A 144,179-nucleotide genomic window follows, 5' to 3' on the forward strand; every position below is an offset into this window, starting at 1 on the left:
TGCATGTGAGTCATGTGATAAAATCTAAATCTATCCTTCATTTGCATGTTACCATGGGAAGAGTACGACTCACCTCTTTATTTCTCTGACAGTGAGTCTTCTTCAAAACCGCTGATGTCTTCATATAGTTTCACACTCTAAAGTAGAAAATGTGCAATTTAATGCAAGCATTGACCAAACAGCACAACATGAATACACATTTATATGATGCAATAAGCATGCAGATACTTTGACAACACAAATGAATTCATAAGGTCTTGATTTTGGACATATTTGTATTGATCCCATTAGGAATGGGACCCATTTTAAAAGAGATTTTCCAATAACACTCTACAATAAGGGTTTATTCATTAACAATAATTAATGCATTAGATCTAACAATGAGCAATGATTTTTTGACCGCATTTATTAATCTATCGTTCATTGTTTTAACATTCATATTGCATTAAATAATGTAATCCGATACAACTTTTAATGTAAAAAAGGTATATGTAGAAAGTAACATAAGATTAATAAGTGCTGTAAAGTATTATTTTTAAGTTAACTACTGCGTTAACTAATGTTAACGAACACCACTTTATAGTAAAGTGTTATCGATTTTCCATTGGCAATCTTATATTTCCAATTTTTTGACTATACTGTAGGGTAAAAGTACAATTTGAAATGTAGAATTTGTTCTCTTTATAACTGGAGTCACCTGTTGGGAAGCTTAATCAGCAGTTAGACCTCATTTCCTGTCTGCTACAGGAAACAGTCAGGTCAGGGAAGGTTTGCTCACGTATTTCCTCCAGTTTCCTCTCTGATTTTCCGGACATCCTCCTAAAAGTTTTTGCTTAGCTTTTTCAGTGAGTCACAAATTGTCCCAGAAAGCTACACCTGACGGACAGCTGCGTTAAACAGAGACACTGGAATCAAACAGTACTTGAGGGTTTATTTAAGTGCCGTGGAGTATCACAAAAATACCATGAATATAGATTTAATTCAGTGCCATGTTATATCATTAGACCATACTATATATCATATATGATCATATGCCCTGATATATGGTCAACATGTTTACTTACTGTCCTTTTTTCTTGCCAGTAACAGTGGAAATGTTCAGTAGCTTGTCAAGACTTTAAGGTTTGTGTCTATGGGTGAATAACAGGACACTTTTATTTGTTTGTGTGTCTGAAGTCATTCAAAAGTACATTCAAAATGCAGTTCACACAAAACATTTACTCGAATTCACCTCTACTACTGTATGATGAAACTGTTTTCGACTGTTTTCAATGTTTTTAAAAAATTAATCTCAAAAGCTTAGATTCTTATTTATTTTTTTTATTCCCTTTTCTCCCAATTTGGAATGCCCAATTCCCTCTACTTAGTAGGTCCTCGTGGTGGCGCAGTTACTTAATCCTGGTGGCGGAGGACGAGTCTCAGATGCCTCCACTTCTGAGACCGTCAATCCGTGCATCTTATCACGTGACTCATTGTGCATGACACCGCGGAGACTCACAGCATGTGGAGGCTCATGCTACTCTCCACGATCCACTCACATCTTACCACACACCCCATTGAGAGTGAGAACCACTAATCGCGACCACGAGGAGGTTACCCCATGTGACTCTACCCTCCCTAGCAACCGGGCCAATTTGGTTGTTTAGGAGACCTGGCTGGAGCCACTCAGCACGCCCTGGATTCGAACTCGCGACTCCAGGTGTGGTAGTCAGCGTCAATACTCGCTGAGATACCCAGGCCCCCTTTTTTATTTTATTCTTAAAAAAGTATTGGCATAAGTAATTTGGAATTATCTTTTATTATTATTTCTTAAAAAAGATTTAAATAAATAAATAAATAAATAAAAACAGAGACCCTCATGCCTGTGTGAATTTATTTATTTATTTATTTATTCATATGTATATTTTGACATTTTTGTGAAAAGACACATTTTGTTCTGGTCAAATGGAATAACCCTAAGAAAAATTATAGATATTTTTTTTAGCTTGAAAAATATGAAAAATATGTTTATATACACTCACGTGTGCTCAAGGTGAACATAAAGTATTTTAATACCTTTTACTTCTTGGTGGTTACACCGGGGGTTTTCAAACTGGGGTCTGGAGACCTACAGGGGGCCTCAAGGGGGTGCTAGGGGGTCTGTGAAAAATTTCAGAGAAAAAGAGTTCACTTTTCTTTTACTTTTATTTTTTTTAAAGAGTAAAAAAGGTCAACATTTGACAAAATTACTGTTTCATTTTGCTTTCTGAAGACCGGTCGAAAATCATGAAGTTAATTATGATTCTCCTATTGAGCCACAGTTTTTAACAGTAATAATATAAAAATATAAAAATATTAAAAATACATGTTTTACATCAGGTTTTTACATCAAACATTACTGTGATATTGTGTAGAAAAAAGATACTCTGTCAGCTTAATACAAAGTAAATATTTTTTCAGATGTGTTAATATTTTACTAGTTTTTTTGTTTTTTTTTTGTCTTTAGTGCAACAACAATATAAAAGCCAATTATTTAATTTTAAAAACATGCTGTGTTTATATGATCATTTATATATTTTTTTGTTTTCACATAATATAATTGGGACTTTATACATTAAAATTTAGAGCAGGCTTTATATTTTAGGAAGGGGGTCCTTCGCAAGGCAATCGTCATATTTGGGGTACTTGATGCCAAAAAGTTTGAAAACCCCTGGGTTACACCACGTGACATGTTTTTCAAACATGTATGAAACCAACATGGACACAAACTAGACACGTGTGTTTTAAATGAGTTTTTTTTTTTTTTTTTTTTTTTTTAAAGATTTCTCATTTATGACCTTGAACAACCTTATGACTTTGCAAATATAAACCTGCCCTAAAATTCACTGAAGTAAACAACTAACCACGGGTTCCCTATAGAATTAAAAATAAACCCCTACATAATATCCTGCAATGATAAGAATGCATGCAGTATATTTTCAGAAGTGTTTTTAGCGCCCCCTGCTGTGTGGAATGGAAATGAACAGCGGGACTCCTCCCCTAATGCAGAACCGAGCAACGCGAGCTCTTCCTGCGGTCTGACAGCGCATTGTGTGTCTTCACTATTCACTTTATTCTTTAATACTTGCATTGAGCCATTAAAACAACATTTACTACTTTACCTTCCTCTGGGCGGACTGAAGGTCTCAGCGGGCTTCTCTACAATGGGCAACAGGGACGATGAATACGATTTCTTGTTCAAAGGTAAATTCTGCATTAATACCCCATATAGAGGGGCAAAATCATAACCCATCCATTGTTCTAAACCTATGCATTTTAAAGCCGATTGTATCATGAACATGTCTCATGCAATGGCACATATAATCAAAGCCATGTCCTGTTTGAAATAATAGCCACATAATAGATGTCACAGCAACATAGCAACGCCCGCAGTGGTATCAATAGATATCAATCGATAAATAAAACATCTGTTTCTGAGAGGCCGAATGCCTCCACACCGGCTGTGGGAATGATATCAGGCCTTTAATGCTAGGAACTTTAATATGCATTAAAAATGACCCAAAAAATGACCCTCAAAAATGATGCTATCTTGTCTTCTTTTATTGTTTATATTGATTAAAGACAAAAAAAAAAAAATAAATAAAAAATAAAAAAAATATGTTTGCTGTAAGCATTGGCTGTTGGTTTGTTTTGCATTGCAATCTAATCATGCATTCTAATTATATGCATTGTGTTTAACATAAATTATTTTAAAGAAACACATTTGTAAGATCGCGCATAGTTGAATGTTATATTATAAATGCTTGATAATATAATACATTTAATATGTTTGTTTAGTCCAGATATAGGCCCACATTCTAATGTTCTCTTCTGTCAACTGCTGCGATTTGTGACATTGTTGCAGTTTACTGTTACTTTGCGTTGATGTATGACGTCACAGCCCGATCAAAGTCTCACGTGGTGAAACTGTCACATTAGATTCAATTTTTACAATCTCAGCATAATGTGGGGGCAAAGTTCGGCTTTACAGACACAAACCCCCCACATGACAACTCACTTCAGCCTGAGCTTAAGAAAATACAGGCAAATGAAAAGCTGTGTTCATGTATTTACAGCTTTAAAGGGATAGTTCAACCAAAAAATGAAAGTTCTGTCATCATTTACTCACCCTCATGTCATTCCAAACACTAAAGTAGATGTTTAGCAGAATGTCCAGGCAACTCTTTTCCATACGATTGCATTGGATAGTGATTGGGGCTGAACATTGCGCTTCAAAAAGCATAATAAAAGTAGCAAATATGACAAAAGATTTTCAGTGAATAATGACTTAAAACTCCAGTTCATTATTCACACAGACCTATTACATGGCTTCAGAAGACATGCAATATAGCGCACAAGTCATATGGACTACTTCTATGATACTTTCATTGTTGGAGCTTGGAGCTTTAATCACCAACCACTTTCATTGTATAGATAAAAACATCCCCTTTTGTGTACTACAGAAGAAAATTAGTCTTATGTTGGTGTTTAAATGGTGTGTGTCTGATGTTTTGGCTTTGTTCTCAGTTGTTCTGATTGGAGATTCAGGTGTCGGAAAGAGTAACCTTCTGTCGCGCTTTACAAGGAACGAGTTTAACCTGGAGAGCAAAAGCACGATAGGTGTGGAGTTTGCCACACGCAGCATCCAGGTGGATGGCAAGACGATAAAAGCACAGATCTGGGACACGGCGGGACAGGAGCGATACAGGGCCATCACGTCTGCGTGAGTACACAACCCCTAAACAGCACTGTGGTTTTAAGGTTAATGATCTATTGAGTTTAAATCATCAAAACCGACCTCCCTACCCTAAACCTTAAACCTAAACCTAATCGATAGTGTCAAAAAAAGCAAATGTGAGATGAAAAACACAACCACGTCATTTTGTGGTGCTTCTATGACACTTTCGGCTCATGTGTCGACTCGCGTGCTCTTCAGGACACGTACCCCGCTCCTTTACATCACAAGTGCAACGCTCTATCAGTTGAGCTACCGCGCAATTTGATCACACTTGAACAAGCTTATGAATGTAGTTGATTATGTAATGAAAATGTTAAAATGAGTCATGCTCTATAGTAAAAGTGTTCAAATGTCAGAAGAGAGTGAAAAGTAGTGTTTATGAACTGATAATCTGCTGTTTTACTCGTGATTTGTGTAAAAAGTAAATAAAAGTCATTGTTGATGTAGCGCCTCTAGTGTTCATTTCACCAGGAAACTAGCACGATATGTATAATGAGCCACGTAAAAATCATTTAGCAAAAATGTAGATTTATTAACATGATTTTATGGCTATGTTCAGACTGCAGGCAAATCGGATTTTTTCTCAAATCAGATCTTTTCAGGCAGACTGTCTGCACTATTAATTGCAAGTGATCAAATCAGATTTGCGCGTTCAGACATAACCAACCTATCTGCATGGGTTGCTTTGGTAACGACGTAGGCTTACCCACGTGATGATGCTTTCAATGATGCTTCAATGATGCTTTTGTGATGATGGAAATGCTTTTCATTAGTTCTTATGTACAATTATTATGTTTTATTTGTTTGGAGACGTTTTTGGACACTACAATAAATTATTTTTGTAATGCTATAACTTTTGATTGCTTTGTCGGATACAGTTGACATGATTGGGAACAAAACAAAAGCAGTTTTTCGGAGCAACCTTATTTACACAGAGATATATAATGTAAAATCAGAAAAATAAGTAAAAAAGTACATTTTTGGCTAAAAATGTTTTTTAGCAGTTTCTTAGGCTGAGAGTCTCAGAATGTATCATAATCTATGTCATTAAAAAATTATTTACAATGATACCAAACACTTGACACTCCTTGTTTTTGTTTTGTTTGTTTGTTTGTTTGTTTTAGTTTTAAGCCTTTAATTTCAAGTATGCCACTGAAACATACAAAGAATCAAAAGTTATAGCAATACAAAAATAATTTGTGAGTTTCATTCTGTGCCATTTGAGTCATCATTGAGTACTTGGCACCATCTCCTGGTGGCCATATGTAACATTGTGCTTCATGTGGATTATCTAAAACACCTTCAGAGCTTAAAGGGTTAAAGATTACTCAATTCAATTAGATGTATCTTGTTATAAAATTGCATTTAACTTAGTTTAAAAATACTTGATTAGCCACAAATTAAGTATCAGAATGTACAAAAGGGAATTTATATGCATTTGTGAGTGATTTAACAGGATTTGTTTCTTTACCCTTGAAAAAAATAATTAGATTTGGTGTATTTATTTCTTTGGTGTAATATTCATTGGGTTTCAATCATTAACATTTTTAAAATTATTAAAATTAGCCATTAAACCATTAAAATAATTAAAACTAAAAAATGTAATATTTTATTTAATAGCAAATATAATAAGTAATTATAAAAATAAATAATATTTAAATAAAATTTGTATTATTATTTTTATATTATATCATTAAATAATCTGTTATATAAATAATATTTTAAAATAAATAGAAATTTAAAATAGTTAAACTATAAAAATATTTTTTTGTACATTCTGCATCTGTTGGCTGTAATATTATGTAGGCGATGATACACATTGGCATAGCATTTCCTTACAAAAATGAACAATGGTAACCACAATTTATTTCAAAATACCATAGTTACTACAGAAACTGTTGTCATATAACATTTTGTGGTAACTTATTATGAGCCACCACTCATAAAAAAAGGAAATGAAACTAAATGACAGAAAGATTCTGAGCTTTTAACTCTGTTTGAAGATCACATATTAACCTATTATGATTTTACAGTAATGATGATCATTGTTTTTACTATGGTAATTCTTTCTGAGGGAAGGTTACTGCGTGTATCATGTCCTAAGTACATTACAGGTGTAAAATATACAAATAAACAATGTAATATTTGAGAAAGCGTTGTTTATTCGGAAGTTCACACTGGTGTGTTTGTGTTACCTGTGCAGGTATTACCGTGGCGCTGTGGGCGCGCTACTGGTGTATGACATCGCCAAACATCTGACCTATGAGAACGTGGAACGCTGGTTGAAGGAGCTCCGAGATCATGCCGACAATAACATCGTCATCATGCTGGTGGGGAATAAAAGCGACCTGCGGCACCTGAGGGCAGTGCCCACCGATGAGGCACGTGCCTTTGCAGGTACAAAGTGCTCTGGAGATGCAGGGGAATGCATTAGTTTGTTTATTTGAACCTTTTAATAAGGTTACATAACGTTACAGTGAGCAAAATGTATCATGTAGACCGTATTATAGGGGTTTAAAGTTCCCAAAACTAAAAAGTAATTCCAATGTGTTTCTTTCTTTGAATTGCAGACATTAAAACAACATAATCATTTTCCTTTAAAGTGATCAGATTTACTTGAACCCTTTAAGCTCTGAATGTGTTTTTAAAGATTTTTTGTTTCAGTGATATACCCAAAATTAAAGGCTTATAACTAAAAAAACAAAAAAACAAAAAAGAAACAAGAAGGGTCAAGTGTTTGGTAACACTGCAAAGAAAACTTTTCACATTTTTGAATGATATAGATTGATACATTCTGAGACTCTCAACCTAAGAAACTGCTGAAAAGCAACAACAAAATTGAGCCAAAAATGTACTTTTTTTCTTATTTGACATTATATATCTCTGGGTGTAAATAAGGTGGCCCCAAAAACTGTTTGTTCCAAATCATGTCAACTGTATCTGAGAAAACTTTTGTGAAATGTCATAGCATTACAAAAATAATTTGAGTTTCATTCTGTGCCATTTGAGTCATCATTGAGTCTGTGTCATGTACTTGGCGCCATCTCCTTGTGGCCATATGTAACATTGTGCTTCATGTGGATTATCTAATGATCTATGCATCCGATTACCTTGTGTGTTAGCTTGTTTGAAAGATAATTGCCTCTTCTAAGTCAGTGTTTCCCAAACTGGGGTATGCGTACCCCTGGGGGTACGTGAGGTGACAATGGATGGAATAAAATTCTGAGATTTTAAGGTCATCACAGTCTAAAATAACATTCAAACCCGGTTAATGTATTTCTCACTGGCAAAAATAATTTTGTGTGCCCTTTAGTGTAGAAACACCAAAATGGTTGTGCCATAAAGGTCAGATAAATATGCAATGAAATAACCCTATCTTTTGCAGTTAAAAAAATGCATCTACTCATGTGTCGTGCGTCACACAAGTATATTTTTTCGCCAACTCAGCATACTGCTAGGTGACGTAGCTTAGTGATAGAAAGTAAGATTGATACTTGATTCTGATGGGATAGTTCATAAGGTTTGATGACAGGTGTCAGACATCCGGTGAGGCCAAATAATTTTCCACATTCAAACGCAGTAATTTTCACTCACATTTGCTCGCACACTAGAGACCTGTTTTTACAGTGCTGCATGATGTTTTTTTACAGAAAATGAGCTCAACCTTGCTAACAGTGTCAAATGTGACTTAAAAAGCTCCTTGAGCTGACCGCGCAATTGCACAGAGACTTTCCCGCAATGCTCGAAGTCGGCCAGCAATGCCGTACCAGCAATGATGCACAATTCCAGGAACAGCACTGAACGCTATTCTTGCATACCGCGAGGCGATGAGGGGGGAATTTTCAAGTTATGCAGTTATATCATATCTAGCATACTCATTTCAATCGGTAAGCCATTTATTCAGTATGTATATGATTAATATCAAGTCAAGTCAAAACATGTACAAATATAACATGTTTTATATAAGGGAGTTGTTTTACAAAGATAATTGTGTTAAATATACATATTTTCAAAATACCTTGTGTGAATGTTATCTATGCGTTAGAGAGGGGGTACATGAAAGGATGTTGAATGTTTGAAGGGGTACACCACTCTAAAAAGTTTGGGACCCACTGCCTAAGTAATGGTATGTGATATTTATGTTTAGTTTATTTTTCGTTATAAGCATAAACACGGCATATAAGCAACACAAACATAATTGTCAAAGACATATACTTAGCTATTACTCGCTGGATTTTTGTCTGTGAGTAAAACAAATAGGGTGGTTGTATTCTACTCTTTGAGAGCTTTCCAACAACATATGACACATGGCTATTTAATAAGTTTGATGTTTCAATGATTACAATATTTTTACAGTGCAAAATGTTTAATAAATGATCAAAATGGAACACTTCTGATTTGTTTGCAAATTTCAGAGTACTTGTTCAGTTCCCCTTCTGTCACTCACTCGACGTTGTGTCGATGTAGTGACACTAGGGGTCGCTCTTGAGAGTCCAGAACACCTCAGATCTTTGAGAAAAGGCCAATGAGGATTGGCGAGTGGAAATTGCATGCCACTCCCCCGGACATACGGGTATAAAAGGAGCTGGCTCGCAATCACTCATTCAGATTTTTTCTTTGGAGCCGAGCGGTTGTACTATCAGCGAGCTGAATACTACTGCTGTTCCATTCACCTCTTAAGAATCGTATGCTGTTGGATATATGCCGCATTTCCAAAGGCTTTCTATCCTTCTGCATGACGAGTGCAGATTTCGCCCCTGGGCACTTCGACAGCGCTAAAAGAGTGTATATTCCTGCTAAAGAGTATATTTTCTCTATTAGAGCACACACACTGACGTTGAACATCTTTATAAAGATGCCTTTCCGTCTTTGTGTGATTCCTGGATGCGGTTGCTATCTCTCTGCTTCCGACGGCCACGGGCGCTGCCTCACGTGTCTGGGCAGGTCAGGCCGCCTCTGCCCTGCATGCCATGGCCCTCCTGCAAGTACACCAGGCCAAGGTACTAAAGGAACTGCACGTGGGTAGTCCTGATCTCGATGTGATGCAGGAGCTGCGCTTGGCAACTGATCTCGCCCTCCGGGCGACGAAGGTCACAGCGCGAGCACTCGGGCAGGCGATGTCCACCCTCGTGGTCCAGGAATAACACCTGTGGCTGAATCTGGTCGAGATGAGGTTTCGGGTCAACTGGGAAAAGAGCAAGCTCAGAGCATCTCTTTTCTCGGCATGGAGTTAGACTCAGTCTCGATGATAGCGCGCTTCACGAGCGAGCGCGTGTGGTCGGTGCTGAACTGCATGAAGTCGTTCAAGCAGAGAACAGTGGTTCAACTGAAACACTTTCAGATGCTCCTGGAACAAGACGTTGTGTCGATGTAGTGACACTAGGGGTAGCTCTTGAGAGCCCCGAACACCTCAGATCTTTGAGAAAAGGCCAATGAGAATTGGCGAGTGGAATTTGCATGCCACTCCCCCGGACATATGGGTATAAAGGAGCTGGCTCGCAACCACTCATTCAGATTTTGTGCTGAGGAGCCAAGACAGGGTCTCGGCCATTTCAGCGGGTAGTACAGTGTCGTGGCAGGGGGACACAATGTCTCGTTCCCTCCATCAAGGAACGGAGGTTACGACAGTAACCGAGATGTTCCCCTTCTGTCACTCACTCAACGTTGTGTCGATGTAGTGACACTAAGGGTCCCTATACGAAATGCCACAACTAGCTGAACCGTGTTACGTGGACTGCCGGTGCTGGTGCAAGCAAGCTGCTGCGTGCATAGTAGCAGGTGCACCGGTCTGCACGTAGCCTCCCCCAATGCCCCAAAAAACGTTGTATAGTTCCCCACATCCCTGGGGGGGAAGAGACATATCTAGTATGGAAGCAGGCCAGCCGCGGCCTTTTCTCTCTATGTTTTCTTTCCACAGAGTATTCAGTTATTCGGCTGGGGCCATTTTAATGCTCAATATATGCGCTGGGGAAGGTGTTCTATTCCTGTCCTATTCTTTCAGGGTGAAAAGACCCCGTGGAGACCACATCCTGCCCGGAGGGGAGGCAAGATGTGGCAAGCATGTCATGTGGGCTAACAGCCGCACATGGAAGAGGCGCGGTGGTAGGTCCTGCCTGAAAGGGGAGGAGCTCTACAAACATGGTGACTGGGACAGAGAGGGCTCTGTCGAAGGGAGACGCAGGTCTGCCAACAGGGAGACCGTACTGTGGAAAATACATCACAGGGGGTTACCGGAGTAACTGGCACCTGTGGAGCACCTACCTCAGTGAATTCCTCCGCTAAATTCGGGAGCCACAGGGCTAGGGAGGAAGGACATCCAAGGTTCACGGGTTTGTGAACTCACATGGGAAAAGAAGCACACATCTTTGCCTCTTTGAAGGGGAAAGGTGCTATACACAAGCGATACACCCGGCCAGCTGTCTGTATTCCCGAACTTACCTGTTCGTACCTGATTGAACATGGGATGAAACCGGCTCAACCCGGAGACTGTAAAATCTTGTGAAGGTATTGGGTGTCGCCCTGCAGATGTCTGCTAGAGAGGTGCCATGGGCCAGTGCCCACGAGGATGCCAGACACCTTGTGGAGTGTGCTCATATTCCCGAAGAGGCGGGCATGGCCTGGGCCTGGTATGCCATTGCGATGGCATCCACGATCCAGTGGGCAAGCCTCTGTTTGGAGACAGCGTTCCCTTTCCTCTGTCCGCCAAAGCAGACAAAGATCTGCACAGAGCGTCTAAAGCTCTGCGTGCGATCCAAGTAGATGTGCAAATTATGCACCGGACACAGCAACGACAGGCTGGGTCTGCCTCCTCTTGGGGCAGCGCTTGCAGGTTCACCACCTGATCCCTGAAGGGGGTTGTGGGAACCTTGGGAACATAGCCGGGCCGGGGTCACAGGATTACGTGAGAGTCACCCGGACCGAACTCCAGACAGGTATCGCTGACAGAGAATGCTTGCAGGTCCCCAACCCTCTTGATGGAGGTGAGCGCAATCAGGAGGGCCGTCTTCAAGGAGAGGGCTTTCAGCTCGACTGACTCTAGCGGCTCAAAGGGGGCTCTGTGAAGGCCCAGGAGGACCACGGAGAGATCCCATGAGGGGAACAGGCATGGCCTAGGAGGATTCAGCCTCCGGGCACCTCTCAGGAACCTGTTAATCAGGTCATGCTTCCCTAAGGACTTACCATCCACTGTATCGTGGTGTGCCGCTATGTCAGCCACATACACCTTCAAGGGTCTTCAGCTCAGGAAGAACACCAATTCGCAAACCGACGCCACTTCAGGGTATAAAGCTGCCTTGTGGAGGGAGCTCTGGCCTGAGTGATCGTGTCTACCACTGCTGGTGGTAGGCCACTTAGGTCTTCCGCGTCCCGTTCAAGGGCCAGACGTGGAGGTTCCAGAGGTCTGGGCACGGGTGCCAGATGGTGCCCCGTCCCTGAGAAAGAAGGTCCTTCCACAGGGGAATTCGCCAGGGAAGGGCTGTTGCGAGGGGCCACGAGGGTGACCTGCTCCTTGTCCTCCCTGACCAAATTTAGACAGTTTTAAATAAAGACATTTATTTTTTAAAGGCAGAGGCTATTTGCACTAAGTGTAAAAAGCAACAAAAAGCATCTTCTTTGCACTAAGTGCAAACAGTGTTAGATACTATTTGCACTCTAGTGATACTCTTACACCCCTGTTTAAATACTAACATACAGTATAGTGGCATCACTGCAGCATTTTTATTGTGTTTATTTGGAGTCTCACAGACACCCTACACCAACCCCTAACCCTACTTTACAAAAATTAACCATGGTTTTACTACAGTAACAATAGTATCACCATGGTTAGTACATCAGAACTATATAGTTTCCACCAAAACACATAGTTACTACAGTATTACTACAGTAAAACCATGGTTAATTTTATCCAGACCAAATCTTTCTCTTAACTCCACGACCTTCACTGTGGCCAAATCACTGCGAGGAATCTCTTTTATTTATTATTATAAGTAGTGGTATAGGAAAGAGAAGAGACATGGGAAAAAGTATGTCATGGGGTGGGATTTGAACCCAGATCTCCAGCATGACAACACACACACATTCCATCATTACACCATGGGCTATTACAGCTGCACATGGGGGTGCAGTTTGTCATAAAATCATGTATTTCCACCAGACTATTGGAGCGCAAATAGTCACTTAGTTATCCAATCTCTTAATCCACTAAATGTCTAACCCGTTAATCAGTTTAATGTCTCTGCCCCATCGCAAAAATTCAAATATGCCCACCTTCATCTGATCAGCAGTTGACCCCAAATTAATCATTCGTGGCTATCTTGAGTTTGGTCTGAGCAGTGATGGGCGGAGTTATTGTAAATAGCCTCTGCCAACAAGATGGGCTATTTGCACTTAGTGTAAATAGACACTCTGTTTTTTAAATGATCGGTAACAGTTTACAATAAGGTTATATTTGTTAACATTAGTTAACGCAAGAGTTAACACAAACAGCGATCAGTGAACAATGCATTTGCAACATTTATTAATTCTGGTAGTGTTTATTTCTACATACACTAATACATTTTAAAAATGAAAATTTCAAGATATTAGCATTAGTTAATGCAATATGAACATGAACAAACAGTATTTTGATATATTAACATTAACTGAGATTCATTAATGCTGTCATTGTTTTTTCATGATACCTAATGGATTTACTAATGTTAAAAAATACAACTTTATTGTAAAATGCGACCAAATTATCTTAATTTTTTAAATAAGTTGCATTCAAAATCGAATTGGCTCAAAAACTTTGTCTCAGTTAGAGACGTAAATAGTACAAAAGTAACTGTAATCTGATTATGAGTATTTTAAAATGTAATGCAATCTAATTACAAGTACTTTTATTCTTGTAATTTGATTACATAATCCAGATTACATGTAATCTGTTTCTACCATCACTGGATGTGTCATAAAATCTGAAATTTGGTTCTGATTCGGTTCAGTACAATTATTTTGCAACTGAAATAGGTCAATAATTGTATTTTGCATTAGAAATGGATGTATAAATTATTCTCAAATTACTGTTAATTATTTATTATTTAGAACTAGTAGCGCACAGCTCTAGCATGCACTGCAGGTTACATTACATTTATAATTGCTTATTACATACAAAATCAGTGCATTGAGTTTTCATTGTCAGGTCGATTACACTTATAATGAAACCTGATTTCTGCAAAAACACACGCTGGTGTACAGACAGCATGTAGGTTACTGAATATTCTCATGGGGATATTTGAAGAGCGGATGACATTAAACTCTCCTTTGCTTGTTTCTAGAGAAAAATAATCTTTCATTTATTGAGACGTCCGCTCTGGATTCAACCAACGTGGAGGAGGCGTTCAAGAATATTCTAACAGGTACGCAGTGACTCTACACAAATTAACCCCATCTCCAGTACACATGACATGTGACAGTGATTTTACAACATTTTTGGGGAGTTGCCAAATGTGAAGCCCATGTGAGACCCTCAAACCCCCATAAATATTGTAAAATCACTGAACCACATGGCCTTAACCTCCTGAGACCCGAGCGTGACTGCTGTGTGCATTTTCCATTTCCCTTTTTTATTTGTATCTAGTAGCATCTAATAAACAAGCAACAAAAAATAACATTTTGTTTTTTTCTAGACCAAATAGTTTTCCTAAACATTAATGTCTACATATGTGGACAGCGAGACTACGCTGTGAAATTTTAAATAATACCAAGATATAGAAAGTCAAATTTTTTTTCATCAAATAGTTTCTGATGTTTCCAGGAGTGTTGGTTATTCGTGTTTTGAGACGTTACAGACATTACATCAGAAATTAGCATATTAGCAATTAATTCTGATTTAAAGTAATGTCCAGCATCATCCAATCACTGCCAACCATGTTAAAATAAATATGATACATTATAAATTCTGAATCTATGTACTGATTATCATTGTCACATGTCTGTCAAACATGTTGAGTGATCCAAACATCATCTGCAGCCTGAAACTGAACTTTTGATCAGATTTTAGGAGTGAATGCACTTAACTGCATAGAGAGCTATAGGATGCTCCCTTGCTCCCTATTTAGTGAATGACTTAACCTCCAGTGTGCTGTCTGTCTGCACTAGCGAAGCCAAAATTCAACGTCCACACATGAGGACGTGGAGTCGCACGAGGTTAAGAGGCTTTTTTTTTTCATCAAACGGCAGTGTTAGGTAGATTACTTCTGAAATATAATCTGGTAATGAATTGTAATCTTTTGATTACACTTTTTAGGTATTCTTATCTGATTACTTTTAGATTACTTAATGGATGTTTTGATGAAAATCATTAATTTTAAGTTAATAACAATCAATTTACACTCCTTTCATTAAACATTAGTAAACATGAAGTCGAACAGCAATTTTTTCAGCAACCCCCTGATAGGTAATGTAATCCATAAAAGTAACTAATCTGATTATGCACATTTAAAATGGTAATCTAATTATAAATTCTTCATATCTGTAATCTATGTAATCCAGATTACATGTAGTCTGTTACTACACAATACTATCAAATGGATAATTTCAGTGTCTTCTATATATTAGGAAGAAATGTTTATTCTGATTATTATGTATAATAAATGTAGCTATTAAACTTTCCGCTATATTGTGTATTGCCTGAAAACACCTGTGGTAAAATCACTATAATGCACAGTTTCAAGTGGCGTGTTGCTTTTATAAAAAGCCAGGAACAACATTATGATAAAACACACTAATGTTTAATAAATAATTACATTTATTCTAAATAATAAATCATGATACAAATAGTTTAGTTAGTAGCAACTTGTCACATTAATGTGAATTTAATTAATGTGTGGTTACAGGTGTGTATATATACGTATATAAGTGTTATTACTATTAATAAAAACTACAATTAAATTTTTTTTTGTAAATAGAAAAAAAACTTGCATATTTGGAAAAACTGAAACTAAACAAAAAATTTTAAGGCTCCAAAAATAATGAAAATGTAATTACAATTTAACTATACAGTGACAAGAAAAAGTATGTGAACCCTTTAGAATTAGCTGGTTTTCTGCATTAATTGGTCATATAATGTGATCTCATCTTCATCAAAGTCACAAGTATGGACAAACACAATGTGCTTAAGCTAATGACACACAAACAATTATAATCTTTCATGTCTTTATTCAACACATCCCATTAAACATTCACAGTGCTGTGGAAAAAGTAAGTGAACCCTTGGATTTTATAACTGGTCGATCCTTCTTTAGCAGCAATAACCTCAACCAAGTGTTTCCGGTAGCTGCAGGTTAGACCTATACACCATTCTTCCTTACAGAACTGCTTCAGCTCAGTCATATTCTTATGATGTCTGGTGTGAACGGCTCTCTTGAGGTCATTCCACAGCATCTCTATTGGGTTAAGGTCTGGGCTCTGACTGGGACACTCCAAAAGATGGATCTTTTTCTCATATCATTCTGTAGTGGATTTACTGTGATGTTTAGGGTCATTGTCCTGCTGCATCACCCAACTTCTACTGAGCTTCAGCTGGTGCACAGACACCCTGACATTATCCTGTAGGATATCTTGATAAATTTGGGAATTCATTTTTCCCTCGATGATGACAAGCGGTCCAGGCCCCGAAGAAGCAAAGCAGCCCCAAATCATGATGCTCCCTCCACCGTACTGCACCGTTGGGATGATGTTTTCATGTTGGTATGCAGTGGCCTGTTTATGCCTTATGTAGTGCTGCGTGTTCTTCCCAAAGAATTCAACCTTAGTTTTATCAGTCCACAAAACATTTTCCCAGTAGCGTTGTGGAGTGTCAAAATGGTCTTTGGCAAACTTCAGGTGTGCAGCAATGTTTTTGTATGAAAGCAGCGGCTTCCTTCGTGGTGTCCTTCCATGGACATCATGTCTGTTGAATGTTTTCCGTATAATAGACTCATGAACAGAGATGTTAATCAGTTCCAATTATTCCTTCAAGTCTTTAGCTGTCACTCTTGGGTTCTTTTTTTACCTCATTAAGCATTCTGCGGTGTGCCCATTGAGTCATCATTGCTGGACGGCCACTTCTAGTGAGAGTACCTATAGTACTAAATCGTCTCCATTTATAGACAGTTTGTCTAACTGTGGACGGATGAATATCTAATCTCTTCGAGATAACTTTGAAACCCTTTCCAGCTTTATGCAAAGCAACAATTCTTGATCGTAGGTCTTCTGAGATCTTTTTTGCAAAGCATGGTCCACGTCAGCAAGCGCTTCTTGTGAATAGTAAACTCAAAATGTTTGAGTGCATTTTATAAGTCAAAGTAGCTCTAACCCACACCTCCAATCTCGTTTCATTAACTGGGTGCCAGGTTTGCCAACTCCTGACTCTAATTAGCTTTTGTTGTCATCATTAGCCTAGGGGTTCACTTACTTTTTCCACAGCACTGTGAATGTTTAATGGGATGTGTTCAATAAAGACATGAAAGATTATAACTGTGTGTGTGTTGTTAGCTTAAGCACATTGTGTTTGTCTATACTTGTGACTTTAATGAAGATGAGATCACATTATATGAGCAATTAATGCAGAAAACCAGCTAATTCTAAAAGTTTTACAAACTTTTTCTTGCCACTGTAACCATAAAATCAAAACTATAACAGCCCCATCATACTTCAAACGTGGCTCATCCAATCACATTTTAGACCCAGAGAGATTTGTTTTAGCCACTTTAAACTGACAAGAATATTTATACTCTTCCAAATGAGCTCAAACTTTCTCTCTTTGCACTTTTTGTAGAAATTTATCGCATCGTATCACAGAAGCAGATTGCTGACCGGTCAGCCCACGACGAATCGCCGGGAAACAACGTGGTCGACATCAGTGTACCACCCACCACAGACGGGCAGAAAGGGAACAAACTACAATGCTGCCAAAACCTGTAACCGTGACAACCAGCTGTCACAGACCCCCACCCCCCCACCTGTCACTCATCTCTGATGCCCTCTTCATGTTGTGCCGCTAATATTCTCAGTTTTATTTGTGTAATATATTTTCTTTTTGATAGCTTGTCAACTCACATTCACACATATGAAGTAAAATTTTACAGTATGGGGCTGCGCTATGGTTTATTGGATTCGAGAGTGGTTTAAACATACAGTAAGCCTCAGTTTTAACAGTGTCGACGGACGAAAATATCTCACCATCACAGAGGAACATGGACAAAAAGATTCAAAAGCATTTTGAACCTAGATATTCTCTGTTATTGCATTTTAATGTTTCAAAATGCTAATTTTCATCCTTGAACAATAAAGCAAAGTGGTGTAATCAATAGTACATGATATTTACATATTTCACCCAAACATTAAAAAAAATTAAATAAGAAAATATATTTGGCTTAAAGAAAATAAGGCCTATTTTTAGGACCATCGCAACTGTTTGCATTGTGACATTATTTTCATGACAATTAAGCACATTTTCCCAACAAATTCCTATTACTGCAATGCAACAAATAATACTGTATATTATTTAAATGCATATGTTTTCATACATAATGGTAGCATTTTTTTATAAGAATTTAATGATAATCACCTTTGGGAATATTATATGAATTTTTAAATATTTTATGACTAATAGATTACTCATGTTTGATTTTTTATTTGATTTTTTTATTTTTTTTATTTCAGACTTTAATAAAATATGCAACTGTTTGTAAATGAGGAAAATAACTCTATGTCTTGATTATTCTGTATGAAAAAAAAAAAACCTAACAAAAAAGATCCATGGCATACCACTATTTTTGGGACATGATACCATTTCAATACTAAATCTTTGAATTATCTTTGAGAACGCATTATAATTATAATAATAATAATGAGATTATTTGCATTATGGTATTCAGAATTTAGGGTGAAATGTGCTTAATTGTCCTGAAAATTCAAAAAATATAAATGCCACAAAAAATCTGCTTCATTTTCCTTATGCAATATTTATCCTCTTACTTTTGCTGTTAATTTTGAGGTGAAATAAGACGGTGAAAATATTTTTTAACATCTTCCTTGAGCAAAAGTAATCAAATCAAGTTACAATGCAGACAATACTTGTTCTGAGCACTTAAATGTGATAAAGCTGCTAGTGCAGTGTTGAGTCTCATATACTGCATTACTTATTTCATTCTTTTTTGCATAGAACGCTATGGGGGGTAAAAGTGATGTCATATAAAATAGACAGGAATACCTGCCCCCCTCCAAACACATATTGTTTTCATTATTGTTTCATGGCTGGATTGTAGAGGTATATAAAATAACGAATACACTTATGTGGAACAATTGCATAAGACTAACAGATATAACAAACAGCTAAATAGCAGAAGCCATCATGTTTTGTTATTAGAATCATATGCAGAGCTCATCTCACCAGAAACAGCTATTTATTTTTTATATGCATAGTTCTTTTCAAAAAAATGTGGATACTTTTTTTATTATTGTATGTTTAGATCCATTATTGTCATACACACCTTAATGTCTTTGAAGCTTCTTAATGCTGTTCTGGACGTTAGCTGTAAACACACACACACACACACACACACACGCACACATGCACATGCACAAAAACGTATTTGTAATTTTGGAAATTTTCAAACTACAAATAAAACCAATGCTTAAATTGTGAATACTAACATAATGCATCAGTTATGCTTCGAAATTAAAACATTATACATTCAATGCTACACAATATGATCTAACTGAGAGCAATATTAATAAACTGTTGCCTTTTTTAAAAATATGTATCTTGTACTTCAATTATGAGTAAGAAATGGTGATTCTATCAATTAGGCCTATTCAAGAGCTTTTTTGTCTTTTTAAGACAATGCATTACCTGTAGGTAAGAAAAATCACATATGAGATCTCTTTGATATCTCAATTGTTTCTATTAGATGGCAATGAGATTAACTGGAGAGCAAATGTGTTATCCACATTCATTTTATAGCTCAACAATGACTTATTTGCATCTATTTTTGCTTCTAAGGAATTTTAGTAGAAACACCTGAGACAAAGTCAATGCTTTATGGGGGTTTTTCTGATTATGTTACATTTAAGTTTCCTGAGCTATGAAAGAGGAACCTCTGAACAAAATGCTTTTTTTTTTTAATACGAGTGTGGCTTGTGTGCCAACCCAATGGAGATGATCTAAATGAAAATGAATTTTCTATATCTAGATTTCTGTTCATTGTTTCTGTTTTGTGTATATGGGTTTACTGCACTGTGCTGCTACAGGAAACATGTGTACTGCAGATAAGAGGTGCTGCTTCTGATATCGGGTCACTCGCAGAGCATCTGTGTAGAACTGGGTGAGTACACTTATATATGCAGCTAACAATCGAGCAGGCCCAATAAACTATATAAACAAAATATCAAATACATTTAGACCTACACTGGAGGAATTTTTTGAAAATGTACAGTATACGAGTCAATGACAGGATGTTAATTTTTTCTCTGGATCTAATAAGTTATTAAAAAAAAAAAAACCCACTAAAAATAAAACTCCTACAAAACAATAACTTAAACAGACTTGTAAGATCGGAGTAGCCCGGCTGAAGGAAATTAAGAATAATTAAGACAGAATTACACCAAGATAGCCTATAATTCTGGGAAATTCCTCTAAGCATTAAGAAGTTAGAAAATTCAGACTAGTGCCAAGGAGTCTGAACTGACCTGCATCTGGCCAATGTAACTGGTTCAAAACAAGGGAGGGTGTCCAGGAAAACCCAACCTTGTACCCTGAAATTCCTCAACGTCATCAATTTAAAGACACTGCCAAGATGGTGCCTTAAAGTCTGAACAAACTTTGTGTAAGAATGCACATCTGTTTAATCTTAACTATCATCTGAACAAAGGAAACTTTTCAGGATAGCACATAACCTTCCTTCAGACCCCTCCTCACTCATGTTATAAATCAGGAAATACCCCCACACTTAATGGTTATCACATGACATCTCAACCATCTGCAAGAGACTCTCCCAAGAAACCTCAGATGGATCTTATTACCACACTCCAAAGCCACAGACTGAACTTTTATTGGCCTATTTTATCCTGCAACTGCAAATAGGATATATGAACGTAATCCATGAACATTTCACACAAAGTCACAGTACTTTGCTGATTTAACCCTCTAAAATGCACAGAATCTACCTTTATGTACCAAAATGTACACAATACCTAGCCTTGCTAGATAATTCTAAAAATTATGTTGTTACGACCTGTAATCACTTTTCTAACTGACAAATTGATGATTATAATCTTTAATCCTGTTTTATTCATGTCATATTGATAAGCACATCATGTTTACTATCGTTGAGATTCTTTCTACATTTCAGCAATGTTTTCAGCTGTATCCGAGATATATAAAATGTATGATTAAAACGTGTACTTTTTCAAGCGGGAATTTTTAGAGGCCTTTACACAAAGGATCATTAATCACCTTCAGAAGGAGGGACTGAGAGATGATCACATGGTATCTGAAAAGACACTTCTGATTGGCTCAAGACACCTTTGGGGTGCAGGCAACCTCAACTCAACAAAACCTCCCCGTCTAGGATGAACTCTCCTATTCATCCTCTTGCTTGTTCTCTTCCCTCGTGGCTCTTAGCCCTTCTTCAGCTGGCTTCACTTCGGCGCCCCTCTGCCCAGGTTCCACACAATGAAGAGTTCAGGAAAGCTTGGAACGCAAAGCTCTAAAAAGAGTTCTCTTCTCTGCACTATGACTCACACACGTGACGGGGATTCGCGAGTCTCCCTTGCGGGAGGCCTCGCTTCAAGGCCCGCCTGATCATTCCAGCACTAAACTCCTGCATCCACGATTTTAACAGAGGTCCAAAACATTGACGGAACAACCAGAACTTTCTACTGACCCAGCCAAAGAGCCAAAGCAATGCAAGGAAATGCAATGAAACACAAGTACATCTCCAGACTTTTGCTAGAAAGTGGTGGTGTTTTATTGAAATACTTCAGGTAACCCAATGGCAAATCGAGATATACTAACTGAAGTATCAATGGTTCTCAAGGCATTGTCCATAGACTCCATAAAGTTCAATTTTCTCTGTTACAGTTCACTCCCAACCTGTTTTCATGTTTGTCTATGTGTTAGTTATTTTTATGTTGTAGATTAGAAATAAAGTCTTGTTTGTATTCAAAAAGGATTTGACTGTGGTATATTTTTATAAATAATCTCATCAATTGATTCTTAAAGGCCTATGCTCCATGCTTGAACATATTTGTGACATTATTTTCAATGGCCATGAGAATAGTATTACCCTAAAGCAGGGGTGTCAAACTCAGTTCCTGGAGGGCTGCCTGAGAGCCCTGCAGAGTTTAGTTCCAGCCCTGCTCCAAAATGCCTCCTTGTAATCTTCAAGCACTCCTGAAGACCTTGATTAGCTGCTTCAGGTGTGTTTAATTAGGGTTGGAGCTAAACTCTGCTGGACTGTGGCCCTCCAGGAACTGAGTTTGACACCCCTGCTCTAAAGAGTTAACAGATGCATCATATCAACTCAGTGTGGCCGAGTGATCAGACGTTCACCTTAATTCTTTCAATAAGTGAATTAATCATAATTCCCTTATTAAGCCAATTCCTTACATATAAATTGTGAGTGAATACAACGAGCCTGTTTTATTACATATTTAATGGTGGAGAATTTTTATTCAGATTTCTAATCTGATCATTTGTCATTTATCCTTCTTAGTTGGTGGTCGAACGCGGCTAATTCCATTATACAATTTCCTACATATTAATGTTGGCAGTTTAATCCACACCATGTGCATTTATACTACCAACATTTCCTACATACCTCTACTATGATGAACATGTTTTCAATTACTGAGTTCAAAGTAATTTTGATATTTTGTCTGGAGTGTTTTAAGTCAAAAATGTCTTAAGTGGTGTAAGCATCCAGAGACAGTAAAAAAAATTATAAAATACAAATTCTAATTAAAGTCTAATTAAAAGTGCAAATTCTTGAAAAACATGTTGGCATGAGTAGTTTGGAATAATCTTTTATTATTCCAAACTGTTTCTTATTTCTGAAAAATATATAAATATAAATAAGCGGTGAAACAATTTTGTTTTAAAAATATTATTAATATAAATTTTTTTTTTAAATGTTTGCCCACCAAATCAAAGTCAGGTGGTGTAACCAACATGAGGTAGCCATCCTTTTGTCATGTGACATTTTATTTTTTTATTTTTAAGGCATGATTTTCAATCTCATTATTAATTTAAACCACACAATGAGGACTTTAATGCTGAAGTATGTAATTTCTGCACCACCAAACAGAATTCCAAAAATAACCATTCACTGCGTCCGAATATCCATACTTGCCTACTATATAGTATGCCAAAAGTCTGGTTCCAGAAGTATCCCATTAATTTATCCCATAGACAAATTGATTTTCAACAATGACTTATAAACCTTTAAAGACAGACCTACCGTGAGCTACAAGGTTGTTCATCGATGGTTTATGCTTCCATTGAAGCCATCCATCTGCATTATTTCAACTTTATTTTTTAAAAATCGTGTTTGATAACGGAATTCATGGTAAACAACTACATTACCCATGATACAGCAGAGAAAGATCCACCAATCAGAGAACCGCAGCCAACGAAAACCGCAAAAAGTGCCTCAGACCGACTGCCCACTCCCATAATGCACTGTGAATGACATAATCAAGTCTGTCTCCCTTCACCCCTTAAACTACTTATGTATTTGTACATATTGGAATATTTTGCAATAAACATAAAATATATTGTTTCTATACTTATAATCAACACCTTAAAATAAACAGTTTTATATATTCCCATAATTTTTATTCAATGACATTATTCGCAGTGCTTCATGGGATTGTAGTCCGTGCCCTCATGAAAGACGGTAAGTACTTGTAACTTTGTCTTTATGTCCAATTTTCAAACACTTTTTTGCCTCAAAATAAAGTTTGTGATGTTCTGATTTACCTCAGAGCTGGTTGGTTTGGTTCATGGCTCACAACTCTTTTATGATGGATTTTATAAAAAGTCTATGGAAGAAATAAATGGGGAAAATACTTCCGGAACCAAGACGGCTGAAAAACACGGACACTGTTGCACTGAAGTAGTATGTCCGAATCCACAGTATTCATGAAGGAGTAAGTGAGAAATACCTGGATAACCTACTATTTCCGGTGAGATTTTGACGTGTGGATCGACAGCTTTCTGAATGGAACCTTTTCACAGGAGACGTTGACCGCATCGTCCATCAATGGTTCAATCTAAACTCAACCAATGTTACAAGTTGTTTTTAAGGGTTATCTGCACAAATATGAAGGTAGCAGACATATCACCCTGTAGCTCAAGACTGGTTGCCTACTGAAGCTAAGCATGGCTGAGCCTGGTCAGTACCTGGATGGGAGACCTCCTGGGGAAAACTAAGGTTGCCTCTGGAAGAGGTATTAGGGAGTCCAGCAGGGGGTGCTCACCCTGCGGACTGTGTAGGTCCTAATGCCCCAGTATAGTGATGGGGACACTATACTGTAAAAAAGTCACTGTCCTTTTGATGAGATGTTAAACCGAGGTCCTGACTCTCTGTTTTCATTAAAAATCCCAGGACACTTCTCGAAAAGAGTAGGGGGTGTAACCCCGGTGTCCTGGCCAAATTCCCCCCATTGGCCCTTATCAATCATGGCTTCCTAATAATCCCCATCCATTAATTGGCTCTATCACTCCACTCTCTCCTCTCCACCCCCTGTTCAATGTGTAAAGCGATTTGAGTGTAGTGTCAGAAAAGCACTATATAAATGTAACGTTCATTCATTCATTCGTAAGTCTATAAAAATTAAATTATTATTGAGAGATTATGCATTAAATCAGCAGGCACATATTTATGTATTAAAGGAATGATCTACAAATTTGTCACCATAAATTGCAAAAATGCAAAAAAGAGGGCACATTTTACAAATCTGTGAGTTGTACTTGGTGATACCTGATGGGAGGCAACACAGGATGTGAAGGAGTGGAGAGACTCATGTCCCGCTCTATCTGACTTCTAACCCTGTGAAACAAACTGTTGTGTCTGTTGTGATGTGTAATCATTCCATTGAAACTGTGATGGTACAGCTCAGATTTCAAAGCGTTTCACAATTCCACCTGTGAGCGACTGCTGTAAGTCCTCATCTTGAAAATACTGTCCACAGACGAAAGTGCTTCCTCATTTAATAACAGTTATCTTCTTTGCATTTAATTGCCTGAACCCACGAGCTCGTACAAAGTTCAGCATCTTTTGAAAATTCATGGAAATACAAATCCAGACATTTTCTTTTAGAATTTGAATGAATGAACGTTACATTTATATAGCGCTTTTCTGACACTACACTCAAAGTGCTTTACACAGTGAACAGGTGACTCTCCTCAACCACCACCAGTGTGCAGCATCCACCTGGATGATGCAACAGCAGCCATGGTGCACCAGTACACTCGCCACACACCAGCTATTGGTGGAGAGGAGAGAGTAGAGTTATAGAGCCAGTTAGTGGATGGGGATTATTAAGAGACCATGATTGAGATGGGCCAATGGGGGGGAATTTAGCCAGGACACCAGGGTTACACCCCTACACTTTACAAGAAGTGCTCTAGGATTTTATTTAATGACCACAGAGAGTCAGGACCTCAGTTTAAAGTCTCATCCCAAGGACGGCGCCTTTTTACAGTATAGTGTCCCCATCACTATACTGGGGCATTAGGACCCACACAGACCACAGGGTGAGCACCCCCTGCTGGCCTCCCTAATACCTCTTCAAGCAGCAACCTTAGTTTTCCCCAGGAGGTCTCCCATCCAGGTACTGACCAGGCTCAACCCTGCTTTGCTTCAGTGGGCAACCGGTCTTGGGCTACAGGTTGATATTTGCTAAACTGAACAAATAGGAACACTGTAGTGGCACTGATTATTACTGTTCTTCCCGATCACTGCCATAGTTTACCCTACAATGACGACTTCCTCTTTGTAAACATGGAAGTGTGAAAAGGGTCCATACACCCTCCTTTGGCCGTTGATCAAACAAATAGAAAGTCCTGCCCCCAACTCACGCCATTGGTCGAGTCAATGTTATTTTCTCTCGAGACAGGTCGCTCAAAACAGAGCAATTTTTATACCGCCACAAGGACACAGCGTTTACAGTTTTCAATAAAATTAACCTGTGAATGGCTTACTTATGGCTGTCTCTGTATTTGAAGCGGGGTAGGGTTAGTCATGCCAGCACAGCTTCTGTCTACTTGAATGGAGAAAGACCAAAATCTCTAAAATGGTTGGTCAAGATTATGATCAAAGAACATATTTCAAAACAGCAATAAAATATAGTAATATTGGAATCATAAATTGTGCTTCTTTACCTCATGCTAAGACACGCAATTTTCCCGGCTTGTATAGCTAATGCGCATGCGCGTTCCCAAGATGATTGACAGGTGATGTCTGTATCTAAAAGGTGATTGGCTCTTTTACCTGTAAGGCGGGACTTCCTTTCTGCATCCGTTGACCATTGGGCACTAGAGCTTCTTGGTTGAGCGTTCCAATTTCTCCCATTCATTTAAACAGAAGTGGCCGGTCTCTGCTAAATAGTCTCTGATGTAAATGATTCACCCACAAACATTGGCCAAAGATCTTTGCATTTCATTTGTTTTCACCCAACAGACAAACTTACACATGGTGCTTGTGGTGACAAGGACACAGAGAGAACATGGATTATCAGAGATTGTACAGAAAAGTCTTTTTTCATATAGGCTTTTATTTGTAGTAGGGATGTCCCGATACCGATACTGGTATGGGAATTGGGTCCGATAAAGCGCTCATGTACTGGTACTCGTAAAAATGCTACGATACCATCTGATGTACGAATCTCATTAAACATTTACTCGTAAACTCGTAAACATTCAGCGCACAAAACAAAATCATGTCATGTCCTAGTGAGATTATTTAACAGCAAAAGCTGCGATTGAATGAGATAAATATATAGTTTGCACGTGCAGCGTTTTAAATGTGAGTACTTGTGAATGTGTGGAGCTGATGTTGTGCAGACATAGAGACACAAACTGTGCATACCTTTAGAGATCCTCGGCTCATACACGGAAAACACTATTATGAGCATCGCATGCTCTGTTTGTAGCAGATGACAGCAGGCAGAGCGCTAATTCACTTTTTAGCAGGAGTCATTGCGAGGAGGAGGGCAGTGCCGGGCTGTGACTACACACGCCCATCCCCCAATTGGGCTAATCAGCCGAGGAGAGGGATAAGTGCAGCGGAATGCGGCAGTTCGGGAGAGAGAGAGCCACACACAGCTGCAGTGTGTGCATTTGTGTTCTGTGTCTTTTTGTTTAAGTTCTTATTAAAATATTACTTTGACTGTTCATCCGGTTCTCACCTCCTCCTTTCCCATCCTTAACCTTAGTTACATTGGTGCTGAAGCCCAAGAAGGAGGAGGGATGCGATGTCGTGGAGTCCTCGCCACTGCCATCCACCCAAAGGAGCAACCACGGCCATCCGCCGGGGGACGGAGGAGTTGCTACTGGCCGCCTGGATGCGGAGGAACGGCCACCATCCACAAGGGGAGGAGGGGCTTGCTGCCAGCCTGCCTGAAGCAGTGGAGCCACTGCCAGGTGTAGAGAGTTCCCAACCGGCCGCCAAAACCTGGAGGAACGTTCCATCCACCAGGAGTTAGAGGACTGGCTCCGGTCCGCCCAGGGAGGAGAGACAGTTGTTCGCCAGAGGATGGAGGAGTGATCGAGAACAAGGTGACGGCGTGTCGGGGAACCGGTGAGCAAGTTTTGTTCTCTCTCTCCTCTCTCTCTCTCAGTGTCACTCCACCTTGTCCATTCCCTCTCCTCTTTGTTTTGTTTTCCCCTCAATAAGCGTGTTTACACGATAACAACCAGTTTACCAAAAATCAACTTATTAAAAAAAATCAGACAAACCGAGAAAACGGGTTTACATGCGACTTGAAATCATTCTGTGTTTGACATCAAAACGTAAACAGTCACGCGCACAACCCTCACGCACATTGGATAAGCCGGTAAGAATGCAGGTAAAGGTGCAAAATTGGAAAATGTATGTGTGCTTAAACCATTTATAACCTTATTCTGATAAAGGAAATTTGTTTAATTAACTTACATGACCACACACACTTTGTCAGCTTATTAAGCATCATCAGTGTTGTATCGTGCATGTACAGTAAACGCGCTATTAAACAAATACAATTCAACAAATTTCCACAAAAAGTCTCTTTACTGTAATGCAAAATAATAATAATAATAATAATAATAATCATAATAAATAAATTAATAAATGCTTATTTATATTATTAAGTAGCTATTTATACATCATGGTACTATTTGTAAAAATCAATGCATTACCATAATGTTTTATGATATACTGTAAAAAAAAAAAAGCAGTATTACAGTAATTAAAAATCTAGTGTGAATCATTCATGAAAATAAAATAGAAATGCCTGATCACATTACAGTAATAAGAATTTTTGCAGTAAATGTGCTTAATTGTCATGAAAATAATGCCACAATTAAAAAAATCTCAATGATCCTGAACAAAGGTTTAATTTTCTTTATTTTGAGTTGAAATATGACACAGATATGTTAATGTGAGATCCTCCCGTGTTTACTATGTCATCACATGCAGACCAAAAATAAATCTCTTAATACTTCAAACATATAATACATCATTACTGTTTAAAACATATTGTACATTTTACTGCAAAGACTCACCCAATGAACAATGAGAAATGTCAAAACACTGACTGATTATGGTGACAGATTTGAATCATATTCACATTAATTAAAGAACTTTCACTAACCAAATAAGGCAATTTTATTCTGCATAGACCTTATTCACGGCAGCGCCATCTTTGATTTTTAATGGGAATGGAAACGAGGCTGTGAGGGATCGAGTTACAGTCTCTTCAATGGCACACATCTGATTTTCCACAGCTCATGTTGTCTGGAGTGTTTTGTCTACTGAATGTTCTTGAAAATATGTTTTTTCAATGTTTTGTCCGTGGAACGATCCAAAAACACTTTAAAATACAGTACAACCCATTGAAGAGGCCGTACGTCTTTCCCTCACAGCTGTTGTCATTCCTGGCAAAAATAAAGGATGGTGCTGCTGTGAATAAAGTCTATAGTGATTCGTATTCTTGCTCAGCCAAGAGACTAAATATATACAGAATAATCTTAAACATTGATAAACATGATTATGAGACATAGCACAACTTAATTCAGCCTTAATACAACACAAAACATTTTTTAAAAAAATTATAAAATCTATAAAGTCATCATAGACGTACATAAAATCACATAGATAGAAGATGATAATAAATAAAGCATGATTTTATATCAACAACAACATTTTCTTGAATTAGATATATTTTCAAAAATAATTAAAATGCTTAAAGGTGCTACTCTGCGTACACAAACACAGCTCAAACATGAAAAATGGAATGTTTAGGAGTATATTAGAGATATAGAGTGACCCCCAAAAATATTGGGCACTTAAGTCATACTTATAAATGACTGAATGTTGCATTAGACACTAAAATAATTGAAGTAAGTGCTATTTATTTGAAACAATAAAAATCACCGTGACCTCCAGTTGATTAAAAGTCATGTAGCAAAAATTGTAGTTAGTTGTGATAAAAGCTTAAGTAGCATTTGCTTTTATATTTTGTTAACTAATCAGTGGCGTAACTACCGGCAGTGCGGGAGGGGGAGCTGCACTGGGGCCCATGGTCCAAGGGGGCCCGTAATGACCATTAAAATGTCAAACTGTCTGCACATGCAATTACCACTGATATTCATATGGAACTGCTTTATATATGTAGGTGGACTACACACTATGCATCTCATCCTTGGTGACCTTTTTAATCTAAAAACTTCTAAATTATAGTTTATTATTAACATAACATCTTACTCTAACACTAATTAGAATATCTAATTAGAAATTACTCATTTAAAGCGATACGTCGAATGATTCTCTGCATTTTTTGTTTGACATCGTAGGGATTCTTGGGAAATCTTCCTAAGCCAGTGTGGTGCGTCTGTGCAACTTAGTCAAATGCAGCCTTTCAGAATAAATAGCACAACTCATTTGTAGAATTCCATTTTAATAATTTAAGAAAGACATTTCTTAATTTCTGAAAAGGTGCCTTGAGAGGATCAAATCTATTATCAATTATAATGTCATATATTTTAAGTTAATTCTTGTAGGTTATGAGTGGGTGGGGGTGGCAAGGGGCCCCATCAAGTTTTTTTGCACCAGGGCCCACAAGATCAAAGTTACACCACTGTAACTAATGCAATGACTTTCAGACATTTTAAAGTGACTTTTAAGTGTTCAAACACTTTTTGGGGGCGAATGTACCAGCATGAGTGTGTCACTCTTCACTGCTGAATAAACCTCACACTAGAGCATTTAGTAGTCATACACAAACATGTGTGATCAGAAACATACATGTATGACACACTATCGTTTTCTCTCCCTCACAAAAACACACAATCACTGCATAGACAGAAGTCACAGCTGCCGGATTAAGTGAAACTGTAAATATACTGTAAATTAAAACACTACTGTAAATTATGTTTTATACAGCATTCCTTGTTGACCCGTAATAGGGAATTCAGTATGTTTGCACAGATGAATATGATCCAAAACAATGTTGTAGACCAACTATGATCTATATTTAAATTAATCTTACTTATGAATTAAATGCAGTGAATGGTATTTACAGACAAATTATTAAATGACTGATTCACTCATTCATACATGAATTCCAGCCTTGTTTATTTATCTTTTTTGATGCACTCACCATGTGATCTAGAATCCTGAACCCGCTTTTACTCTGACAGTGACAGGGATGGGTCAAGACGGTCAACTAGTTGTCTTACAACTGACTAGTCAATCAGTAAGGAGCCCCTGAGGGATTTTTTTCTGAAATGGTTGTGTGTGCCCATGCAATTTTTTGACCATATTTAATACATTTACGATGGTTTTACTACAGTAACCATATTTTAACCATGATATCGTAGTGAAACCATAGTGATAATACAGGAAAATGAAAACTATGGTTGTAAAAATCATAATTTTGTAGTCATTGTGGTTTTACTATAGTAAATATTGTAAACTGTAGTAACCATAGTTTTTGGTGGTAATCATTTTTCTATAGTAATATTGTAGTAACCATGACTGCTGTTGGCTAAACATGTTTTGTTTTTGTTTTTTGGCAGAAACCATGGTTTTACTATAGTAATATTGTAGTAACTATGAAAAGTAAGTTAATAAGCTCTGAAGGTGTTTCTAAAGATTTCCTGTTTCAGTGAAATAGTGAAAATGAAAGGCTTAAAACTTGACAAAAAACAAGGAGGATCAAGTGTTTGGTATCATAGTATAGAAAAATGTGCACATTTTTATTGATATAGATTATAATATATTCTGAGACACTCAGAATGTATTATAAGTGTAAATAAGGTAGCTCTGAAAAACTGCCTTTGTTTTGTTCCCAATGTCAACAGTATCTGGAAAGATTTTGTGTCAATACGACAAAGCAATCAAAAGTTATAGCATTACAAAAATAATTTATCCTAGTGTACAAAAATGCCTCCATGTTGCCAAAAACATCTCCAAACAAATAAACATAATAATTGTACATAAGAACTAATTACACATGCAAACACAACAATGACTAAAGGTTTGCATAGCATGCAGACATGATTTTAGTAATGAGATTTCACAGAATGAGTTTCAGTCTGTGTCATTTGAGTCATCATTGAGTCTGTGTCATGTATTTGGCGACATCTCCTGGTGGTCATATGAAACATTGAGCTTTGTGTGGATTATCTAATGATCTATGCATCTGATTACCTTGTGTGAGGGCTCGTTTGAAAGATAATCACCCCCTCTAAGTAATGCTTTGTGATATTTTATGTTCCGTTTATTTTTCGTGAAGTTATAAGTGAAAACGAGGCATATAAGCAACACCAACATAATTGACAAAGACATATACTTAGCTATTACTCGCTATATTTGTGTCTGTGAGTAAAACAAATAGGCTGGTTGTATTCTGTATTCTGTAGCTTTTCAACAACATATGACACTTGACTCTTTGATGAGTTTGACGTTTTTACTGATCGCAATAATATGTACAGCGCAATTGCTTTTTTACAAATATTTGTAGTAAAACCACAATAACCTCAAAATTATGATTTTTATTACCATAGTTTTCCATGGGAAATGTTTTGCAAGGGAATGCAAAATTATTAAAAAAAACAAACAATCCTGCCCTGTCCTCTAAGGGGCTCTGTAAATCAGTAATGTCGACTAATGACTCCATCAAGACTTTTTCTTTTAGTTAGCAGCGGTGATTAAAAGTAGATGTTGGTACATGTGCGTCGAACACTCCGTATGGGCTACCGGTCAAAAGACAATACTTTAAGAGGCTAAGCGCTTGACTGCACACAAAACGCAACGGCACGCAGAAAAACAACGTATACCCCAGCCTTAACAGTAATTGTTGGACAGTCAGCATGCTAAAACTACAAAATGTATCGCTTTTAAAGCACCACTGCTATAGCCATTGAAGCAGTGCTTTTGTAACAAATCCACTGCTTTCAACAATCAATTTGTAAGACAATTATTGTCGGATTTCAAATATGTTTTTATTTGCTGGTCTATGTACATGTGCAAATGGATCGCGTCTTGCTGTTTAATCAGCGTCTCACAGTTTTGAAACTTTAAAAACCGCATCTCAAATCCCCTGCATTCTGTTCCGCCTTTGTGAACGCCCCTAAACAAACACATCTGATTGTACCTGTTGAGCCTTAAAAAGCCTGAATATACAGAGCTTCCTTAAGACCAAATAGTCGATTTTGAAAATATGAAGTTTTGCACATCCCTACTTGTAGATGACAGGGTTGAGACCCAGGCAATATGTTCTGGATCTTCTGATGTACTGGTTTCAGTCTCAAACGCTGACATTTTTACAGCGTAATTTAATTGCACAAACTGTTTTCCATTTCAAAGAGCTCTGACGTACACAAAATAAAAATATGAAATGTATGTATATGCAATCACATATGACTTGCAGAAAAAAAGTAATATCTGCATAATGAACAGCTCCGTGTTGCTGATAGCATGAATTTCAGGATTGCCAAAACGACAAAACAGCTCGGGAACAGTTGATTTGCTATGAGGAATGGACACACTGTTTTTACAGAATGATTGAAGAAAGTTCGTCAGTCTGGTTGCAGTGCATTATGGGTCTTCTACATTGTGAGTGGACAGCAGCCACAGCATGTATGATGCAAAATGTTGCGATGTATTTCAGGAAGTCGCACATGCATATCCTAGTTGATAAACTGTCTTCACGTTAAACTGTTCTGTTAACTAAACACACTGGATTTTCAGAGGGAAAACGTTGATTTAAGGGGAAGTGAGCAGGAACTGGACAGAAAAGGAATATGATTTATCTGGAAGCTTCTACATTAGGCTCAGAAGAGCAGAATCCATCCTGGAAATCTGGTCACCAGCACAACCGCTTCAGTCCCAGAGGAGATGACCTTACACGAGCGCCATCACATCACCTACAGCAAACATCTACTGTACATCCAGTTTACTGTAGAGAGAGAAAAAAGAGAGAGAAAGTGTGTGAAAGTTAATGACAAAATCGGGCCTGTGTTGCAATTCACATACAGTAGTTCTACTATGCGCACAAGCACTGTACATACCTTTTAGTATGTAGTAAGACAGTACACCAGTATTGGAACATGCTAAAACATAAAGATGTGCCTTGATACCACAGACTCTATTGTCATGTTCTGTGTGTGTTTGCATGTAAGCATTAGCATCTAGCTACATTCATTACCATCTACAGTACATTCATTCATTATTCAGGGTTCCCAAGCTTTTCTGGTAATTTGCAATTACTGAATAAAGATTTTTTTTTTATATAATTTTGATTCAGATTGATTTGCTAATGACTAATTTAGGTCAATTTACGAGCTGATTTGACTGATTCATTTAAATCAACAGAAACAAAACAATTTGCTCACAAATTAATCATCACTCTTTGCTTGTGATTTTTACTCTTTTACACTTCACAAGAGCAATTTCTAGCCAGTGAAATATTTCAGAGCATAATGCATTATATTATTGTGGCAGATGAGTAAAGCATTGATTGTGCAATACAAAAATTGGCTTATAATATATAAATATATATTACATTAATACAGATGAAGTCAGAAGTTTACATACACTTAGGTTGAAGTCATTAAAACTCATTTTTTAACCACTCCATAGATTTCATATTAGCAAACTATAGTTCTAGCAAGTCGTTTAGGACATCTACTTTGTGCATGACACAAGTAATTTTTCAAACAGTTGTTTACAGACAGATTGTTTCACTTTTAATTGACTATATCATAATTCCATTGAGTCATAAGTTTACATACACTAAGTTAACTGTGTCTTTAAGAAGCTTGGAAAATTCTGTCAAGCCTTTAGACAATTAGCCAATTAGCTTCTGATAGGAGTTGTACTGAATTGGAGGTGTACCTGTGGATGTATTTTAAGGCCTACCTTCAAACTCAGTGCCTCTTTGCTTGACATCATGAGAAAAGCAAAAGAAATCAGACAAGACCTCAGAAAAAAAAATTGTGGACCTCCACAAGTCTGGTTCATCCTTGGGAGCAATTTCCAAATGCCTGAAGGTACCATGTTCATCTGTACAAACAATAGTACGCAAGTATAAACCCCATGGGACCACGCAGCATCATACCACTCAGGAAAGAGACGTATTCAGTCTCCTAGAGATGAACGTAGTTTGGTGCGAAAAGCGCAAATCAATCCCAGAACAACAGCAAAGGACCTTGTGAAGATGCTGGAAGAAACCGGTAGACAAGTATCTATATCCACAGTAAAACGAGTCCTATATCGACATAACCTGAAAGGCTGCTCAGCAAGGAAGAAGCCACTGCTCCAAAACTGCCATAAAAAAGCCAGACTACAGTTTGCAAGTGCACATGGGGATAAAGATCTTACTTTTTAGAGAAATGTCCTCTGGTCTGATGAAACAAGAATTGAACTGTTTGGCCATAATGATCATTGTTATGTTTGGAGGAAAAAGGGTGAGGCTTGCACACAGAAGAACACCATCCCAACCGTGAAGCATGGGGGTGACAGCATCATGTTGTGGGGGTGCTTTGCTGCAGGAGGGGCTGGTGCACTTCACAAAATAGATGGCATCATGAGGAAGGAAATGTATGTGGATATATTGAAGCAAAATCTCAAGACATCAGCCAGGAAGTTAAAGCTCGGTTGCAAATGGGTCTTCCAAATGGACAATGACCCCAAGCATACCTCCAAAGTTGTGGCAAAATGGTTTAAGGACAACAAAGTCAAGGTATTGGAGTGGCCATCACAAAGCCCTGACCTCAATCCGATAGAAAATTTGTGGGCAGAACTGAAAAAGCGTGTGTGAGCAAGGAGGCCTACAAACCTGACTCAGTTACACCAGTTCTGTCTGGAGGAATGGGACAAAATTCCAGCAACTTATTGTGAGAAGCTTGTGGAAGGCTACCCAAAACATTTGACCCAAGTTAAACAATTTAAAGGCAATGCTACCAAATACTAACAAAGTGTATGTAAACTTCTGACCCACTGGGAATGTGATGAAAAAAATAAAAGCTGAAATAAATCATTCTCTCTACTATTACTCTGACATTTCACATTCTTAAAATAAAGTAGTGATCCTAACTGACATAAGACAGGGAATGTTTCCATAATTAAATGTCAGGAATTGTGAAAAACTGAGTTTAAGTTTGTGAAAAACTTATTTGGCTAAGGTGTATGTAAACTTCTGATATATATATATATATATATATATATATATATACACTGACGGCCAAAAGTTTGGAATAATGTACAGATTTTGCTCTTATGGAAAGAAATTGGTACTTTTATTCACCAAAGTGGCATTCAACTGATCACAGTGTATAGTCAGGACATTAATAATGTGAAGAATTCATATTACAATTTGAAAAAAACAAATTCAGAACTACTTCAAAGAGTTCTCATCAAAAAATCCTCCACGTGCAGCAATGACAGCTTTGCAGATCCTTGTTATTCTAGCTGTCAGTTTGTCCAGATACTCAGGTGACATTTCACCCCACACTTCCTGTAGCACTTGCCATAGATGTGTCTGTCTTGTCGGGCACTTCTCACGCACCTTACAGTCTAACTGATCCCACAAAAGCTCAATGGGGTTAAGATCCATAACACTCATTTCCAATGATCTGTTGTCCAATGTCTGTGTTTCTTTGCCCACTCTAACCTTTTCTTTTTGTTTTTCTGTTTCAAAAGTGTCTTTTTCTTTGCAATTCTTCACATAAGGCCTGCACCCCTGAGTCTTCTCTTTACTGTTGTACATGAAACTGGTGTTGAGCGGGTAGAATTCAATGAAGCTGTCAGCTGAGGACATGTGAGGCGTCTATTTCTCAAACTAGAGACTCTGATGTACTTATCCTCTTGTTTAGTTGTACATCTGGCCTTCCACATCTCTTTCTGTCCTTGTTAGAGCCAGTTGTCCTTTGTCTTTGAAGACTGTAGTGTACACCTTTGTATGAAATCTTCAGTTTTTTGGGAATTTCAAGCATTGTATAGCCTTCATTCCTCAAAACAATGATTGACTGACGAGTTTCTAGAGAAAGCTGTTTCTTTTTTGCAATTTTTGACCTAATATTGACCTTAAGACATGCCAGTCTATTGCATACTGTGGCAACTCAAAAACAAACACAAAGACAATGTTAAGCTTCATTTAATGAACCAAATAGCTTTCAACTGTGTTTGATATAATGGCAAGTGATTTTCTAGTACCAAATGATCAATTTAGCATGATTACTCAAGGATAAGGTGTTGGAGTGATGGCTGCTGTCTAGATTTGATAAAAAATGACTTTTTTCAAATAGTGATGGTGCTGTTTTTTACATCAGTAATGTCCTGACTATCAGTTGAATGCCACTTTGGTGAATTAAAGTAAAAATTTCCTTCCAAAACAGCAAAATCTGTACATTATTCCAAACATTTGGCTGCCAATATGATATATATATATATATATATATATATATATATATATATATACACAGTGGTGTGAAAAAGTGTTTGCCCCCTTCCTGATTTCTTATTTTTTTGCATGTTTGTCACACTTAAATGTTTCAGATCATCAAACAAGTTTAAATATTAGTCAAAGATAACACAAGTAAACACAAAATGCAGTTTTTAAATGAAGGTTGTTATTATTAAGGGAAAACAAAATCCAAACCTACATGGCCCTGTGTGAAAAAGTGATTGCCCCCTAAACCTAATAACTGGTTGGGCCACCCTTAGCAGCAACAACTGCAATCAAGCGTTTGCGATAACTTGCAATGAGTCTTTTACAGCGCTGTGGAGGAATTTTGGCACCATCAGAATTGTTGTAATTCAGCCACATTGGAGGGTTTTCGAGCATGAACTGCCTTTTTAAGGTCATGCCACAGCATCTCAATAGGATTCAGGTCAGGACTTTGACTAGGCCACTCCAAAGTCTTCATTATGTTTTTCTTCAGCCATTCAGAGGTGGACTTGCTGGTGTGTTTTGGATCATTGTCCTGCTGCAGAACCCAAGTTCGCTTCAGCTTGAGGTCACGAACAGATAGCCGGATATTCTCCTTCAGGATTTTTTGGTAGACAGCAGAATTCATGGTTCCATTTATCACAGCAAGTCTTCCAGGTCCTGAAGCAGCAAAACAGCCCCAGACCATCACACTACCACCACCATATTTTACTGTTGGTATGATGTTCTTTTTCTGAAATGCGGTGTTACTTTTACGCCAGATGTAATGGGACACACACCTTCCAAAAAGTTCAACTTTTATCTCGTCAGTCCACAGAGTATTTTCCCAAAAGTCTTGGGGATCATCAAGATGTTTTCTGGCAAAAATGAGACGAGCCTTAATGTTCTTTTTGCTCAGCAGTGGTTTTCGTCTTGGAACTCTGCCATGCAGGTGATTTTTGCCCAGTCTCTTTCTTATGGTGGAGTCATGAACACTGACCTTAACTGAGGCAAGTGAGGCCTGCAGTTCTTTGGATGTTGTTGTGGGGTCTTTTGTGACCTCTTGGATGAGTCGTCGCTGCACTCTTGGGGTAATTTTGGTCGGCCGGCCACTCCTGGGAAGGTTCACCACTGTTTCATGTTTTTGTCATTTGTGGATAATGGCTCTCACTGTGGTTCTTTGGAGTCCCAAAGCTTTAGAAATGGCTTTATAACCTTTTCCAGACTGATAGATCTCAATTACATTCTTTCTCATTTGTTCCTGAATTTCTTTGGAGCTTGGCATGATGTCTAGCTTTTGAAGATCTTTTGGTCTACTTCACTTTGTCAGGCAGGTCCTATTTAAGTGATTTCTTGATTGTGAACAGGTATGGCAGTAATCAGGCCTGGGTGTGGCTAGAGAAATTGAACTCAGGTGTGATAAACCACAGTTAAGTTATGTTTTAACAGGTGGGGCAAACACTTTTTCACACAGGGCCATGTAGGTTTGGATTTTGTTTTCCCTTAATTATAACAACCTTCATTTAAAAACTGCATTTTGTGTTTACTTGTGTTATCTTTGACTAATATTTAAACTTGTTTGATGATCTGAAACATTTAAGTGTGACAAACATGGAAAAAAATAAGAAATCAGGAAGGGGCAAACACTTTTTCACACCACTGTATATAGTTCATATATATAGTAAATTTTTGTTTTGTTCCCAATCATGTCAACTGTAACTTTTTTTGTGTTGATATGACAAAGCAATCAAGTTATAGCATTACAAAAATAATTTATCCTAGTGTTCAAAAAGATCTCCAAGTGTCCAAAAGCCTCTCCAAACAAATAAAACATAATAATTGTACATAAGAACTAATTACACATGCAAACACAATGAGATTTCACAGAATGAGTTTCATTCTGTGCCATCTGAGTCATCATTGAGTCATCTCCTGGTGGTCATATGTAACGTGCTTCATGTGGATTATCTAATGAGCTCTGCATCTGATTATGTTGTGTGTGGGCTTGTTTGAAAGATAATCACCTCCTCTAAGTAACTGTATGTGATATTTTATGTTCTGTTTATTTTTGCTTAAAAGCTATAAGCAAAAACGAGGCACATAATCAACACCTGTTCACATGAAACACAAATGTAAAAGACATATACTTAGCTGTTACTTGCTATATTTTTGTCTGTGAGTAAAACAAATGCACTGACTGTATTCTACTCATTGAGAGCTTTCCAACAACATATGACACATGGCTATTTGATCAGTTTGATGTTTTTCCTGATTGCAATAATATGTACGGTGCAAATTTTGTTTATAAATTATCAAACCGGAACACTTCTGATTTGTCTGCAAATTTCAAAGCGCTTCATTTTTGTAGTTATTAATATTTTGATAATTATTTTTTTTCTCACGCAATAATTGTTATATAAATGACTTACTAACTAACTTTTCCTGGCCTGGAAAGCAAAATATAAAAGGACTTGTGGGACGTATTTGCCCAAAAAGCATGTATGAATGAAAATACCATTATAGCACAAGCACATTTAGCATACTATTTCAAAACATATTTTTATGTTTGACTTATTTGACTTGTTTGACTGTACACACACAGAACAGCCTCTGGTGTAAGAGTGTGTAAGATGATCCATCGAAATACATGGTGACTGAAAACAGCGAGAGCTGCACTTGAGCTGAAAGTGACCTGACTCAGCTAGTCATTAACGGCAGCTGCATGCGTCCTGCTGCTCATGCTAATGAAACAGACATCCGCAGAGCAACGTCTTTATATTAGAGACAGATTGCTTGCCTTATGTATGTGCCACAGTACTGAATTATTTTAAAGGAACAGTTCACCCAAAAATGAAAATGCTGTCATCATTTGCTCACCCTCATGTCATTCCAAACCTTCGTATGCTTCTCTGTGGAACTCAAAATGAGAATTTTATATTTTTTAAAGTATATTCATGTCTGCTCTTTTTCTCCATACAATGACAGCTAATCTCAGTTAAGCTCTAAAAATGACAAAATAACACTAAAAATAGTCCTTACGACTTGTGTGTGCTTTATTCCAAGTATTCTGAAGTCATACGATAGCTTTGTGTGAGAAATTTCAGTTGTTATTTACTGAAAATTAAATTTTTCGTAATAAGTAACATCTTAAGTTTGAGGCACACAAACTCTCGTAGGACTTCAGAACACGTGGAAAAAAGCGAACGAGTCACACAGACTACTGTTGTGGTCCTTTTTTGGGGGGGGGGGGGATTTTTCCCCTTTTTCACCCAATTTGGAATGCCCAATTCCCAATGCGCTTTTAAGTCCTCGTGGTCGCGTGGTGACTCGCCTCAATCCGGGTGGCGGAGGATGAATCCCAGCTGCCTCCGCATCTGAGACCACCAACCCGTGCATCTTATCACGTGTCTTGTTGAGCGCGTTGCCACGGAGACATAGCGCGTGTGGAGGCTTCACGCCATCCACCACGGCATCCACGCTCAACTCACCACGCACCCCACCGAGAACAGATCACATTATAGTGACCACGAGGAGGTTACCCCATGTGACTCTACCCTCCCTAGCAACTGGGCCAATTTGGTTGCTTAGGAGACCTGGCTGGAGTCACTTAGCACATCCTGGGATTCAAACTAGTGAGCTAGCGAACTCCAGGGATGGTAGCCAGCATCTTTTACCACTGAGCTACCCAGGCCGTAGGGCTTTGCAATATGGACAAAAAAATTATATCAGACCTTTTTTTTTTTTATAGATACTATAAAAAGATATAGATTTATAGATTTTACTTGTGATTTTGGACAATGTTTTTCCTTATTCACACATTTTATATTTAAAAATGCATTTCACATTTCAAAAAAACATTTCAAGAAGGAAAAATTGTCCTTGCATAAAATGAAAGATGATGCCCCCTTTTGGGGGATAAATAGTCCCCAAAAGATTTCCTGTTGATTTACTGATTTGATGAATGGACGATTGCAAGAACTGGAAGAACGAATATAAAAGTGTAAACTTTTAGCTAAAATCTGGGAGAACTCTTTTGCAGAAGGATCCAAACAGGGAGGCAACAGTTTTCATCCAGGGTTTTTTTGGGGTGTGTTTTGGTTCAAACCCCACACTTACTGTTTCAATTTCACCATCGGACATGGGACGAGGCTCTGAGCCGTAATGCAGGGGCGAATACACCCAACTCCTCTCCTCTGGAGGCTGCCATTATACCACCACCACAACAGCAGAGGGCGCCAGAGACACGCACAGGCAGACATACACACCACAGAAAGAGAGACAGGGCCGAGCAGGACAGACAGCATGGAACAGAAACAGATAGACACACAGGCAGAAAGAACAAATGCATGAGATGAGTTGAAACGACATTTACTATTTAGTGGAAAGAATAAAAGACATAAAACAGTGATATCTGCGGCATAGCTCAAATGTGCCTCTATTTTATTGCCAAACCCAGAATGCCTGTAACTTTGGCTGTGTTCAGAATAGTAAACTACCATACTACAATTTTTGCAGTATGCAGTATCAACCACAATTTGTCTCATTATTTTGCTCCTTTAAAAGTAAAGATTTTGGCAACACTTTACAATAATCTATTTGTTAACATTAGTGAATGTAATGAACTAACAATGAACAATGTTTTAACAGCATTTATTAATCTTTTTTTTTCTTCCCAATTTGGAATGCCCGATTCCCAATGCGCTCTAAGTTCTCGTGGTGGCGTAGTGACTCGCCTCAATCTGGGTGGTGGAGGACGAATCTCAGTTGCCTCCATGCGGAGACCGTCAATCCGCGCATCTTATCACGTGGCTTGTTGAGCGCGTTACCGCGGAGATGTAGCGCGTGTGGAGGCCCATGCTATTCTCCGTGGCATCCATGTACAACTCACCACGCGGCCCACCGAGAGCGAGAACCACATTATAGCGACCACGAGGAGGTTACCCCATGTGACTCTACCCTCCCTAGCAACCGGGCCAATTTGGTTGCTTAGGAGACCTGCCTGGAGTCACTCAGCACACCCTGGATTCGAACTCTCGACTCCAGGAGTGGTAGTCAGCGTCAATACTCGCCGAGCTACCCAGGCCCTAGCAGTTATTAATCTTGATTAATGCTAATTTACAGAAAGTAAATATAATTGTTTAGTGTAAGTTTATTGTAAGTTCATGTTATCTCTCTCTCTCTCTCTCTCTCTCTCTGTCTATATATATATATATATATATATATATATATATATATATATATATATATGAAATTATATTTTGCATAAAGAAAACAAAGCCTAAATTAGATTTTTTGCATTGTGAAATTATTTTCAGGACACATTTAACCCCCCAATTCTCATTACCATAATGCGTCCAGACTTTTTACTTTTACTATTCCCACTATTTTCAATGATGATTGTCATTACTGCAACACAGTCATTTTTAAATGTATTTCAGTAAAAAAGATGCTGTTGTACAATTTTTTATTATTATTATTAAAATCTGCGAAAATGAAATGCAGTAGCATGGAAGTGCTACTATGATGTATAAATACTTACAATTGAAATAATATATAATTTTTTTTTTTCGCATTGCGGTAATGAGCATTGGGGAGTTAATTGTGCGCAACTGTTCTAAAAACAATGTCACATGTTTTATTTTCTGTATGCAAGACATAATTTCTTATTTCTTTCTTTTGATTTTGAAGTAAAATAGAACCATGACATTTTTTGGACCAGTTTTGTTAGAAGTGATGTAAAAGTATTGTTCATTGTTTACTAATGTAGTTAACTAATGTTAAGGAATACAAACTTATTGTAAAGTGTCAGAATTGGTTAAAAATGGAAAATAATCTTGGTTCTTTCTAAAGATGATAATTGGACGCCACTCGCTGAATTAAACATGATGAGGTCATGTGACAACAGCGTAGCCTATTACTTTTGAAATGTTTCTTGTTGCGTACCGCATACTGTTTCACATACTATCTATCTATCTATCTATCTATCTATATCTAGCCAAGTCTGATCTGTTCACTTACAACGCTGCAGGAACTGAACTTTCTCCGCTGTAGGACGGGAGAGTAAACCCAGTATCTGCCTTCAGCATACTGACACACATACAGACAGGAAGTGAATGGTAAAACAGGGTGATGTTGTTTAGGGGGAAAAATGGGAAATGAGGAATGGAAAATGGATTGAAAGGAAATAAAAAGATGGACAGGAAGAGAGAGACACACATAGGAAATAAATGATGAGATGATGCGGATGAACGTGACAGACTACAGCTTTAAAGTCAACATGGAAACAAAATGAACTCTATTTACTTTTTTTAATCCACTTTCCTGGTCTTATTGTACATATTTCAGCAGTGCATGTTATTCCAAATAATGTTTGAATTTTCAATGTACACCTGCGTCAGACGGATGCTTTTGGAGAGTCTTGGTTGCGTAGCGTTATAAACATACCGTTTTTAATCCACATTATCAATGGACGGTTATGAATGTATATATGTCGGAAATGATTATTTACTTAGCAAATGCATGACAAAAGGCATCTGTAATTAAATGTGTGGTTAAATGTGTACATTTGTGCACATGCAAAACCATTATATTTAAAACACATCTATGAATTATTAGTATAATTATTATTAAATATTGTCATAAGAACTATAAAAACAGTAATAATAATAAAAAGAACAAATACTAATCTAAGTGAATATTAATCATGAATTTAATTGAATTTATCCATCTGCTCAACAAAGTCATTACATTTATGCATTTATGCATTTGGCAGACACTTTTATCCAAAGCAACTTACAGTGGATCCAACATTTTATCATTTTATAGCATCTGTGACGTCATTTATCGCAACTTTTCTATGTTTGAAAAATGTTTAGAATGCATATAAAAACAATAAAACAAAAGTTTGTTTCCAAATCCAAATAAACACACGAGGACTGCTAACAAAACAAACAAATGAACAAACCAACGATTTTATGACGTCCACATCTGTGACGTGATTTGCCATTCTCAACTTCGAAAACGTTTCGATTGCATATAAAAATGTTTCTTTTAAAACTATAAAACAAAACTCGGTTGCCAAACGCAAATAAACAGAGGGGGCCGCAGACGCGCAAAACACGATTCGTTAAACAAACAAACGGCAAATGTGCATCAGTCAAATTATTCCACATTAAAATAAAAAATGCATCCGCATTTCATGCGTTTAGAGACTCAAAATCATGCCACGATCACTCCTGCACGTACAAACCATCCAGAAGCAAAGCACGCGACTCTCTCCGCTCTGAAGTGCTACATTCCCTCACCTTTCAAACATGCTGCATTTGCTCTCAACAAAAAGCCACATTCCTTTTAAAACCAACACACACTCCTGCACACACACACTCGTATCAATCCACGCACAAGAAGACTTACAAAGTAGATGTCAGTGGCCGGTCCGATCTCTTCCTCTAGCGACGTTCGGCTTTGTGACTCTGACATCGGTCTGTCCGAATCAGGGCGCTCAGAGTTTGGACTGGAACAGCACGGTACCAGGGTCTGCTCCACTGGTTCAGGAGCTGTTTTGAGGGTCCCTGCATCGGTCAGAGAAGCTGATTCATGGGGAACTGTCGGCTGGGTGATTGTGTCATCAGGAAGTGTTGCCTGGGAGACAGTTTCCTGGGTAACTGATGCTGATGGTATGGCAGGTGATTCTATGACAACGTCATCAATAACTACAGTCTCGCACGCTTGAGAAGGAACTTCAACTTCCTGTGACACCCTATAAATAAAGCGCAAAAACAGTCAAAAGGACTTCTTGTTTAATTTGTTAGAAATGTACAAAACACAATTATTAAGTCAGCATGTAAAAAGTAGCATTGGGATTTTCTGATTAAATTAGATCTTCATTTGAACAATCCCGATATCGATTCTTAAAATTACAAGAAATGTAAGCGCAGCGTAGTTCTAGCGGGAAGACTAGCAGCTGTACATCATTGCACAGCTAGGTAATACCTAGCCAATCACATGTAAGCCAATGCTTTATAAGTTTGCTCACAATCTATCACACTGCTGTTTCAGTGTGCTAACACGGCAACCTCCACCACCCCACCGCCACCAGTTGAGTCCCGTCCTGCACGGGGGTAGGCTCCTCGCCCCTGCCTCCCATCTCCGGCAGGATCTGATGGTTCCGAGTACAACTTCTTCGGACCACCAGACGGGGCTTATGCCAAAGAGAGACATTACATTTCTGTTTCATATTCATCAAATAAATATCATTCTGATATAAAGACCTTTTACTGTATGCCGTGGCGTACTCATTACGTAGATTGCAATCGACCAGTCGATTGGTTGATCTCATTAACAGGGCATAGGCAAAAGAGAGACACTACACAAATAATTATTTCCTTGTTTTGGCAAGGAATTAATCAAAATATCGGACTTGGAGTGCAAATGCAGCCTTATAGACCTGCCACTCTAGTATCTGCACACAGATTTTCCAAGTACATTTTAAAGGAATAAAGGGTAGCTCAGTGGTAAAGACACTGGCTTTACCCCTGGAGTTCACTAGTTCGCTGGTTCAAATCCCAGGGTGTGCTGAGTGACTCCAGCTGGGTCTCCTAAGCAACCAAATTGGCCTGGTTGCTAGGGAGGGTAGAGTCACATGGGGTAACCTCCTCGTGATCGCCATAAGGTGGTTCACTCTCGGTGGGGCACGTGGTGAGTTGGGCGTGGTTGCCACGGTGGGTGGCGTGAAGCCTCCACATGCACTGTGCCTCTGCGGTGGCACGCCCAGCGACCACATGATAAGATGTGCGAGTAGACGGTCTCAGACGCAGAGTTTAAATAAACGTGCTCATTAATTATTCAAGTCCAGTGCATGCTGGGAAAAACCAGCTATGAAAAGTTAAGTAATATTTACTTATTTTATTCACCTGTGAATTTACTCAAATTATCAAATAAATATGACAAGGTTTTCTACTTTAGGATTCATACATGATGTGGCATTGTAAAGATAAACAATCATTAATAATAATTACTTATAAGCTAGAGCATTCATTCTTACTTGTTTTAGTTGAGTACAAATGTAGAATTTACTTAATATTTTCAAGTTCACGCTTACACGAACTTATTCAGTGTAGAAAGTAATTAAAAAGTACCAAAAAAAAAAAAAATAAAAAATTCAATGTAGTTAATATTAATCAACCAAATGTAAAAAATATTTATGTATTATAATTATACAGTGTAGACCAGTAATTTAAGTAGTTTTCTGTTACATTTCATTACTTTTTCAATTTTTGAATTTTTGAATCTTATACTGTATATACCCAATTTAATTGGAATTGAATCAAATGGAGAGCTTGTGAATCTGTCTTTTCGTCCTTGAGAGTTTACTTCATGTCCGTAAGGAAATAAAAGAAGGTCTGGCGGCAGATATGCTACTTATTTGATCAGACGATACTTTTTTCAGATATATACTGTACGTACTGTAGCACAACAATATTCCTTCGCAAGTAACTTGCAATTTCATGTTTCAACCACAGATATCGATAAAAAGCTCAAAATTCCTTCATGTACCTTTAATCTGTATTTTTCTTTTTTCCTTTAAAATTTCTAAACATTCTTAAAAATACGAAAGATGTATGTATAATACTAAGGCTCTCAAGATTATTAAATCTGGCTGATGATTAATTGTCATAAAAATTATTATAATTAATGATTTAATGTCTGTTTTAGGGCTTGTTAAGATTATGACGACTGCCATACAAATTGTCATTCTTCTTAAAGTGTATGTGTGCTTAATACACCTTATTTATTAAGCAGTTATTTATTCCTATTTAACTGTATGATTTCTTTTCATGCTTTATAAACTAAGTAAATATTTTTTAAATAAGTAAATCATATTTTAAATAAGGAAAATGCACAGGGGTAGAATGACATGAAAAATAATCCTTTAAATATTAAAATATGTCCAAATACTTAAAATATACCTTTTTGGTCAACTTTACATTTGCACAGTTGTATCTGGAACCCAGCGAACCTGAATACATTCTTATCAATTCTATTCTATTCTATTATGATGCAATAGTAATCTTTTTCTGTGGACATGAAATGTGATTGGAATTTAAAGTGCGCAATAATCATGGTTATCAAAAATAATCACAGTTAGATCAAATAATCATGACAGGCCTATATAATACTCTATAAAGATAATTAGACTTGTTTTAAGAAACTGGGTGCCGATACATGATTCATACGTATTATTATTATAATAATGTACATGTACTTGTTTTCTGGAGTGCGAGTCATAGAGATGTCTGGTTCATTTCTCTCTTCTTCTGCTCTCTCGTCTTCCTCCTCTTCTCTCGCTCTCTTCACCTCCACCTGTACAGTGATCGTCTGCTGGTCTTCCTCGTGTACATCCACAACTTCCTGTGTCCTGAACAACACATAAAACAAGCAGATTAAGCTAGCGGCCCAATAACCCATATATCCTATGGCCTCATTTAGATAATTGTTTGAAAACAAAAAGGTGAGTTGGTGCACTCAACACGGTCTATCAGCAGGTGGAATTTAAGCTGACGCCCCACTAACCGATTTTTCCATCAGTTTTCAAACGTTAGCCTTCTTTACGTAATTGTCAAAAACCATTCCCTGCTGAGATAACACCCTTATACACATGTACTGGGGTGATACCATGGTATGGTAATGATATCAGATAGAAATACCATGGTACTTTGATTGATTACAATATTCATAAAACATGGTATTTATGTATGAACTTTATATGGACTTTTTATTTTTTATTAAATTTATATCACAAACGTATTGTAAGTCCCTTTGGATAAAAGCATATACTACATTTTTATTTATACAGTACTCTAATGTTCTTCAAAGCATGCCATATTACCATGGTACCATGCAAAAAAACATGGTATTGCCACGGTACTGTCCAAAAATTATTATTTTTTTTTTAAATAATAATAAACATGATATAACTATAGTATTATGTCCAAAACATGGTATTACCATGGTACTTTGTCAAAAACAACAATATGGTATTACCATGGTATGATGTAAAAAAATAAACATAGTATTACCATGGTATGTAGTACTCTAATGTACTTTAAAGCATGCCATATTACCATGGTACCATGCAAAAAACATGGTATAACCATGGTACAAAGTAAAACAAATGGTATTACCATGGTATTACTACAGTACTATGTCCAAAAACATGGTACTACTATGGAACATGTCCAAAAAACATGGTATAACCATGGTACGATGTAAAACAAATGGTATTACCATGGTATTACTACAGTACTATGTCCAAAAACATGGTACTACTATGGAACATGTCCAAAAAACATGGTATAACCATGGTACAAAGTAAAACAAATGGTATTACCATGGTATTACTACAGTACTATGTCCAAAAACATGGTACTACTATGGAACATGTCCAAAAAACATGGTATAACCATGGTACGATGTAAAACAAATGGTATTACCATGGTATTACTACAGTACTGTGTAAAAATTATTTTTATTACTATAGTACTATGTACAAAATATTGTATTACCATGGTACTGTGTCAGAAGAAAACCATGGTATTACCATGGTACTATAAAAAAACCACATGGTATTAGCATGGTACTGTGTTGAAAAACATGGTATTACCACAGTACTAGCTCCAAAAAACATGGTATAACCATGGTACGATATATATATATATATAATGGTATTACTATGGTACCATGTCCAAAAAACATGGTATTACCATGGTACTGTGTAAAAAAACAAAACAAACATGTCATTACTATAGTACTATGTCCAAAAACATGGTATTGCAATGGTACTTTGTCCAAAACATGGCATTACCATGTTACAGTATGATGTCCAAAATGGTAGTACAATGATACTATTTGGTCCATTTTTGTTCGTTTGGTCCTACTGATTCTGCAGTGTCCAAGAACAACAAAACATTCTTAATTTCTCAGAGGAAGCTCACATGGACTTGCCAGTGACCAGTGAACAGCACTTATATGAGCACGTCATTTCTCCACGGTTTAATTCGACAAACAGTAGGACACAAAAATACAATCATAACAATGTAAATAAAGCATACCTGCTCTCAGCTTCTCTGAATGACAGAGTTTGCCTCCTGTGGAGTCAAAAGAACAGTTTTTGAAGTAAATGAAAGATAATGACCTTGTATTTTCATTTTATTCACTGGTTAATGGTGTGAATCGTGAGCACCTGTAGCGCGGGTGTTCTGTGGTGTCTGATGGGGAGCGTTCGGGGATCGATATAGATGTGTTTGAGGACAAAGTCGTGGCCACAGATGCTGTAGTCGCTTCCTCAAACGATGGTGGAGTGCAGGATTGCCGGCCTGAGAGTGCAAATAACCAATCAAGAATGAAGAAATGGGGGAAAAATTCAAATTAACAAGTTGGGTATATTGATGACACTGTCGTCCCACAGTCAGTACAGTAGTCCTCGGTGAATCACAACATTATAAACTTTGATTTGAAGCAAAAAAGTATTTCGAAATCGGACAAAAAGACTAATATACAAGACTATGTCTTTAATGAGGGAATGAACTACAATCCCATGAAGCATTGCAAATGAGGTAATCGAATTGTTGATTAATACACAGTATTTTAAAGAAAATTGCAAAATATTTAGATATATGCAAATATATATGTATTTTGAGAATGTAGAGGGAACGACTCGTAGGGGGCAGTCGCTGCAGAGCTCTTTTGGCGCACTTTGTTTACCGCGATTCTCTGATCGGTGGATGTTTTCTCTTCAGGATTATGGCTAGTGTAGTTCTTCACCAGGAATTTCACCATTAAACAGGATTTTAGTTTAAATAACATGGACTGACGGCTTCAACAGAAGCATATACTATTGATTAACAACCTCAAAGCTCACGGTACATCTGTCTTTAAACATGTCTTTAAATTATCATTAAAAAAATCTATTCCCCTATGGAGAAAATGAATGGAATTTTTACTGTCGGAACCTAATTTCACTAGTGATCACTAGAGACGTTACCATCATTCTCGAGCACGGGGAAACTGCGAGCTGCTCTCAGATCATAGATATTCTCGTCTCTCTCTGACGGCAGCTGACAGGCGGACCAGGCCGCCCCGGGGCCACTGAATTTGGGCACGTTGAGGGCCACACGCCCCTTCTTCGCAGGAGAAGCCTTGAGTGCTGCAGAAAATAGACATATAGAATCAGATCTATGTCGGATTAAATTACAGTTCATATTAAGAGACTCTTATTTCAATTGAATTACTACGGTGAACTTTACATCAGTGATACTCACATGTGCTTTTCTTAAACACATTACTGCTCATGAATCTGAAGAATCGGTCAGCGTAGAAGTTCGGCCTGTGAACTGACACCGTGTCCTGGAAGACAAAAGAGACAAGGAGGAGATCAGTAGAGGATTCAGCTTCATGAGCACTCAAGCACCCCCTAGAGGAGGACAAACTTTGTGCGTCACAGGAAACACTGACTAAATGTGCCAGTCAATGGAACAGCAGAAAGTGAGGAGGACAGAAAGCAAAACAGGACAGCAGAGAAGAGAAGATTGAGAATGGAAAGAGACGCTCAGACGACATCTAACGCCTGAGCAGCGAAACCAAACACACTCGATCTTTATCAAAGTCTATCCACTGTTTCTTTGAATCTCCACCACATTCAGTATTTACCTCCACAGATCAGACACTGAGTAAACAAATCTCTATGACCCTTAAAATTAAACGGGCCATATTTTTGAAACTGTACTTTTACAATTTAATTTACACAATATAGCTTTCTCTTGCAAAGCGGCTTTACATTGTGACACATTCAGAAAACAATTAGTGCTGAAATGTGCCGTTCAAACTGTTCAGACCAGTTAGAAATGATCAGGGGACTTGTTAAAGTCGCAATGCAGTGTCTTGAAGAGCGCAGTTCTACGTATTTGGTGTTCTGATGTATTTCCTATTTTAGTGATTTATAAAAATGTATAAATAAACAAATAAAAAAATATGCATGCATGAATCTTTCAAAAATAAGACCTGTAACACATGCATTGAGAAAATCAATAGGGTAAATTCTGACTTCATGCCAACTTTAAAAATAAACTTCAGCCGCTCGTTTCTAATGTACAGAAGGATCTGCAGAGCAACAGGTGCTAGACAGTCATAAACAGAACAACACTTGGCACACTTCTTTCTTATTATTAGTTAAATATCAACTTGAATAATAATATTTATCCTAATTCCTCATTACTTCGTAATGACTAAGTGGGCCAAGTTGCCAACACTGATTTTAGAATGAGAGTTTTTTGGTGCTTCATTTCAAGAAATATATACACATATTTGGACTGGGAAGGAAACATCAAACTCTCTTATTTCGGGGGGGCCTGGGTAGCTCAGTGAGTATTGACGTTGACTACCACCCCTAGAGTCGTGAGTTTGAATCCAGGGCATGCTGAGTGACTCCAGCCAGGTCTCCTAAGCAACCAAATTGGTCTGGTTACTAGGGAGGGTAGAGTCACATGGGGTAACCTCCTCATGGTCGCTATAACGTGTGGTTCTCGCTCTCGGTGGGGTGCGTGGTGAGTTGTGCGTGGATGCCGCGGAGAATAGTGTGAAGTCCACACGCGCTATATCTCTGCGGTAACACGCTCAACAAGCCACGTGATAAGATGCGCTGTTTGACGATCTCAGACGCGGAGGCAACTGAGATTCGTCCTCCGCCACCCGGATTGAGGCGAGTCACTACGCCACCACAAGGACTTAGAGCGCATTGGGAATTGGGCACTCCAAATTGGGGAGAAAAAAACTCTCTTATTTCAACAGAGCAAGGAAAATTTGATTCTTCCTGAAATTACCCTGAGCTGTTCAGGTTGTGGTCCTAAAATCAGCATTTTAGCAATTAGTATTTTTGAGCCATGTGTTCCCTCAGGCATTTCCTATGTTTTCTTTTATAATGGCTGTTTTAGATTTATGCGTAAAATAAGGGCTGTGGTTAAAATTACTTAAAGAGAACATGAATTACACACAGTCATACCTCTTGTCAACTTTGAAGCTGCTGTGTGTCACATATTCCCTGTTGTTTGTTTTGACTTATGTTGAAATTCTGGTTTAGTTCCCTGTTCCTGTTTCCTGTTAGTTTTGTAGTCCTTTGTAGTTACTTTCCATGATTAGTTTTCCCCTGATTGTTTCCCCAGGTGTTCCTCGTTCCCTTGTTTTCCCTTGTGTATTTAAGCCCTTGTTTTCCCCTGGTTTTTTGTCAGTCTTCATCTGTATTATGCTTTGCTTGTTCCCTGTGTTTTGTTTCATTATGTTCTGAGTTATCTGGTTTTCTTTTGTTTATTAAAAAGGCTGCATTTAGATCCTCATTCCTCTCCAGTCTTGTCACAGAAAGACTGACCGAGAAATGAATCTAGCAGCCGTCAGGATTCTACTCCTTCAGCAAGGGGACCGTCCAGTTGAGGATCACGTCCGTGAGTTTTTAGAGCTGGAAAACGTAGTGCACTATCCAGACCGCTCTCTGGTGGTTTTCTTCCAGGCCGGTCTGAATAGTGCACTGAGGGAACTTATGCCTCCGGCTGATCCTCACTGGACACTCGGCGATTATGTGGAGAAGGCTCTGGAACTTAGCAGTTCCCCTTATACAGTGGATTATGGCTGGAACCCTGGGCCAAAACCTGCGTCCATGGCCCCTGTCTCGAAGCCTTCCACGGCCCCTGTCTCCAAGTTGTATGATCTGCCACTGATATCGGTGCGTAGGTTCATGAAGACCCTACCTCAAAAACTGTCTGTGCCCATGCCTGCCACGGTCAATGAGCCAGTGACCACGCCTGCCACGGTCAATGAGCCAACACCCACGCCTGCCACGGCCAATGAGTTGCCAGCATCGTCCGTCCCAGAGCCAGCGTTGACAGCCTCGCCCGTCCCAGAGCCAGTGTTGCCAACTTCGGCCATCCAGAGGAAGAGGAAGCGAAGAAAAGTTTCCGTTCCCAAGTCTCTTCCCATGTACACGAACACGGAGGTCATTTCTGAGTCTTCTCCCATGCCCACAACCACAAAGGTAATTCCCAAGTCTCATCCCATGTACACCACCATGGAGGCCGTTCCTGAGTCTCTGCCCATGTTCACAACCACAGAGGTCGTTCCCGAGACTCTGCCCATGCCCACGACCACAGAGGTCGTTCCCGAGTCTTTGCCCATGCCCACGACTACAGAGGTCGTTCCCGTGTTTTTGCCCATGCCCACGACTACAGAGGTCGTTCCCGAGTCTCATCCCATGTTCACAACCACTGAGGTCGCTTCCGAGTCTCTGCCCATGCCCACAACCACAGAGGTCGTTCCCGAGTCTCTTCCCATGTTCGCGACCATGGAGGTCATTTCCCATTCATCCAGGATTCTTTGTCTCGAGCCTCCCACAGCTCCGTCTTCCACGACTCTGCCCCCAGAGTCTTCCACGACTCCACCCCCAGAGACTATTTCCCCAGCAGCTCCGCCCCCAGAGACTATTTCCCCAGCGGCTCCGCCCGCTCCTCCAGAGACTATTCCTCCTGCGGCTCCTCCCACTCCCCCAGAGACTATTCCTCCTGCGGCTCCGCCCACTCCCCCAGAGACTCCTCCTACAGCGGCTCTGCCGCCTGACCCTATCCCTGTACTGTGGCTGACTCCCAGGACTCCTGACCCAGTCCCCACCTTGAGGTCTTCTCCTTGGTCTCCTGGACGTCCGCCTGATCTGCTCTGGTCTCCCTGGTCTCCTGGCCATCCGCCTGATCTGCTCTGGTCTCCTTGGTCTCCTGGCCGTCCACCTGACCTGCTTTGGTCTCCCTGGTCTCCTGGCCACCCGCCTGAACTGCTCTGGTCTCCTTGGTCTCCTGGCCGTCCGCCTGATCTGCTTTGGTCTCCCTGGTCTCCTGGCCGCCCGCCTGATCTGCTCTGGTCTACTTGGTCATCTGAGCCTGCATTGTCGCCCTAGCTCTCCATCCCTCCGGCTCCGCCTTGGTTTCAAGCCTCCCTGACTTTGCCTTGTTCCTCTGCCCGCCCCCCCCAAGAACTAACTGTTTTTTCCCCCACACCCCATGGACAATTTATTTTTGTTTTGTTTTTTGGAGCATCTGGAATCTGCTCCTTAAAAGGGGGGCTCTGTCACATATTCCCTGTTGTTTGTTTTGACTTATGTTGAAATTCTGGTTTAGTTCCCTGTTCCTGTTTCCTGTTAGTTTTGTAGTCCTTTGTAGTTTCTTTTCATGATTGGTTTTCCCCTGATTGTTTCCCCAGGTGTTCCTCATTCCCTTGTTTTCCCTTGTATATTTAAGCCCTTGTTTTCCCCTGGTTTTTTGTCAGTCTTCATCTGTGTTATGCTGTTCTTTGTTCCCTGTGTTTTGTTTCATTATGTTCTGAGTTATCTGGTTTTCCTTTGTTTATTAAAAAGGCTGCATTTAGATCCTCATTCCTCTCCTGTCTCATCACACTGTGTTTATTAAAAACTAATGCTAATTAAGGACTACAACTACCATCAGCATGTGAGCTACATGCTTTACTAAATGGACAGCTTTTGTAGTCCATATGTAGCGATGGGTTAGCATTATGCATTTTTAAAAGACACAACAGCTTCAAAATCCAGGATTGAGGTATGACTGTGTGTAATTTATGTTCTAGAACAAAACGTGAAAGTATCTTTGAGTAATTTTCATCGGAGATCTTATTTTACTCCATGACGAATTTGCCTTCCGAGTTTGCCTACAAATCGACGTCAAGGCTAAACAGCTCTATGCCCTGAGATGGCAGGAGGATTATGATCCATTACAGGGTCAGAAATAATTAACTTTTACATTAAGGCACATTAATTGCCCCCTGTATTTGATTTTTAAGAAGCATTTTGTACTTTATTGAGGACCTATTTTATTCTAAACAATAAAAAAATGAATTAAAAATAGATTAATAAAGGAAAATTTTGTTTTCAGTTCAAGTTAAGTTCAATCGACAACATTTATGATATAATGTTGATTAACAAAAAAAAAAATAACTTCGACTCGTCCCTCCTTTTTAAAAAAAAAGTAAAAATCGAGGTTACAGAGGGGCACTTACATTGGAAGTGAATGGGGCCAATTTTTGGAGGGTTTACAAGCAGAAATGAGAAGCTTGAAATTTTATAAAAGCAAATACACAAATTCTTCTGTTAAAAATCGTGTATTATTTGAGCTGTAAAGTGGTTTAACCCTTTATGCCCAGATGGGCCCGCAGTCTTGACCAACCACAGTCTTGACCGACACAAAATCGGTATCGTTTGAAAGCTTAGAAGCTCTACTTTCCAATGCATGCTGGCATTATGACCAAAACTGAACAAGTGCTTTGAAATATGTAGACAAATCAGAAGCGTTTTGATCATTTATGAAACATTTTGCACTGTGCATATTATTGTAATCAGTAAAAACTTCATACTCCTCCAATAGCCATGTGTCATATGTTTTTGGAAAGCTCTCAAAGAGTAGAATACAACCAGTCTATTTGTTTTACTCACAGACAAAAATATAGCGAGTAATAGCTAAGTATATATCTTTGAAATTTATGTTTCATGTGAACAGGTGTTGCTTATACGTTTCGCTTATAACTCAACGAAAAATAAACATAAAATATCACATACCATTACTTAGAGGAGGCGATTATCTTTTAAATGACAAAGTGATCGGACGCATAGATCATTAGATAACTGACACAAAGCACAATGTGCACAATATGAACACACTATCTGGCTATCAATCTGGCTGAAAACACATCAGCTTTCCTGGATCAGATGACTCATCGGAAATGATGTAGCATCATGGAATGCTAAACCAATCGGACTGGGTTCAGATCGGTGCAAAAAGTCATCCATATTTGGGCAGAGAGACATGTGAGAGACATGTGATTGGTGACTGTTGCATATGGCCACCAGGAGATGGCGCCAAGTACACAGAATCAATGATGTCTCAAATGACACAGAATGAAACTCATTCTGTGAAATCTCATTACTAAAATCATGTCTGCATGCTATACAAACCTTTAGTCATTGTTGTGTTTGCATGTGTAATTAGTTCTTATGTACAATTATTATGTTTTATTTGGCTTTTGGACACTTGGAGATGTTTTGTCCACTAGGATAAATTATTTTTGTAATGCTATAACTTTTGATTGCTTTGTTGAATTTACAAAAAAAATTTCTCAGATACAGTTGACATGACTGGGAACAAAACAAAAGCAGTTTTTCAGAGCCAATTTATTTACACCCAGAGATATATAATGTCAAATCAGAAAAATAAGAAAAAAGTCAATTTAAAGTAGGTTTTTTTTTGTGATTTTTTCAGCAGTTTCTTAGGCGGAGAGCCTATATCTATATCATTAAAAAATTTGAAATGTTTCCTTTAAAATGATACCAAACACTTGACTCTCCTTGTTTTGTTTTTTGTTTTGTTTTTTTGTTATAAGCCTTTAATTTTGGGTATGCCACTGAAACAGGAAATCTTTCAAAACAACCTCAGAGCTTAAAGTGTTAAATAATCTTGTTTATGTCTTGTGGCTATACTTTTGAAACTGAGTATTTGAACGTTTATGGATTGGCCCCATTCACTTCCATTGTAAGTGCCTCACATGATGGTGTTTTTATCAGGGTCAGTGATCAGTTTCTGCCTGTACTCACCCCATCATGTACCAAAGCCTTCCACGTGTGCTCCAACTTCTTAATGAGTCTGCAGGCAATATATACAGATAAATATACACAACGAGAGAAATGCTGAGTATCATTTTGTGTTACTTAATGCAGTTTTTCCAGAAATGTTACATAAGAGCATATGAAACGAATCCAACGCAAATTAAGGCCGATTATATAGCCAAGCTGGGCATCACAGATAGACATATATATGATCCAATGACATGCAATTAACCCATAACACACATATGTAGGCAGTCCAGACTGAGAGAGAACAGCATACTATTTCTGAGTTACCTGTAGGACTGAAGGATGTCTATAATGCCGATGAAAAGCAGGAGTCTCTCTCCTTTACCACTGACGGCAGGGATTCCTCCCATTCTACAGAGAAAGAAGAGAGAGAGATAAAGATCATGATAGCACATTTTCAGTATGCAGTGTGTTGATGTTTAATTAAGTGAGCACTCGAACAGAAGCAAAAGGTTTCCACATACGTGTCATCAGTGTCTATAGAGTCTCTGCAGGAAACTCCTCCTTGAATGGACTCCATGGCGGTGGAGTAAAGTGCTCTCTGAGCGGTGGGTCTCTTTTCATCACTGCTGCCCTGAGACCCCTCCATCTCCTGCTCGCGCTCCGCCTGATCCACATTATGAACCCCCAACAACAAACTGTAGTCCATGATCTTAAAACTCTCCAACACCTGCACAAACATCATACAGCTTTAAGAAATAGCAGGACAATGAGATATTCCTATGAAATCAGATAATGCACAGATGTTAGTATAAATGCTATTGTTCAGTATGTATACAGTGGTATGTGTATAGATGTATAGCATCTAAAAATGTACACTTTTCCTTTAACATACTGTATACATTTTAACATACATCTTGATGTTTACAATTTTTTTGCCATAGCCATTTGTGAACTACCTATAAACAATAAATAACAGTTTACACACACTCACCAGACAGTCTCTCTGTAGCGTTTTGACCAGGGCATTGTATGTGTCCACATCCAGCAGAAGTCCATCTGGGACGTCCTCCATGAAGTCCAGGTCTTTGTAGGTGGGCTTGGATTTCTCTCGCTCTTTCTTGGAGGCTTGGCGCTTGCACGTGGAGCCCTTGAGGTCAAACTTAAGATGCATGCGCACTGCACGTGGCAGTACGTTATTCATCACCACGATACGAATGTTCTTCCCGCCAGACTGAACGCAGTACAGACCGAAGAACTTGGGCAGCAGGGTGCGGGGGTTCTGATTCAGGTTCTGAGAGATAAAAGAGCAGAGATAAACATCACTTAATGCAGCTGCTTGCATTTTTTATCCTTTGTCACGTTGTCTTTACTTAACTGCTTAATTGTGCAACTTAAGAGTAAGTTTGCTACAATCTGACAACAATCAGACTTTTACGTACAATGTAATTGGATATGAAGCATATCATAATCGCTTTAAAAGAAACAAATTAACAAAGCTTGTTACTAAAAATACTGTAAGATTAAGCAACAAAATTGCATATTTCTTTCTGGATTTACCTAAATAAGCATTTTAGAAGTAGTGAAGTTTTAAAATTACCAATGTAAGCATTTTAAAAATAGTGCAGTTTTCAAATGTTAATATTTACTAAATAACAAAAGCGGGAAAATTTTATTTTTTTATTATTATTATTATTTAGGAAATTACAAAAAACCTGTATGATTTAGCAACAAAATTGACTATTTTTTCTGGATTTACCTAAATAAGCATTTTAAAAGTAGTGCAGTTTTCAAATGTTAATATTTACTAAAGACATTTTCAAAATGTTTATTTAGGTAAATCTGAAAAAAATAAATAAATAAATAATAAAAAATAAACAGATAAAATAGACAGCAATTTTTGTTTTCGGGTTTAAAAAAAATTTAGGGCATATAATGTTTATTTGTGTAAAACTGCCAATTTTTCAAAAATTACCTATATAATATTTTTATGTCTTAAATGCTTATTTGGGTAAAATTGATTATTTTTTACAGATTTTTCTAAATAAGCATTTTAAAAGAACGGTAGTGCAATTTTTTTTAATGCAAATTTTTTACTAAACAATAAATATATAAAATTAAACATTTAAAAATGTTTGTGTAGGTAAATCTGGAAAAACTTTTTGTTGTGCTTAAAAAATGCTTATTTGGGTAACATTGCCTATTTTTACAGATTTGCCTGAATAAGTATTTAAAAAGTAATGCAGTTTTCAAATAAAATTTACTGAAAAAGAAATGTAGGAAAATTTGTTTTAATTAATTGTGAAAAATTTAGAAATGTTTGTTGATGGCCTGATAATAATTTTAAAAAAGAGCTTTAAATGCTTATTTGTGTAAAATTGCCTACTTTTTTAGATTTACCTGTACTAAGCATTTTAAAATGAATGCAGTTTTCAAATGTTAATTTGTACTAAACAATACATGTAAAAAATGAAGCAATATGAACATTTTCATTTAGGTAAATATGAAACATTTAGCAATTTTTGTTGTTTGGCTGACAATGATAAAAAAGGCTTTAAATGCTTATTTGGGAGAAATTGCCTATTTTTACAGATTTGCCTAAATAAGCATTTTAGAAGTAGTGCAATTTTCAAACGTTAATATTTACTAAACAATAAATGTATAAAATTAAACATTTAAAAATATTTGTGTAGATCAATCAGGAAAAATGTAGCAATTTTTGTTATGCTTAAAAAAGGGTTTGAAATGCTTATTCAGGTAACATTGCCTATTTTTTTTTCTTTTTTTTTTTTCAGATTTACCTAAATAAGCATTTTAAAAGTAATGCAATTTTCAAATGTAAATTTTTACTTAATAAATGTACAAAATTAAGCAATTTGTAAATGTTTATTAAGGTAAATATGGGAAAACATTTAGCATTTTTTTGTTATTGGGCTGACAGTGATAAAAGGGCTTTAAATGCTTAATTGGGTAACGTTGTCAATTGTTTTATTTTTGTTTTTTCAGATTTACCTAACTAGCATTTAAAAAGTAATGCAGTTTTCAAATGTTAATATTTATTGAACAATAAATGTAGGAAAATTTGAGATTTTTAAAATGTTTATTTAGGTAAATGTGGAAATTTTAAATGCTTAAAATGCTGATTTGGGTAAATCTGGCTCATGGGCATTTTTTCTGTAAAAGCTTAAAAGACTTTCCATACAGCACAGAGCTATCTTTTGCTGGATTTTCACAATCTGCGCTTTCAGTTTATAAACTGCACTTGTGAATCTGTAAAACGTTCCCTCATTTTAACAATTAAAATATTATAAACCCTTTTTAATCAGCGAAATACTATCCAGGCTGATAATTGACCTACTGAGCACCTCAGTGGTCCACACACATTCAATATCGGCTGGATAAAGGACTCAATTTCACTGTGGCCAACAAAGGTCATTAAATCGTTTTACTCAGCTAGAAATCCAGCTAAAAATATAATATAATATAAAGTTAGCACACAGAGTACTTGAAGCGTTCAGTGCTTCTTTATGGAGAAGATGACTCACCATGTAGTATCCAGGCAGCAGCTTCTGCAGAAATTCAGCCTCTTTGTGCATGACGGTTTTGAGGATGAACTCATCGTCACGAGTGACGTAGAAAATGGAGCCACTGGCGCCGGGGTTTGACAGCTCGATCAAGGGTTCATTACAGAGTGAATACTGCAAATACAGACAAAACACATGAGTCATTTATTGTGTTCAAAGTATTTTTTGATCATAGTTGTGCATTCTAGGATGAATCAAAAAAGGCTTGAGAGTTGTTTTAGTATAACTCTGCAAATCTTTTGTTCAACGTCACATACAGTATTTGGTTTGGTTTTATTTGACAATAAAAAGTTAATGAATCCCAGCTCATATGTCAAGGATAACACAACAGAGTTAATAACTTATTTCCACTGTGGTCCTTGATATTACCTAACATAGATGACATTCCTGGTGACAGGTACACTGGCATTGATAGAACTAACCTTTACATACTATGTCCACATGCATCATAAAATTAACTTTTAAATTTAAATACAATAAAATATCACAATCATACATATACACGTGATTTTAACATACAATTCATCAATAAGACAATTTATCTAAAAAAAAAAAGTCTTTTAACTTTCAGACTAAAACCAACCATATTTGTTATGCACTTGATATCCATCAGTAGCTTATTCCACTCCTGTGCTCCTGAGTATTCAAAAGACCTCTGGCCATACATGGTATAAAAGTGACATAAAGTAAGATCCATAATACTCTACCTGGTACTGTAACAGTGTAACAGTGTAACCCTTGAAAAATAAGTACCAAAATTAACTGGAGCTCTTTTGTTGATTATTCTATGTACCATATTAACAACAAGGTGAACTGCTCTACATTCAACTGCCAACCAACCAAGATGTCGAAAAGGGGTTTCATCCACATGAGTGAAACGCTGAATCCCTAAAACGAATCGAATCATTTTATTTTGAGATGCTTGCAACCTTCCCATCCACATCCGAGACAATCAGACATCCTTGAATTACAAGCATAATCAAAATGACATTGCACTATACATGATGCTAGTAATCTTAAACATTGTCTATCCAGAAATCCAACATTTCTGGCAAGAAATTTGGTCCTGGTGTAACCGGTCTTCCTCGACGCACGATTCGAACCGGGATCTCCAGCATGGGAGGCGGGCGCACTAAATAGGAGGAGGCTACAGCACCTAGTGTCACTAAAGCGCCTCTTGAGGCCAGGGGAGTGAGTTTTACACACGCACAGCTACCTACCAGCTGTTTACACTGGCATTAACCTTGCCTAGAACTTTCATGGCCATACTTACTCCACTTAAGCTATTATCAAGAACAGAACCAAGATAATTGACTGAAGTTCTATTTGAAATTACACACTCGCCGGCCTTGACAGCCAGCTCAGCGGCCCCATGCAATTTATATTTAGAGACAAATAATATTGATTCCGTTTTGCCTAAATGTAGTAAACGTTAATTTTCTGAAAAACAATCTCTTACCTTACTGTGTTCCTCACCTAATTTCACCTGTATCTTACAAGCATCCTTATCTGAAACCAATAGTGTAGAATCATCAGCTTATAAAAAAGAGTTACAATCACAAGCAGCTTGAATATAATTTATATATAACAAAAACAAAAGAGGTCCTAGTACACTTCCCTGGGGGACTTAATTTATCCAAAAGTATTGAGTGGTTTACTGTATCAAAGGCTTTTTGAAGGTCCAAAAGAACCATACCACACAATTTTCCATCATCAATCTGTTTTCTTATGTAGTCTGTTAAATAAAGTATACAAATATCTGTGGAATAAGACCTCCTAAAACCTGACTGCAAATCATAAATTAGTCTATGTTTGCATACATATTCATACATCTGTTTATGAACAACTTTTTCAAAAAAAACATTGAAGCCACACTAAGGATAGAAACTGGGCGATAGTTCCCTGATCACATCTATTCCCTTTCTTGTATAATGGAATGATTTTTGCTATCTTCATATCAGATGGTACTCTACCTTTTTCAAGTGACAGATATACGGTATGCAATAGTTGGCACAATGATATCTGCAGCATCTCTTGAAAACCTAGCTGGAATGCTATCTAGACCAATTGCTGTAGACACTTGTAGTTCTTTTAACATTATAGTAATCTACTGTATGATGAAAGACAAAGAATCTGGGAACATTCCTTGACTTGAATAGAACCTCTTAACAAAATCAATCCCATAAATTCGCTTACTTGGAGGAAGCCATTCTACAAAGCTGTTAGCAATGGATGAGACAAATTAATTTAATTTGTTAGCAACTTTGCTTTTATCAAATTATATCTCTCCATCAAAATTTAAAGCTACTTTTGATAAACCAGGTTTCGATTTACCATCTAGATTAAGCTTATTCAATACCCTCCACAATGATTTTGGATCCTCCTTGTTTACTTACTGTTGTTCAGTGATAAAGATACTCTTTGCTTCCCTTATACTTTTCTGTACTAAATTTCTGAGTGCTTTAAACTTATCATAATCCACTTAATTCTTAGTTCTCCTATGAATCAATAGGGACTTATTTCTAGGACTGGATCTATGCTTAGCTCTCACTTGTCTAACAGGGACAACTTTGTTTAATACTTTAAGAAATAAATATTTTAAATATAGCCAAACATCATCAACTGATGAGGCTTTTTGTATATTTTCCCATTTAAGTCTATTTAGCTGATCTTTTAATATTTCATCATTATAATTTTTAAGCAGCCTAGTCCTGACTGTTTTTATGACTACTATATTTTTGTCAAAACATTTCCTTGTACATAAAATAATATAATGGTCGCTGACACCATATTCATATTCCCAAACCCTAGTGGGATTTTTTATGATCTGAGTTAAATTAAATTTTTTTTTAATCTCCGCAGAGCATTATAATTATCCCCTGTTCTTTTACTAATATCAGTATTAAAATCCCTCATAATAATACATTACTTTGTCAAACTATTATAATTGTTCAAGGCATCCTCATTAAAATAGTTTTGATTTTGTGGTCGATAACATACTCCAAACAGAATAGGCTTTGTTGCAGGGAGTGTTACATCCAGAAATAATCACTCATGCACAGTGTTTATATCTAGCACATTAAAATTAATGTCAGATCTAATAAAAACACAAATGCCACCCTCTTTTCTATTGTGATCCTTTCTAATTATAGTATAATTTTCAACACTAACTTCCTTATTGCATATTGTCGAATATAACCAGGTCTCTGTTAAAAGTAACAGAGCATAAAATGCCCACTTGGCAAATATTAAGCAACCACCTTAATTCATCTATCTTTGGCAATCAACTCCTTATATTTAAATGAACAAAATACAAACCTTTTACCTTAAAACAGTCTTTAAACAACCCAAAAACGGAATAGTCTCTCCGACACATTGGTTCACAGTTTCTTCAGTATATTCTGGATTCGAGACAAAACTCCCAAACCACTCCCTCAATAGATCACCACGCCTCTTCAAACCGGACCTCACGGTCTCCTCGGCCTCCACCCCAGCCAAACATCAGCGTCCAGAAGAAGGTAGGAAGTATTATTAGTTATACTTTTGATATTAACTTCCATATCTCTACTCAACGCTCGTACCTATTCAACAGCGATGTTTCGTTCAGCCAACCGTAATCCGGAGTCCAAAACACCACTCCGATTCAACCCAGACAAAACTTTACCATTTGGACCTGGACATGGGTGAATGTCTCCAGAAAGCAGCAGGCAAAAAATTACAATACATTTCCCGGCATTAGTATGATGTTTTGAGATGGAGGGCTTGGTTGATTGCAGAAGGGAAAGGGAAGGAATAACACTCTGACTGTAGCCAAAATGCACCAAGGTAAAACATCCTCCAGATTTACTGAATAAATAGTTAAAACTTTTATTATTTTCCAGATTGCGATGAGATGCAAAAAGCGCACTACTTGAAGGACACAAATGAATGAGAAAAGTAAACGGCAAAAGCGCTACCACAATGCCAGATGCACCTGTCACCATCAAGTACTATTTGGACGCAGTGTTTTGAATCATGCTCTGTCAAAAAACGAACTATAGTGGAATAAAAGAGACAGAGCAAAATGTAAGTCGTTATTCACTGAAAACCTGCCCCAAATATCAAATTTCAGACTGTTCCTCACACAAAGCTATCATATGACTTCAGAAGATTTGGAATATAGTGCAGAATCTTATGGACTATTTTTATGGTGCTTATGTGGTGCTTTTTTGTCCTTTTTGGAGCTTGACAGCCTCAGTTTTCAGACATTCTGACTAACATTAAATGATGACAGAAGTTTCATTTCTGGGTGAACTATTCCTTTAACCCTCCTATTGCCATCAGGTCATTTTTGTCCCGGGAGAGGTAGATAATAATTTTTAAATACCACATAATTTTTAGTACAGCAACCAAAATTTGAGACTTTGTCAAGATTATCATAATACACATAATAAAATTTTTTTTAATAAAATTATGTCTATGGATTTTTACTTATAAAAACTTCACCAACGTTTAGCATCTTTCCCATACTCTCTCACACACTTTTTGTCTCTCACTGGGACTGCACACACATATACACACACAGTCACACACAAACACACACATTCCTGTACAAAACACACATGACAGATTTAACAAACATAACAAATAAACTAAATCAAAGGTACTACTGTCTAAAGGAGGTGTGGCCAGAGCAAAAGTTCATGCACACATTAGTCTAAATAGGGCTTGAAAGAGGAAATTGTTCATATTTTACTCTGCAGCCATCTGATGCTGAGTAACTTAACTGAACTTACAGTATACTCACACATCAACATTCAGCAGTTCATGAGAGTAAATAGAATAGATTTTGCTTAAATCATAATAAAGAAATATTAATGTAGAATACTTGAGTTGTACAGTTGTTTTGATGAAGTTTAGTTGAAAAACAATATGTTGGTTTCAGAACTTTTGACCACCAAGTTGTATTGAGCAGTTATAAGCAATAGGAAATGTATTCAAATGACTAGTAATTCTCACATTAGATGTTAAAATAAATTGTATATCACATTTTATTTAGATAAACTTTCTCAGATATGTTGATATAAAAGATGTCTTCACATGTATCACACTGATTTTGCTGTAGTTAATGTATATTTTGAAAATTTTACTATTTCTAAAAAATGGCATATTAAATAATAACTTTTATATTAGTCAGCTAACATGGCAAAAATAAAAATATTTTTACATGTATGAACAGTTAAGAACCTATTAATGACTTACAATATAATTTTAGATGAAAAGCATCTGGTTATGAATGATTTATAAGCTTGAATTCAACATTGACCCGCAAATGCAAAAGGTGTATGCAGATTCTGAATGTAATAGGAGGATTAAAAACAATCAACATATGGATGTGTATCACACAGTGTGTTTTCAGTGCTTAAAAAGGAAAGTATTAGTGTGGTAATCGCCATCTGTCTCAGGTAGTGTTTGTAGGCTTATAGAGCAGCCATATGCACCACACACACACACACACACACACACACACACACACACACGCATTACAGAGCCAAATGTGTCTCAACCGCTCCAGATAAGTTTTATTTAAGCTCTGAACACTGTCATATCATTATTACACATTAACCTTCCCATGACTCCCCAGCACATTTCTGCTTAACACCGACCGCACACTTTCAGCAGTTTTGGTTTCAGAAAATCCTTCAAGAAAGAGTTTTTTTTTCCAAAGTATTTTAGCTCAAGATACAGAATAGGCTCCAGGCTTAAATTAGTCTAGCAAACCAGACCAGCCTGACCACTGGAGACCAGTTTGGTCGCCAACAGACCAATTTAGGCTGGTTTATTTTTTTTCAGCAAGTACAGAAATTGTAGCAATACCAGTTTCCATGGTAACAGCAGAATCTCTGATTGGTGGATCTCGCTTCAGGATTGTGGGTAGTGGAGTTCTTCAGCAGGAATTTGGCAATAGAGCGCAACTGCGCAGACTTTTTCAACTGTCTTGGTTATAGAACTATTTTTTCCCATAGAGATTTCATAAAAACTTTCATAAGGAAAGTTTAATATAAGCCATGAAACTAATCAACCAGCTCTGAGGGGAATCACAACATTACAAACTTTGATTTGAAGCAAAAAAGTATTAGAAAATCAGACAAAAAAGCAAAGGTACAAGACTGTGTACTTAACGTCTTTAATGAGGGAATGAACTACAATCCCCTGAAACATTATGAATGATGTAATCGGATTAAAGACGTAGAAATATATAAAACTACTGATTATATGTATAGAAACAAAATATTTTAAGTTTATTGCAAAATGTTCAAATATATACAGTATAGAGAGAGCGAAACGATTGCATTAACAGTACATGATGGCAGTGGGCGGAGCTGTAGAGCTCTTTTGGTGCGCTTTGTTTGCTGCAGTTCTCTGATTGGTGGATCTTTCTTTTCAGGATTATGGGTAGTGTAGTTCTTCACCAGGTATTCCACTATTAAACACGTTTTTTTTTTTTTTCAGATGAAGTTGTAATAACACAGACTGAAGCACATATGATCGACTAACAACCTCAGAGCTCTTGGTCGGTCTGTCTTTAAACGTTTCGAATTATCCTTAAAAATCTATTCGTCTATGGAAAAAATGAATGGGATTTTTACTTCTGGAACCAGACTCTTGTGCTCTATTAAACACAAAATGAAGTTGAATCACCCTGACTTATGATTAAAGACACACAGATAGAAAAATATGACCAAACTTGTACCTGTCAGTTTAGACAAACAAAACAGAAATATTAAAGCCCACATTAACGGACGTCACAAGGAATCTCATACATAAAGATAAACATAAACCTACAGTGATAAATGCCCGATCCCATTAACATCATATCTACAAACTCACAGTGTGACTCATTCAGAGGAAATCACTCAAATATGAGGCCCATTAGAAGAGAAAAATGAGTCAGATGCCATTTTACCTCAAACACCCTAAAAATGTTTTCGATTAGAAAACTCCAAACTTGAACCAAGAAATGCAACTAGAAATGATCAGTAACAACACAATGAAGCTTATCAACAGCTGTAGGAAAGAAAAATCATTTACAGTTACTCTAGAGTTTTAGAAGAGATCTCAACAATGTCTCAAACTGTGCTCAGATTTGCCAAGTTACCAAAGTCTGCAATCAAAAGTCAGAGATCTCGATATGAACTAAACATTTCTCATCAAATTCTTCCAAGACTAAATGATCTGCGCTTTGCCATCCACATTCATTTTATAGTTCTGTACTCATACTGTATGTCAACAATTGACTTATTTGTATCAAATAATTTAAGGAGATACAAACTGATACTTCAATGAAATGTTTTCTTTAAGGTTTAAGGTTTTGTTTAAGGGTCCATCCTCGTCAAAGCTGTAGTACTTTAGCGATCCTTTAACCTGGACCTTTCGGGATATGTCTTACCAGATAGTCATCAGGTCGAATCCCAAAGAGCTCTCTGAAGTAGCGGAACGCCACAGGAGCGTATGTTTTAAACCGGAAGTCTGGATAGTGATGTGCTGGGGTCAAATTACTGCCCTCACTGAGAGAGAGAGAGAGAGAGAGAGAGAGAGAGATTTCTCAATGATGACATCACATTAATTAAAAAAACTACAGCATTAACTTTGGTAACTATTGACGTAAAAATAAAAAAATCTATTAATAAAATTAGGGCTGTAAATCCATTAAAACTTTTAATTGAATTAAATACATGAGATGCCGATTAATTAATTAAATTAAATGCATATTACTATTTGTTAAGAAATGCCCCCAAATCAAAATAATTCAATATATAATATTCAAAATAATTATCAATATATAACAATAAATATAATGATTTTGATCATTCAAAGACATTAAATTAGATTAGACAATGCAAAAAGTGGCTATAGAAGTCAATATATTGTTTGGATTATTTTCATATTATTGAGCATAAACTTACCACTGGTCTACAGTTTGCAGAAAATCATTTATGCAATTGAAAATAAAAATAAACAATAAACAGTACGTATATAAATATATATTTATATGTATATTAAAAAATTTAAGTCAACATGAAATAAATAATTTTTTGTAATTTATTTTTTATCCCTTTTTCTCCCAATTTGGAATGCCCAATTCCCACTACTTAGTAGATCCTTGTGGTGGCGCGGTTACTCACCTCAATCCGGGTGGCGGAGGACAAGCCTCAGTTGCCTCCGCTTCTGAGACCGTCAATTCGCGCATCTTATCACGTGACTCGTTGTGCATGACACCGCGGAGACTCACAGCATGTGGAGGCTCATGCTACTCTCCGCGATCCAAACACAACTTACCACACACCCCACTGAGAGTGAGAACCACTAATCGTGACCACGAGGATGTTACCCCATGTGACTCTACCCTCCGTAGCAACCGGGCCAATTTGGTTGCTTAGGAGACCTGGCTGGAGTCACTCAGCACGGCCTGGTTTCGAACTCGCGATACCAGGGGTGACAGTCAGCGTCAATACTCGCTGAGCTACCCAGGCCCCCATGAAATAAAAACTTAAAATATTAAACAAACCTCACGAAGAAAATAGCTATTTATGTTGGCTTGACAAAGCCAACATACTGTTATTCTACAAACTTATTTTGAAAATCCCTAAACTGAGAACAAAATTTTCTAACACTAACTCCAGCTAGAGCTTTTAAGCTACATCCATCACACTCGGCACAGACCTTCAGACTGTTCTGGAATATTGTGCTATGTATTTTCTAACCAATTGGATATACGTTTTTCACACAGGGGACGATCAAAAATCTGAAAAATCCCAAAGACTTACATTGACGGAATGTTCAAATGGGCCAACGGAATGCTCGTTAATTCGAACTCCGTTTGTCAAAAATTCAAATGTAAACAAGTCCACAAAAGGCCTTTGATCTGCTCTCTCTCTCTTTATCTATTAATCTGATGGGTTATCTAACCATCTATCACCACGTCAACTCTAATACGTTTTCGTTTGAAAACGCATTAATTTCGCTACGTTTTGGTCTTCCATTCACACTGAGACAGCGTTTTTGTCCAGTGAAACTGAGCTTTTCGAAAACGCTCTTCTAAGTGGAAAAATGTGTAAACATTGTCTTCGCATTGTAGTGTGAAAATGGAGATATTTGAAAACAATGAAGTATTTGTTGTCATGTGATGCAACCCAAAACAATCAAGATGGCGGCCCACGTTGTCGCTGCTATCCACTTTGATAGCTTTGTTAAATATAAATATTACTTTGTACAACCTTCCCATTGCACTCCTTCGATGGGAAGTGTACTCAGAACTGCTGTATGGTGACGGAACCACTGATATATAAATATAACTGGATCGCTGACACATCAGTAAACTGCCTGCAGGTGTTGAAGCCACCGGAAGTGTTCGAGCGGCCATCTTTGTATGCCCAAACTCTCATAGAGCGTCAATGACTGACAGGCGAAAACGCCCCCGTTTCACCGTCTCTGACCTGTGGATAAGACAGTTGCATTTCACCCTCTAGTGACAATCATGTTTAATGCTTAATTTGCTCATTATGTATAATATTCGTTATGAGGGAGAAGATGTACGCCGATCATGATGTCAGAGTATTTACCTGCCCCAGTGTTCAGTCTATCAGTGCAGCACAACGATCACCAAAGGAAGTGGGAAAATTGTCCACAAGTTGTAATGCAAGTAGGAAAAGCTGCAATATATGCTTGTTTTGGGTGACAACACGTCCTTACCCCTGAAAGGAACTTTAAAATAGTCAGACCGGGATTTCTAAATCACCATAAATGCGCGGGATTTGCTTGTTTTCATATTGAAGTGCTCTCTGTAGTCACTCAAATTCTTTGTCCTCCAGTCGAACCTGTATCAGTTTAATTTTAACCAGCTTTGTTTTGCATGTCTCCTTCAATCTCAGCGCCCGCTGCACGTGGGATAGAGGGAGAGAGAGCGTGTGCTCTTACTCAAGTGACCGCGAGAACAAGGCACTTTTTGATGAAAACATCAAACAAGTAACTCTGAACAAACACTTTGATTATCACAATAAAGTCTGAAAATGTTTGTATCTTACCTCAGTTTAGTGAACTTGTTTACATTCCGCTGATCTGTTCGCTGATGAAGGTTATTAGTCATGGATACTGTTTGATATACAGTAGATATACATAACTCGCTCGTATGTAGCCTATGTGACAAGCTAGCTGTTTGTCTTACTGTAATATCTGTATAACCATCAAACTTTTAAAACTAGTTTAAACCTTCATAAAGGATTTTGTCAAGCAAACATCAAAGTTTGTCTTGATCTAGATAAGCATTGTTTTTTTTGTTTTTTTTCTCTCCCCTTTTTCTCCCCAATTTGGAATGCCCAATTCCCAATGCGCTCTAGTTCCTCGTGGTGGCGTAGTGACTCGCCTCAATCCAGGTGGCGGAGGACAAATCTCAGTTGCCACCGCATCTGAGACCATCAATCCTCGCATCTTATGGCTTGTTGAGCGCGTTACCGCGGAGACCTAGCGCATGTGGAAGCTTCACGCTATTCTCTGCGGCATCCACGCACAACTCACCACGCGCCCCACCGAGAGCGAGAACCACATTATAGCGACCACGAGGAGGTTACCCCATGTGATTCTACCCTCCCTAGCAACCGGGCCAATTTGGTTGCTTAGGAGACCTGGCTGGAGTCACTCAGCACACCCTGGATTTGAACTCGCAAACTCCAGGGGTGACAGTCAGCGTCAATACTCGCTGAGCTACCCAGGCCCCCAGGATAAGCATTGTTGTAGCAAACTCAGTATGGCTCCATTCTTGCATGGAACGTCCACTTTTCGCCATCCAATCGATTCCTGACAAATTCAAATCTCGGCCTACAATTTTTCCTCAATGAATATTCAGTTTTGCTTGTAAACATGTCACATTACCGAAGTGAAATTGGAAGTTTCATGTTGACTTTAATTTTCAATGGCAGTGAGACAAAAAAACAGGAAGATTTAAATCTCTCTGTTCCACCAGAACATTCTTAAACTTTCTTATTCAGACCTCGGAAAGAAAATACTCTCCACCACGTAGAAGTCTTGCATGAGCACATCTCTCTCGGGTTTAGAGCTCAGGTTACCGACGGTGTAGCCGATCCCGAGCTGAATGGCTCCTCTCAGGGCAGACGAGGTCGTCTGTGGACACAGAAAATGAACACCAGTTAAACATGTAACACATCCTTTAGATATAATGACTGGATAACAATATGAAATGGGATACCGAGGACCACATGGTAAACAGGTGTAAAAAATCCTTCAAATTAGCTTCTAAAAGATTTTCATTGGTTTTAAATCAAGATTTCAGTCGATTTTTGACCTTTTTCAGATTATCAGCATTGGGTTGTGACTGTGCTTGATTGGCCGAATAAGAAAAGTCATACTATTACATTCATACATTTTTAAGTGTGACTTAAGTGTTCACATATTTTTGGGGGTCTCTGTATATCAGCATTATATCTGCCACCATGCTCTACAGATATCCACATTGAAGATGGTGAACCTCATGAGGGCGAGTACAAACGCACCTTCTTGTAGGTGGTCTCACCAGATGCATCTACACGCCTGTGACCGATCTTTTTCTCCGGACCAAAGCTGGGGTGACAGGAGGAAGACGGCATCTGAGAAACAAAAATCACAAATGAGATCTCTTTAATTTCTCAATTATTTCACCAAGACAGCAAACACAGATGTTTCTCCAAAGACAAAGACAACAGTAGCACGTCGTCTCCTTTAGAATTTCACAAGAGAGCTCAACAATGTCTCAAACTGTGCTCAGATTTGCCAATATGAATCATAAGTCTCCTGAGCTATGAACAAACAATACAATTTCCTTCAGGACCTTAAAGGGGTAGTTCACCCAAAAATGAAAATTCTCTCATCATTCACTCACACCAGATGTGTGACTTTCTTTCTTCTGCAGAACACAAAGGTTTTTAGAAGAATATTTCAGCTCTGTAGGTCCAACAGAGTTTCAAAACTCTGAAGCTCAAAAAAGCATATAAATGCAGCATAAAAGTACTCCAGAGGTTTAATCCATGTCTTCAGAAGTGATATGATAGGTGTGGGGGAGAAACAGATGAACATTTAAATACGTTTTTACTATAAATCTCCACGTTAATTTTCACATTCTTCTTCTTCTTTTGTTTTTGGCGATTCGCATTCTTCATTTATATTGCCACCTACTGGGCAGGGAGGAGAATTTATAGTAGAAACAGACTTAAATATTGATTGTTTCTCACCCACAACTATCATATCACTTCTGAAGACATGGATTTAACCACTGGAGTCTTATGGATTACTTTTAATTACTTTTACCAGCAGCCATATCACCCTGTATCTCAAGACCGGTTGCCCACTGAAGCTAAGCAGAGTTGAGCCTGGCCAGTACCTGGATGGGAGACCTCCTGGGGAAAACTAAGGTTGCTGGAAGTGGTATTAGGGAGGCCAGCAGGGGGTGCTCACCCTGCAGTCTGTGTGGCTCCTAATGCCCCAGTATAGTGACGGGGACACTATACTGCAAAAAGGCACCATCCTTCGGATGAGATGTTAAACTGAGGTCCTGACACTCTGTGGTTGTTAAAAATCCCAGGGCACTTCTCGTAAAAAGAGTAGGGGTGTAACCCCGGTGTCCTGGCCAAATTCCCTCCATTGGCCCTTCTTAATCACGACCTCCTAATAATCCCCATCTGTAAATTGGCTCTATAGCTCCACTCTCTCCTCACCACTCACCACTATTAGCTAGTGTGTGTTGAGTGTACTGGCATACTATGACTGCTGTCGCATCATCCAGGTGGATGCTGCACACTGATGGATGTTGAGGAGAGTTCCCTTTTCACTGTGTGAAGCGCTTTGAGTGTAGTGTCAGAAAAGCGCTATATAAATGCAACATTCATTCATTCATTCATTTTATGCTGCCTTTATCTGCTTTTTGGAGCTTCAAAGTTTTGGACCTTTGTTGGATCTACCGAGCTGAGATATTCGTCTAAAAATCTTCGTTTGTGTTCTGCAGAAGAAAGAAAATCATACACATCTGGGATGGCATGAGGGCGTGTAAATGATGAGAGAATTTTCATTTTTGGGTGAACTATCCCTTTAAAATTAAAACTTCTCAAGACTGCGTTAAGTCAAAGTGGTGTTTTATCACAGAAAAAAAAATAAGATAAATAAATGATGCACCTCGGTTAAGTAGGCCTTCTTAACAGCGTCTGAAACAAGACAGAAAGAAACAGACATTGAGATGACAAAATTTCCATACAAATCCTGTAAATGTAGACATTTCTTTATTTAAACTATAAAAGTAGCTGACAATACAATACAATGCAAAACAATTAAATGTAATCTAATAGAAGTCTGTATTGGTGAGAAAGATCTGGCAAACATAGTGAGCATGTCTGACAATGGCTGTATACTAATGTGCTGCTTACTGCATACTGCACAGTATATATGGTATACTGCATACTATTTAAAAATACTATGTAAAACGGTGCACATTATGCAACAAGAAACATTTCAAACAGCTAAATTGTTATTAAATTGTGACATCATGTTGCATGCTCAATTCAGCAAAAAAAAAAGAAAAAAGAAACTCAGAACAAAACTGTGATGAGGAGGAGGGCGTGGCCAGACCGTGACGATGGATGCCTGACGCTGATTTACTCCAATCAGCGGGCGAGAGAGATAAGGAGGAGCCGGAGACGCCAGAGAGAGACAGAGAGACACACACGGAGCTGTGTGTGTGTGTGTGTGTGTGTGTGTGTGTGTCGACGTGTGTTTTGGTTATGCTGAAAAGCAGTTTTATGTTGTGTTTTGTTTATTAAAAGTTTTTTTGGTTGATAACCCAGTTCCCGCTTCCTTCTTTCCAATGAACAAGAGGCTTCTGCCACAAAAGCAAAATTTTATTTAGCATTTTTAATCCAATTTGTGTAAACATTTTCTAAATTTTGTCAGTACGTTCAAACAGCGGCTATGTTCGGAAAATCATACAAGCTTACTACTGGATACGGCACAGTATACTGCATACTGCCTACTATTTTTCAGAATAGTATGTGATACAACATACTAAGCAACGTTTCAAACAGTAGTATGCTATGTTGTCACATGACTTCACTATGTTACATGTTTAATTCAGTGAGTGTTGCCCAGTTACCTCAGATATAAATATATTTATTTTGCATTTTTAATCAAATTGTGTGTAAAATCATGGTTGGTTTCGCTTCTGTTTCATTCATCACACTGGAAATGAAAGGTCAAATCAAGCGAAAGCGTCTGAATATTCAATGCATACAGAAAAGTCACATACTGTGCACAGTGCACAAAGAGCATACTGCAAAAACAGTATGGGTAGTATGGTAATATGCCATTCTAAACACCCTGGTTTATGGGTGAATGACAGTCCAAGAACAAACTGAGAGTCTGCAGCACTGTGTTGCTTTGCAGTGATTTCACACTAATATTCCTGCACACGCTCTTTCAAGGGGAAGGGGCGGAGTTAAACACAAGTAAACCTGGCAATCATTCCTCTGCACGTGCCGTTGTGGGATTAAGGCAAGATAACAGAGCGCGAATGAGGTGTGACCCGCTTTACATCCAACTTAATAGCCAGGAATTAGAGCAGCCATGTACTGCAGCTAAAAATATGAGTTTTTACATCAGTTCACCTGGTACATGAGTGAATCTCATGGAAACACATTTGGGGCATATTTTGCTCGTCTGGATGTTTTACTTTTGATTGTTAATGTAAGTAAATAGCAGATGTCATGCCATCTTCTTTTCCTTTCTTATTTATTAACAGTAATAAAAATACAGTAATTCAATTTCTGAGGAAGCACAAAATATACTACTATGATGTATATTTTCTCATTACTGTAGTCATTTTTAACTGTATCGCCATAAAAAATAATGTAGTGCAATGACTGACAACAAATACTACCATAATATATAATTGCTTTACAATTTAGAGGTGCACTTAGTCATTTTTTCCTCATTAAAAACTCCGTAATGTTTACATTTTTGCTAATAACTCTACAATAATTTGTTTATATGTATTTGGGATGTATTTGGGATAATCCCACCAAGTTTGGGATCTCTACAATTTATGGTCTCTGACACCCAGATGCTTTAAGAGCATAAAAAAGCATAAGAAAACCAGTACAAATATAGTAGTTTCAGCATCTTTGGTGCTTTGAGCCCTAATGATGTGTTGTATAACTTACTGGTGTAACCTCCGTTCCCTGATGGAGGGAACGAGACGTTGGTGTCGATGTAGTGACACTAGGGGTCACTCTTGGGAGCCCGAGACACCTCTGGTCTTTGATAAAAGGCCAATGAAAATTGGCGAGTGGTATTTGCATGCCACTCCCCCGAACATACGGGTATAAAAGGAGCTGGTATGCAACCACTCATTCAGGTTTTATGCTGAGGAGCCGATATAAGGTCCAGCCATTTCAGTGGGTAGTTCAGCGTTGTGGCAGGAGGGACCAACGTCTTGTTCCCTCCAACAGGGAACGGAGGTTACACCAGTAACCATGACGTTCCCTATCTGTCACTCACTCGACGTTGGTGTCGATGTAGTGACACTAGGGGTCCCTATACAAAACGCCACAAGGCTGAACTGTGTTACGTGAACTGGCGGTGTGTGGTAGGCAGACTTGCTGTGTGCCTCATAGCCAGCGCACCAGGTCGACACGTAACCTCCCCTCATACCATGTCACCCCCATTGAAAATTTGTAAAATGTAACAATTTATGCATGGAGCCACATTGAGAGCCCCATATCTCTGGAATTTAACCATACAAGGCCTTACAAATGAAGATACAAAAAGGATATTAAGATATGGCTCGGAGGAAGTCAACCAGGGAACAACTTTTGTGAACACTACTGGGAATTAACAGCGCACGTCTTCAGCTCAAAAGGAGGTGGAAGGCGCTATGTGCAAGCGATACACCCGGCTGGCTATCCCGGGCTTATCCGCTTGTGTTGCGTGCCACTACCTGGGACGAAATCGGTTCCACCCGGAGGTTGTAGAACCTTGCAAAGGTGTTGGGTGTTGCCCAGCCCGCTGCTCTGCAAATGTCTGTTAGAGAGGCACCTCTGACCAGGGCCCAAGAAGCCACTACACCACGGGTAGAATGGGCTCGTAGCCCTACCGGGGGCGGCATGTTTTGGGCGAGACATGCCATAGTTATGGCGTCAATGAGCCAGTGGGCGATCCTCTGCTTGGAGACAGTGCTTCCTTTCCGCTGTGCACCAAAGCAGACAAAGAGCTGCTCAGAGATTCTAAAGGTCTGCGTGCGATCCAAATAGATGCGTAAAGCGCGCACCGGACACAGCAACGACAGGGCTGGGTCTGCCTCCTCCTGGGGCAGCGCTTGCAGGTTCACCACCTGGTCCCTAAAAGGAGTGGTGGGAACCTTGGGCACATAGCCCGGTTGGGGGTCTCAGGATCACGTGAGAATAGCCCGGACCGAACTCCAGGCACGTTTCGCTGACAGAGAACGCTTGCAGGTCACCTACCCTCTTGATGGAAGTGAGCGCAGTCAGGAGGGCAGTCTTCAAGGAGAGTGCCTTAAGCCCGGCTGACTGCAAAACTCAAAGGGGGCTCTCTGTAGACCCTGAAAAACTACAGAGGTCCGATGAGGGAACAAGGCGCGGCCTGGAGGGATTCAGCCTCCTGGCGCCTCTTAGGAACCTGATGATCAGATCATGCTTCCCTAAGGACTTACCGTCGACTGCGTCATGGTGTGCTGCTATGGCAGCAACGTACACCTTCAAGGTGAAAGGGGACAGCCTCCCTTCCGACCTCTCTTGCAGGAAGGAAAGCACTGATCTGACTGCGCACCTCTGGGGGTCTTCCTGACGGGAAGAACACCACTTAGCGAACAGACGCCACTTAAAGGCATACAGGCGCCTCGTAGAGGGAGCCCTAGCCTGAGTGAACGTGTCTACCACCGCAGGTGGGAGACAGCTTAGGTCTTCCGCGTCCCGTCCAGGGGCCAGACATGGAGATTCCAGAGGTCTGGGCGTGGGTGCCGGATGGTGCCCCTTCCCTGAGAAAGAAGGTCCTTCCTCAGGGGAATTTGCCCGGGGGGAGCTGTCACGAGGAGCGTGAGGTCCGAGCACCACGTCTGGGCGGGCCAGTAGGGTGCTTACCAGGACGACCTTCTCCTTGTCCTCCCTGACCTTGCACAGGGTCTGTGCGAGCAGGCTCACTGGGGGAAAACGCATATTTGCGAATGTCAGGGGACCAGCTGTGTGCCAGCGCGTCTATGCCGAGGAAGGCCTCGGTGAGGGCGTACCAGAGCGGGCAGTGGGAGGATTCTTGGGAGGCGAACAGGTGCACCTGTGCCTGACTGAATCGACTCCAAATCAGCTGGACCACCTGAAGGTGGAGTCTCCACTCTCCCTTGAGGGTAACCTGTTGTTACGGCACGTCCGCCGAAGTGTTGAGGTTGCCCGGGATGTGAGTGGCTTGCAGCGACTTGGTGCTGCTAACTCCGTTGGAGGAGACGGCGGGCGAGTTGTGACATACAGCGGGAGCGCAGACCGCCTTGGCGGTTGACATATGCTACCGCTGCCGTGCTGTCTGTCCGAACTAGCACGTGCTTGACCTGGATCAATGGCCGGAACCTCCGCAGGGCAAGCAGAATTGCCAGTAACTCGAGGCAGTTGATGTGCCAACGCAGCCGCGGACCCATCTAGAGGCCGGCGGCTGTGTGCCCGTTGCCAACAGTGCCCCAGCCCGTTTTGGAGGCGTCTGTCATGACCACGACGCGCCTGGAGACCAGTTCTAGCGGAACACCTGCTCGTGGAAATGAGAGGTCGGTCCAAGGGCTGAAAAGACGGTGACAGACCGACGTAATGGCCACGTGGTGTGTCCCGTGGCGCCATGCCCATCTCGGGACTCGAGTCTGGAGCCAGTGCTGAAGCGGCCTCATATGCATCAACCCGAGCGGGGTGGCCACCGCAGAGGATGCCACATGCCCCAGGAGCCTCTGAAAAAGTTTCAGTGGAACCGCTGTTTTCTGTTTGAACGCCTTCAAACAGGCCAGCACCGACTGGGCGCGCTCGTTCGTAAGGTGCGCCGTCAAGGAGACTGAGTCCAACTCCAAACCGAGAAAAGAGATGCTCTGAACCGGGAGGAGCTTGCTCTTTTCCCAGCTGACCCGAAGCCCTAGTCGGCTGAGGTGTGAGAGCACCAGGTCCCTGTGTGCGCATAACCCGTCTTGAGAGTGAGCTAAGATTAGCCAGTCGTCGAGATAGTTGAGAATGCGAATGCCCACCTCCCTTAACAGGGCAAGGGCAGCCTCTGCGATCTTCGTAAAGATGCAAGGAGACAGGGACAGGCCGAAAGTGAGGACTTTGTACTGATACGCCTGACCCTCGAACGCGAACCGCAGGAAGGGTCTGAGTCGAGGAAGGATCGAGACATGAAAGTACGCATCCTTCGGGTCTACCGCCGCGAACCAATCTTGATGCCTGACACTCGCTAGAATGCGTCTTTGCATCAGCATTTTGAACGGGAGTCTGTGAAGTGGACACCGCTGGACCTGGGCGGATGCCCGGCGAAGTGAATCGCGCAGCCGAGTCGGACAGTCCGGACCAGCCCTCGTGACTGACTGGAAAGCGCAAGCCATGCATCCAAGTTCCGCGCAAGGGGGACCAAAGGGACAACGTCATCAGATGTACCGGCAGGTGGGGCCTCGCGGCGGGGCGGAGCTCGAGGTGCCACACCACATCATGGCCGTGCTGAGTCCGAGGATATCGAAGCACTTACCTGGCTCCTTGTGACCACCCCCGGAACAGCCTGGGACGGGGGAGGAAGAGACCTGTCCTCGTGACCCGTGGAGACTGTCACATCGGGGGCGGATTTGTGCCACAGCTGGGCGCTCAGGGCGGGAGACCGCTGCTGGAGCGCCAACCTGCCAAATGGAGTGGTGGACGGTGGTCGTGATGCCAGCCGTACACACCGGATATGTGACCCAGGGAACAAGGAAACCACTCTTGCTGAGCTCTTGAGTACTGCAGCCGCTTGGGCATGCAGTGCAATTAAATGCAAAAGGTAACAAAAAGACGAAGATCTGCTTACCAGCTCCAGAGCAGCGGGTTTCGTTGTCCCTGGGTCGCCTGTCTCAGGGGCGCTTCGAAGACCTCCGTGGGTTCTTCGGTGCCGGCTGTGAGACGGTTGGCGTCGGCTTCCTGCGGTGGGCTCCACGCCGGGGCCGGGCCGGAGGGGCGGTCTGCGGCGGAGCCGGTGCAGTCACCGCAGGGGGACGCCCTCGGCGATGAGTAGATGGGGTGCGGGATCTTGAGCCGCGCCGGGGCAGGATAAGCCGGCTAGCATCCATCTACTGCTCTACCATCGAGAACTGCTGGGCAAAGTCCTTGACAGTGTCGCCGAATAGGCCCGCCTGGGAAATGGGGGCAGCAAGGAATCGTGTCCTGTCGGCCTCACCCATCTCGACCAGGTTGAGCCAAAGGTGGCGCTCCTGGAACACTAGTGTGGCCATCGTCCGCCCGAGAGACCGCGCCGTGACCTCCGTCGCTCACCGAGCGCAGTTCCTGCATCAATCCCGGGGCGGAACTACCCTCGTGCAGTTCCTTTAGCGCCTTGGCGGAGTTGCAGGAGAGCCATGGCGTGCAGGGCGGAGACGGCTTGTCCAGCGGCACCATAGGCTTCGACCGTCAGAGATGACGTAAACCTACAGGCCTTGGACGGGGGCTTTGGGCACCCGCGCCAGGTGGCGGTGCTCTGCGGGCATAGGTGCACCGCGAGCGCCTTTATCCACCGGGGGATTGCCGAATAACCCTTGGCCGACGCTCGCGGCTGTCCGGGAAAGCATATCGTCATCTCCGCGTCAGCCTGTGACTGGGCGATCGACCCCGAAGGGAGGAGCCCAGCTGAGGCTTCCGACTGGACGAGCCCACTCTCCGATGCTGCGTTCGAGAGCTCATCACTTTCGCGGGCTCCGAATAAGAGGTCGAACTCGCCGTGAGACGAGCCGGCGGACTCACCCGGAAGCTCGCTCGGGGCAGACAAGCGTGCTGGGGAATGGGAGGTCCACGGGGGGATACCCGGCGGAGGCGGTCCCATTGGGGTCCCCAAATCGCCCCCAGTGCTAGCCGCGCTGGCCTCAAACCTGTGGGTAAAAGGACCGAGGCGGGAGCCTCTGGGGTGGCTCGCTTTCTTACGAAGGCGAGCCGCGACCGCAACGTTGCTATGGACATATTCTCGCAATGAGAACGTGACCATCCACGAACGCTGTCTCCGCGTGAGCAGTGCCCAGACATGAAAGACAGTGATCGTGACCGTTAGAAGGCGAGAGATAACGAGCACAACCAGGAATAACACACAATCGGAAAAGCATCTTTAAAAAGACGCGTCTTTAAAAAGACGTTCCGTGTGTGCGCTCTTTTAGAGAAATATATACTCTTTTAGAGGGGAAACATGCTCTTTCAGAAAATATACTCTCTAGTTTTTCTGCCGAAGCGCCCAGGGGCATTCTCTGCAGTGCACCAGTGCAGAGGAGGGAGAAGCCGCTGAAATGCGCCGTCAGATCCAGCAGGTGAATGAACAGTAGTATTCAGCTCAGTGAGCATGACCGTTCGGCTCCGAAGAGAAAATCTGAATGAGTGGTTGCATACCAGCTCCTTTTATACCCGTGTGTTCGGGGGAGTGGCATGCAAATACCACTCGCCAATTTTCATTGGCCTTTTATCAAAGACCAGAGGTGTCTCGGGCTCCCAAGAGTGACCCATAGTGTCACTACATCGACACCAACGTCGAGTGAGTGACAGATAGGGAACTAGATATTGCACTAACTGAAGAGCCACATGTGTCGCTTATTCTTAATAACAGTGGTTTTGTGGACTTTACGTGAGTAAATAAAAATGCATTTCTAGTTTCAACATTATTTGTACTTCGGGCGTTTGTTTAGATGGATATCAAAAACTAGCTTCATACCATGTGACCCCCATTGAAAATTTGTAAAACGTAACAATTTATGCATGGAGCCACATTGAGAGCCCCATATCTCTGGAATTTAACCATACAGGGCCTTACAAATGAAGATACAAAAAGGATATTAAGATATCTTTAATACTTCTGGAGTTGAACAACACAAAACACAAAACGTGCTTTTTTCCATTTTAAGACTCACACCATTGGCATATAATGCAACAAACTTTAAAACCTGGAATTCAAAGAAAATAAAAATGGAAAACACAAAATTTGGAAAAAATAAAACGGAATTTGGAAAAAAATTGATTTCATAGGGCCCTATATGAATATCCTCTCCGTGAGGCTTTAAGTGTGTGTGTGTGTGTGTGTGTGTGTGTGTGTGTGTGTGTGTGTTGCCGATGCAGCATGGTTGGCGGTCTCGTGTGGACGTGCATGTGTTCGGAGGGGCAGATAATAAGAGCACAGGAGAAACAGCCTGACATGTGCGGCGGCCGTCTGACTCTGACAAATACAGAAAAACATGCTGAGAAAATCACTTCTGTCCATCTCACACACACACACACACACACACACACCACACACTTCAAAATGTTGCTGAGCTTTACACACACGTACAGAGAGAATAACAAACCTCATCTTATGCTACAACATTTCATTTCCCTTACAAAACCATAGTGACCACAGTTTCTGTATACAGTTTCTGCACAGAAAATGCAAAAGGTTATTAGTTATTACTGTGAAATCACAATAGATTCATATGACATGTTCTTCAAACAGTAACTGAAGTAAAGATTTCACAATACAGCAGCTTTAAAAAAGAGAGTTAAAATCAATCGCAATCATATCTGTGTGTCAGTCTGATCCGTCATGATTTATGGAAATATACGAGGACTTTACATGAAGCCACAGCTTAGAAGAGCAGACTTACAAACATCTGTGACATTACGTTTCTCGCACCTCAAATTAGTGCAGCAGAAATCGTGTTACGGTACATTCACACTGTCAGTAACAATTACATCACACTTTACACATGCACACAACAATCAAAATTACACATCAAAACAACCAGAATTATCTCTCAGATTTTTTTTAATTTTAGAAAACACAATTTACTTTTTAAATTATTTTACCCTTGAAGACCTGATGATTTACAGATTTCGCTCACTTCTGGGGACAATTTTGCCCACAAACATGCTTTTACATCAGTGAAAGTTGGTGTACAGATGTAACAATGTTAAAGATGTTCTGTCAAAATTTGGAAGCGCTCTTTCTCAACTGTAAGCCTTTCTACTCGCCGCGGGAGTTTTCCTCGTTTATTCTGGTGAGTGTTTACATTCCTCCACAAGCGTGTGTGAGCGCAGCGCTGCAACAGCTGGCTGATCAGATCACAGACACGGAACAACAATACCCGGACTCACTTATAATTATTCTCTGTGATTTTAACAGAGCCAACCTCACCCCTGAACTGCCAAAATACAGACAGCACATCACATGCCCCACCAGAGACAGAAATATACTGGATCACTGCTACACAACAATAAAGGATGCATATCGCTCTGTTCCTAGAGCAGCTTTAGGACTCTCTGATCACTGTCTGGTTCATCTTCTTCCAACCTACAGACAGAAATTAAAATCAGCTAAACCTGTAGTAAAGACTGTAAAGACTTTTTTTTGTTGTTTCCTAACAATTACTCGCTTGTGTTGTTCTCATTTGTTAGTTGCTGGTTTAAAAGCGCTTGCTAATTGAATGTAAATGTAACTATGAAATACAAGAACATTCAATACAAGAAAACAGCTCTGAAAGTCTACATGGGAAAATGCAGGTTGTCTGATTTACTAAATCATATTATTTGTGCTGTGCACAACAAACTGTGTTTCTCTTCTAAACTTGTTTTCTTTGCTTTCGATTAATGTATAAAATAACATTTCAACATTTTTACTCAGTCCATCAAGTCCCATGCAAAGCATGCTGGGAACTGCCAATTCCCTGCCCAGTTTCAGTTGTGTCAACAAAAATTATTCATGTAGTCCCAACACAAATGGACCAAGTAAAATTCCATTTAATAATCCATTTAATGAAGTGAATTGAACGAGCAGCAAAAATAATTTTTGAGCTGTTGTTGGACATACTTAATTGGTTCACATTCACCTTACACAATTTAATCTAGTAGAGTGCATATTTTAAAGAATTACTCCACTCTTCACCACAATGGTAACCCAGTGTAATAGAATCAGTTCCCAAAATCCCAAAATAAATCGGGGGGGGGGGGGGGGTTGGGATCACGGCCCCTGACCACATCCTCCACAGTTTTAGCAATAAATGCGTTGTTAATATGCGTTATTAATAAAAATTGTATATCCATTCTTATATGCTAAAATGAGAACTTTCCTGACCCATGACTTAAAAAAAAAAAAAAAAAAAAAAACATTTATATGTTAAAAATATATTTATTTTAATTTTTTTAATTATTTGTCTTCTTGATCTTATTTATGTATATATTTTGGATGGTTTATACATATTTTTTAATTTTTTTATTTATTTATTTCATTTGTTTATTTTTTTCCTTCACCTGTACTTGTCTTTATGATTGTATTCATACATTGTTTGATCTTATTGAACATTTATATTGAAAAAAACTCCACAGTTTTATCACCATTTGTGGACTTTTCAGACGGTCCCTTACCACACCCTCCACAGTATTAGCACGTTTTAGCACAATGTGTGGACTTTTCAGATGGTCCCTTACCCACCGTAGGCAAATTTTCCAACTTATATCAATGTTAAATTGCCGATCTGGTATGATTTCACCGTGACGCCATCTGACCAGCTTAAAACGGGACAATATGGGACGCATCATTTTATCTTTAAATACAGGACGATCCCGTATTTTATGGGACAGGGGCCAATCCTAATGCTAATATATGCTAATGCTAGCTAAAAGTTTGTTAACTAGCATAACCTTATTATATAAATTAGTAATGTAACAACAAGACTGTGCTAAACATGTAAAACAACTTCGAGGCTACTTAATTGGGTCATTTAAAAATAACATTTTTCCATTATGTTGAAAATACATGTTCAAATGAAGTTTCTGACAAATAATTAATTACCTAAACCAAGAAGAAAAAAATAATGTTGATGATACTTAATTGAATCATGTGGAAATGATGTACATGATTAAATCGTGTAAATACAAAGCATCTCTTTTTTTTTTCAGTGAACAACAGGCTTGTACACATAAGTGCAGCTATAATTAAATACGAGTGATTTGACCCTAGCAACAGCTCTAGAATCATCCATTAGAACAGACTGTATGTCAGGCCACAAACTGTCCAAACACATTAGAGTTAGTGCAGCGAAAGAGCCAGAGGCGGCTTGAGTCTGAAACAGTAAACACAAAAGACCACAGGGACCAAATCCACCTGAGAAACCAGCAGAATTCAGCAAAGTCTCATGACAGCTTGGAATCATTCATACGAGATGGGGAAATTGTAACATATCGTACAACTTGGTTTGTACGCAAAGGTACGACTTTTATTCCCATAGAGACTAGGGGTGTAACGGTTCACTCGTCTCACGATTCGGTTCACGATCCTTTAAACTAAGCCTAAATCAAGAAAAGATTAGATTGAAAGATTTTTTTAATATTACTTTAAAGACATATGCAGAACAGTTCCTTTACAATTTAGCTAAAAGTGCTGAAGTCTTCAAAAGTGCTAAATGATACATCAGAGATGTACTGCGACTAAATATCAGCCTAGAACAGGGCAATGGCGTCACCGAATGGAAATATTTGCTTCTAAAAATACAGAATTATGTTAGATATGCTGCTTACACATGGTCACTGGTTACATACATTTAAAATATTTTAAATTAAAATAATATTTTTCTAAAATAATATTGTCTCTGGTTACATCTATATATTCTTTTCAAAAATACATATTTAATGGAAGTGCATGCCAGTTAAATAATAATTATTTACTGATTAAATCAAATGAGACATGACATTTGACATTAGGATTATATTCCCCCATAGCATTATTATACATAATATTCAGAGTTATAGTGTGATGAGGAGAAGGGCGTGGCCGGGCCGTGAGGATGCACGCCCGGCACTGAATTGTCCTAATCAGCCGGGAGCGGGATAAAGACGAGCCGGAGGTACCAGTTTGAGACAGAGAGAGACACACGCGGCTGCTGTGTGTGTGTGTCTGTGTGTTTATGTTTATGTTCGGTTATGTCATTAAAATTATTTTGCCGGTTACCGCCTCCTCCTTGCCCATCCTGTGAACCCTGTTACATTTGTGCCGAAACCCGGGAAGGAGGAGGGATGCGCTGTCGTGGAGTCCTCGCCGCTGCCGTCTGCCAGGGTACGGAGGAGTCACTGCCATCCACCAGGGGAGGAGCCGTGGCCATCTGCCAGGGGACGGAGGAGTCGCTGCCGTCTGCCAGGGGAGGAGCCACGGCCATCAGCCAGGGAACAGAGGATTCACTGCCGTCCGCCAGGGGAGGAGCCGCGGCCGTCCGCAAGGGGACGGAGGAGTCCCTGCCGTCCACCAGGGGAGGAGCCGTGGCCGTCCGCCAGGGGATGGAGGAGTCGCTGCCGTCTGCCAGGGGAGGAGCCGTGGCCGTCTGCCAGGGGAGGAGTGGCTGTCGTCCGCCAGAGGGCAAAGGAGTGGCTGAGGACCAGGCAACGGCATGTCTGGGGACCGGCAATCAAGTTTTTATCTCTCCTCTCTCTCTCTCTCTCTCTCTCTGTGTCTCTCCCCCTTGCTCTTTCCCTCTCCCCTCTTCCTCCTCTCGTGTCTCCCAGGATGGCCGGAAGGGCAACACCTCCCCTCCAGGAAGGGAGGGGAGTATGTCAAGCCAGAGGTTTCCCAGGCCTGAATCAGGAGGTGGAGGAGTGTGACGAGGAGGAGGGCGTGGCCGGGCCGTGAGGAAGCACACCCAGCGCAGAATTGTCCTAATCAGCCGGGAGGGGGATAAAGACGAGCTGGAGGTGCCAGTTCGAGAGAGAGACACATTTTTGAACTGCAATGTATCGTGCCACGATAAACCGTTTCACCCCTAATAGAGACCAATAAATCAACTAAATTTAGCATTCTTTGACCTACTGTATAATACCCCTACAAAAAAGTTCCACTTTAGTTTTTGGTACCATGGTACCTTACATAACCATGTAAATATGGTAGAACCATGATACTTTTTGTAAGGGAACCTGACAATACTAATTAGTTTTAACTTCATTTACATATGGAGAATTATATAATAATTCTCCATATATAATTATATAACAGGATGTTTTGGGGGACTGGAGCTCGAGATCTCTGATTGAGATGAATGACTCTTTTCTCCGGAGAATGTCGCAAATTTCAGCTCAGTACCGCAGGTGATCAATTAAGGAAACGCTTTATGAACACATAATGGCTGATACGAGCCTCAGGGCTGCACAGCACGATGAGATAATGAACCAAATGAACATCAGATAAATGTCTTCAGATCCTGCACAAAACCAAAAACCGCTAGAGAAGAACATGTACAAAAAGATGCTCAAAACAAGATTTGAAGCATCAATGCAGTAATGCATCATAAATGCACTTGAACGTTGCAAAAATCATTTTCTTAACCAGTATTTTCGTCTTCTTTTTCAGTGAATATATCTAAAGATCCTTGATACAAGATAATCTAACTTGAGAAGCAAAACTGTGAAAGAAAGTAGACTTTATCTTAATACAAGATTTAATCCTGAATTAGGGGTTGGGCATTTGAGTACTTTTGTAGTCAAGTACTCGAACATGTAAAAACAAGTAACTGATAATTTGAAATTTAAATTTGAAATTCAACCTAGATTAAAAAATGACAAAAAAAAAAACATTTGCACTCACACATAGAAACATTTATTCCAAGTCTTCTGAAGCAATATAATCACTTAAATAATTAAATAATTATATTTAATAGTATAATAAATATATTATATTATATTATTTTATTATTAAATAAAAATAATAATATTAAATGATCAAATGTAATGAATACACAGCGCCAACAAATGAAAATTAAATTGCAATATTCAAGGAGTGTTTTTAACTAGTCGAACATTTAAATCTGAACAAGTACTCGATTAATCGATTACTTGTGCACATCCCTAACTTTACTGATGTTTATTTGTATTTAAAATCTACATAGTCTGATCCTTTAAAATGACTTGGATTGTTGTAATTTAATGCCATTGATTTAGTTGTATTTAATAATAATAAATATATTTATTTCATTCAAATAAATAAATATAAATTAAGAAAAATATGCAATAAATTATCTTATATAATAAATAAAACATATAATAAATATTTAATAAAGAGTTGATTAAAACCAGTTATTTGAGATGTGACCACATTTTGTACGTTCACAAACCTACCAAAATATTTTAGAATATACATTTAGCTAGATTTATGATTAAAATAAGGGGAGGAAATACTATTTGTTAAGAAAAATAAATGTAATTCAAGATGCATTCTCTGAAAACAAGTAATTTTACAAAATTTTGGTTACTCAAGAATATTGATGTAAATCTAATCTTGTTTTAAGGATTTTTAGATTTTTTTACTGGAATACAAGACAAATGTTCTTATATGTGAGGAACAAATACTGACAGTGCAGAACAATCTCGAAAGCCCATTAAATCCAAATCCTCAAATGTTGCTGACATTTATAAAGCCGTTTAATAAAAAGATTTCTGATAAAGTCTATTAATCTTGAGTTGCTTTAATATATGATTTATATAAAGTATAAAATACCCAAATACACACCTCAGAAGTCATAGAATCCTAGTCTGATGCTTAGTTTTGCGTAGTTTGTTTCTATTTGCAGACTGATCAGTCCTGAGGCTGAAAAGCTCAATTGGATTGACAGGACGGACTAATCTGTTGCGCTCAAAGCCACAATCTCTGTGGTCACCTGCACACTTCTGACGGCCAATGAGAGGCAGAGATTACACCCGCTCTCTGCCCACCAGAGGATCAGAGCTGAAAAACACACGGTGTGCCAAGGACGAGGGCAGAGAGATAGACAAAACATGAGCACAAGCCTCTTAACGTCTCAAGGACTCACATCTCTCACTTTATACACATAAGGACATTTCTGTAGCAAGACTGTTGAAATACTATCATTTACATTTCAGTTAGATACAAAAGTCACAGACAGACATGCAGGAAAAGAAACAGATAGACAGATTGACAAACAAACGGGAAAGCAGACAGACAGAAAGGAAAATATATCAGACAGACAGAAAAAAATATATAGATAGAGAGACAGCCAGGAAAGTAGATAGACAGACAGACAAACAAACAGACAGACAGGAAATATATAAGACAGAAAGAAAAAAGACAGACAGACAGCTGGGAAAGTAGACAGACAGATAGACAGACAGATGAGAAAGCAGACAGACAAGACAGAGAGGGAAGTTGACAGACAGACAGGAAAACAGATCAGACAAACAGAAAAAAATAAATAGATAGATAGATAGACAGACAGATGGGAAAGTTGATAGACAGACAAACAGACAGACAGAAAGAAAAAACATAGATAGACAGACAGCTGGGAAAGTAGACAGACAGATAGACAGACAGACAGACAAGACAGACAGGGAAGTTGACAGACAGATAGACAGAAAAAATAAATAGATAGACAGCCGGGAAAGTAGATAGACAGACAGACAGGAAATATATCAGACAGAAAGAAAAAAGACAGCCAGACACCTGGGAAAGTAGACAGACAGATAGACAGAGAGATAGACAGACAGACAAGACAGACAGGGAAGTTGACAGACAGACAGGAAAACAGATCAGACAGACAGAAAAAAATAAATGGATAGATAGATAGACAGACAGATGGGAAAGTTGACAGACAGACAGACAAACAAACAGACAGACAGGACAATATATCAGACAGAAAGAAAAACATAGATAGACAGACAGCTGGGAAAGTAGACAGACAGACAGATGAGAAATCAGACAGACAAGACAGACAAGGAAGTAGACAGACAGACAGGAAAACAGATCAGACAGATAGAAAAAAATAAATAGATAGATAGATAGACAGACAGATGGGAAAGTTGATAGACAGACAGACAGACAAACAGACAGACAGGACAATATATCAGACAGAAAGAAAAAACATAGACAGACAGACAGCTGGGAAAGTAGACAGACAGATAGACAGACAGACAAACAGACAAGACAGACAGGGAAATTGACACACAGACAGAAAGAAAAAATATATAGATAGACAGACAGCCGGGAAAGTAGATAGACAGACAGACAAACAAACAGACAGACAGGAAATATATAAGACAGAAAGAAAAAAGACAGACAGACAGCTGGGAAAGTAGACAGACAGAGACAGACAAACAGACAAGACAGACAGGGAAATTGACACACAGACAGAAAAAATAAATAGATAGACAGACAGCCGGAGAAGTTGATAGAAAGATAGACAGACAGACGGAAAACATTTACGACAGACATCCGAGAAAGTAGACAGACAGGAAGACAGGAAAATAGATCCAGACAGACAGAAAGAAAAAATATATAGATAGACAGACAGCTGGGAAAGTAGACAAACAGACAGACGAGAAAGCAGACAGACAGAAAAAATTTACGACAGACATATGAGAAAGTTGACAGACAACACAAGAATTAACAGACCCAGACAGACAGAAAGAAAAATTATATAGATAGACAGACAGCTGGGAAAGTAGACAGACAGACAGACAGACGACAAAGCAGACAGACAAGACAGACTGGGAAGTCGACAGACAGACAGGAAAACAGATCAGACAGACAGGAAATAAATAATTAGACAAATGGGAAAGTTGATAGACAGACAGACAGACAAACAAACAGACAGAGAGGACAATATATCAGACGGAAAGAAAAAAAACCAGATAGACAGACAGATATACAGACAGACAGACAAGACAGACAGGGATGTTGACAGACAGACAGACATGAAAACATATCAGACAGACAGAAAAAAAATAGATAGACAGCCGGGAACTTGAGACAGACAGACAGATATAGTTAATATAATGAATAAATACAAATAACTATCCACATATATTTACCATGGTAAAATAAGTGTAACACTATAAAGCATCATGTGTTGTCTGGAGGTTCTTTAAAATGGGAAATTAACAAGACTGGAAAGTTCTGTCAGTCACTGGTAATCTCTAGTTACTTTCAGACTGTACTGTGAGGATTAGGGTCAGGACAATGTAAACACACACACACACACACACACACACACACACACACACACAGACACTGTTAAACGTGAGCCACTAAACCAATCTGATACTTCAGCATAAATGTTTTCCAAATTCAACGATACCAAACCCATTTGACTTTTTCTTCAATGGGAATATTATCTTCAGTCACCATTCACTTATGATCTTTTTTCCATACAATGAAACTGAATGGTGACTGATCTCCTTTTGTGTTCCACAGAAGAACACTTTTACAATTCTCTGTTGTTCAAGGTTTGCAAGACTTTAGATGCCTGTGTTTCAGTCTGTTTGTTCACGTCAGGACAACTAACACGTGTGAAGTTTACATTAGAGCTTTGAAATCTTCCCGTTCACATCGGTTCACTAATGTTGAGGCTGAGAGATTATTCATCAACCTTAATCAAGCTGAGTAAGCACTCACACAAGCTTAACCAGGGTAAACCCACCCGTTCCATGAAAACATTAAAACCTGAGAGTTGAGAGATGAAAGTACAGACAGTATGTGCCGTTAAACCCAGAGCGTCCTGAAATGAATGTGTCCTGATCCGAGCGTGCCCTCTCTGTAAATCAAGAGCCCTTTAAACCACAACAAGTCTAGACGAGACAAATAAAACATTTAAATCACAGAATTCTCCCGTTTCGGTGTGAAATCAATCCGTTTTGACTTCTGAGCTGCGTTCAACAACCACTGAATGAAGCTGTTAAGAAACCGTACAGGTTGTTTCATTGATTTAAAGGGGTAGTTCACTCAAAAATGTTAAAATTCAAAAATCATCTACATTGCAAAGTCTTCAGAATCACCCGTAAAGGTTTTCGGGTCTAAAATGTATCCGGGAATTCTCAGGGATCGTCCATATCACTGTCTCTGTTTATGTTCTTATGTCAGTGATGAGATGCTGATCCGCTGTTTAACGACTTACGGCTGAAGAGATGCTAAATAAAGCTCCTGCCTTCAGCAGCTCCTGTGCTTATGCAACGAGTGTTTACAATATCAAAACATACACTGTCATGCTTTCACCCTGCGTGTCTGGAGAGATTAATGCATGTTTTGAGCAGTGGCGAATTCTCAGGGCCAGCAAAGCCTTCTCTGCTGGTGTAACATGCCAAATAAATAAATATTTTTGCCTATGTATTTTTAATCACTTTCCACTCTTAATTAATCCACAAACAAACAGAGAAAAACGAAAAGTTTATCCAGTCAGAATTTATTCCTTGATGCTTACAAGTGAAGCGTGACAACTGTTTCACAAATCACATGCCCGAAGCCTGAAGCAGCGCGTGAGTCAGATTCGTCAGCCAATCAGATTGATTTATTTGTTCTTGGTGGGTGTGATCTTTAGGATATGTCCCGGTCGAGGCCTTCTAGCTGGCCTTGAGTGACGCAATCACGCTTTAAGTGATGTACGTAATTTTGAAAGCCAAGAGCGTGAGATCGTCATCACTGCCGCTATCGCCACTGAGAAAGAGATCCTTATGGATTTAAAAACACGAGGTGTTCTGCATGACCGTGTGATTGCTTAATTTATTAAACAGGAAAGGAGGACTGATTTTCACTTCAAGTAAATTGGTAAGTGCTTTTTGCATTGTTATAGCAACATCAGGAGTTTTCTAAGTGTAAATTAGCTGCTTGAGCATTCAGTGTTGGATCAAGTTTTGAAAAGTAGTGCTGCGTTCCATTCAACTCGGAAAGTCGGAATTTACAACTTCCTACTAGGAAAAGTGCAATGGAATGCATCTTGAAGTCAGAATTACAACTTGTAGGCTCGTGCAGAAATTCTCAACTCCGATTTCGCCGAGATGCAGGGGCATGATGTCACACAAACATGTCGACACTAAGGGAGATACACAAAGTAAGTGATAAACATTCACTTTATTAAGTAATATCGATAAATGAGTTTGTTTCCACATGACATGATATTAAAGCTTGTTTAACAAACGCCTGCAGAAACAGGTGTATAAAACATTATAATCTCTTTTGATAATCGTACAACTGAAGCACAAACGATAGCGCTGCAGCATTGTTTATCAGATGGGTTGCTAGGAGACATCTCTAATGAGAGTCAAACCCCTGCTAAGCTAACGGGAGCGTTGCAGTTCCAAATATCAGGGAATGGAATGCATTTATGGTTGGAGATATCAAGTAGGAATATCCCACATCCAACTTGAATGGAACGCAGCATAACCGTGTACCATGACGAAACGAAATTTATTGCAAGCAACATTTAGATCGCAAATATTATTAGATAGATTTTTCCAGGTATTATAGACCTCCTTGGTAGATTCATATGAAAAATTATGATTTTTGAATGTCTGTTCATTTCACAAAACAGTCATGTTGCAGTTAAAATTAGGCTTGCTTGAGCATTAAGTGTCGTTTCAAGTTCTGGCTTTCGTGCGTGGACGTGTTTTTAAAATATCAGCTGGTATTATTAGTTAGCTGCGACATAATGTATGATGCCCAAAGGCATAGCGTCTTATTCATTGTGAAACTGTGTTTTCTTAATGGCATGAATCACACTGAAAGCCTAGACTTTAAATGCATGGCCCACCACTGGTTTTGAGACATAGAACCGAGAACCTAAACGTAACAAAACAAAGCGTTTTCAACCAAAAACGTATTTAGATGTGGTCTTGATAATATTTAATCATATATATAAGACAGCATTTGTGGCATAATATTGATTACAACAAAAATAAAATGCACTTTAAAACAAATTAAATAAAAATCGAGGCTACAGTGAGGCACTTACAACAGAAGTTGGAAAGACAGTGGTAAAGTGGTAAAGACACTGGCTATCACCCCTGGAGTTTGCTAGTTCAAATCCCAGGGCGTGCTGAGTGACTCCAGCTGGGTCTCCTAAGCAACCAAATTGGCCCAGTTGCTAGGGAGGGTAGAGTCACACGGGGTAACCTCCTTGTGATCACTATAATGTGGCGCAGGGTGAGTTGTGCATGGATGCCGCAGTGGATGGCGTGAAGCCTCCACACACGCTATATCTCCTTGACTGTAGTTCACCTACTTTAAGTTATGAGTAGCTTCCCTTTGCTTGAAAATATGTGAAGTGAACCCTTGGAGTTAATAACTGATCCTTCTTTTGGCAGCAATAACCTCAACCAAGCATTTCCGGTAACTGCAGATTAGACCTGTACAATGTTCAGAAGGAATTTTGGACCATTCTTCCTTACAGAGCTGCTTCAGCTCAGACATATTCTTAGGATGTCTCTGGTGTGAACGGCTCTTTTGAGGTCATTCCACATCATCTCTATTGGGTTAAGGTCTGGGCTCTGACTGGGACACTCCAGAAGGAGGATTTTCTTTTTTTGAATCCATTCTGTAGTGGATTTACTTTGATGTTTAGGGTCATTGTCCTGCTGCATCACCCAACTTCAGCTGGTACACAGACACCCTGACATTATCCTGTAGGATATCTTGATAAACTTGGGAATTCATTTTTTCCTCTATGATGGCAAGTGGTCCAGGCCCCGAAGCAGCAAAGCAGCCCCAGATCATGACGCTCTCTCCACTGTACTTCACCGTTGGGATGATGTTTTCATGTTGGTATGTGGTGCCCTTTTTATGCCATACATAGTGCTGCGTGTTCTTCCAAAACTTCAAACTTAGTTTCATCAGTCCACAAAACATTTTCCCAGTAGTGTTGTGGAGTGTCAAGGTGGTCTTTGGCAAACTTCAGGTTTGCAGCAATGTTTTTATTTGAAAGCAGCGACTTCCTTCATGGTGTCCTGCCATGAACACCATACCTGTTTAATGTTTTCTGTATAGTAGACTCATGAACAGAGATGTTAACTGGTTCCAATGATTCCTTCAAGTCTTTATCTGTCACTCTAGGGTTCTTTTTTACCACATTGAGCATTCTGCGGTGTTCCCTTTGAGTCATCTTGGCTGGACGGCCACTTCTAGGGAGAGTAGCCACAGTAATAAATCGTTTCTGGTTATAGAAAATTTGTCTAATTGTGGACAGATGAATATCTAAGATTCTGAGATCTTTTTTTGCGAAGCATGATCCACATCAGCAGATGCTTCTTGTGAATAGCAAACTCAAAATGTTTGAGTGCTTTTTATAAGTCAAAGTAGCTCTAACCCACACCTCCAATCTCATTTCATTAATTGGATGCCAGGTTTGCCAACTCCTGACTATAATTAGCTTTTGTTGACGTCATTAGACTAGGGGTTGACATACTTTTTCCAACCTACACTGTGAATTTTTGAATGATGTATTCAATATGCACAAGAACAGTATAATAACTTGTGTGTTATTAGTTTAAACAGATTTTGTTTGTTCATTATTGTAACTTAGATGAAGATCAACCCAGACTTTAAGACAAATTTATAAATAAATGCAGGTAATTCTAAAGAGTTTGTATACTTTTTCTTTCCACTGTATATATATCAAGACATGTTGTTTATTCCTATTTTTAAAAAAGCTATGACGAGACACATTTTCACCATCTGCACGTGATAGGATAATACCCGTGTTCTCGCAGGTACCTGTTGTCCTGTCTCATGAAAACTGGCACATTGCAGCTTAGCTGCTCGGTTTGATGTGACCTTTTGAAAATGTGCAATCTGAGAAATTATATTTTCAATCAGGCCAGTGTGCCGGCACTCAATGTCTGAACGACAGAAACCCCATTTCACGCATCACTGTACTAATCCAAACTCTTTCTTTCTACTCATCCTTAACAACAGACCTGCCAGCCTTCTAGCACACAATGAATACAAAAAACACAGCCGCTCCATTACTGCTAACGTAACCATGGTGACGGCATATTCAATCTGTGCATCTTCAGCCATTTGTACTCTTTGATAACACCAGTTACTCTAAGAACTGACAACAATTACACACACAACGCCAACTCATTTTTTTCTAATCTAGTTCTCCAAAGTAATTTAGCAGAAACCTCTAAGGCAAAGTTGATACTTCAATGAGGCATAAATTAAGTCTCATAAGCTGTGTAAGAGCAAGTATATTTGACTTAAAGTGAGTCTATATTAATTTGTTTCAATAATGACTATAATATCGACTTGTTCATTTTCATGTGAGATGTCTTTGATTGTATTAGAGTGAAACTTGAGCTATGTGGTCCTTGTTGCCATGGTGTCCACTGCGACCAGCTCATGTGTCAATGCAGTATCATTATGGAAGCATGCATGGCATATTCAGCAAACAAATGACATCCCTGTTCTGACTTACAATGTTAATGTCACTGCGGAAAAAAAGCAATAAAAAAACTACATAAAATGTAGAAAACCCTAAGTACCCTAAGTAGTGGTAAGAGAAATATGGAGGTTTGCTTTAGCAAACACCACTTACTAAGAGACTGATGCATCTAAATTGGTTTAACCCTTTAAGTTCGGATGGGCCCCATCCATTTAATACAAAAACTACAGTCTTGACCAACACAAAATAGGTATCGTTTGAAAACGTAGAAGCTCAACTTTCCAATGCATGCTGGCATTATGACCAAAACTGAACAAGTGCTTGGAAATTTGCAGACAAATCATAAGTGTTCTGTTTTGATAATTTATTTTAATAAAATTGCATTGTACATATTATTGCAATTAGTAAAAACTGATCAAATAGCCATGTGTCATATGTTGTTGGAAAGCTCTCAAAGAGTAGAATGCAACCAGCTCACTTGACAAAAATATAGCGAGTAATAGCTAAGTATATGTGTTTGACAATTATGTTGGTGTTGCTTATATGCCGCATTTTTGCTTATAACTTCACGAAAAATAAACGAAATATAAAATTTCACATGCCATTACTCAGAGGAGGTGATTATCTTTCAAATGAGCGCACACACAATGTAAATCAGATCAGCTCACTTTTTATTGTCACAACGCCATTACACAAGTGAAATGATGTGTGAAAAACGTATGTGCGTGATCCAGACATTGCAGCTATACATGTAAATACAATAAGTTCACTCAGAATAACAATGTTCAGAATAACAATATAACAATGTGCAGAATAACAAAATAACAGTGTACAGAATAACAATATGCAGAATGACAATATAACACCATACAGAAAAACAATACACAGATGTTTACACAGTTTGCAGAGGCAATTGCGCTGAAGTGAATTAAGCACAATATACATAGTATATATAACATGCAGTGATGTGTGGAATATACTATTGTGTTGCCATTAATTCTCAGATGTGCGTGAAGGTGTAGAGTTTAATAATGATAGATGTGATATATATATATATATATATATATATATATATATATATACAGAATATATATATATATATATATATATATATATATATATATATATATATATATATATATACACACAGTATATATATACACATATTGAGTCCAGTGAAATCCAGTGAAATTAGTGTTAATGTCCTAGGGTATGGGGTTGTTAACAGTTCAGCAGTCTGATGGCCTGAGGGGAAAAGCTGTCCCGCAGCCTGCTGGTGCAGGCTCTGATGCTGTGGTAACGTCTGCCAGATGGTAGCAGTGAGAGCAGTCCATGGCTTGAATGGCTGGAGTCTCTGATGATCCTCCGTGCTTTCCTTACACATCGCCTGGTATAGATGTCCTGGAGGGAGGGAAGCTCATCTCCAATGATATGCTGGGATGTTCGTAATACCCTCTGCAGTGCTTTGTGGTTGAGACCCATACCAAGCGGTGATGCAGCCAGTCAGAATGCTCTCCACAGTGCACGTGTAAAACGATCTGAGGATGTTGTGACTCATCCCAAAGTTCCTCAGTCGTCTCATGAAGAAGAGCTGCTGATGCGCCTTCTTCATTACGGCCTCTGTGTGGACGGACCATGTGAAGTCGTCAGAGAGGTGAACACCGAGGAATTTGAAGCTGCTGATTGCTGACCCTCTCCACCAGTGCTCTGTCGATAGTTATGGGGCTGTGTTCTTTGTCCAGTCTCCTGAAGTCCACCACAAGCTCCTTGGTCTTGTTGATGGACTTCAGGAGACTGGATGCATAGATCATTAGATAATCCACACAAAAGCACAATGTTACATATGGCCACCAGGAGATGGCACCAAGTATATGACAATGATGACTCAAATGGCACAGAATGAAACTCATTCTGTGAAATCTCATTACTAAAATCATGTCTGCATGCTATGCAAACCTTTACTCGTTGTGTTTAGAGCTGTAAGAATTAATATGTTAACGCATGCGATTAATTTAAAAAGTTTAACGCATTATTTTTTTTATTGCGATTAACGCATTTACCGTTAATACAACATAAACACTGGTGTGAAGGGCGGAACCTTTGTAATGTGTCCGCCTGGAGTCATTACACTGATGCACAAGCTACAGCGCAGAGCCCTTCTACCAAGATGAGCCTAAAAATTAAGCATAAAATAGCATAACGCGGCGGTCCCATGGACATTCTATGGGCGGAACTGTCTTAACATGCTAGTTGACCGTTACGCACTCTCCTGTGTTAGAGGAGGTTGTTATCTCAGTAAATAAAATAATCTCTGACATCGCTTCCGTGTCAGTGATAAAATGATGTAAAAAGCGCTATTTAATGTACAAAACAAGCCAAGATGGGACTTGTGATAGAAATAAAATATTTTTCAGCCTATGTAAGGCACGTTTTAATTACCACAGAAGCTTGTCAAATCTTAACTATCACCAAAAATCAGAATGAAATGTTTTTGTTTGCAAGCACTTTTCATGGTGAGTTCAAAGCGGCGCACGATGCTGGCGTTGCCGCTTTGACGCGAATCATGAACGCAGCATCATGATTGCTGTAACAAAGCGGATGGCCACAGTCTACCGGCAGATTAATATTGTGGAGGTTGAGAGTTTAAGAGATTTAATGCCCATTGCAATGAATATGCAACCTATGTGGGGACTATTTCTTTCAATTAGTCAAACTCCCACTTAGACTTTGGGAAACGTTTAATGTTACTTTAATTGGTGCTACTTTAGTGCATTTCTGTCTTTATACTGTGAAAGTCTTTGTTTGGAAAATTATAATAAAGCACTATAATGCTACATATTGTTTTGTTTTCTTTCCTAAGATTGCAATAAATATATTTTGACAAGTAGTATATATATAGTGTCAAATTTCAGCACTTTTAAAATCTGCGATTAATCGCAATTAACTCCAAAAAATAATGCGATTAATCGTGATTACAAAATTTAATCAACTGACAGCACTAGTTGTGTTTGCATATGTAATTAGTTCTTATGTACAATTATGTTTTATTTGTTTGGAGAGGCTTTTGGACACTTGGAGACGTTTTTGGACACTATGATAAATAATTTTTGTAATGCTAAAACTTTTGATTGCTTTGTCGTATCAACACAAATATCTTCTCAGATACAGTTGACCTGATTGGGAACAAAATAAAAGCAGTTTTTTGGAGCCACCTAATTGATATCCAGAGATAAATAATGTCAAATAAGAACAATAAGAAAAAAAGTACATTTTGGGCTCAATTTATTTTGTGATTTTTTCAGCAGTTCCTAAGTTACTTAAATATGGCTCCATTTTTGGCAAAACCACTGGTTCTAAACTGGTTTTGCTTCAGGACTAAGAGTTTTTATTTTGGACATCAAGTGGAGACCCTACATAGCACCAAACTTGATTATCGTACAAAAGTAAACAAAAATGTCGTTAAAATCAAACAATGAAATGTATAAATATTTTCTGCATATGCTGAACAATTTTCACAATTATTAACATGACATAGGCTGAAAAGAAAATGGACAATTTTCTATTTACAGATTTACAAGTTTGAGTGTTTGGTTAATAAAGTTGCTGTAAGCGATTTTAGCCGTTCTACTTCCACGAGACAGAGCCCCTGAATTAGCCACGCCCCCTCTTTCCAAAACCCTGCACCCCAAAGATACCAAATGAGCTTTATTGAGACCGACATCGTGCAGAAACTGTTGTTAAAAACAACAGCAGCAAAATAGCGCCCTCAACAGACAACTGTTATGAACAACATGGCATTAAAATGGAATTAAGCCTCAATAATTCGCTGAAACTACAATACAATGAGAATGCACAAAATTAGTGACAGGTCGAAAGCATCAATAACCTATAATCAGTGTTAATCATGTCAAAAAATTACCTGACTAAAGTGTTTGTTGACGAAGGGTTTTTTGATTTTGTCAACAACAACAAAGACGAGACAAAAAAAGACGCATCATGACAATAATCAAACGGTTTTAATTAAAACATACTCTTGCAATAACATATTGCAAGATATTAAAAATGCACTTTCTTTTTATTTATTTAACTTAATATATTTATACTTTAACATGGATAGAAGATTATTTTCTTGATTTTTTAAATTAATTATTTAAATAAATTGGTGGTGATGCTTTACTTCATATTTATATGAGGATGTGATACTTAACTTTTTTTTTTTTTTTTTATGAATGAATGAATGTTAATATATGGAATAGGTTAAAAATGTATGATTATTAAAAATGACAGCTTATTATTATTATGTTATATATAAAAAAATGTATCTTTACATTTTTTGATGATTGGTGCATGTATGCTTTGTATTTGTCTTTATTAAAAAAATATGTATATTTACTTGCGTTGTGAATACGCTGTTTCCTTAAGAATGCGTTACACAAAACACAATATCCTAAACTGTCTAAATGTGATGAATACACATCAGCATAACTTCTAAAAAGTGTCTAATACTTCAGTATATTCATTATATACTATTATTTCAGGAGCTCTGGTTCCCTGTCTGTCACTCACTCGACGTTGGTGTCGATGTAGTGACACTAGGGGTCACTCTTGGGAGCCCGAGACACCTCTGGTCTTTGATAAAAGGCCAATGAAAATTGGCGAGTGGTATTTGCATGCCACTCCCCCAGACATACGGGTATAAAAGGAGCTGGTATGCAACCACTCATTCAGATTTTCTCTTCGGAGCCGAACAGTCATGCTCATTGAGCTGAATACTACTGTTCATTCACCTCTGCTGGATCTGACGGCGCATTTCAGCGGCTTCTCCCTCCTCTGCACTGGTGCACTGCAGAGAACGCCCCTGGGCGCTTCGGTAGAAAAACTAGAGAGTATATTTTCTGAAAGAGCTTTTTCCCTCTAAAAGAGTATATATTTCTCTAAAAGAGCGCACACACGGAACGTCTTTTTAAAGACGCATCTTTTTAAAGATGCCTTTCTGATTGTGTGTTATTCCTGGTTGCGGTCGTTATCTCTCAACTTTGGATGGTCATGATCGCTGTCTTTCGTGTCTGGGTGCGACCCACACGGAGGCAGCATTTGTGAATGGTTCATGTTCTCACTGCGAGAACATGACCATGGCAACGTTGCGGTCGTGGCTAGCTTTCATAAGAAAGCAATCCACCCCGGTCCTTGTACCTACGGGTATGAGGCAAACGCGGCTAGTACTGGGGGCAATTTGGGGACCCCAATAGGATTGTCTCCGCCGGGTATCCCCACGCGGACCTCCCATTCCCCAGCACGCTCATCTGCCCCAATAGGCCTGGGCAACACCCAACACGTTTGCAAGGTTCTACAATCTCCAGGTGGAACCGGTTTCGTCCCGTGTAGTGGCACGCACAAGCAGGTAAGTCCGGGACAGCTGGCCGGGTGTATCGCTTGCGCATAGCGCCTTTCACCTCCCCTGAGCTGAAGACGTGTGCTGTTGACTCCCAGTAGTGTTCACAAACTGTGTTCCCTGGATGATTTCCTCCGAGCCCTGTGGCAGACGAGTTCGCAGAGAAACTCGCTGCCAGCTCAGTACATGTGCTAACTAAGCCCTGTACTGTGGTAGGTGCTCCGTATGTGGTGGTTCCCCGTAGGTAACCCCATGCGATGTATATCTTCCACTAATTCGTTTCCCTGTTGGTAAACTGCGTCTTCCTTGGGCAGAGGCCCCTCTGCCCCAGTCACCATTTTTGTAGAAACTCCTCCTCCGTAGGGTAGGACCTACCATGGGACTTCTCCACATGACAGACCATGTGACGTATTTCCACTCAAAATACCCCCCCCTTTCTGGGTGGGGTGTGGTCTCTGCAGTGTCTTCTCCTTGGGAGGGACTAATGCATTAATCAAAAGCAACAAAATCAAATTTAGAAGCGAAACACAGTTTTGTTGTGTAGATCAAAAATTATATGATTTAGTAAATCAGACAACCTGCGTTTTCCCATTTTTTTTTGTGTTCCTTTTAACCCTCCTACGGTATTCGTTCATCATTTCATAAAAACGGTTTCTTTTATCTGAGCAGAACAAGACTTGATGACTATTCCTCCATTTGCCATCTGAACATACCAAAAAAACTGGGCTTGATTCAATAAGTCTAAGTGTCATTAAAAAAAAAGTGACACCTTTTGTATTCACAGTCAAAATTGAGTGACCATTGAAAAGGAATGGGAAAGACCAAAAACATCCTCAGTGCAAAACATACACACCCACTCACACACAAACACACTTACACACACACAAAGGAACTGGTGAGACTATAACACAGAGCCTTTTTTTTTTTTTTTTTTTACATTTGTCAAAAAAAAATAAAAATAATAAATCAGTCATAATGCTAAACACACATGCTCAGAAATGAAGGGGTGAGATGATAACACACTCACAATGTAGAAAACACACACACACACACACAGATAGAACCAGTGTATCAATAAGTGGTGCTCTACAGCCATCTTTTAGCTGATGACAGCAATCTGACACACACACACACACACATTTACAAAATACATTTTTAATATAGAAAGCTTGAAATAGCAAAATGTTTACACCGATTCTTCTGTTTTATACCCTAATTTAATTGTCAGAATTTTGCAGTTCATTTCTGTTTCTTGATATTCATTTTCTTGACATTTTTATGCATTTACTTTGAGTTATTACATTTTATTTTTTAAATAAATTATTGGCAGAAAAATGATTATTCTGTGTCTTCTCTTTGTAACACCATGGTCAGGTTTGATTGCAAGTATAATTACATAAACTGCAAAAACTGACACTTCAAATCCATTTTAAACTGCTAAACTTTGACAAATAATAGTTTGATAATGTCTAAATAAATATCCAAATGCATATCTTGTGATAAAATATAAATTCAGGTTACAACAAGCCATCAGACAACACAGTATGTGTCTACAGTCATCTACTGGCTGTTACTGGCATGACATGATTTTCAAGTCATGTTATTTATATTTTGTTCACAAGATGTCATCATTCTGCCTCCAATTTATGTCACATTCTCATATTTTATTATATTCTTTTTTTTTATTTGCTTATTTATATATGCAAATGAATGGTCAAATGTAGAAATTTACATGTAAATAAGATAAAAAATAGCATAAAATCCCAAAAGAAATGCATAATTTTATTGTTCTTCAGGGAAGAAGATATGGTATCATTATCATCATAAAAAAAATAAAAAAAAGGTTACACATCTGACCCTTCCGGTCAAAAATAACTGAAAATACCAAAGGGAGATGCCCTTTTTCAATACCATAGGAGGATTAATATTTCCATTTCACATTATATTTCTCTGTCAGAATAGGTTAGTTATAAATACAGCCTGCTTGTAAGATGAATTAAAGATGGTTTGTCATCTCTAATCAAAGCCATTTTGTCTCAGCATACTCTTTTGACTTCAAAAGGATAAAAACAAATGCAGCCATCTTTGAGTGCTGTCATGTAGCGTCTGGCACATCAACTGTGACGGAGCGCGAGGCGTTTGCATGCGGATGCCACAGGCTGCAGTCTTGAATGCTGCTTTCATAAGACTTACATAACTGAAATGGCTGTGAAGTCGAGGAGAGATGTTTAGCCAGATGTTTAAGAGCAGAAAATCAGATAAGCTGATTACAAATAAATTTACTGCGGCAACTCCACTGCAGGACAACAAACATGACACAAAATGTTCTTCCAGAATCCAGCAAGAAAGATTGCTCTTTCTGAGCTCAGGAGACTTAATGGAGTTCATTGTACATATCAACTTTGTCTCAGATGTTTCTCCTAAAACGTCTTAGTACAAATAAAAATAGACACAAATGAGTCAATTGTTGACATACTGTAGAGTAAGAGTATAGATCTTTAAAGTGAATGTGGACAGCATAGCTCAGATCATTTGCTCTTGGGAGGATATTGAGATATTGAGATCTCTGGCTTTTGATTGCAGGCTTTGGTATCTTGGACATTGAGACATTTTTTGAAGTTAATTTGTAAAGAAAGATTACATTTCATTGAAATAAAAAAGGTGCACAAAAATACTACATTTTCTGTTTACTTTAAGTTTAGACTTCTTTGAAAAGAATATTGAATTTCTCACCAGATACATGCCGACTTATAGCACAGCAACGCAACCGTACTAGAGCAAAAAATGTGTTGAGTTTGTTTACAAACAGAGAACATTAGTTCAGCAAGGTTAGCACTTAATTATGTCTCATTACACCCACACAGAGCGCAGCCAGAGAGCTGCTGTCGGTGTGTAGGAGTTGCATTATGTTAGCCCGGACACAATCACTTTATCATGTGACCTTCTCCAAAACCCACCGCAGCAGACAGAAGCGCATCATTAGCGCATTTGCTGCCTCAGCGTGCACAGACTTACTCCGCAGCAGCTTTATTCTAGATCAAAACTCTTCCCCTCCACTTTGATTTGTTCAGCGTTGTCCGACAAAGGTCAAGTAGGAAAGCACGTTCCTTGTACGAAAGTTTGCGATCGGGTCAGACTAGAGATGGGTTTTTTTGTTTAGATGTTGTCATGTTTAATTTGTAACATTCAGAGTTTTGAGCAAACGTATAGGTGAATATAAATGGAAATAATATACAATCACTGTTCCAAATGACAACATTTGTTTTAACAGACATTATGAGTGCCATCTACCCTATCGGGGTAAAATTGCTTGTCGATTAGCACCACCTATTGTAAAGGTGTTAATGGCGATAATTTGTCTTGCTTTTAATGTGAAAGGGCCATTCACTGGTGATTCGTTTCGCATTATCGTGTCGCCTCTGGTGTGCAAAGGCCTTAATCCATTTTGCATTCCTTCTCAATAGTCTTGCGTTCTCTCGCAATAACTTTTGCGTTCCCTCACATTTGTATTTGCATTCCCTTTAAATACATTTTGCGTTCTCTCGCAAAAACTTTTGCATTACCTAGCAATAGTTTTGCATTCCCTCACAATAGTTTTGCTTTCCTTTGCAATACGCTTTGCATTACCTCGCAATAGTTTCGCATTCTTTTGAAATAGTTTTGCATTCCCTCGCATTAGTTTTGCATCCCCTCACATTAGTTTAGCGTTCTCTCGCAATAGTTTAGCATTCCCACGCATTCGTTTTGCATTCCTTAGCAATAGTTTTGCGTTCCTTCACATTAGTTTAGCGTTCCCTCGCATTAGTTTTGCGTTCCCTCGTGATAGTTTAGCGTTCCCTCGTAATAGTTTAGCATTCCTTCTCATTAGTTTTGTGTTCCTTTGCAATAAGTTTTGCATTTCCTTGCATTAGTTTTGCGTTACTCCGCAAAAGTTTAGCGCTCCCCCGCAAAATTCTCTCGCAATAGTTTTGCATTCCTTTGAATTAGTTTTGCGTTCCTTCACATTAGTTTTGTGTCCCTTTGCATTGGTTTTGCGTTCCCTCACAATAGTTTCGCGTTCTCTTACATTTGTTTTGCTTTCCTTTGCAATACACTATTCATTTCCTCGCAATAGTTTTGCGTTCCTTCGCATTTATTTTGCGTTCCCTCGCAACAGTTTCGGGTTCCCTCACAAAACTGTTCCCTTGCATTCATTTAGCGCTCCCTTGCAATACATTCCCTCGCATTAGTTTAGCGTTCCCTCGCATTAGTTTAGTGTTCCTTCGCAATAGTTTAGCGTTCCTTTGCATTAGTTTAGCATTCCCTCGCATTAGTTTTGCGTTCCCTCGCGATAGTTTAGCGTTCCCTCGTAATAGTTTAGCGTTCCCTCGTAATAGTTTAGCATTCCTTCACATTGGTTTTGTGTTCCTTTGCAATAAGTTTTGCATTTCCTTGCATTAGTTTTGCGTTCCTTCACATTAGTTTTGCGTCCCTTTGCATTGGTTTTGCATTCCCTCACAATAGTTTCGCGTTCTCTTACATTTGTTTTGCTTTCCTTTGCAATACACTATTCATTTCCTCGCAATAGTTTTGCGTTCCTTCGCAATAGTTTAGCGTTCCTTCGCAATAGTTTACTGTCCCCTCGCATTAGTTTAGCATTCCCTCACATTAATTTTGCGTCCCCTCGCAATAGTTTAGCATTCCCTCGCATTAGTTTTGCATCCCCTCGCATTAGTTTTGCATCCTCTCACATTAGTTTAGCGTTCTCTCGCAATAGTTTAGCATTCCCTCGCAATAGTTTAGCCTTCCCACGCATTAGTTTTGCGTTCCCTAGCAATAGTTTTGCGTTCCTTCGCATTAGTTTAGCATTCCCTCGCATTAGTTTTGCGTTCCCTCGCGATAGTTTAGCGTTCCCTCGTAATAGTTTAGCATTCCTTCACATTAGTTTTGTGTTCCCTCGCAATAATTTTGCATTGCTTCAAAATAAGTTTTGCGTTCCTTTGCAATAAGTTTTGCATTTCCTTGCATTAATTTTGCGTTCCCTCGCATTAGTTTTGCGTTCCCTCGCGATAGTTTAGCGTTCCCTCGCGATAGTTTAGCGTTCCCTCGCGATAGTTTAGCATTCCCTCGTAATAGTTTAGTGTTCCCTCGTAATAGTTTAGCATTCCTTCGCATTAGTTTAGTGTTCCTTCGCAATAGTTTAGCTTTCCTTCGCATTAGTTTTGCATTCCCTCGCATTAGTTTTGCGTTCCCTCGCGATAGTTTAGCGTTCCCTCGCGATAGTTTAGCATTCCTTCGCATTAGTTTTGCGTTACTCCGCAAAAGTTTAGTGCTCCCCCGCAAAATTCTCTCGCAATAGTTTTGCATTCCTTTGAATTAGTTTTGCGTTCCTTCACATTAGTTTTGCGTCCCTTTGCATTAGTTTTGTGTTCCCTCGCGATAGTTTAGCGTTCCCTCATAATAGTTTAGTGTTCCCTCGTAATAGTTTAGCATTCCTTCGCATTAGTTTAGCGTTCCTTCGCAATAGTTTAGCGTTCCTTCGCATTAGTTTTGCGTTCCCTCGCATTAGTTTTGCGTTCCCTCGTGATAGTTTAGCGTTCCCTCGCGATAGTTTAGCGTTCCCTCGCGATAGTTTAGCGTTCCCTCGTAATAGTTTAGCATTCCTTCGCATTAGTTTTGTGTTCCTTTGCAATAAGTTTTGCATTTCCTTGCATTAGTTTTGCGTTACTCCGCAAAAGTTTAGTGCTCCCCCGCAAAATTCTCTCGCAATAGTTTTGCATTCCTTTGAATTAGTTTTGCGTTCCTTCACATTAGTTTTGCGTCCCTTTGCATTAGTTTTGCGTTCCCTCGCAATAGTTTCGCGTTCTCTTACATTTGCTTTGCTTTCCTTTGCAATAACTATTCATTTCCTCGCAATAGTTTTGCGTTCCTTCGCATTCATTTTGCGTTCCCTCGCAATAGTTTCAGGTTCCCTCACAAAACTGTTCCCTTGCATTCATTTAGCGTTCCCTTGCAATACATTCCCTCGCGTTAGTTTAGCGTTCCCTCGCATTAGTTTAGTGTTCCTTCGCAATAGTTTAGCGTTCCTTCGCATTAGTTTAGCATTCCCTCGCATTGGTTTTGCGTTCCCTCGCAATAGTTTCGCATTCTCTTACATTTGTTTTGCTTTCCTTTGCAATACACTATTCATTTCCTCGCAACAGTTTTGCGTTCCTTCGCATTCATTTTGCGTTCGTTCGCAATAGTTTACCGTTCCTTCGCAATAGTTTAGTGTCCCCTCGCATTAGTTTTGCGTCCCCTCGCATTAGTTTAGCATTCCCTTGCATTAGTTTTGCATCCCCTCGCATTAGTTTAGCATTCCCTCACATTAATTTTGCGTCCCCTCGCAATAGTTTAGCATCCCCTCGCAATAGTTTAGCATCCCCTCGCATTAGTTTAGCATCCCCTCGCATTAGTTTAGCGTTCTCTCGCAATAGTTTAGCATTCCCTCGCAATAGTTTAGCCTTCCCACGCATTAGTTTTGCGTTCCCTAGCAATAGTTTTGCGTTCCTTCGTATTAGTTTAGCATTCCCTCGCATTAGTTTTGCGTTCCCTCGCGATAGTTTAGCGTTCCCTCGTAATAGTTTAGCATTCCTTCACATTAGTTTTGTGTTCCCTCGCAATAATTTTGCATTGCTTCAAAATAAGTTTTGCGTTCCTTTGCAATAAGTTTTGCATTTCCTTGCATTAGTTTTGCGTTACTCCGCAAAAGTTTAGCGCTCTCCCGCAAAATTCTCTCGCAATAGTTTTGCATTCCTTTGAATTAGTTTTGCGTTCCTTCACATTAGTTTTGCATCCCTTTGCGTTGGTTTTGCATTCCCTCACAATAGTTTCGCGTTCTCTTACATTTGTTTTGCTTTCCTTTGCAATACACTATTAATTTCCTCTCAATAGTTTTGCATTCCTTCGCATTCATTTTGCGTTCCCTCGCTACAGTTTCGGGTTCCCTCACAAAACTGTTCCATTGCATTCATTTAGCGTTCCCTTGCAATAGTTTAGCATTCCCTTGCATTAGTTTAGTGTTCCTTTGCAATAGTTTAGCGTTCCTTTGCAATAGTTTAGCATCACCTCACATTAGTTTTGCGTCCCCTCGCATTAGTTTAGCATTCCCTCACATTAGTTTTGCATCCCCTCGCATTAGTTTTGCATCCCCTCGCATTAGTTTTGCGTTCCCTCGCAATAGTTTAGCGTTCCCTTGCATTAGTTTTGCATCCCCTCATAATACGTTTTGTAGTCCCTCGCATTCGTTTTGCATTCCCTCGCATTAGTTTACCATTCCCTCGCATTAGTTTACCATTCCCTCGCATTAGTTTTGCGTTCCCTCGCATTAGTTTTGTGTTCCCTCGCAATAGTTTAGCGTTCCCTTGCATTAGTTTTGCATCCCCTCACAATACGTTTTGTAGTCCCTCGCAATAGTTTTGCGTTGCTTCAAAAGAAGTTTTGTGTTCGATTGCGATAAGTTTTGCATTTCCTTGCAATAGTTCTGCATTACCCCGCAAAAGTTTTGCAGTCCCCTTCAAAAGTTTGCTTTGTCTCGCAATAGTTTTGCGTTCCTTTGAATTAGTTTTGCATTTCCTCGCAATAGTTTAGCGTTTCCTCGCAACAGTTTAGCATTCCTTCACAATACCTTTTGCGTTCCTTTGCGATATGTTTTGTTCCATCGCAATCGATTTTATTAATTTTATTAATTTATTAATTGGAACTTTGTTGAAATAGGTATTGTGAGGAAAGGTAAAAGTTATTGCAAGGGAATGCAAAACTATTTCTGAAAATAAATCCCCTCCCTGTCCTCTGAAGTGCTCCGAAGTTAAGAGCTGAAAAGGAAACTAATTTTACAGATGGAACAAGTTGTTACCTTTTAAATAAAGATTATTTTTAGCACTCAAGTAGCACTCTGAGCACATTAATAAGGAACATGTATTAACTAAGAAAGTAAACAGAATTAATTTTTACTTCATGCTGACTTTAAAGCCTCTTTAAAGAGTATTGTTGTTAAAGTGGTTCCCATGTTTTCTAAAGCATCACTCTACGGCATGTAGGTGTTCTTGTATGCAACACTGCATTTCAGGTATAAGCATGTCTATTTGCGTGAGACTTGCACGCTCAGCAATGAGGTCTGACTCACACAGTTCAGGTTACCTATTGAAACTCAATAACAGTGTGAGCAGGCACACAGGCCCCACAGTTAACAAGAACTTCTTTTGAAACCAAACTTCACATATCAAACCAATCATGCAAAAACATTTTCATCTTCTCAATTTACAATTCAACTTCCAGAATCTAACCAACTGATGTCATGAAGAATGAGGGACAGAAATGCATTTGATGTCCTTCCTCCCCAAATTGCCCATTTCCTTCCTTTGACTTCCTGATGGAGCTTTGACTGCATTTATTTGTCCAAATCTCACTCTGATCTATGACCCACAGTCGAACAAAAAAGCAGTGGAGACCTACAGTGAGTAAAAGACTCCAGATATGTCAAATGTTTCTCTTCTATAGTTTCAGAAGAGATCTGAACATATTTTATTGCTCAGATGTTGCTCTTTCAAAGCTCAGGAGACTTCCAAACCCAACAGACGGGAAGATGTTCTTATGTGCTAAAACTGTGGCAAAAAAACCCCCAGGATTATAAGCCAAACACAGCGTCTGCTACACAACACAGTACAGAAGAGACCTGGGGGAGAGCACAGGACCTGGGAGAAACCCCCCTGATGCATATTCTCAACAGGATATTCTACAATAACAGCTGTCAACACAAGACATGTTGGGATGCGGGTTATATTATTATTACACACATTGACTTTGAATTTATTTTGAAGGACATTGTTACACTGACATCAGCAATATGGCTTTAACTGCACGACAGCACAAGATCACGTGCCATTAACACGCAGAACATGTTTGATAAAGATAAACAAACACTCAAAATCCATTTGCTTGCAAAGATGAGCCAAAATTGAATTTAGTGATGATGCAAATTAATACGGCTTTATTTTCTGTGCAAATAGGCACATAGGTAAAAAGCTGCTGGAATGTTATTGTCATGAAGAAACTGGGGACAAATGAAGGTGTTTGAGATATTCTGCATTTGGTTGAAGAAAGCATGCTAAAATCAAGCGCAGCCACTTTATAAGCAGAACTATGATTCAGTGATGGTATCAGATGGCAATACTATTGTATTTTGACATATTATGGTACTGTTTGTTTACTACACTTATATGGTGCTTTAATATCATATGCACCATGTTTCTGCTTAATAACAATATTCTAATATCATCGTAAGATACTTCATATAATAGGCCAATAATGGTAAATAATAATCATGGTAGTGTCTAGAAGTGTAAATGATCATTTTAAAGTACTTACTCAGAAAATAAATCACCCCTTATGTAAGTTACTATAAAAGTACTGTAGCAGGACTGACATATACCATGGTACTATTGAATATCACATTTATATGGTATGCATATACCATGGTAGTCTTCTGTAAAGTAGATAAGAGAATGCCATGGTTAAGAACACTATTGTATTGGCTAAAAAAAAAAACGTTTTCCCATGAAATATATATATATTTTTAGCAATGCAATTTTTATGCATTTGCACAGCCAACTAAACAATGTTTTCCATGGTATATTCTTTATGGCAATGGAATTTAAACGCATCGGCACAAGAAATCCGACAAGCCGCATACCGAGATCTCCAGCATCCATCCCGCATCCCGCGCCGATCACCGCGTCCGCGTCCTCCGTCAGCGCAGCACATCCTCCGGCCTCGGGCACCGTCGCAGCGGCTCGCTCCATCAGATCCGGATCAAACGAGCCGTCGAGCGCTAAAAGCAATAAAACACCGATAACCGAACGCGCTACATGATCCGATCTCCGGTGCGTGTGTATGAGCGCGCTCCTGCCAGCTGCAGCACAGCACGCGATCACTCACTCGCGCGCTTGTGCGCTCGTATGGTGGGAACTCCGTGCCAAAACCCAGGCGTCCGACCAACCAACAGATCGACCGAATCTTGTCTTGTGCTTTGAAGGTCTTACAGAGTGGGTGAGCCACGTGACGACCTCGCGTGACGTCAACGTCTTGATGATTTTTAACTAGGTAAGAAGCCAAGCTGTTGTTTAAAGACTATAAATGGACAATACAGGCACTAGATTGTAGATATTTTAAACTTAAAACAATATTCAGTCATTTTTCCTGCGTCCTACTGTACTTCCCTCAATCAGCATTTAGCGCTGTAGTTCTCACCCTTTTTTTTTCTTTTTTTCTTTTTTTATTTTTTTTTTTGATGAACGCCCCCCTACTTCATTCCCTTTTGTTGTACCAAAAAAGAGAGAAACAAACTAAACACACAATTCAATATTTGTGTTATTTGCTTAATTTGCTCAATGCAATCTCGATGCATTGCATAATTTTTAAGTTTTGTTAATAAGTTCATCAGGCTTACGCATCATGAATGTGAGACCAAACCTTGCGTTTCTTGAATTCAAGCAGATGGAGGGCTATATCTGGGGCCTATAAAATGAAAATGCAAAGACAGAAACTAATAATAAAAGTGATATTGTTAATATATTTTACATATGCCTTTTTGAACATTTTAATGTATTATTTATTTTGATGTTTTAACAGTGGTATTTGTAACAAGACCATAGTAAACACATGGAAGCATGGATCTTCTTCACTACCATGGTTAGATATAACATGATTTCTATAAAACAAATTATGGCATTTTGTGATTATAAACAGTAGACCTACTCTAAACACATGTAAAAACAAATACAAAATATAAATATTTATAAGTTGTAACAAAAATTAATTATATTCCCTCACTCCCCTAATGTAGCCTATGACAAATGTAATAAAGCTGAAGTGATATAATAATATATATTGTGCCTTGCTTCTCACTGATTCTCACAGAGCTGCGAGTTTAAGAGCTCAAGCTTTAAGAGTCCATTGAGCCGTATCCAGAGCCATACAGGTGCGGTAGTCGAGGTTGTGCCTCTACCTGTGTATCTGACGCTGCTAAACCAGATACTTCAGATGCATCACTAGACTTCAAAATCAGATGAACAGCGGTACAAATGCATACCAACCCATATAATTGAGAACCAACTGATATACTCCCAGTCTAGATAAACGTTTGAATGCAAAGAGGAACTTGACAATAGATTTGATTATTATGACTGATAAACTCCCCCCATTTGTAACCTAATGCTCCCCTCTCTACTAATTTGCTCTCAGTGCCCCCTGGCATACTTTGAACACCCCCTGGGGGACGGTACAGCCCCCATTGAGAACTCCTGATTTAGAGGAAGGTGTTGTAATCTATTCTAAGTCATTCTGAGTGATGAACTGATATACTGAGCAATAAAAAAGCTACCTATATGTCATTACTTTCTCTGATCATTTTGACTGAAACGTACATAACACATTCCACGTATTCTTGCATATACAAATTTGTATTTCTGTAATCATATCAAATAACATTTCTTTAAAAAATCAGCAAAGTACACATGCAGTATATATGTAGATCAATCAGCCCTTTCAACAAGCAGTGAAAAATAACAATTTAACACACATCAAAACAACCCAATTAGTCCTTCTTACACAAATTATTAAGATACTTCAAGAGTCCCCACATTATCCAATATTCATTTACTCTATCCTCTAAACTATATGCAACTTTCTCCATTTTAACATGATTAAAAGCTTCCGTAAACCATTCTTTAAAAGAAGGCATATCTTTTGTAAAAGTGTAAAAAGTTACACTTTTTCAGTATAACTTTTTTAGTGATTATGCAAATAATTATATACTTATGATGTGCGGTACATTTATAATGTGAAAGATCACCAAGTATACATGCTTTTGCTGTTAAGGGCAGATTTATTTCTAAATAACTGAGTACAGTCTGGGCTGTGTTTATCCAAAACTGTTGTTCTAACTTGCACTTCCAGAGTAAGTGCAGTAGATTTCCTTCCTCCTTTTGACATTTAATACATAAACCATTATCATGTCTTCCCATCTTCAACAATTTAGCTGGTGTACAACAAAGAGGATTTAGAATCTTAAATTGCAGTAGTTTGTTGTTTACCATTCTGAACGGGTACCTTGCATTTCGCCATACTGATTTTACATTTTATTCACTGATGGGTATGTGTAGCTCAGATGCCCATTGTTTTGCACAATTATCAAATTCAATACATGTTTCTTTATTTAATAAATCATAGAATATGCACCTTTTATTAATACCATTATCATCATCAGTAAAAGTCAATTCGCTGCCATACGCAACTTCCTGATCCTAAAGATCATCCAGTCTAATTAGGATTCCTCCGGTAGGAGGAAACCTATTGTTTTTGTTAGTATTCTTATTATTATTATTCCTGTAGCTCTAAATTGCCCAATAACTCAAGATCTCCTTGGTAAAAAGTTTTGAAATGTGGCACATTGATACTATAGGCCATGAGTAACAATCACACCAAAAATGGCCCACGTGAGCCTATAGGTGGCGCTACAGGCCACGCCCCAATTTGTCCATTTTCAAAGTGATGCCATTTCCACCTCATAAGTCCAACATTTCTGAAACCTGGTATATCTGCCTCATTTCTCATGAGGAACAAAAAAGCCTCTAGAACCCATAAAGTCCGCCATGATGGATTTTCCTGTACCATACAAATTTGTCCAAAACTACAAAAATCAACTCCTCCTGAACCATAGCTCCAATTGACTTGAAACTCGGTATGTATGTGTAGGATACATGTCTTTCAATTTGATTTTTAGCGAAAATTAATACAATACAAAATGGCTGAAAGGTGCACATTTATGTAAATGTCCACATTGTCTCAATAACCATATGTCCAAAAGATCTAATGCCATTTTGACTAATGTTTTTTCCAACCTAACAGGCTTCAAGATGACATCACTCTGAAGTACTGTGCAAAATTTCACCTTGATATGTCAAAAGATGACAGAATTACAGTTTACTATTATTTATCAATAATGCTAAAATAATGCTTTACAAATCCGCTAGTCATTATGGATTTAACCATAATGGTTGATTTATGTTTAACAATGGCTTAAATGCAAGTAACCTATGGTATGCCTGTATAATATTAAATGAGGTTCCTACTGATGATTCTAAGACTGATTTCGGGCATAGCTTTGTATGAAGAAGGCATTCTAAAGAGATACCCAAATTGTTCATCATGTCTTGTTCAATGTTCACCCAGTCTTTTTTTCCCCCAGGCCTAAACCATTCTCTAATTTGTGAAGACCCAAAGGCAAGATAATGGTAATAAAAATTTGGTAGGTTAAGATCCCCTTTATTTGTTGGAGCATTAAGCCTTTTCAAAGAGCAGCTTAAACCACTTCTTTGGTATAATGGCAGGTAAGATGCATAGTATGTAGTGTACTTTAGGCAATGTCAACATTTTCACAATGTTTATCCTTCCCCAAAGTGTTATGGGCAAATGGCTCCATCTTGTAATAATTGCATCTAACTGACTCATTAAATCTTTGAGATTTATCTCACATGTACTTGCTAAATTAACCTTAATCCTTAAACCAAGTTAGTTTATTTCTGTTTTAGCAATATTAATTATAGCCTCCATTTCCAAATTACACAGTTAACTCTGGCACGATTAATACAGGTGCATCTCAATAAATTAGAATGTCGTGGAAAAGTTCATTTATTTCAGTAATTCAACTCAAATTGTGAAACTTGTGTATTAAATAAATTCAGTGCACACAGACTGAAGTAGTTTAAGTCTTTGGTTATTTTAATTGTGATGATTTTGGCTCACATTTAACAAAAACCCACCAATTCACTATCTCAAAAAATTAGAATATGGTGACATGCCAATCAGCTAATCAACTCAAAACACCTGCAAAGGTTTCCTGAGCCTTCAAAATGGTCTCTCAGTTTGGTTCACTAGGCTACACAATCATGGGGAAGACTGCTGATCTGACAGTTGTCCAGAAGACAATCACTGACACCCTTCACAAGGAGGGTAAGCCACAAACATTCATTGCCAAAGAAGCTGGCTGTTCACAGAGTGCTGTATCCAAGCATGTTAACAGAAAGTTGAGTGGAAGGAAAAAGTGTGGAAGAAAAAGATGCACAACCAACCGAGAGAACCGCAGCCTTATGATTGTCCAGCAAAATCGATTCAAGAATTTGGGTGAACTTCACAAGGAATGGACTGAGGCTGGGGTCAAGCCATCAAGAGCCACCACACACAGATGTGTCAAGGAATTTGGCTACAGTTGTCGTATTCCTCTTCTTAAGCCACTCCTGAACCACAGACAACGTCAGAGGCGTCTTACCTGGGCTGAGGAGAAGAAGAACTGGACTGTTGCCCAGTGGTCCAAAGTCCTCTTTTCAGATGAGAGCAAGTTTTATATTTCATTTGGAAACAAAGGTCCTAGAGTCTGGAGGAAGGGTGGAGAAGCTCATAGCCCAAGTTGCTTGAAGTCCAGTGTTAAGTTTCCACAGTCTGTGATGATTTGGGGTGCAATGTCATCTGCTGGTGTTGGTCCATTGTGTTTTTTGAAAACCAAAGTCACTGCACCCGTTTACCAAGAAATTTTGAAGCACTTCATGCTTCCTTCTGCTGACCAGCTTTTTAAAGATGCTGATTTCATTTTCCAGCAGGATTTGGCACCTGCCCACACTGCCAAAAGCACCAAAAGTTGGTTAAATGACCATGGTGTTGGTGTGCTTGACTGGCCAGCAAACTCACCAGACCTGAACCCCATAGAGAATCTATGGGGTATTGTCAAGAGGAAAATGAGAAACAAGAGACCAAAAAATGCAGATGAGCTGAAGGCCACTGTCAAAGAAACCTGGGCTTCCATACCACCTCAGCAGTGCCACAAACTGATCACCTCCATGCCACGCCGAATTGAGGCAGTAATTAAAGCAAAAGGAGCCCCTACCAAGTATTGAGTACATATACAGTAAATGAACATACTTTCCAGAAGGCCAACAATTCACTAAAAATGTTTTTTTATTGGTCTTATGATGTATTCTAATTTTTTGAGATAGTGAATTGGTGGGTTTTTGTTAAATGTGAGCCAAAATCATCACAATTAAAAGAACCAAAGACTTAAACTACTTCAGTCTGTATGCATTGAATTTATTTAATACACGAGTTTCACAATTTGAGTTGAATTACTGAAATAAATGAACTTTTCCACGACATTCTAATTTATTGAGATACACCTGTATATAAAAGCTCTGATTTCCCCCAATTTATTTTATAACCTACGATTTCCCCAAAAATCTTCTATAAGCTCTACTACTGTTTTTAATGATTCCTTCACATCTGATAAATAAAAAAATATATAATCTGCATATAAGGATAATTTATATGTAAATTGATTTATTGTAATCCCTCTGATCTTTTCAGTTGCTCTAATTTTACAGGCTAGTGGCTCCAATGCCAAATTAAATAACAGTAGAGAAAACAGTCAACCTTGTTTAGTCCCCCTATATAAATTAAATGCCTGAGAAATTTAATTATTAGTAATTATCGAAGCCTGCGGATTGGTATATAAAATCTGTATCCATTGAATAAACTTAGGTCCATATCCATAATGGTTCAGTACACTAAATAAATATTTCCACTCCAGATGGTCAAAGGCTTTAGCAGCATCAAGTGTACAAAAATCAGAAGTCGATTTCATACTTTTAGCATGGTGCAATAAATTGAATAATTTCCTAGAGTTGTCAGAAGATTCAGTTTGATCCTTATGGATAAGTTTAGACAATGATTTCATCAAATGATTTGCAAAGATCTTGGCTAATATTTTACTATCTTGATTAATAAGCCTAACTGGTCTATAACTCCCACAATGTTGGGGGTCCTTACCTTTCTTGTAAATAAGTGTTATTAGGGAGTCTCTAAGAGAAATGGTAGAGAGTTTAGAATTCCAAACATCATTATAAGTTTCTAATAATGTGGGAGCAATAATTGTGTCAAATGTCTGATAAAATTCAACTGTGTAACCATCTGGCCCTGGAGATTTATTATGAGAAAAGGATTGAATAGCTTCCTGTATCTCTAAAATCGTAAGGTCTTCTTCTACCAATTTCTTTCCTCATCTGTCTCATGGAGAGAGAGGTCTTGTGAACACTGGATCTAACGTGCCTTTTCACTGCTTCTCATGTTTTTGTATTCTAAGCATTGGATGTGTCATCGGATACTGTACATGACATCACATCTCTGTCTATAGGCTATATACATATGGAGGACGAAACCTGCAAAAATAACAAATACACAAATAAATAAATGAAAAAAGAAGTGCTAATTTTCATGCATAAATAAATATATAAATAATGAAATGTGCAAGGAGGTATACAAATAATTAAAGAAATACATAAAGAAATACAGTAGATAAATGCACCAATCAATGCAAAAATAATACAATATAAAACACGAATGAATAGTTAAGGAAATGCAAACATAAAGGAATTGCAAAATTGAAAGTTAGTTTTTTTATTCTATATACAGTATCTACGTTTTTAATATGTAGTTCAGTACTTATTTTTCCTTCGCGCAACATGCTAATGAGAAGAAGTCAATCAAACACCGTTGGCTGATTATCGTGTTTGCCAAAGCATTAAGATCCTACAATGAGAGAAGTCAGACTAGCCAGAACCCTAAGGCTCGCCGACTCGGTTGACAGTAGTACTATCTGCTGATTATATACTCTTCAGAGTGGATGCATGCACAGACGTTTTTTTTTTTTGAGAATTAATGGTTCTATATGTCAAATGTAGCTACTTACTGATCTAATTCGCCTAATGCATGCACGCCTACTGATGTTTGATTGATATCCTCTCATCAGCATGTTGCACGATGTAAAAATAAATACGGAACTGCACACAGAAACAAATGAATGATTAAAGAAATGTAGAAATAAAGAATTAAAAATCAGCTTTTAATTTTGCATTTCTTTAAAGGAATCGTTCACCCAAAAATGAAAATTCTCATTATTCACTTACCCTGATGCCATCCCAGATGTGTATGACTGTGTTTCTTTAGCAGAATACAAATGAAGATTTTTAGAAGAAGATAGAGCTCTGTCAGGTCCTTATAATGGAAGTACACAGGTGCCAGCACTTTGACGGTCCAAATGTCACATTGATCGACTGGAGTCGTGTGGATTACTTTTATGCTGCCTAAATGTGACTCCAGTTGATCAATCAATGTCTTCTAAAGAGAATCGATAGGTTTATGTAAGAAACAAGTCAATAATTAAAAAATTTGTAACTTTTAAATAGCATTTCCATCCAACAGCTGACGAAAAGCGTGACGTAAGCGCATCGGCGAGTTCACGTGAGTATTCGGAAGCAGCGCTTATTTACAACAGAAGAACGAACGTCACATGAGAGTTCGGCCATTTCAAACAGCGTCAGAGCCCTGGATGGAAGCGTCGATTTAAAGTTAAAAATGTTTTAATTATCGACTTGTTTCTTACTTAAACCTATTCACTTTAGAAGTCATTCATTGATCGACTGGAGTCGTGTGGATTACTTTTATGCTGACTAAATGTGACTTTTGGACCGTCAAAGTGCTGGCACCTGTGTACTTCCATTATAAGGACCTGACAGAGCTCTATCTTCTTCTAAAAATCTTCATTTGTGTTCTGCTGAAGAAACACAGTCATACATATCTGGAATAGCATCAGGGTGAGTGAATAATAATTCATTTTTGGATGAACTAGTCCTTTAAACACTTTTGCATTTCCCCAACCATTTATTTATGTTTTATATTCCATTATTTTTGCATTGGTTGGTGCATTTAAATTGTGTATTTATTGATTTATTATTTTTGCAGGTTTCACCCTCCATATATACATAGGCTGTGGGTGAATGAATCGCAGGGTGTAAGGGTACGTAAAATAAAAATTAAATAAAATAGATAACATTTAAAATACAAATACACCTCAATCCATACATTCAATATTTTTTCTAGATTTTCAAATTGCAGGTACTGCCTACTGTACAAAGTTCACACTCTATATGAATAAATAGTTGATAATTGTTATTTAGACAGACACTAGTATTCATATTGATAATCATCAGTCTTTATATAGTCAGTCTCTTTATCCCTCCTTCCAGGAAATCTAGAGAATCTCCAGACGATGTAACATGCAGCTTTAAGAGAGCCTTTACAATCTTCTTTCACAGTTTCTTGGCCAGACGACCTTTCCTTTCTTCAGAGCCTCAGGCGTTGTCTACAAAACATTCATATATACCCCCATTTTCTGAAGATTTAGGTTTACTACATGTTTTCATCATTGATTACATTTAAGTTAAACTTTTCTGTATTATGTAGATATTCTTTTATCCTAAAACAGGTATATAATCAACAGTTTAAAGCATATCAAACACTATTGACGCTATCTTCTGTACACTCAAAAGTACTTCAAATAAGGTAAATTACATCAAATTCTTTAAGTCATTAATGGTAAAATAGAAGATAAAGTAGAGGAAACTGACAAGTTTACATGTCAGGAAAATATTTGAAGATTTGTATTAAAACAGTTCTTAAAGTATTGCCTTCTTAGGATAAATTGCAGTTGCAAAAAACTTGTAAGCTGCTTTAACTTTCAAATAAATGTAAAAAAAAAAAAAAAAAAATCAATGTTGTTTTTAGGCATTTTTATATAAACTCAGCAAAAAAAGAAACGTCCCTTTTTCAGGACACTGTATTTTAAAGAATTTTTTAAAATCCAAATAACTTTAGAGATCTTTATTGTAAAGGGTTTAAACAATGTTTTCCATGCTTGTTCAATGAACTATAAATAATTAATGAACATGCAGCTGTGGAACGGTCGTTAAGACACTAACAGCTTACAGATGGAAGGCAATTAAGGTCACAGTTATAAAAACTTAGGACACTAAAGAGACCTTTCTACTGACTCTGAAAAACACCAAAAGAAAGATGTCCAGGGTCCCTGCTCATCTGCATGAACGTGCTTTAGGCATGCTGCATGGAGGCATGAGGACAGCAGATGTGGCCAGGGCAATAAATTGCAATGTCCGTACTGTGAGACGCCTAAGACAGTGCTACAGGGAGACAGGAAGGACAGCTAATCATCCTCGCAGTGGCAGATCACGTGTAACAACACCTGCACAGGATCGGTACATCTGAATATCACACCTGTGGGACAGGTACAGGATGGCAACAACTGCCTGAGTTACACCAGGAGCGCACAATCCCTCCATCAGTGCTCAGACTGTCTGCAATAGTCTGAGAGAGGCTGGACTGAGAGCTTGTAGGCCTGTTGTAAGGGAGGTCCTTACCAGACATCACCGGCAACAACGTCGCCTATGGGCGACCTTCACTGGACTAGACAGGACTGGCAAAAAGTGCTGTTCACTGACGAGTTGCGGTTTTGTCTCACCAGGGGTGATGGTCGGACTCGCGTTTATCTTCAAAGGAATGAGCGCTACACCGAGGCCTGTACTCTGGAGCGGGATCGATTTGGAGGTGGAGGGTCCCGTCATGGTCTGGGGCGGTGTGTCACAGCATCATTGGACTGAGCTTGTTGTCATTGCAGGCGATCTCAATGCTGTGCGTTACAGGGAAGACATCCTCCTCCCTCATGTGGTACCCTTCCTGCAGGCTCATCCTGACATGACCCTCCAGCATGACGTTGCCACCAGCCATACTGCTCGTTCTGTGCGTGATTTCCTGCAAGACAGGAATGTCAGTGTTCTGCCATGGCCAGCGAAGAGCCCAGATCTCAATCCCATTGAGCACGTCTGGGACCTGTTGGATCGGAGGATGAGGGCTAGGGCCATTCCCCCCAGAAATGTCCGGGAACTTGCAAGTGCCTTGGTGGAAGAGTGGGGTAACATCTCACAGCAAGAACTGGCAAATCTGGTGCAGTCCATGAGGAGGAGATGCACTGCAGTACTTAATGCAGCTGGTGACTTTTGATCCCCCCTTAGTTCAGGGACACATTATTCTATTTCTGTTAGTCACATGTCTGTGAAACTTGTTCAGTTTATGTCTTAGTTGTTGAATCTTTTTATGTTCATAAAAATATTTACACATGTTAAGTTTGCTGAAAATAAAAGCAGTTGAAAGTGAAAGGACGTTTCTTTTTTTGCTGAATTTAAATATGAGAATGAGTAGGAGTATTATAAAAATGTATACTAAATATATTATATACACATACATAATTATAAATAAGTGAAAAATCTGTCTTTTATTTCAAAGATTCCAAAATAATCTTAATACAATTCCTAAATGACAATCTTTCACAAATTAACACCAAAGTGAAAAGGTAAAAAAATAATTAATAAAAGCGTTCTAATTTTACATACAATCAGCTGAATCTGTAAATGCTTTACCTAGCATAATGTGTGCACAGACAGACTAAACTTTGTAATTAAGATTGCAATTGTTTTATTATTTTACATGCGAGAGAGAGAGAAAAATAAATAATCTTAAAATTATAATCTTAAAGTGCACGCAGTCATTTTTTCGCAGTCAACTCCTAAAGACATGAATTGTAATTTTGCAGTACATGTAGGAAATCATGAACACTTTCATTAAAATGAAGACTCCAGTCATATCAGTAACCTTATAAAAGCTGTTTTATTCTACATGGAGATGGTCCGCACATGGGGGCGGCCATGTTAGAATCACATGACCCGCCGAATACTACTCGCTTAATCTCAGTAACCGTCCTTGACACTTTCACTCATTGATTAAAGTAATCGAGGCTGACTGTGAATACTCAATTTCTACAATAACATCTAAAACTGAAAACTAATGATTTTAAATGAAGCTGCATCCACGCCACTAGGTGTCAGTGTCAGTCCAAGATGATGCAAAGACAACAGTTACTGAGTGCACCTTAAATCACAAATTATGTTCGTTAATTTCCATGTCAGCAACCAACGTACAAACGAGCCAAAACAAAAAGGCAATTTATTTTAAATCACATGCAACATGTTCCTTCATGTGCTTACTTGTTGCCAACATATGGTACCTATGGTGTCTGGTCGCAGGTGCGAGTAGCAACGTGTTCAACGTTTCCAACGTGTTGTCTATGTGTGAGGACATGTAGGAACACGTTGTTTTTCTTACCTTTGTATGCTTCAAGGATATCCAACTAGTCCATTTTTGATTATTGCAATGGCTGATTTATTAGCAATACATGTATAATATGATATTGTGCAATGATAATGCAGGAGACCAATCTCAGAGATTTAGCAGAGACGGGCCACTTCTATTAAATGTCATTAAAATAGGAATGCTCAACCAAGGAGCTCCAGGCACCCAACAGATGTAGATGGGAAGTCCCACCTTACAGTTAAAGAGCCGATTAGCTTTTAGATACAGACATCACATGTCAATCAACTCTAGAACGCACATGCGCATTAGCTATACAAGCCGGGAAAACTTTATTTTGCCGTAATGTGAGGTAAAGGATCACAATTTATGATACCAGTATTGTCAGATTTTTGCTGATTCAAAATATGTTCTTTGGTTGTAATCTTGACCAACCATTTAAGATTTTGGTCTTTCGACATTCTGGGTAGAAAGGGCGTTAAAGTATGTTAATGATGTTTATTTCAATTTTCTTTCTAGGAAAGTTAGTTGACTCCCCTTCAGGAAATTGTTAACTTGTTTGTTATTTTGGACTTTGCCTCCTTTCTCATTTAATATGAAATGCCTTATTTTGCTTTCCAAAAACTTGACTGAGTGCTGGGATGGAAGAGGGGAACCTTCTTGTTACTCCTCTCCAGCCCTAGACTGGGGTGGATCGTACCATGCATATTTGTTTTTAGATTTATCTGAGACCATAAATGCCACACTTGTAGGGTATCAAAGTGGACACCCTGGGCATTTCAGAGATTACAAAATATTTTGGGGTTTGGCCTTTATACGGCATCCTCTTCTTGGTCTTTAAAATGTTGGACATAAAAGTTCAACCCATTTTATTGAAAGATGAACATTGGGTGTATTTTTGTATCTATGATATATATATATATATATATATATATATTTATTTTTATTTTTTTTTACGCAGACTAGGCAGATACTGGGTGGGTGCAGGTATTTTGTATCTTTAAAGTACATACAACATAATGCCGATCAAAGCAGTTCATTGATTTATTAAATGGGCCATGGCTGCAGGATTACAATTTTATATAACTTTAATAATACTATAGATTGTTCACGAATGGTTTGTTAATTTCTTATTGTTAGAGAAATGTTGGTTGTGCATTTTGTATTATGCATTTTCATTCAGAGCTGTTTTTAATATAGGGTGTGTGGGACTGTGGGCAATTGAGGTTCATGCTGTTTCAAGTTAAGTTCCCCAGTTACAGTGTATGGGGTGGTTGTGGCCGACAACAGCCACAAAAAAACTTTGAGATCAAAGCAAGTCAGTCCACTGTCGGCCATCTTCGGAATGCTCTCGGGAGGCTATTTCCAGTCATGCCAGTGCAGCTCCTATCTACCCAAAAGGAGAAAACAGATATTGAAACAAAAAGGCACCCGCCTCACAACAAATGCTCCCAACGTAATCAGTCCAAGGCACACTTGACTTAGGACAATACCTTTTAACAACAGTTCACTCAATAGGCACAAATGCAATCTCAAGTGATATACAACAAACTCACAAGAGCGATATACAAAAGCCAGGTGCAAAACAGACATGCACAACTAAACATTATACCCAAATGACACGTCAGCTATGATTCAGTAGCATTAAACTTATCGTGTTAGCTGGTTTAGTTAGCTAGCTACTTAGTTCCAGAGCTCAGTGCACTGCAACAACAGTTTTGCCATAAATGATTTTGCATGCCTCATTCCTGAAACCAGCTAAACGATGCACTGTGGACCAACAATTGCCACCCATCCGGTAAAATCCGGGATGGTCCCGTATTTAAAGTTGAAATGATGCGTCCCATTTCTAATCTTTATGGGACATGATTTGTCCCATATTTAAGATGGTCAGATGGTGTCATGGCAAACTCGTTTCAGATCGTTAATTTAATATTAAGTAAGAAATTTTACCTATGGTGGGTAAGGGGTTGTCTGAAAAGTCCACACATTGTGCTAAAACGTGCTGAGGCTGTAATTACTTTAGTAATTAATACTCAAACACTAATTTGGGCAAAGAGCAATAATAACATGTTTAAGACTTGACGCTTAAAGTTGAGGACTTGGGGCTTGACTTGAACTTGCCTGTCTTGATTTGGGAATTGACTTGGGACTTGTCTTGGGACTTGCCTGTCTTGACTTGGGACTTGTCTGTCTTGACTTGGGATTTGCCTGTCTTGACTTGGGATTTGCCTCTCTTGACTTGGGACTTGACTTGGGATTTGCCTGTCTTGATTTGGGACTTGACTTGGGACTTGCCTGTCTTGATTTGGGACTTGCCTGTCTTGATTTGGGACTTGACTTGGGACTTGCCTGTCTTGACTTGGGACTTGACTTGGGACTTGCCTGTCTTGACTTGGGACTTGACTTGGGATTTGCCTGTCTTGATTTGGGACTTCACTTGGGACTTGCCTGTCTTGATTTGGGACTTGCCTGTCTTGACTTAGGATTTGACTTGGGACTTGAATGCAAAGACTTGAGACTTACTTGTGACTTGCAAAACAATGACATAGTCCCACCTCTGCTGTTATTTATGCAACACTCCCTGGTTATATATGTGAAAGTATTAAAGGTGCAATATGTAACAATTTTCATGTAATATTCAACTTTTTTTTTTGCCAATGTGTGAACGACTTGTAATGCAACTTAAAAAATTAGCCCTTCCCGGACTTTCTAGGTTGCCTATTAAAGCCTGTAGACTGATTTTCATGCGAAGAGAGAGGGTAGGTTTTGCCGGGAAAAACCAAAGGATGTGACTTTTATGAGCGCTCCCGAGAGCCTTGCCTCAGACAGTAATATCTTCTCTTCCACTATTCAACAGCGACAACAAACTGCAACATTAGATAATGTTATCTTAGAGATGGAATCCAGCAAATGTCCAGCTCCCAGCACAACGCCGACTCCTACACAAACTCTGAGTAAGCCAAAAAACAAGACAAAACAAAAAAAACATTTATCTACTGAATCCCATCTGGCTAAGCGGGAACGTGATTGTGGTCGAGCGAAAACTAGAGTGAACATCGGCAGGGCATTTGATTCCTGGAGGGAACTTCGTTCGGTTTTGGGGGATCAAAACCGACCCTGAATTGGCGTTCTTCTTAGTAGGACAGATAAGCTTACATAACTGCAAAGCATGTGAAATATAGTGCCATAAGGATTGATACAATAACACATGAAATGAATGCTAGACAATGTTCAAGATAATGCAAAAAGCTCCATTCATTAGTGTAACGTAACTTGGTTATACAGAAAATATATACAATCTATTATTATAAAACAATAGCGCATCAGTATATCAAAATGACAGTTGTGATGGAATCACATCAGTACTGAATTGTGTCAATATATTTATAATGTACAGTATATTTTATAAACAGCTACTGTCATCATCCACCAAATTTAGCTAACAGCTATTGATAAAGCTGGCTAGCTAGCTAACGCCGACATAGGCTATCGTATAAATGCAGTCAATGTACGTACTGTATCATGCAAAGAAAAGTGATTACTTCAAACTGCAGTCTTGCATAGTCAGACCTATATCCGCACTTTGTTTTAGCCCTGTTCCAGCACTGGAGAGTCAAATATCATAACAATCATAACTGTGTAATTTTAATTATGCTACCTCATCTGTCAGCATGATGCCTGTGGATCACTTTCAGTCTCTTTGTACGTTACGTCATTGTTTTGGTCGATGCTCGCTCGCGTCCCTGTGGAGTGCGTGCACGAGCATGAGCAACAGGCTGCAGTTCACTTAATGGCCACAGGTGTCATTAATAACAAGGGATTTGGATTGTTTTGCATTGTGTGCGTGCAACTAAATGTAAGTTTATATATTTTACTCTTTATTTGCTTGTTGTTTAGCTGTTATTGAGGTAATTATGTTGTGTTAAGTCTGTTAACTGTGAGTATCGCTCGTGCAGCTCTTATCTTTAATATTATGTTTACTGATGTTTACACCGTTATTGCCAACTGTTTACAGTATATTTAAGTGTAAATGGCATTATTGGTGTGCATTCCATAATTAGTTTACTTTAAATGGGAATATTTCAATGTCTTTTCTTGTTTAATTATTTAATATTGTTTATATATGGCTATTGTTTATTTCTATTGCTGTTATATGTATTGTTACTTATAATTATCAGAGAAAGTCATGACATATAGGTAGCTTTTTTATTGCTCAGTATATCAGTTCATCACTCAGAATGACTTAGAATAGCCTACAACACCTTCCTCTAAAGGCTGATTGAGGGAAGTACAGTAGGACGCAGGACAAATGATTGAATATTGTTTTAAGTATAGAATATCTACAATCTAGTGCCTGTATTGTCCATTATAGCCTTTAAACAACTGCTTGGCGTCTTAGCTGGTTAAAAACCATCTAATTTCAAGAGGTTGACGTCACGCAAGGTCGTCACGTGGGTCACCCGCTCTGTTGGTCGGTCGGACGCCTGGGTTTTGGCACGCAGTTCCCGCCATACGCTCGATGAGTCCGAGCGAGGCGGCTTCTACGCCAGTAGTGACGTCACCGGCCAGGCAGGTCTTTTTTTAATTTATTTTTTTATACATTGAAAATGTATTTGTAAACAGTCACATTAGTAACATCGCTAACATTGCAATTTATGTAAAATTGTTTTCTCTGGCAATTTCTTTAAGACATCACACGTTTTCAGTGCTGAAAGGTTAACATGTCACGCGTGAGACATTTAGTTTACAGAGAGTCCATTTTTCTTGTGTACATGGTATTTGCCTTGCATAATTAATAACTGTACATTATATAGGCCTACTACTTGACATTAATAACAATAAGTTTCCAACTCCTTTCAAAAAAGTAATTTGACTCGAGTAAATGACGTCAGCTCTGGAAGAATTTGCATTAACTTAACATAACACAACATAAATCCACAGTGAGTTTTTACCGCATACTGTTTAAGAAGCTTGAAAGTTCAGCAGATGAACGATTTAATGAAAGATTGAATCATGAAAATAGCAAAATTACGGTGGCCCAGGGGTGCACAACACAACAAAATAAGCAAAGCAAATAAAAGCTGAAAACCTAAAGAAATTAAGACACAACAAAATAAAATTAAGCTGCAACACAACAAAATGATCTGAAAAGAAAAGGCTTAATTTTGTTGTTTTGTGACTTAAATAGTTCAGAAATGAAAATTCTCTCATCATTCACTTACCCTCATGTCATGTGTGTGACTTTATTTCTTCTGCTGAACACAAATGAAGATTTTTACAAGAATATTTCAGCTCTGTAGGTCCTTACAGTGCAAGTGAATGGTGAGCAGACCTTTGTATTTCCAAAAAGCACATAAAGGAAACATAAAAATAATCCATATTACGCCGGTGGTTTAATCCATGTCTTCAGAAGCACTATGATGGGTGTGGGTGAGAAACAAATCAATTTTTAAGTTATTTTTTTACTCTTACATCTGAAACTTAGTGAAACTAAACAGGCACCACATGTGGCTTTCATATGTAAAAGTGAAAGTGGAGATTTACAGTAAAAAAGGACTTACATTTTTATCTGTTTCTCATCCACACTAATCATATTGCTTCTGAAGATACGGATTAAACCACTGGAGTCGTATGAATTACTTTTATGCTGCCTTTATGTGCTTTTTGGAGCGTCAAAGTTATGGTCACCATTCACTCGCATTGTATGGACCAACAGAGCGGAAATATTCTCCTAAAAATCTTCATTTGTGTTCTGCAGAAGAAAGAAAGTTATACACATCTGGGATGGCATGAGGGTGAGTAAATGAGGAGAAAATATTCATTTTTGGGTGAACTGTCCCTTTAATTTCGTTGTGCTGTGGCTTTTCTGTTAATCTGCAGTTGAATTTTGTTGTGTTGTTGCTTTACTGTTGTGTTGTGGCTTAATTTTGTTGTTTTTTGCTTTGCTAATAATGTTGTGCTGTGCACCCCTAGGCCGCAGTACAAAATGCCGCATCACAGTTTATAATAGAGAAATACTATCCCCTAGCGGAAGAAACACAAATTAGAAAGCGCCTGAGATCCTGAGCCAATATGCAAAAAAAAAAAAAAAACTAAAAAAACACACACACACGCACGAAATCAAGCCGTATATATCCAAACAATTCTAACTTAAAAGTTCTACAATGATAAATACAAAAATTCTAAAATAATAATAACAATTTAAAAAAATAAAGCCTGTAAGCTCGTTTAAATAATTGCTGTAATGTGCCAATTCCTCGTTTCTTTACCCTTTTCGCAGACGTTATGACGCATTTCCGCCTTTTTTAAAAACGTTAATGTAGCAAACTTTTTTATATTTCCAATTTAAAAAAATATTTAGTGTAAATTTATAACAGTGTACTTTGCATTATGTTACCCTGGAATAAGTATAAAAAAATAATAATTAAAAATAAAAAAAAAAAAAAAACGGTTACCACAGCTGCTGAGGGAGTGACAGAAAATGTGGCCTGTTTCTCTCTAGATGCTGTCATCCAGCGCTCTATATGTTTATCTTCTTTTGCAAAGCTGTGAAAGCACAATCGTTGATTTTTTTTCTTTTGCTGTTGGAGCAGACGGGTAAGCAAAAATTAAATCTGCTGTGGTCCCCCAAGTTTATCCAACTATGACGACATCCGCTTCGCGAACGCGTGAAAAGGGTCCATTATGTTATATTCTCCTAGCAATAATAATAAATAAACACGTTCAAATAACACAAAGTTTGTCCTCCAGCGCTCACCAACTCATTAAGCTGAATCCTCCATTGAGATCCATTCAAATCTGAAATATTTTGTCAAAATATACTAATTCACATGATTTATGCCTGAAATACAAATGAAGTCTGTATAAAAAATGATGGTTCATCCAGATCAGAATAAAAAGTATACCACGGTAATATATTTTTTGGAAATATACCATGATTATACCATGTTTTTGGACATGTACCATGGTAATACCATGTTTTAGGACATAGATCATAGTAATACCATGTTTTTGGAAATACACCATGGTAATACCATGTTTTAGGACATAGACCATGGTAATACAATGTTTTTGGAAATACACCATGGTAATACCATGTTTTAGGACATAGACCATGGTAATACCATGTTTTTGGAAATACACCATGGTAATACCATGTTTTAGGACACAGACCATGGTAATACCATGTTTTTGGAAATATACCATGGTAATACCATGTTTTAGGACATAGACCATGGTAATACCATGTTTTAGGACATAGACCATGGTAATACCATGTTTTTGGAAATATACCATGGTAATACCATGTTTTAGGACAGACCATGGTAATACCATGTTTTTGGAAGTACACCATGGTAATACCATGTTTTAGGACATAGACCATGGTAATACCATGTTTTAGGAAATACACCATGGTAATACCATGTTTTAGGACATAGACCATGGTAATACCATGTTTTAGGAAATACACCATGGTAATACCATGTTTTAGGAAATACACCATGGTAATACCATGTTTTAGGACATAGACCATGGTAATACCATGTTTTAGGACATAGACCATGGTAATACCATGTTTTTGGAAATATACCATGGTAATACCATGTTTTAGGACATAGACCATGGTAATACCATGTTTTTGGAAATATACCATGGTAATACCATGTTTTAGGACAGACCATGGTAATACCATGTTTTTGGAAATACACCATGGTAATACCATGTTTTAGGACATAGACCATGGTAATACCATGTTTTAGGACACAGACCATGGTAATACCATGTTTTAGGACATAGACCATGGTAATACCATGTTTTTGGAAATATACCATGGTAATACCATGTTTTAGGACAGACCATGGTAATACCATGTTTTTGGAAATACACCATGGTAATACCATGTTTTAGGACATAGACCATGGTAATACCATGTTTTAGGACACAGACCATGGTAATACCATGTTTTAGGACACAGACCATGGTAATACCATGTTTTTGGAAATACACCATGGTAATACCATGTTTTAGGACACAGACCATAGTAATACCATGTTTTTGGAAATAGACCATGATAATACCATGTTTTTGGACATAGACCATGGTAATACCATGTTTTAGGACATATACCATAGTAATAGATAGACATTATTCCAGTACAGCACAAGCAGAGTTCTGATAAACATTACAAAGCATCCAATGAGATTAATTTAAGAATCAAAACAACAGAGGAATCTAGTACAATCTCATTTGATTCTTATTGGATCACATCAGAAATTATTCCAAATTATGATATACTTTCCTGTACACATTGACATTCCTTAGGATTTTTTCACTTATCGTGGGTTAGGACATATACCATGGTAATACCATGTTTTAGGACACAGACCATGGTAATACCATGTTTTAGGAAATCAAACCAACAACTTCATGGTTACCAGCCCTGAGTTTCAACTAAAAAAATCAGACCACCAACATATGCACAACTTTTTGACATTGAGAGGCCCAATGTTACCCGAATTCACTCTATATCAGTCATTTAATCTCTTGTGTAATAACAACAACTTCTGAATAATTACTCCGTTTAGCAAACAAAAGCATATGCATGTGTATTTCTCATGGTCTAAATGTTTGGCAAAGAACTGATCACACAGAAACACGAAAGTTGTGACTAATTTATTGTCAGCTCTACACATTATTAAATCTTCCTCAGGTACGTCAGTGTGATTTCAGTGCATACACGGCTTTAAGGAATTAAGCTCCACTCTGGTGACACATCTGGACATTGGAGGGGGTTCCCAGTGAATTTGCACGCCAGAAGTCATCAGGACATTCCCACCTGAACACAGGCTTAAGGAACGGCCGTCATGGAACTGGGTGTCGCCCCGCTAACATCCAGTTATCAACTAGAGGGGAGAGAGGTGATTACAAAGCAAACGGGACGGAGAGCGGATTTTATCCAAACAGCTACAGGTATTTCGGGAGATCCTTCTCAATAACCTGTTGAAACAAACAAAACAAAAAAACTCATCATTTATTTGAATCAAAATGTAAAGAAAAACTTTCTTCTTTTTTTGACATTATTTAGTCACTCTCATGTTGTTCCAAACCCTTAACTTTTTTTAAACTTCACAAAAAATACAGTGCATTCAGAAAGTTTTCAGATCCCTTCATTTTTTCACATTTTGTTATGTTGCTTTTTGGGTATGATGCGACCAGCTTTGCACACCTGGATTTGGGGATTTTCTGCCATTCTTCTCTTCAGATCCTCTCAAGCTCTGTCAGGTTGGATGGGGACCGTCAGTGGACAGACATTTTCAGGTCTCTCCAGAGATGTTTGATTGGGTTCAAGTCCAGGCTCTGGCTGGGCCACTCAAGGACATTCACAGAATTGTCCCTAAGCCACTCTTGCGTTGATGCTACCACCACCATGCTTCACCGTTGGGATGGTATTGTGCAGGTGATGAGCGGTGCCTGGTTTCCTCCAGACATGACTCTTGGAACTGAGACCAAACAGTTCAATCTTCATTTCATCAGACCGGAGAATCTTGTTTCCACAGTCTGAGAGTCCTTTAGGTGCTTTTTTATGTGTCTTGCACTGAGGGGAGGCTTCCGTCTGGCCACTCTGCCATAAAGCCCAGATCGGTGGAGTGTTGCAGTGATGGTTGTCCTTCTGCAAGTTTCTCCCATCTCCACACGTGATCTCTGGAGCTCAACCAGAGTGACCATCGGGTTCTTGGTCACCTCTCTTACCCAGGTGCTTCTCCCCCGATTGCTCAGTTTGGCAGGGCGGCCAGCTCTAGGAAGAGTCCTGGTTGTTCCAAACTTCTTCAATTTAAGAATTATGGAGGTGACTGTGCTCTTGGGAACCTTCAATGAAGCCAACATTTTTTTGTAGCCTTCCCCAGATCTGTGCCTCAACACAATCCTGTCTCTGAGATCTGCAGGCAGTTCCTTTGACCTCATGGCGTGGTTTTTGCTCTGATATGAATTTTTAGCTGTGAGACCTTATATAGACAGGTGTGTGCCTTTCCAAATCATGTCTGATCAATTGAATTTGCCACAGGTGGAATCCAGTCAAAGTGTAGAAACATTTCAAAGATGATCCAGAGTAATGGGATGCACCTGAGATAAATTTCAAGTGTCATAGCAAAGGGTCTGAATACTTACAGTATGTCAGTGTGATATTTTAGTTTTTTCTTTTTAATAAACTTGAAAAGTTATCAAAAATCTGGTTTATGCTTTGTCATTATGGGGTATGGAGTGTAGATTGTTTTGAAAAAAAAAATAATAATTTAAAGCATTTTGGCATAAGGATGCAACAATAACAAAACATGAAAAAAATGAAGGGGTCTGAATACTTCCTGAATGCACTGTAAGTGTAAAAGAGTGTGGGTGACTTACACGTGGATCGTCCATTGGCCCATATCTCTTTACAACCTGTCCTTCTCGGTCAATGAGGAACTGTACAGATTTGAGTTCACAAGATTACATATATCTGACAATAAACAGTTTAATAACATGCAAATAAAATCAGTTACCTTAGTGAAATTCCATTTGATGTTGCTATGGAAATAAAACAGGGTTCATGACAGAGAACAATCAAGAGTTTGATTTCAGAATAACAGAAAAATTATTTATACAAGGAGGAAAACAAACAAGCAAACAAACTGACTTTCCCAGAGTTCCTCTGCCTTTTGGCTGTTCTTTCATCCATTTCCAGAGAGGATGAGCTCCGTCACCGTTCACGTCGATCTTGCTGAAGAGGTCAAATTCTGCGTTGTAGCCTTTGGCAAACTCCTTGATCTCCGCCTCTGTTCCAGGCTCCTGAAAACAGTGTGAGTGCATGATTGAACATTCCCGGTCGATTACAAAATGACACAGTTTTATTTGAAGGTTGACGGAATAACTGCTGCTGCCAAAACAAGAGAGCCTTAACATTGGGCAGCATGATTATATGGCAACTATAAAGGGCTAAATGGGTTAAGAATAGGTATTTATAAAAATAACAAATAAATAAATAATAAAAATAAGAATAATAAATAAAAATAAATAATAAATAATACTTGATAAAATTAATATAAGAATAATAGATAAACAAAATAATTAAAATAATAATAATAAATAAAAATAGTAATACTAATTAATAACACCAATAATAATAATAATAATAATAAATAATAAGATAAAAATAAAAAATACAAATAATAATAACACTAATTATAAATATTATAATAGTACATAAGGTACAAAATAAATAAAACTTAAAAATAATAAAAATACTAATAATAAATAATAATAATTGATATTATTAACTAATAAGACCAATAATAATAATAATAATAACGGATAAAAACAAATAATAGATAAAAATAAAACATTATAAATAAATATAATAATGATAAATAAATAACACAAATAATAATAATAATAAAATAATAATAGATACAAAAGAAAAATTTAAATAATAATAAATAAATAATAATAATTAATTTTATTTAATCAGAAAATCTTTTTTTTTTTTTTTTTTTTTTAACAGACCATAGTTTTTTGTGTCCAATTCAAACTATATACTTGTTATGAAATAGTAGTTCTTTTGAAGCCTGTTAGTCAAGTCATTTTTACTTGCATAGCGCTTTTCACAACACACACCATTTCAAAGCAACGTTACAGAAAATTATGCTTTAACAGAAAAAGCTGTAATTTAGTAATGTCTTTGAGTCATAATATTACGAATTAAAAAAAACATGATTGTAAATTGCACCTTAAAATAAATAATAGAAAATAATTCTATTTATATTTAGACCCCCAGTGAGCAAGCTTAATGTGACTGTGGCAAGGAACACAAAACTCCATAAGATGTTGTTAAAGGAGAACAGTAACCTTTGGAGAAACCAGGCTCACTGTAGGGTCCAGTTCCCCTCTGACTAACAGCATGAATATAATGCCAATATTACTTATATATGTGTAGTACAAGTAAAGATTTAAAATTAGTAAACTAAGTAATAGTTAGGGGCCAATGTTTAAACAAAAATATAATGTATTAACTGTAAGTTTAATGACTAAAGTTTTAGAATTTACATTCTTAATTAACTGCAGAAGTGCAAACGGATGCATTGTCTGTTGTTATTTGTCTGATGAAGGCTGCAATTAATTTATTATCTACATATTCCATTTTAAGAGTGTAGTCCATCCTTTGACCAAAGTGATGCAGGCAGAGGTCAGTAAGGCACACTGCAGTTCGACTGTAAGCTTGTGGCAGATTAGTTTCCGGTGGAGTCCATCTTAAATCCAAGTTTCAAGTGTCCAGTGAAATATCCCATGTCAAAGAAAACATCAGTTATTGGCAAACAGTAATTGGCTATTCATACTTGGTTCGATTGCTTGGTCTGAACTAGAGTTAGTTTCCTCAACCCTACCCCCACCCCATCAGGTCTCAGTTCACATCATATTATTTGGGTCCGAACCGTGGTCCGATTGCATCAACTTAACTAGGTAACTAGGTAACAACAAGAAGACATTAGCTTCACTGTGTTATTAAAATACCAAAAGTACCACCAATATTTCACATGCACAAAACAACACTTGTGTTTGTCTGCCACGGATGCATTGATGTGATTAATGTTAGCATTCATCTGCGGCGAGCCAGCGGATGCGTTGCAAGAGATGTGAAGAATGTGAGCTGCACTCTGAAGGGGGTTTATTTGGAGACCAGCAGGTATGAGAATGTATCACCATAATAATTGCAAAACAGATGCAAATTATATCATCACAAGCGGTTCATTCAGCATCCTACTCTTACTATATCTGTAATACGTTAACTGTACGTATGGAACATTGTATTACTACTACAGCTGACAAAATGCGTAGTATATCAATGCGCATTTCCTTCAATCATTTGATCAATCTGCCAACAGATTAGACATTTTTACACAAAATTGGAATAAAAGTGCATGTTTATGTTAGAGCTATTAACTGAATGGCACTTGCTGAATTAAACAATATAGTGAGGTCATGTGACAGCAGAATAACATCTGGTTTCTTACACATTTTAAAACAAATAGTAGGAAGTATATGGGGTATACTGTAGTATATACTACGCAGTATTCCTTTCCGATCATAGCTAAAGGTCTATACATACCTGCTTTCCAAACTGGTTACATGGGAAGCCCAGGATGCGTAAACCTTTCTCAGTGTACGTGGCGTGCATTTCCGCAAACTGAGTGTAGTTTACTGGGGTTTTACCTCATTTAGAGGCCACGTTAGTGATGATACACACATAACCTCTGCAAACAACAACAGAAAAATGCCATTACTGTAAGCAATTTCCTGGATGAAGATTATCTGTGATTAAGACATAAAATAATACAAAAACACATTCACCTCGAACTATGATTTATATTGCACTGATTATCATCATTATAATTATTATGTCTGTTTTTATGTCTTCATTTGTGCAAGTAATTTTCCGTCTTCATGTTTAGACAGATACGTGCCTGACGGTAAATGGAAAGGTGGTTACTTTTATATACACTGGTGGCCAAAAGTTTGGGATAATGTACAGATTTTGCTCTTATGGAAAGAAATTGGTACTTTTATTCACCAAAGTTCATTCAACTGATCACAATGTATAGTCAGGACATTAATAACATGAAAAATTACTATTACAAACTTCTTAAACTACAAAGAGTTCTCATCGAAATATCCTCCACGTGCAGCAATGACAGCTTTGCAGATCCTTGTTATTCTAGCTGTCAGTTTGTCCAGATACTCAGGTGACATTTCACCCCACACTTCCTGTAGCACTTATCATAGATGTGTCTGTCTTGTCGGGCACTTCTCACGCACCTTACAGTCTAGCTGATCCCACAAAAGCTCAATGGGGTTAAGATCCATAACACTCTTTTCCAATTATCTGTTGTCCAATGTCTGTGTTTCCTTGCCCACTCGAACCTTTTCTTTTTGATTTTCTGTTTCAAAAGTGGCTTTTTCTTTGCAATTCTTCCCATAAGGCCTGCACCCCTGAGTCTTCTCTTTACTGTTGTACATGAAACTGGTGTTGAGCGGGTAGAATTCAATGAAGCTGTCAGCTGAGGACATGTGAGGCGTCTATTTCTCAAACTAGAGACTCTGATGTACTTATCCTCTTGTTTAGTTGTACATCTGGTCTTCCACATCTCTTTCTGTCCTTGTTAGAGCCAGTTGTCCTTTGTCTTTGAAGACTGTAGTGTACACCTTTGAAATCTTCAGTTTTTTGTCAATTTCAAGCATTGTATAGCCTTCATTCCTCAAAACAATGATTGACTGATGAGTTTCTAGAGAAAGCTGTTTCTTTTTTGCCATTTTTGACCTAATATTGACCTTAAGACATGCCAGTCTATTGCATACTGTGGCAACTCAAAAACAAACACAAAGACAATGTTAAGCTTCATTTAATGAACCAAATAGTTTTCAACTGTGTTTGATATAATGGCAAGTGATTTTCTAGTACCAAATGATCAATTTAGCATGATTACTCAAGGATAAGGTGTTGGAGTGATGGCTGCTGTCTAGATTTGATCAAAAATGACTTTTCAAATAGTGATGGTGCTGTTTTTTACATCAGTAATGTCCTGACTATACTTTGTGATCAGCTGAATGCCACTTTGGTGAATTAAAGAACCAATTTCCTTCCAAAACAGCAAAATCTGTACATTATTCAGAACTTTTGGCCACCGGTGTTTATATATTTTTTATCACTTTGTTGTTTTAATTGCTTTTAATTTCTTTTGAAGTGTAATTTGAAATTAGAAATGTGTTTGATTTAAGTTAAATTTTCAATGCAAAATCACTAAAGCAAGAATATTCACCGATCCCTTAGCCCGGGGGTTGCCGATGTATTTGGATATTACGATATATATATTGTGAAGGAGGGAACAAAACAAATTTATTCACACACATGATGTATTTTCCCAGACAACGAAATACTCGACCGGCAGAGAATGCACAGATGAAGTAGGTTCTTTACCAGAGAGATGTTGCCCTTCACAACTGTTGTAAAACCATCTTTCAAAAAGTTGAACAACACACTTCTGATTTTAATTGCACTTCAATTTTTTTTTCCAGTTTAATTTTAATTTTTAGTTAAAATGAATAAAAAATAAAGTTCAAAGTTTGAAATCAAGGTGTCTTGCTTTATTGTGTAGGCTTAACCCTAACCCTGCTTAACGAAAATTACCCCATAGTACCACCTAGCGTCCAACCAGCGGTAATACCAGTGTTCGTCGGTTTGAACATGAACAACCGACCAATCAAAACTTGGTCGATCAAGACTCTTCTCATCAACTAACGTTTGGTCAATTATTAGGGGGCAGCCCTAGCATGTACCATGGTAATACCATGTTTTATGGACATATACCATGGTAATACAATATTTTTTGGACATGGACCATGGTTGTACCATGTTTTTGGACACGTTTTTGAAAATATGCCATGGTGACACCATGTTTTATGGACATGTACCATGGTGACACCATGTTTTATGGACATGTACCATGGTGACACCATGTTTTATGGACATGTACCATGGTGACACCATGTTTTATGGACATGTACCATGGTGACACCATGTTTTATGGACATGTACCATGGTGACACCATGTTTTATGGACATGTACCATGGTGACACCATGTTTTATGGACATGTACCATGGTAATACCATATTTTATGGACATGTACCATGGTAATACCATATTTTATAGACATGTACCATGGTTATACAATGTTTTTTGGAAATATGCCATGGTATTACCATATATATGGACATGTACCATTGTAATATATTTGATGGACCTGTACCATGGGTATACCATGTTTTTGGACCTGTACCATGGTAATACAATATTTTTTTGGACATGTACCATGGTAATACCATATTTTATGGACATGGACCATGGTTGTACCATGTTTTTGGATGTTTTTGAAAATATGCCATGGTTATACCATGTTTCTGGACATGTACCATGGTAATACCATATTTTATGGGCATGTATCATGGTGATCCCATGTTTTATGGGCATGCACCATGGTGACACCATGTTTTATGGACATGTACCATGGTGATCCCATATTTTATGGACATGTACCATGGTAATACCATATTTTATGGGCATGTATCATGGTGATCCCATGTTTTATTGGCATGCACCATGGTGACACCATGTTTTATGGACATGTACCATGGTGATCCCATGTTTTATGGACATGTACCATGGTAATACCATATTTTATAGACATGTACCATGGTGATACCATGTTTTTTGGAAATACGCCATGGTATTATCATATTTATGGACATGTACCATGGTAATACCATATTTTATAGACATGTACCATGGTTATACAATGTTTTTTGGAAATATGCCATGGTATTACCATATATATGGACATGTACCATTGTAATATATTTTATGGACCTGTACCATGGGTATACCATGTTTTAGGATATGTACCATGGTTATACCATGTTTTTTGGAAATATGCCATGGTTATACCAAGTTTCTGGACATGTATCATGGTAATACCATATTTTATGGGCATGTACCATGGTAATACTATATGTTATGGACATGTATCATGGCAATAAAATATATTACGGACATGCATCATGTTTGTGTGTGTGTGTGTGTGTGTGTGTGTATGTATGTATATATATATATATACACACACACACACACACACACACACACAGACACACACACACACACCATGGTAATACACTGGCAGCCAAAAGTTTGGAATAATGTACAGATTTTGCTGTTTCAGAAAGAAATTGGTCCTTTAATTCACCAAAGTGGCATACAACTGATCACAAAATATAGTCAGGACATTACTGATGTAAAAAACAGCACCATCACTATTTTAAAAAAAAAGTAATTTATCATCAAATCTAGACAGCAGCCATCACTCCCAACACCTTATCCTTGAGTAATCATGCTAAATTGATCATTTGGTACTAGAAAATCACTTGCCATTATATCAAACACAGCTGAAAACTATTTGGTTCATTAAATGAAGCTTAACATTGTCTTTGTGTTTGTTTTTGAGTTGCCACAGTATGCAATAGACTGGCATGTCTTAAGGTCAATATTAGGTCAAAAATGGCAAAAAAGAAACAGCTTTCTCTAGAAACTCGTCAGTCAATCATTGTTTTGAGGAATGAAGGCTATACAATGCTTGAAATTGCCAAAAAACTGAAGATTTTATACAAAGGTGTACACTACAGTCTTCAAAGACAAAGGACAACTGGCTCTAACAAGGACAGAAAGAGATGTGGAAGACCAGATGTACAACTAAACAAGAGGATAAGTACATCAGAGTCTCTAGTTTGAGAAATAGACGCCTCACATGTCCTCAGCTGACAGCTTCATTGAATTCTACCCGCTCAACACCAGTTTCATGTACAACAGTAAAGAGAAGACTCAGGGGTGCAGGCCTTATGGGACGAATTGCAAAGAAAAAGCCACTTTTGAAACAGAAAAGCAAAAAGAAAAGGTTCGAGTGGGCAAGGAAACACAGACATTGGACAACAGATAATTGGAAAAGAGTGTTATGGATCTTAACCCCATTGAGCTTTTGTGGGATCAGCTAGACTGTAAGGTGCGTGAGAAGTGCCCGACAAGACAGACACATCTATGGCAAGTGCTACAGGAAGTGTGGGGTGAAATGTCATCTGAGTATCTGGACAAACTGACAGCAAGAATAACAAGGATCTACAAAGCTGTCATTGCTGCACGTGGAGGATATTTCGATGAGAACTCTTTGTAGTTTAAGAAGTTTGTAATAGTAATTTTTCACGTTAATAATGTCCTGACTATACATTGTGATCAGTTTATTGCCACTTTGGTGAATAAAAGTTCAAATTTCTTTCCATAAGAGCAAAATCTGTACATTATCCCAAACTTTTGGCCGCCAGTGTATGTGCTCCTTTCGATACAATGAAAGTGAATGGTGACTGGGGCTGACAAGCTCTATTAAAAAAAAAAAAAAAAACATATTCACCTGTATTCCTCCAGAGAAACTTCATTTCCATCGATGTCTTTGGCTGAGAACTCATATATAGACTTGGCTGACTGCCAGTCATTGGCTTGTGCACACTGCAATAACGAGAAAGAGGTTAAAGGTTGTGAAGAGCGTTTAGTGTCGCTAGAAACACCCTCAAACAGATATCAACCACAAGAACCATTCAACTGAAACAAATGAATTATGCACTCATGACATCTGGAAAAATAAGCAACCTTTGATATAGTTTTCACTTACGTACACAAGTTGTGCAAAACACAAGATCAAGAAAGGAAATTCTGTGTTACTTTTTCCATTTACTACTAAACAAGCCTTAAAAGGGTGAATCTAAACCAAGATAAATATGCGCTATTAGGCTTATCCAAGTGTTCGTGGGGAAGCTAAATTAGTACCTCGCTCACTGCATGTTTAACTTAATGTGCAATTCTCTCTATAAATTAACAAAAATGTTCAGACAGTCTCCTTGCTGGTTTTTCCGACACATCCGGCACTTCGTGCGTGTACTTGTAAAATTTATATTTTAAAGACTCATTATTACGGTTTAGTATTTCTCTGTAATGTAGAACAGTGTTAGCTATGTTACTTATAACATTCTTTCTCAGCTCTGGAACTCAAACCATTTTTTGATGCCCCCAAAATATATTAATTAAATTAATATCATAAATGTGTGACAACAAATCGACTAATGGCTTAAACTAACGACTACTATTCGACTAAGAAAATCTTTGGTCGGGGGCAGTTCCAGTGGGTCAGAAGATTACATACACTTTGTTAGTATTTGGTAGCATTGCCTTTAAATTGTTTAACTTGGGTCAAATGTTTTGGGAAGCCTTCCACAAGCTTCTCACAATAAGTTGCTGGAATTTTGTCCCATTCCTCCAGACAGAACTGGTGTTACTGAGTCAGGTTTGTAGACCTCCTTGCTCGCACACGCTTTTTCAGTTCTGCCCACAAATTTTCTATCGGATTGAGGTCAGGGCTTTGTGATGGCCACTCCAATACCTTGACATTGTTGTCCTTAAGCCATTTTGCCACAACTTTGGAGGTATGCTTGGGGTCATTGTCCATTTGGAAGACCCATTTGCAACCGAGCTTTAACTTCCTGGCTGATGTCTTGAGATGCTGCTTCAATATATCCACATAATTTTCCTTCCTCATGATGCCATCTATTTTATGAAGTGCACCAGTCCCTCCTGCAGCAAAGCATCCCCACAACATGATGCTGTCACCCCCATGCTTCACGGTTGGGATGGTGTTCTTCTGTGTGCAAGCCTCACCCTTCTTCCTCCAAACATAAAGATGGTCATTATGGCCAAACAGTTAAATTTTTGTTTCATTAGACCAGAGGACATTTCTCCAAAAAGTAAGCTCTTTGTCCCCATGTGCACTTGCAAACTGTAGTCTGGCTTTTTTATGGCAGTTTTGGAGCAGTGGCTTCTTCCTTGCTGAGCAGCCTTACAGGTTATGTCGATGTAGGACTCGTTTTACTGTGGATATAGATACTTGTCTACCTGTTTCTTCCAGCATCTTCACAAAGTCCTTTGCTGTTGTTCTGGGATTGATTTGCACTTTTCACACCAAACTACGTTCATCTCTAGGAGACAGAATGCATCTCCTTCCTGAGCGGTATGATGTCTGCGTGGTCCCATGGGGTTTATACTTGCATACTATTGTTTTTATAGATGAATGTGGTACCTTCAGGCATTTGGAAATTGCTCCCAAGGATGAACCAGACTTGTCGAGGTCCACAAATCTTTTCTGAGGTCTTGGCTGATTTCTTTTGCTTTTCTCATGATGTCAAGCAAAGAGGCACTGAGTTTGAAGGTAGGCCTTAAAATACATCCAATTCAGCACACCTCCTATCAGAAGCTAATTGGCTAAATGCATAAAGGTGTGACATCATTTTCTGGAATTTTCCAAGCTGTTTAAAGGCACAGTTAACTTAGTGTATGTAAACTTCTGACCCAATGGAATTGTGATATAGTCAATTAAAAGTGAAACAATCTGTCTGTAAACGATTACTCGTGTCATACACAAAGTAGATGTCCTAAACGACTTACCAAAACTATAGTTTGCTCATATCAGGGTTCATACAGATGCTTCAAAGTTAAATTCAAGGACTTTCAAGGACTATGCTCGAGATGTCATTAAAACAAATTATTTTTGTTCATTTTAAATAAAAATATTTTATTCACTCAGTTAATGTTTTTATAAAACATCACTTATTACAAGTGCAACATATCTCAATGTGCATCTTTAACTACATATTCTCACAGTGCAGTTGTAGTGTGCTCCCTTAAAATGCACTTTGCTTTCCAACAAAAGTGTGTCCGTAAACAGTAGTCCATATGACTCATGTGCTGTGTTTTATGTTTTCTAAAGTCACACAACAGATTTATGTGAGGAACTGACCAAAATTGCAAATGGGTCATCTCCAAAAAAAAAAATGTTGACTTTCCAACTTACAAAATATTGAAATTTTCCATTTAGTTCAGTTTTTGCCTAAAAACGCTGAGGGTAAACATTTTGTAACATGTTGACTTTAATTTTTATTCATAAAGGACAACTTGGCTATTGTTCTTTCTTTTATTATTTAATTTTGTTTCACGAATGAAGCAAGTTAACACTAACGAGGGTTAAATGGGTTACAACACCAAATTTTGAGGGTTCAATGGGGTACAACACCAAATATTTTTGGTGTGAAAATATTAGTTAAAATGTGAATTAATAACTTTGGAACATGCTGGGAAAAATCCCTATATGCATATTTAACCAAGCTCTGAACTTTGACCTTAATTATTTTCCACAACATTTTGTATTAATTTATTTATTCTTTAACATAAAAAAAAGTTTTAACATTGGTAACACCAATGCCATGAAATCAAACACTCTTTTAAATTATTTAAATTATTAATAATAATTTTGTTTTGCTTTTTTGCACACTTGTTTGGCCTTGCACTAATGCTTTTATTAAAAATAAGTACAAAATAAAAACACAAATAACTTTAATACATTTTAAGAAGAGGTGTACCTGATGAAGGGGACAAGGATTTTTTTCAGGCAATTAACAATTTCAAATATATTTTCTAAAACATTTGCAAAACAGAGTCAAGCCATTTCATATCATTAAAGGTTAGGTTATAAAATTATTATTATTATTTATTTTTCCCCCGCTATTTGAAAGCATTTTCATGACTAATAAAATCAAGGGACATGTTTGTCAACATATTTTGATATTGACCCAATTGTTGTCAGAAATAACATATATTGTGAGACACAAAGCTCTCTTTACAGAAGGGGGCGTTAGATGGCTCACAAAACTGAATCCTCCATTGATCTGCATTCAAATCGTTTTACATCTCATATCATTTTCTCACTCTGGAGAGTAATGTTTAATTAAAACTGATAGTTTCAAGGATTCATACTTGTTAAATCCACCACGGCAGTATCTATAAAATATATCTTTTTTAAATCCTCCAGCAACACTTGATTGTGATTGGCCCATTCTGAACAGCGCTGACAAAAGTAACAGACGTCACGTGACAGCGCTGTCTACGCACTGCCTGCTTCAGTAGTGGTCTAACTCGAAATATTCCTTTAAACGGTCATGTGCTTCATTGTCATACAGCACAACTGTCACAGAGTGAATAATGTTTCTTATGGGAAACACTGACGTAAAAATCCTACAGGTGGAACTAGACAAAGCTAAACAGATTTCACAGTAATCCATTTCACCGTTTGTTCGTTAGTCTAAAGGCCTGCAGACAATTTAATCTCAAGATTAAACATCAAGAACATATCTGCATGTGATATTCAGCACAATACGAGACTTTATGAGACAATATTGAGCCCTATGCAAAGTGATCAGTTTTGTACTTGATTTATGTTGTGTGGATTATTTATTAATCTGAAACTCAATGCCTCAGATAACATATAACAGCATGTTTTGATTCCAAAACGCTCCGATTTGTATTTATTCGCCTAACATCTAACGTCAACAAACAAACTG

At 38.4% G+C, this 144,179-nt stretch overlaps 3 protein-coding genes and 1 long non-coding RNA gene across 6 annotated transcripts in view; 1 reads left to right on the forward strand and 3 right to left on the reverse strand.

The window, feature by feature from the left end:
* The window catches only part of LOC127442834 (uncharacterized), a 951-nt gene extending 176 nt beyond the window's left edge, over positions 1 to 775 (reverse strand). The window contains exons 1-2 of the long non-coding RNA XR_007897525.1: positions 698 to 775; positions 74 to 137 (exon numbers count right to left, since the gene is read on the reverse strand). This is a non-coding gene — a long non-coding RNA (uncharacterized LOC127442834). The remainder of the gene's footprint in view (positions 1 to 73; positions 138 to 697) is intronic.
* A 2,239-nt stretch (positions 776 to 3,014) lies between these two features.
* rab11bb (RAB11B, member RAS oncogene family, b) lies at positions 3,015 to 19,221 on the forward strand. Its single transcript, XM_051700776.1, has 5 exons — positions 3,015 to 3,222; positions 4,546 to 4,741; positions 6,960 to 7,153; positions 14,068 to 14,148; positions 17,550 to 19,221. Exons 1-5 carry the CDS (start codon positions 3,183 to 3,185, stop codon positions 17,693 to 17,695), a joined length of 657 nt encoding a protein of 218 aa, XP_051556736.1. The 5' UTR covers positions 3,015 to 3,182; the 3' UTR covers positions 17,696 to 19,221.
* Positions 19,222 to 28,365: 9,144 nt separating this feature from the next.
* On the reverse strand, positions 28,366 to 110,984 carry pip5k1cb (phosphatidylinositol-4-phosphate 5-kinase, type I, gamma b). 3 transcript variants are annotated; one of them, XM_051701489.1, is made up of 19 exons: positions 110,702 to 110,984; positions 73,358 to 73,386; positions 71,707 to 71,799; positions 71,187 to 71,317; positions 67,590 to 67,707; positions 60,122 to 60,274; positions 57,571 to 57,870; positions 57,101 to 57,306; positions 56,904 to 56,987; positions 56,598 to 56,646; positions 50,230 to 50,314; positions 49,953 to 50,114; positions 49,152 to 49,284; positions 49,021 to 49,056; positions 47,175 to 47,327; positions 44,324 to 44,669; positions 42,929 to 42,997; positions 41,027 to 41,110; positions 28,366 to 33,439 (listed from the first exon to the last, which is right to left on the reverse strand). In XM_051701489.1, the coding sequence occupies exons 1-19, from the start codon at positions 110,808 to 110,810 to the stop codon at positions 33,437 to 33,439; spliced, it is 2,343 nt and encodes a 780-aa protein (XP_051557449.1). In that variant the 5' UTR covers positions 110,811 to 110,984; the 3' UTR covers positions 28,366 to 33,436. The 3 variants fall into 3 exon arrangements, with proteins under 3 accessions (XP_051557449.1, XP_051557450.1, XP_051557451.1); XM_051701490.1 differs by lacking the exon at positions 110,702 to 110,984 and adding an exon at positions 87,944 to 88,029; XM_051701491.1 differs by lacking the exons at positions 41,027 to 41,110; positions 42,929 to 42,997.
* Positions 110,985 to 130,770: 19,786 nt separating this feature from the next.
* gpx4b (glutathione peroxidase 4b) overlaps positions 130,771 to 144,179 on the reverse strand; it is a 13,780-nt gene continuing 371 nt past the window's right edge. Inside the window, exons 2-7 of the mRNA XM_051701537.1 lie at positions 140,150 to 140,244; positions 135,251 to 135,395; positions 132,785 to 132,936; positions 132,651 to 132,675; positions 132,514 to 132,573; positions 130,771 to 131,109 (exon numbers count right to left, since the gene is read on the reverse strand). Of these exons, the coding sequence (XP_051557497.1) occupies positions 131,077 to 131,109; positions 132,514 to 132,573; positions 132,651 to 132,675; positions 132,785 to 132,936; positions 135,251 to 135,395; positions 140,150 to 140,244 (510 nt within the window). The 3' untranslated portion in view covers positions 130,771 to 131,076. The remainder of the gene's footprint in view (positions 131,110 to 132,513; positions 132,574 to 132,650; positions 132,676 to 132,784; positions 132,937 to 135,250; positions 135,396 to 140,149; positions 140,245 to 144,179) is intronic.

The sequence above is a fragment of the Myxocyprinus asiaticus genome, chromosome 6 (assembly GCF_019703515.2).
Source record: "Myxocyprinus asiaticus isolate MX2 ecotype Aquarium Trade chromosome 6, UBuf_Myxa_2, whole genome shotgun sequence".
NCBI classification, from domain to species: domain Eukaryota; kingdom Metazoa; phylum Chordata; class Actinopteri; order Cypriniformes; family Catostomidae; genus Myxocyprinus; species Myxocyprinus asiaticus.

Bases quoted from the DNA above. Each gene is read 5' to 3' on its own strand.
- rab11bb (XM_051700776.1), top strand. From the start codon at position 3,183: ATGGGCAACAGGGACGATGAATACGATTTCTTGTTCAAAG. The intron at 3,223-4,545 runs GTAAATTCTGCA...CTTTGTTCTCAG, and splicing joins ATACGATTTCTTGTTCAAAG to TTGTTCTGATTGGAGATTCA. The intron at 14,149-17,549 runs GTACGCAGTGAC...CACTTTTTGTAG, and splicing joins GTTCAAGAATATTCTAACAG to AAATTTATCGCATCGTATCA.
- pip5k1cb (XM_051701489.1), bottom strand. From the start codon at position 110,810: ATGGAGCGAGCCGCTGCGACGGTGCCCGAGGCCGGAGGATGTGCTGCG. The intron at 71,800-73,357 runs GTGCATCATTTA...TTTGTTTCTCAG, and splicing joins AGAAGGCCTACTTAACCGAG to ATGCCGTCTTCCTCCTGTCA. The intron at 49,285-49,952 runs GTAACGTCTCTA...TTGCACTCTCAG, and splicing joins CCCCGTGCTCGAGAATGATG to GCCGGCAATCCTGCACTCCA.